The sequence below is a fragment of the Carex rostrata genome, chromosome 31, assembly GCF_964058835.1.
Source record: "Carex rostrata chromosome 31, lpCarRost1.2, whole genome shotgun sequence".
Taxonomy (NCBI): domain Eukaryota; kingdom Viridiplantae; phylum Streptophyta; class Magnoliopsida; order Poales; family Cyperaceae; genus Carex; species Carex rostrata.
In genome coordinates this window covers 4720705-4863075 of record NC_135948.1, presented here as the reverse complement: position 1 = coordinate 4863075, position 142371 = coordinate 4720705, and the positions used below count along the sequence as shown (strand labels likewise).

Here is a 142371-nt window from a genome sequence, read left to right as displayed (position 1 = left end):
CTATAATTAATTTCTTCTGTTGGTAAGAGAAAAATAAAAAACATTGTCTTCTAGCATGTATTTAATCATATCTTCTTCTTTTTTTAATGTTGTTAGAGAAATAATATGGTCCGTTTTTCAAAAAAAAATTAGCAAATATATGCATTTAACTGTAGTTAAGATTTTTTTTTTTTAATTAATTATAGTACTCATCATCTTCTAAGTTATATTTCATTTTTAACTAGTTGTTTTTTATCTTCTACTAGTGTTTTATTTTTTTTCTAGTTGTCTTGCAACTTGTACTAATTGTATTTGATGTTCTAATTGTTATTTTTTATTTTCTAATGTTTGTATTTCATCTTTTTCTTGCAGTGTTTCATCTTCTTATAATTGTATTTCACCTTCTTGTGATTATCTTTTGTCTTCTTCTGATTGTCTTTTGTGCTCTACTAGTTGTCTTTCATCTTCTATTGATGTTTTACACATTTTTACTAGTTGTCTTTCATCTACTATTGATTGTATTTCATATTCTTCTAGTGAAATTTCATTATCTTTCAGTTGCGTTTCATCTTTAACTTGTTGTTTTTTATATTTTTATAGTTGTTTTTTATCTTTTTATAGTTGTTTTTTTATGTTGTTGTAGTTGTTTTCATGTTCGTATGGTTGCATTTCATTTTCTTCTAGTTATTTTTTATTTTTTCTAGTTATATTTCATGTTCTACTAATTGTGTTTTCATTTATTTCTGATTTGCTTTCATCTTCTAGTAGTTGTTTTTCATCTTCTACTAGTTATTTTTGATCTTGTATTAGTTGTCTTTTATGTTTTACTGGTTGTCTTTTATCTACTATTAGTTGTATTTAATCTTTTTACAGTCGTATGTCATCGTCTTCTAGGTGTGTTTCATCTTCTTTTTCTTGTCTATCATTTTCTTTTATGTCTTTCATCTTATATTGGTTGTATTTCAAAAAACTCGGATTGTTTTTCATCTTCAATTTTGCAACACATACGTGATTTTTGAATTCTTAAAATACACAATTGATTACTGTTCAATGCACACTTAATTATTACACTATTACGTGCTTGCTTATTTATTTATTTTTTTATTGACTAAATAGGATAGAATTTGTTTTGAAGGTTGGATATATTGGAGGCTACAAATAATTTGTTATTTATTTTTCTCGGAGGCATGCTAATAATAAAATAAATAATACTCTAGTCTCCTCAAATTATATATAAAAGTAATTAGTTATATTTTGTTGCTATATTGTTATATATTGTCACATAAAATATCAACATTGCAATCGTTATCATTCACATGAATTGCTTTTTTACTAAGCGAGCCAGGAATTTCACTTATTTTGTAAAATCTAAAATTTATATTCAGTTCACATTTTATACAAGTTAATTGGATTTTAATTATTATTACAAAATTGATATTTACAAGTTCAGAGTTCACGTTTGTTTATTAAATTTTGTTCTCAGATGTATATACTTAAATAAAGTAATATTTATTTATTAGTTTTGTGATACTTGGACAGATAAATGCTGATTTTTATATTATCTTTTCTTTTTATTTAATTTGGAGTCTTTTTTACCCTATTTGTCATTTGTTTGGTAGTATTTATATTGCAACATGATTAAAAATTGTATTTGTTATATCTTATATGTCGTTCAACAACGCTGTTCTCTTCTAATTAGTGGCCAAAATATTATATTACAAGTTGACGCCTTGGAAGAGAGGGATTTTTCCAGTTAGATATTTAAATGGATGGAATAGTCAAACAGTCTGTCTCATTAAATTTTGGTTGCATTCAAAATTACATATTTCTCCTTCTAAATTTATCATTCTATTTTTCAAAACTCACAAATTTACTCATTTTATTTTATGTTTTATTAAAACTCATTTTGAAATTATAAAGTACCAATTTTATCATTATTAAAAAAATATGTAGTGTGTTTTAGAAAAATACCAGTTTAATAATTAGTTGGTTTCCGAAAACAAATGGTTCATTTATCTACTTCTAATACTTACACAAGCATGTACGTACCTTAATGTCACTGTGTATATGTTAAAAGTAGAAATAAAACTCATTTATTCTCAAAAACTAGAAAACTATCATTTTTTCGAAAATATTCTGCATACTTTTAATTTTTTAATATAGGGTAAAATATTTCTAAATTATAAATGAATTTTAATAGAAAAGGGGGGGGGGGGGGGGGGGGGGTTGGGAGTTGTCTCTTATAGATTTTGAGTTATAGTGGAGATTTATCGGTCTCGATTGACTTTGCTTCTCCTTAGAAATTTTTGTGTTCCTCTATAGATGTTTGATTTGGAATTCAGGTTAAATTTAGAGTTAAAATTAAAATAAAGTTCTTGAATTATAATTGGTAATTTGAATTATAAGCTGAGCATTATAAATTACAAGTCAGAGTATTGGAAAGTATAAGTTAAAATATTATTTTTTATCGAGTACTCAATTAGTTAATTGTTAAAACCCAATTAATTATTTCAACCGATTCGATATTTTTTTGCCCCTCTGACAAAAATTCTGGATCTACCCCATTGTATGTATCTAAATATCGGTGGGTATGCAACAAAAGTAGAGAAATTATACATTTATCCTCGAGAACTGGCCAATTTAGAAGACATTTTTCTAAAACATTCTATATATTTTTTTTATTTTTCTAATAAAGAATAAAATAAGTACTTTATAAATTAAAAAAGAATTTTAATAGAAAAGTCAATCAATTTGGTAAATTTGTGAACTTTTAAAATTAGGAAGTTAAATATGATATTCTGAATTTTAGATATGAAATAGCTAATTTCAATGTTCTTTTTTAAAATATACATAAAATTCCTCCTTAAATTTAAGTAAGTTTTTTTTATAAATCAAAGTATAAATAATTTTTCATTATGAAATTTAAAGGACTCGTGATAAATTAATGCATCCTCAAAATAATAACAAAACAAAACAAAAAAAAAAAATCGGTTCACAATCACCTTTACAACAACATCATGACAAAGGAGCGTAAACGCACTTGGTTGGTGTGTCCTGCCTGTATTTCGATTAAAAAAAAAAAAAAAAACCATTAACTTGTGGCAGTTTCGATCCAAACACAAAATTTGTTGTCTTTTTAGATACATGACAAAATTCTCAAAAGCACACGAACTCTCTCTAATGCTAGAACCATTGACAGACTCTTGTAATTATGCATAATGTCTTATATATGGCTGCAAACGAATCCAACTAAATCGAACTTACCTCAATTTGAGTTTGATTTGAATTAATTTCGAACTAAGTTTAATTTAAATTAATTTTGAATCGATTTTTTTATGAACTCAATTTCGAATCTTTTACAAACTTCTTTACAACAAAAAAGAGTCATCGTAGTCGCCAAAAGCAAGAAGTGAAAATCGTTTAGGGTTTTAGAACTGAGAGCGAAGGTTACGACTTACGGTGGACTGGTGCTTCATGACCAACCTGCTCATTGAGAGAGGGTTCCCGCCTAAGTGGCTTTCGGCTATTATGACTATTCTGCGGTCTTCAACCTCAACAGTCAGAGTTAATGGGGTGCAGACAAGGCCAATAAAACACATGAGAGGCCTGCGTCAAGGCGACCCGCTGTCGCCTATGCTTTTCATACTCGTGGCTGATTCGTTAAACAGGTTCTTATAGAATGCTCAACCAGCAATGGGACCGCACGTCTTCCTCAAGACACAGGCCATTCAATTTGCAGATGACACGGTGATTATCTCAGAGGCGCATCCAACCTCATTAAGCATCATCAGCCGGATCCTGTCGGTTTATGCTGAGTTATCAGGCCTCAAGATTAATAGATCCAAGAGTGCATTTGTCCCAATAGCACTTTCCCCAAACATGATCCAGGTCGTGTCTGGAATCCTGGCATCCCAGCCGGCTCAACTACCGTTGAAATACTTGGATCTGCCGCTCACAATTAGGAAGCCAAGAAAGGTGCATTTCGAACCTATGCTTCAAGTGGTTAGAAGTCGGATCGAGGGTTGGAAAGCCAATCTTTTGTCATACGGGGGCCGCATTACGCTAGTAAAGGCTGTACTGTCAGCAATACCACTCCATTTCATGCAGGCTTTGAGGATGCCTAAGGGAGTGGTAAAGCACATTGACAAGATGAGGAGAAGCTTCTTATGGAGGGGAACCCAGGAATGTAAGGGTATCAACTGCCTGGCTAATTGGGAGACGACGTGTGCACTAAAGTCCAATGGGGGCATGGGCATTATGGATCTAGATCGCCAGAATGAAGCCCTGTTACTGAAGTGGATTTGGTGGTTACAACTTCACTCGGAAGGCCAATGGTCTCAGACGCTCAGACTCCTTTATGGAATAATGGACGAGAACACCCTCGCCCAGCGGGCATCAGAATCTTTCTTCCTAAAGGACCTGGCACAACTGGTACCATTCTACACTAGTTCACTCAGGGTGCAAGCAGGTCAGCCGGTAAGAGTATGGCGCTGGAGCAACACGGGCATGTTCACGGTGGCATCGGCATACTTGACCCTCCACAACACAGGTATTCAGTCAGCGCATCACCGGGAGTTATGGAAGCTGAAGGTACCAATGAAGGTCAGGGTTTTCATATGGTTAATGTTGCTCGATAGGATACTCACGCAGGAGAACTTAATTATACGCGGTTGTCAGGTAAACACGGGGTGCAAACTATGCAGTAGTACCAGCGTGGAGACATCGGGCCACATCATGTGGTCCTGCCCGCTTGCTAAAAGGTTCTGGCAAGGGTTATGTGCCCAAATTAATGTTCCAACGCGCACGGAGCAGAACATAGAGGATGCATGGCTCCGCGGCCGTAATTCATTGCAGGGAAGGACTAGGCAGCGATGGGACATGGCCTGGGCAGGTGGATGTTGGACACTTTGGAAAGAAAGGAACAGGAGGAGCTTCTCTGGGACAAGCAAGATAGTGAGAATATTAATAGATGAATCCACAACCGATTTGCACAACTGGGAACTCTTTATATAGTTATAGGAGTGCGGGAGGGTTGTTAGATCAGGCAGGAGAGTATTGTGTACTTCTTGCAGCTTTATTTACCAAGTAGCTTAAATTCAAGTAGCTAGAGTGTATTGTAAATACTTTTCTTTTAATATATATCGTTGCCGACAAATTGTCGACAACCTTCAAAAAAAAAAAAAAGTCATTAGCGAACATAAGTCATCAGAGAAAATCAAGTTCACATTACTTTGAGATTCGAACTAGAATAGTTTGCGAACCTATTTCGAATGAACCAGATCCAGTTTGAATTTGGTTTGAATTAATTTCGAACTATTTCAAATCGAACTTTTTACGAACTTTATCGAATTACAAACTACGAATTTTTTGTGCAGCCCTAGTCATATCTATTACAAGTCACGCTAAGCCAATCAATTTTCTCAGAACTGAATTGCAAATAAATCCATCTATGTTTCTATTCTGGCCAAAAGCAACTGTTGATGTCAAAACAATCAATTTTATATTTAAGAAAATAAAATTAGAATACTATAACCAATTAATTTTAAAATCAGCTTTTATTTTAGTGACAAAGACAAAGTACAACACTTTTCGTGTGGGATGTCGTGAGTTACACATTTGAATAAAAGGTCCCTTATAAAAATTAAATGAAAGTTGGGAAACCAGTCCTTTATTTTTTTTTATCTCAAAAAACTAATTAGTTTATTAAAAAAATTAATTTGATATTGTTGTTATTAAAGACAATGTATTTTGCTAAAAATATTGCATGTTCAAAATTTGAAAAAAGTTAATTATAAATGTTTAATGATAATTTTGTCCATATCTTTATCATATAAAAAAATTAGGTGATTATATACGAAATTTTTACCATAAAAAAATCAAGGTTCCATTCTCAAATTTTCTCAACAAAAATAACTAGTTTAAAGAAAACATGCTATGTTAAAAGTTAAAACCAATAAATATTACAGAAATATTAAGATTAAAAAAAAGTGCACCAATAACATAATTTTTTTATTTTAGAAATTATATAAAAATAATATAGACTATAGAGTATAAGATGGTATATATGAACAAAAAAAATAATGGTTCCTTGGGTGAAATCAAAATATGAATGGAATCATTCTAATACGTATAGTATTTTTATTTAATTTCTATAAATAAAAACTCATGCACCAATTATTGGTTATTAGTCAAGTCTATTTTTCTTTTCTTTTTGCCGAAACCAACTAGTCAAGTTGTCATTGAACTGGCGAACAAAATCAACAATTGGAGTTAGAGAAAGATAGCTCCGAAATTTTTATAAATACCCAAAAAAATAATAAAATTACGAAATCTACCCTCTGTTGAAATGTATTTCGATTTGTACCCCTTCCGCTTACTGAGTAAGCAAACATGGGTCTTCTTTCCAGTTATCCAGTAACCAAATAGTATGCATCAAATATTATGCATGCATCCGGTTACTCAGTGACCGGAAATTTGATTCAAATCCGGTTATTTGGTAACCGGAAGGGGTACAAATCAAAATACATTCAAACAATGGGTAGATTTCGTAATTTTATTATTTTTTTGGTATTTATAAAAATTTTGGAAGATAGCTCTTGAGTTGGTGGGGAGCTGTACAACTGTTAAAGTAATATACGGTTGGCAAATTGGCTTAGGATGCTATGCTAAGGATGCTTCATAGAAATTCTTCCCTGGAATCTTTAGTGCCTTTGGCCAATTGGATACAAAGAAAAAAAAAATTCAACTTAACAAAAATTTAGAGGATAAGGACAATTGTATCTTATAGAATTATTTCTTAGAATATTATAGCAATCGTATTATTGTTATATTTTGTTTACAAAAAAAAAAAAGAGATATGTGCTAATGTTTTTATTCCTTTGATTTTTTTACTAAAAGAATCGTAATAACATTTGCACGTCATTTATAAATCAAAACACTTTTTTTTTTCTTAAACGGATTTTGGAGTTAAAACAAAAATAAACGGAATTGCGTGGGTGCCCATTACATTGAAATAAAATAAAATAAAATAAAATAAAGGTATTGTGAATGAAGTTTCATAAGAAACGAAAAAGGAAGAGGAAGAAATTGCAAAAAAGTTGCTCGTAAATGGAGCGTTACTACCTCTGAAATTAACTAAATTGATTAGGTGCTGCCTTACAATTTTCAAAATATAAATCAACATGGAAATTGCAGTGAAAAATACTCAAACCGACAAAAAAATAATTACAGAAATTGTGGCACATAATTGTATTTAACAAGATTAATGATTTTTCATGATTGACATAATTAAATGCCAATTAATGATATGTTATAAACTAAGATTTATTTTGGGTGACTTCCCATTTTATGAATTTTAACCTTCTTTGTGTGTTGTTTATTCATAGAAATTATTATAAAATAAGAGAGGAAAAGAGAAAAATTAACTTAGTTTTTTGGACCATAGAAAGACCGGAGAAACTTTTTTTAGTTCTAAATTTGGATCGAAAAAAATTCTATCGGTCCAAACTTTTTTTTGTTCTTTTTTTTTCCAATTGGGAATCTTCAGTGTTCTAATAAAAATGCTAAAGAATCTTCTGTAATTACTATTATATTGTTGATTTTTGTTTGAGTTAAGAGTTAAAAATCAAATCATATAAGATATTTTCGGTTTTTTCAAGTGGAAGAAAAATAAAATTATTTGAACCGGTAGAATATTTTATAATCCAAAAATTTGAACAGGGAAAGTTTTTTCAATCTTTCTATGATCCAAAAAACGAGGTATTATCTTTTTTTCTCTCTCTTATTTTATAATAACTTATATGAATAAAATATTCTAATTTCTATAAACTAATCAACATTTTTGTCTTCTACGGAACAACGAGGTTGGATGAACCAATCTCCAACAAACAACGAACTCTCAACGGGAAAAATTTTTATTTATATAAATTATTAAATTCATTCATACAGGATCAGAGTATCTTGTTTCTAACAAATATAAAAAGATCTGACTCAATTAGTTCGATTCAAATATATACATAAGATTCAATGGTTCAGATCCATCGATATATATATAGAGTTAGGCTGGGGTGCTATGGATAGCATAGTGGCTTCTATGCTACGGCTCAATATTCGAGTTTTCAAAATCCAAACGGTCGATCCGAACCGTTCATCTTATTCTCCATATTAATATCTGCTTGGAGACCAAATTTTACATTTTTCTGAATTTTTTTACTATTTATTAAGTATTTTACAAAATTGTTGATCCAACGGTGGCTGCACAAAACAGTAAAACCGTTGGATTAGCGATTTTCAAAGTGACTTAATAAATAGTAAAAAAATTCAGAAAATTATAAAATTTGGTCTCCAAGCAGATATTAATATGGAGAATAAGATGAACGGTTCGGATCGACCGTTTGGATTTTGAAAACTCGAATATTGAGCCGTAGCATAGAGGCCACTATGCTATCCATAGCACCCCAGCCTAACTCTATATATATATATATATATTGAATTGTTAAAAATGAGAAATGCATGTGCTACATTTTATCAGATCTTAAGTCAAAAGAATAATCAGTACCTGTTATATTTAATCAATTCAGAATTGAATTTTCATCATTTAGGCCGATTCATTTCTAACTGATTTTCTATAGCATCTATATTCTAGATTTTCCTATCAATGTCATTTTTTTTAAAATAAAATATATTAATGAATCTGAATCATTAAGTCCAATTTATATATTTGAATCGGACTCATTAAGTTAGATTTTTCTATATTTATTGAAAACGACGCACTCTTTGTGTTTTCGTATCTATAGATAAAAAAAAAAATTCCTCTCAAAGCGTGAAAATAATTGGAGTAGATCACTAGATGTACCTTTCAAAGATTCTTCCTCTGAATTTAGTATACAGTCAATAGAGTTCAATCAGTACAAGGTACATAGCATCAGTCAGATCTACTCCCATGCTTTTACTGATAGTAAAATGTTATGGGTCCACTTCTTCCCATTTTTTTAATATGTAGTATTTGAAAAAGTAATAAATCTGTGGCATCAATTTTTTTTTTTAAAAAAAAAATCATGTTTAATATCCAATTGATGTTATGGTCAGTGTTTCAAAGCAGAGTGAAATGCTGAGAATCATAGTGTTTCGGACCTTGTGAAACTAGGGGTGAAAATGGAGAGGATTCAGAGCAGATAATACTAATATCATATCTATATTCGTCTTTCAATGAGCGGATACAGATACGGATAGTAAACGGATATCAAAATTTAAAACCGAATTCACTTTAAACAGATACGGAACGAATAATCTACGAATACGGATTCGAATACGGATAAGAAACCAATAATTGTCGGATAATTGAGTTATATACTTTAAGATACAAAAAAAATATGATAAATAAAAAATAATATAAAAGACAAAAGAGTGTCTTGTTATTGTCTTGAAACAAAGAATAAAGCCAATTTAACAAAGGCTAAAAGCAAACTATAGTCACGGGCTTAATTATTGGATGAAAAAAAATGGAGAGTGAAGAAATGGAGATAAAAAAGAAATAAAATATAGTTATTGTAGCGCCATCACAAGCAAAAAAAAGATTAAATTGGAAACCGGATCGTATTATCATTCATCCCACAACCAAAACTAAAATGAATATGGGATAATTATATAACAAATTCTATTAGGAGCAGTAAAGTCGAAGCCGGTTGGGAGCAATTATGAATACATCCGGATATCTGCTCCGTTTACACCTTCATGAAATTATCCGTATCTGTATCCGCCATTATTTCACCATATACAAAAAAATATCCGTATTCGTATCCGCAATTATCTGTATCTGTTTAATCTGAATTCGAATAATCTTCAAATACAGAGCAAATACGGAGCTGATTTTCCATATCCGTTTACACCCCCATGTGAAACGCTATGTAAAACACCTTTTTTTTCTTGGGTTCTTACACGGCCCGTAGCCCCTGTAAAACACTGTCATTGCTAGTGTGATAATTTTTTATGAGCACATAGAGAAAATAATATAGATCACATCTAACGGTTTTATTTTGACTTTTAAGTTTTAAATTTTGAGTTATTAAAGTTTTAAAAAATGGAGGCATGGTGGAAGCACAAAAAATGGAGGCATTTGAACCCTCCTCTATTAAAATAGATATATATATATAAAAAAAAAAAGAGATGAATAAATTTAGAGGTATTTAATTCAGAATATTAATCTTCTAATATATTATGTTTTTTTTCTATCAATTGGTTTCTGGATAAGTTAATGGAGTCACCGAGCATTAATATAATGTTGCTTGTATTTAAATTAGTAACAACAAGCAATCTAGACAGCAAGCATATCTGTTAATTAGTATCATTAGTGGAACAGATATCTGCTTTATTTCACTTTTTTTTAAGTACTCCAATTGCCTAGACTTTATTTTCTACATTAAAGTCTCAAGTCTACACATTTAATCCACGCTGATTGTGTACAAAATGATCTCAAAGTTGTATACTTCTATACGTTTACGCGTCAAGTTTGGTTTCTTGAGTATAAATATATCAAGTATTTATGCGGAAGAATAGATGCGTTACCACATGCCATATATATAAAGTACCTGTGGTAGCGTAGACACTTCCCCAATTGACTTGTAAGTCATCTTATATACACAATTTGTCATTTTAAACCATAGATGACAATCACTGGTAAAGATAAAGAGACAATCACTGGTAAAGATAAAGAGGAGGGTTCAAATGCCTTCAGTTGTTGTGTCTCCATCATGTTTTTATTTTTAAAAACTTTAATAACTCAAAATTTATAACTTAAAAATCAAAATAAAACCGTTAGATGTGATCTATATTATTTTCTCTATGTGCTCATAAAAAATTATCACATTTCAATTTTGTTTTTATGTGAATCAATAAGTTGAAAAATCAACATCTAGAAATTATCCACATTAGTACGTTTTTTACAAGCTCTTGATGACAACCAAAACAAAATTGAAATGCCATAATTTTTTACACGTGCATAGATAAAATAATGTAGACCATATCCATGGTTTTATTTTAACTTCTAAGTTTTAAATTTTGAGTTATTAAAATTTTTTAAAATAGAGGCATGGTGAAGGCATAAAAAATAGAGGCATTTGAACCCTCCTCAAAGATAAATATAGATATCTAACTTTCATCCACTCTTTTATCCCTGGGCGGTGGTAAATTTTTAGAGATCAAACACACATTAAAGAAAACCATATAATTTTTTTTTTAAATATGAAGATCAATTTTACGGTACTTATAATATTTTATTCTAAATTATATAAAAAATTATGTTTAAATATGAAATTTTGAAAATAAATAAGTATCAATTGATATTCACTATCTCTTACTAGATATGCTCCTGTATTTTTTTATTTTATTTTTTAAATTGACAATGGTCATAAATCGCTAATACAATTAAGCAATTAAAGAACAAAGCGCTTAAGCCCATACATCTCTATACATTAACAACAAGAATAAATCTATATTTCGGTGTGTTCATTACTCGATTACAAAGATGATTTTAAGCATGAGAGACGAGAGAAAAAAAAAATTCAATTTATCTCCAATAGCTTGCACTAAATTTAAAATTATCTCGATTATGTATATATTTTAAATGCAAAATCAATTCTCATAATTTTAATAGATTTGATAATATCAGATTGACCTATTATACCTCAAGCCGTGAGTATTACAAATCATAGGACTAAATATAAACATTTTCCAGATAATTTTAAAAGATATCTCGCTTATCTGGAAATTTTTCAAAAGTTTTGTTATAAAAAAAAAAATGAGAGTAAATCCATTTTTTTTGTATCATCTTTTTTCTATTCAAATTCTATGTGTTGCGGCCATTTTTATTAATACCCTAAAAAAACAAAATTTTAAAAATAACTCCGCATGTCTTCTTTTTTTTTAAATGCCCCGACCGCCTGGGTCTAGGGCGGACCACACCCCAACCAGACCGCCCCTGTCTGGGGCGGTCCGCTTTTTTTTTTTTTTTAAAGATCTTAATATTTTTTATTTAAATAATTTTGTGAAGAAAAAGTTTTCTTGTTTAGATTGTATGCCAAAAAATAAGACATTTGATATATTTATGAAGTGATGTCGTAACTCTTTATAACTTTGATTTAGTTTGTCAATTGGATATCACAAGTCTAAATATAACACTAATTAAGAACTTGGCCTTGATTCTAAAAAAATTATTTTATTCAAATATTCATAAGAAAATATAGTTAGATTGCCTCAATGATATACATATAAATATATTATATTATATATACACATATACATACATTATATTATATATACACATATACATATATACATATATTATATATACATAGCCCATGCGGCGCATGCGGCATTTGACCTCTGCTGGTAAATTAGCAAGTATGGATTGATATATGGACTAAACTGCAAAAGCGATTACACCAGCATGTAGAGCATTCAAAAATACATAGAATTGACACAAATTTTAATTTATTTGGATTTTTCTACAGTTGTTATGAATTTCCAAAGTTCAACTTTCGAAAAAACTTTAAATATCCATAACTTTGGCTAGGAAAGTCGGATTTGGGCGTATGACGACTTTTCGGAAAGGGGAGCACGAGACGGATCCGAATATCATCCTGGGGGTCACCCTTGGGTATCCAAAGCATCATAATTTTAAAAAAAGTTGTTTAGTGCCTCAAAAATACCGTTTAAGTTTTCGTTTGACGGTAGACGTACAACGATCGGTGTTTTGTTTAGTCATAAGCCTAAGAGATTATTCAAGAATTATCCATATAATTATTTTAAAATGCATTTACTATTTATTGTGTTCGTTTGCCTGTCTTCGAGCAGATAGTATATGTTGACAGTTAGCAAATAATTCAATTATTCTCTAAAAGAAAAAGAAAAAAAAGAGTTGACATCATTGAGACAATCTAACTATATTTTCTTGTGTATATGTAAATAAAATATTTTTTTATAGAATCAAGGCCAAGTCCTTAATTAGTGTTATGTTTAGACTTGTGATATCCAACTGACAAATTAAATCAAAGTTATAAAGAGTTACGACATCACTTCATAAATATATCAAATGTCTTATTTTTTGGCATACACTCTAAACAAGAAAACTTTTTCTTCACAAAATTATTTAAATAAAAAATATAAAGATCTCTAAAAAAAAAAAAAAAAAAAGAAGCGGACCACCCTAGGCAGGGGCGGTCTGGTTGGGTGTGGCCCACCCCAGGCTCAGGTGGTCCGCTTGATTTTTGGGCCGCCCCAGACCCAAACGATCGGGACATTTTTTAAAATAACGACATGCGGAGTTATTTTTAATTTTTTTTTTTTTGAGAGTATTAATAAAAATGGCCGTATGTTGCTATCACTACAGCGGTCTCTCGATTGACTAAAATTCATGTAACAGTTATATATGTTGATATTTTAGAATCAAGAGAACACACTTTTGTCTTTTATTATGAGCATTTTTTAGATCTAACTGAATAAAAATTAATAGACACTTTCCTATTCCTTTTTTTGTTTCTTTCGGGAAAATATAGGCAAACCAAAGTTATAATTCGGTTTTAAAAATAGAACCGAATCGAATTAGCATTGCAACTGAATCGAACCGGACCAAAGTTTTATTTCAGTTTGATCTATTCAAACCGAAATATATTAATTTGTTTATTTAAAAACAATTGATTTATAATAAACCGAAGTATATTAAGAAACAAACCGGGGTATTAAGAAATAAGTCAAAGTATTTAAAGCAATTGATTAAGAAATAAATCGGAGTATTAAGAAATAAACCGAAGCGGTCCGGATCAAATTCATAATATATAAAAGTTCGGTCAGTTCAGTTATTTCGGTTTTGAAATTTTCCAAACCGAACCGAACCATTAAACCAAAAAAAACCAAACTGTTTGAACCAAACTAATTCGGTTCGGTTCAAAAACGAATAAACCAGACCCAATGAACACCCTTAGGTAACTATAATATTCAAGTGAATTCCATGTCAATAAAATGAGAAAATAAAAGAAATAAACAATTAAATTAGTCTCAATTTTTTTATTTAAACTTATGTTGGTCTTCAAGTTTTAAAGAAAACTATATTCACATTTGAACTTTGATAACAAAATTAAATTGGTTCTTGAACTTTAATTAGTACTGATTCGGTTCTCAACTTTGGAAAATGTTTTAAGTTTTCTCAAATATAGGTCAATTATAATAATGAAAAAAAAAATCAAAGTGCATTACTAATTAGCATAGTTCGACATTATTTTGAACAAATAGATGAAGAAAACGTTTTTACAAATATTATGAAGAAGTCATGAATTATTGGCGGAATTTATGAATAATACACAAATTATCCATGTGTTAATCCAAAAGTTTACTAATTCTTTTTAGAGTAGGGTTAAAATGACTTATTGGTTTGTGTCTCAATCATGCCGTGCATTCTTATCTTTGTTTTCAAAATTCAAACAGTGAATCCGAATTGTCATTGATCTACATATTAATATGTGCTTGGAGACCGAATTTTATATATTTTTTTAAAATTTAAATAAGTGTTTAAATAGTTATAAAATTATTATTTTTGAATGGTCCAAAATCTTCTTAAAACAGTAATTTGTACCTATGTAAAAAATTAGTAAAAAAATTCCAAAAAGAATATATAATTTGATTTCCAATGACATTTTAATATGAAGATTATTTTAAATGGTTCGGATTAAATGTTTGAATTTACAAAACAAAGATAAAAATATAAAGTATGATTACAGCAAAAATCAATGGAGCATTTTTAACCCTCTACAGTCTACTCTTCTTTTTATTTGCTTTTATTAATCAGCAGCATTCTTGGTATATCACAAGTATGATAAGAAATGAAGTCTTTCTGGATTTGACGTGTATCATTATTTAAGATCTGATTGAATTATTTTTCCATCTATATTGTAATAACGATTTCAGACAAAATATAGTGAACTACAGAGAAACTTGCCCGCAAAAAGGCACAAATCACATCCAAGATCCAAAACCTGATCCGAGGACCGAGATGCTTAGTCATGATTTTGAGTTATTTATAAATGATGCACGAGTTACTTGTACCAATTCAAGAAGTTGTTGCTAGCAACTACAAAAGTATTTTAAATATTGTAAGCTTAATTTAAGCTATTTATAGCTGTCACCGTAGCCTTTTATATTCTGTTATTTTGTTATTAATAATTACTATTAAAAAAAAATTAATAAAAGGGGGAATTCAGGTTATAACCCTTTAAAAACCTCCAAATTACATCTTCCTCCCTTTAAAATTCATAATATTATATTTACATTTAAATTTTAAAGACTCACAAATTTACTCAATTTATTATCTTTTCTTAAATTATAAAGTTCCAATGTTATCATTTATTAAAATAATATATGTATCTTATTCAAGTTAAATGTTCAATCTTCTAATGAGTCTGACTAGTATAATATTGGTGTCATTTCAGTCTATATAACATCAACTCCAAAACCTATCGAATCAACTTCAAATGGTGAATCCAAACCGATCTACTTCACTAGTTGTGTGTTTACCCTATCGAATCAACTTCAAACGGTGAATCCAAACCATTCAAACCGATCTACTTCATTAGTTATGCGTTTACATGCAAAATTTATAACTTTTTGAATTTATTTGGTATCAAGTCAAGCGGTTAAATACGTGAGTTTTTAAGTTAATTTTAATACATTCAGTTTTCAACATTTTTACCACTTCATTTGATACTAAAATAACTCGAAAATATAAAAAATTTACATGTAAACACATCACTCATAAATAGGGCTGTAAACGAGCTAGCTCGGGCCAAGCTAGGCCTTAGCTCAGCTCGTTTATTTTGGCCCGAGCCTGGACCGAGCGACCTGGACCTAGGTCACCCGAGCCAAAACTCCTGGCTCAGCTTGTGACAAGCCAGCCCGAGCTAGCTCGCGAGCTGACGAGCTGGCTCGTTGGGCTTTATTTGCTGTTATTATACAAATTCAAAAATAAAAAAATAAGAAATCCCATTCAAAAAATTTAAGAAATTGTCCAGCAGGCACATCTTCAAGCAACTAAAGCCATATCATTTCTTCCCAAACTGAAAATACATCAATTTTGCATAATTGCGCCTTTAAAAATGGGACTGGACTTGAAATTATACGGGACTAAACCCTAAATTCACTGTAGCTGGCCCGGTCCGAGCTGACCCCTGGCTTAGCTCGTTTATTTTGGCCCGAGCCTGAGCCGAGCTGGCTCGTTAACAGCTCGGTCCACTACCGAGCGAGCTAGAGGCGACCCACGAGCCGCGAGCTTTTTGACAGCCCTACTCATAAAGTAAATTGGTTTGAACGATTTAGATTAGTCTTTTGAAGTCTATCAATCAATTTTGAAGTTAATGTCATGTGACACCGATATCATACTAACCGGACTCTCTTCTAATTGGTTGGTTATGAGAGTAAATGGTTTATTTTTATTTTTTTGTATATGACGCACACATAAGTTTATGTCTAAGTTTCACTATGTATGTGTCATTAGTAGATAAATAAATAATTTAACCTATTAAAAAGGCCAATTAGAAGACTTAGTATTTCTCTTATTAATTTCCCTTCTAAAATGTGAACTTTATAAATTTAAAATAAGTTTCAATAGAAAAAGTAATAAATTGGGTAATTTTTTTATTTTAGAATGGTAATTAAATAGATCATATGAATTTTAGATGGAAAAATATGTAATTTTGAATTTTTTTGAAGGATATACATAAAATTTTCAAAGTGCAACGCTTAGGTTAAAGCTATTTGTCGTCAGGCATTGTTTAACTTAGTTATTAATATCTACGTTAACAACTACGCAGCAACTACGCAGGAATTTCCAAAACACATGCCAACAATTCTTGACAAAGCTATCTATATCAATATTGATGACAACTATTCATGTTAATAATCAAAGCGAAATCAGACTTTCAAGTTATGAGGTTAATTATATAAAATTTTTATATTGCGAATAAAGATCAATTTACAATACCTATAGTATTTTACTCTAAAGTATATATAAAATTATATATAAAAACAATTTTTTTTAAAATTAATGGGAGCCAACTATGCTAAAAGTTGTACACATCAAAACTCTGAAAACTGACAAGCTACCATTGAATAAAATCAATAATTTAAAAAATGCCTAACAGCAATAAAATTGAGATATTTATACTTTATTATTTCGTTGTTAAACTCATGTAAAGTTTTCGTCCACAAATTAAATTTTCTAGAGAAAAAGGAATCTGAAATAAAATAAAGGAAATGAGATAATCAAAATAGGTTCATGAATTAGTTTATTAATCACGTCCCTAATAAAAGATAATATTATCAGATTTAGAAAAAGAAAGACACAAGAAGTAATCATATTCCTTAAAATATATTATTAAATTAACTATCACTTACAAGAGAACCTTAAATCTGTTTGAATTCTCAAAAAAGAAAGTAAGATATTATAGAAATCATTTATTTAAGAGAAAATGTAACGTTCCTCGGGCTACAGTCCCTCAAAAATCTCCGTGTATAAAAGACTTCCCTTTTTAGCTTAGTTCTGACGCGCTTTCAACTGCTACAACTGTCATAATTTCAAGTATTCTGACGCGCTTTCAACTGCTACAACTGCCATAATTTCAAGTACAATATGTATGTTTATAGAATAATATGTATATGTTTATAGAATAATATGTATATGTTTATAGGATAATATGTGTGTGTTCACAGGATAATATGTGTATGTTCACATGATACTATGTGTATGTTTATAGGATAATATGTGTATGTTTATAGGATAATATGTGTATGATTACATGATAATATGTGTATGTTCACAGGATACTATGTGTATGTTCACAGAAGGTGGTCCCCAACAGCTGTCACGCATTTTCAACAGCTGTCACGCGTTTTCAACAGCTTTCACGCATTTTTATGTTGACAGGATTTGTTGAATTAGTCTACATGATTTAGTATTGATGTTTACATAATTAGTTGAAAATATCCGGAAATTTTTGAAAGACTGAAGTTGGAAGACTGTTAGCTGCTTCCTTTATTTAAATCAAAGCAAAAAAAATAAAAATAAAAATATGTCGACGAAAATAATACCTCATGCAAGTGCAAGGCGTCTATTATTGTTAGAGGTGTCTAGTAATCTATCAACACGTGAGCGGTGAGCCACATGAAAATTTAATCATCTAATCGTGTCATTATTATTACAGTAGTAAATTCGTAATCTTTTCTCTCGCAACCTTTAAATACCACTTATCTTCCCCTACTCAAGCGCCCTTCTCTCTCTCTCTCTCTCTCTCTCTCTCTCTCTCTCTCCACGCATTGAGGAAATACAAACAGACATCGCATCTTTTCATTCCAGGACAAAAAGCCTTTCCTAGATAAGATACAAAAAACTTAAACAAATGGGAGAGGAGAAGATACCCGAATCAACGGCCGAGATTTCGCTCCCAGGCTTCGTGATCGACGTGGCCGAATCAGAGCGCCTCGCTCGAAGCCTGGGTTATGGGATGGTTGAGGACCTACTCCCATCTCTCGTCCCCGCAGCCATGCGTCACGCTCAAATTCCGATCTCACGGTTCCCAGTCGGAGCCGCTGGATTGGGATCGAGCGGTAGGATCTACATCGGCGTGAATCTCGAGTACCCTGGCCTTCCCCTACACCACTCGGTTCATGCAGAGCAGTTCCTCCTCTGTAACGCTGCGGCTCATGGAGAGACCTGGATCCGGTCCATTGCCGTATCGCATATGCCATGTGGCCATTGTAGACAGTTTCTCCAAGAGGTGCGTGATTCTTCTGACATCCGCGTTCTTGTCACCTCCGATGGACCGGACGCGGTGTATAGACCTCTGTCCGTACTCCTCCCGCATCCCTTTGGACCCCCCGATTTGCTACATAAGGATGTGCCTCTCTTGCTCGACTCGCACAACAATGATCTGGGGGAGTTTGAGAAGGTACTGGAGGGTTCAGTTGGTTACTGCAATGGAGAGGTGGAGGATTCTCAACTGGAGAAGAAGCTAAGGGAGGAAGCCGAGCGGGCAGCGAGAGGATCGCACGCTCCGTATAGTGGATGCCCTGCGGGATTTGCTGTGGCTGATTCGGAGGGTGGGGTGTATGCCGGGTCTTATTTTGAGAGCGCGGCGTATAACCCAAGTCTGGGCCCGATCCAGGCTGCTATGATAGCAAAGGTGATCGGATCTTCTGTGACTGATATTGTGGCTGCTGCGCTGGTGGAGAGAGAGAACGGTTTGGTATCGCATGAGGGGACGGCGCGTGCGTTTCTAGCTGCCGTGGTTCCTAGTGCAAAGCTACACGTATATCGTTACAAAAGATCTGACGAGAGCTAGGAGTGGTTTGTATGGAAAGTTCTATTTTGAGCTTACTGATTTCTGAAGCTGTCCTTTGTCTTTTCTTTTTATTTGTAAAATTTAGCGAAGAATGAAGCGAGGAGCCGTAAGATATTGTAATCGGAGAAACGACGGTTGCGATGAAAGACTGCGACAAATAAACGGCTTGGATTCTGTGATTGGTTTGGACTCGCGCCGGGTCATAACTCATAAAGAATGAATGATCTCGGTAATATATATATGCATGCGCAAGGCTGTGTGGTAATTACAAATAAAATGATTTAGAATGTGAAATAAAATAAAAAATGTTACCTCGGAAATGCTTCTGACTGTTCTCTAATGCAATCCTCTGGTTTTTAAATAAGAAAAATCAGAAACGAGAATTACAGCATCCAAATTTTCTTTTCTGTAGAATTTTTTTTTTTTTGTCTAGCTTGTCACAAAAAATAACATTTAAATTTGAACAATTTATAGACAAATTTAAACAAAAATCTGACTATCATTTAGAATGAAATTTGAGAAATAGTTCGATCCATCGAAAATATTCTTGTTAAGGATGACTTATTCATTCTTAATTAATATATATATCTGCGGCATAAGTTATGTGAGAAAAATGCGCAATATAGGGTGACTAGTGAGTTGTTAAAAGGCTATTATATATTGTGAAAAAGAAACCCATTATCCGAAAAGTGTAAATTATTGTTCACTACTTCACTCATTCAATTATTGTTTCATTGTTTGTCTACTATATATGGATTATTAAAGCTGATAGCAAGCAAAGATAAGTAGATAACATATGTGCAATCGTATTGATTTGAATTCAAGTTTGTAGTTGTCAAAGATGAACAAAATTAATTAATAATAATATATTTACTCCCACTTTTGTTTTCCTATTTTGGGTCTAACAATATCTAATTAAGGTTGAAGAACAAGTATATCTGAAAAGTACAATGTAAAGTAAAAAAAAAAAAAAAACACGAGCTACTCTCCTTAAATGTTCTTCATTTTCGAACAAATCAAACAACATTAATATGAAAGAGGAGATAATGCACGACCAGGTATGAATTTGTACAATCCAATCTAAAATCAATGATTAAAATCTATCTGAAACTCTTCAATGAAATCCTTACAATTGAAGAGAAGACTGACTCCAAGGAAAATGAACAATAGCAGATGGAGACTGATTGGTCCTGCTTCAACTGCTCTTAAATTGTCCATAATTATTTTGTTACCTGATTTTTGCATAGTAATATACAGTGGCGGAATCAGACTTTTAAATAATGAAGGTCAAACACATATGGAATCAATTATATTAAAATTTTCAAACTATATAAAGATCAATTATATACAAACTTTATGCAAAGAATGAGAGTTAATTTTATCCTACCATAACATTTTACGCTAAATTATATAGAAAATTAAATATAAATACAAAAATTGAAAAATTAAACAAGAGTCAACTGATTTTATTGAATCTTCGTAAATCCGTCTCTAATAATATATTATATAAATATATCACTTACATAATACAATTTATATTCTTTCGATAATTAGATAACATATACTTCATAATCTAAGTTCTCTCAAAATGGGTGGTCCAACACCTGGACAGAGTAGAGGAAAAAAGAAACCTAAATTATGTAGAGATTAAACTGAGAATTAATCTGAGAGAGCACATATTCCGACTGGCAATGGTAATAGAAGCGAAATGGAAGCAGAGACCGGGGTGTAGGTGGTTGCAACTCGGGGATAAAAATACCAAGTACTTCCGCGCGTCGGCAAATGCAATGAAAAATAAAAATACAATACACGGCCTCAAAAGAGAGGACGGATCAGAAATTATGCCGCAAAGCCTGGATTAGAAGATACTAACCACTACAAACGATTACTGGGTGAAAGAACAATACACAATATACCATTTGATCTAACAGGAAAGGTAGGCCCAAACTTACAAAGCCAACTGGCATTCTTAGATAATGAGATCTCAACAGAAGAAGTGCAACAGGCCATAATGCAGCTGCTTAAAAACAAGGCAAGTGGCCCAGATGGATTTCTAGTTGAATTCTATCAGCAGTTCTGGGATACGATTGGTAGCGACTTCATGGCGGTAATTAGATCGGTCCACTTGGGTGCAGGAGGATTACATTATATTAACAAGGCGGCAATATCGCTAATTCAGAAAAAAGAACAGGAAGTGGTGATAGGATATTTTAGACCGATAAGTGTGATAAACACTTCGATCAAGATAATAACAAAGGTCATGGCAAATAGGCTGCGGGAGTGTTACCAGTTCTGGTGTCGAATAGACAGACGGCATTCATCAAGGGTAGATCAATCATGGAGTCTTTCCTGGTTGCAAGAGAATTCCTATGTGCAAATAGCAAAAAGAAAATACCCTCTGTACTCTACAAGGTTGATTTTGAGAAAGCATTTGATACAGTAAACTGGTGCTTCATGACTAACCTATTGATCGAGAGAGGTTTCCCGCCAAAATGGATAGCTTCATTACTTCATATACTGAAATCTTCGGTATCAACAATCATGATTAATGGAAACCTAACGGAATACTTTGGGCACAAGAGAGGGCTAAGACAAGGTGATCCGCTATCACCGATGTTGTTTATAATTGTGGCGGACTCCCTAAATTGGCTAATTAAAAGCAACGTTGTGTTAGTTTGTAATAATCTAGAAGTCAATAATACGATAAGTTAATCATAAAGCTTTGTTCATGAATTGAATGTTTATTTATATATCATTTTGTTGCCTTGAGTATTATTGAAATTATGGATCATTTCGAGTTCATGACTGAAATTGTGAAACTCCATAATATAGATAATATATACTCTTAAAAGTCACTGACCAAGGTAATTAGCAGGAACACTAATTACCGCGATAAGGTTAGCATGTGGATTAAAAGATGGTTAAGTTTTACAAACCACCTAACACAAGATGTCATTTTAATCACATGGATACATGTTCTAGGAACATGGTATTTGACAGACCCCGAATGAAACATTAAATAGAATTGTGTTCGTGTCATTTATGTTTTCATTCAGTGTCAAAGTTCTACAGTATGAGGTATTTATCGTTCCCACTAAGAAATATATATGAGTAAGTGTTATCTAACGCTGTCCGTAAAAAGCAGCCATAACGGTAGCATTTCCATATATATAACTTAGCTGAGGAAGTGATAGTCTACCAAGAATACTACTTGTCCCTCGTATCTCTATACGAGCTATAGCATCACTGGGCCCCTTGGTAGAGTTAGATTATCTGCATGCAGTATAATTACAAGAGTAATTATATTTGATAATCTACTCAAGATCAAGAAAAGATACAGTTACCAAGGATGACACACATCTACCTTGAAACTGATCTGATAGCTATGAGACAGAAGAACTGACACAAGTAAATTGTTTACTGGATCGTGATATTGTACAGTACAGCATCATCTGTGTAATTGGATGGTCATGATGTGTTGCCAGATGCCACCCATGACTAACAGAAGTTAAAACAGTTTTAACTCTGTTTACCAACATAACACAGATCCTATTGGGTCACACCATATAGGAGCTACTCGGAGAATCTTACTGATTAATTATAAATTGATTATAATTAATATTAAGATGGTTATAATTAATTATACGTGATATAATTAAATTATAAATGTCATTTAGAATGACAAGCAGAAACAACGGTTAATTTATAAACGTACACGTTACGTTGTATAAAAGCTACCGAACAATAACCGAAAAGAAATATAATTGTATATGACAATTATATATATTTGATTTGGAATTTTAATTGTTAATTATGGATTTGAATTATGGATTTAAAAGCCCAAAATAATCAAAGCCTTAATTAAAATTAAAAGCCCAAAGTCAAAGCCCAAAATCAAAGCCCAACACTATTCATGCCTTAATGGGCCAAGGGTATTTTGGTCATTTCCACCCTATGCCGACTTCCCTTGTGTTGACATGTGTCATGTGAGGTGGCAAGGGTATTTTGGTCATTTCACATGATAAAAGGATGAGGTGTCAAGGGCTTTTGGTAAATAGATTTGTTTTGAGGGGTATTTTGGTCTTTTGCCAACCTCCTCAAAAGTCTATAAATAGAGGGGTAGGGGTAGAGAGAAAGACTCACTAATTCACGTGTTAATCTGATTACTTCGTTGATCGGTTTTCCCTCTCTTCCCTGATTTCGGTTATTACGAGATTCGGAAAAATATATTTTTAGATTCTGCGGTATTTCATGTTTTGCTTTATTAGTAAAACGGAATAACTTGCATTCTTAAATATATTTAATCTGTCTCTTTTTCGGTGAATAGTGTTTCTGCAGAATTCCGCGGTTTACGGTATTTCTGGCAGAAGAAGTAAATCGCTCTCCGGTTAGTCCTGGTGGATAACCAATAGAGGTATCACACGTGTGATACTGCGAGTCGATTCCATCCCTGGTGAGGCTCTACTCGCTCGGTCTGCATTCCAACTGAGATTTGGAATCAAGGTATAAATTGTTATATTAATCTATTTAATTTGTAAATAGATTTAATGCTTTAGGAAATCAATTATGGAGTAGATCTGTAAATAGGATTAAACGAATCTTCTTGATTCATTTAATCCGTAGCTTAAGTTAGATGTAAAAATTTTTGTTTTACTCTTTCCGCAGCTTAAGCTAATTAAATGGGTTTGAACCGTTCACGAAAACCCAACACGTTGGGTCCATGCACCCACCGATATTCATTCCACCACAGCCGATCCAGCACACCGGTGATACGATGATCATAGCGAAGGCACATCCACGAACGCTAAAGGTAATATCTCTAATCCTTGCTACATATGTTGAGCTAACGGGACTTAAAATTAACAGGGCCAAGAGTTCCTTTGTGCCGGTGGCAATCATCCTGGGATGCCCCAGGTCAGACCTACCAATCACATACCTTGGATTACCACTATCGGCAAAGAAACTCATAAAGACCGACTACTTACCGCTTATTGCGGCAGTGGAGAGAAGAGTGACAAGTTGGAAGTCGGCAATGCTATCACTCAGAGGAAGACTCATCCTGGTTAAATCGGTACTTTCCGCAATCCCAATACACTACATGCAGGCTATTAAAATTCCCAAATGGGTTTTTAACCACATAGACAGGATTAGACGGAACTTCCTATGGAAAGGCCACCAACCATGCAAACCGATCAACTGTCTAGTCAACTGGGAAATGACATGCGCACTGAAGGAGGAAGGAGAGCTAGGGATTATCCAGCTGCAGACCCAAAATGACGCCCTGCTGACTAAGTGGATTTGGATCCTACAGTCCAGACCACTAAGCAACTGGGCACAGACACTAAAATTACGGGGTATACGAACATGTGAAATAACATGGGCAGCGGGGTTGTGGACAATCTGGAGAGAAAGGAACAATAGAATCTTCAATGATAAATCAAAGTTCATTCACATCTTTTATAACGATGCGACTATGGAAATTCAACTGTGGGCGAGTCACTGTTGAATTACATACTGTAGTTTAATATTTGTTCCTTTTTTTTTGTTCTATACAATAGGAGTATTACAATGACCGTAAGTAATGTATATATTGCTATTACTATAAGTCCACTTGGGCTTATGTAAAAAACTTTCTTATTAATCAAAATGTAGGATGGCAAGTTGCCACTCTACCTCAAAAAAAAAAAGTTCTCTCAAATTTCTTAATGAAACGGAGCTTTTTTTTCACAAAAAAATATATAAAGTCTCAGTTGTCAATTGCAGGATGTTAACAATAGTTTGAAAGGTAGAAATAATATGTATAATAAAATTATTAATAAACTTTACAAATTAAATGGAATAAATTACACAGATGAAAATGATTTAAAATAATATAAGAGAATTATTAAAGTTATTCATGAAACAGAAAAAAATTATCTTTTACAATTTAAGGATGAAGGTGATGTTATAAACCGAGCCTAGTTCGTTTGCAGATTTTATTTTTTATTAAAGTAAGCCATTTTCCTTCTGTTCGATTGTGATATTTATGGTTTGGGTGCTAACGAAATATAATGAAGGCGTAGAAAGATGCATTCAGCCTAACTTCATAAAATCAAGGCCTTATAAGGCCCATAAATGGTTTGTCCGGCTGCTATCCACTCAGGCATTTTTTAAAGTGCTTGTTTCCACTTAATTTTCGTAGAGGATTTTGTTGATTTTCCAAAATCTAATAAAAACAAATTGACCACTAGATTTAATAAGAAAAAATAGGATCTGGGTGGAACTTATAAATTTTTTTTTAAATAGGTTAAAGTCAGCAATTATGTATTTTTTAGTTGAAGTCAGCAATTATGTATTTTTTATTTATTTTAACTAGAAACAATCAGTTAATTATTTATCAGGATATTTAATTTGACATAACCAACATCTTAATATTAAGTACTAATATATGGAGATTTTTTTTCAATTTATTTATGTTATTTTATATCCTATCCCGTGAATTAATTATTTTCCAAAAAAAGAAAATCTACGCAGATCCAGACTGGTGTAGAATCCATTTTTCAAAAAATTTAAAAAATTGACTCCCACACAAATTTAATCTGCGTGGAATCTATTTTCCAAAAATAAAAATAAGTTCCACGCAGAATCTCGTGGATGTAAGGTTGAAATTTAAAAAGGAAATGAATGTAATGTCAGAATTTTGAAATATTAAGATGGTAACTAAAAAAATTCAACTTAAATGATAAGGTGCGGATCTGTGTAGATGGTAAGGTCGAAATTAAAAAAAATGATGGTAAGGTCAGAATTTTGAAATATTAAGATGATATTATTGTAACTAAAAAGATTTCGGCTTAGACGATAAGGTGAGATTACGGAATGATTTAAATTTAAACCGATTGGAACCGTTCCATCAAAATCGGACAGGATCCGGCTATCCTGCATCTTGCGAGAGAATTTGCATTTTGAGAGCAATGCAACTTGCATTGAATTCATATCACCTTTGGTAACAGAATATTTTTGTTTAGACCCAATCGTTTGATCAGAATCAAGTATCAACTTGAATATTAAAGAGGTCCGAGCATTGGATTGGCCCGCATTCTGATCGGTCGGTCGAGATCTAAAGAGAAGTATTCTGTTACTTCAGAGGATATGGATTCGCTTCCATTACGCTGGTTACTAGAGAGGAAACGGAATTCGTATCATCTGCATTAACTCAAAAGGGAATCTTTTGATTTAATGAATCCTGACCATCCAATCTGTTTAAGTTTCGTGCTAACTAGATCCACACTAATATTAAAGGCCCCCTATATCATAAACAGTGGCCAGATTGGCTCCGTTTAAAATCAGACGGTTAAGATTCATTAACTCAAAAGATTTTTTTTTTGAGTTAATGCAGAGGAAACGGATACGATCCAGTTCGTTCGTCTCTTTGTGGCGCGCGAAACGCCACGATGCGCCTCCAACCCCTCCCAAAATGTCACCCGATGAAATTTTAAACCAAGAGGCTACTCCTACTATAACAAATAAAAACCAAAAATATAGAAAGAAAAAATATATTAGAATGGCATCCCTTGCATCTCCATCTCTTCTTAGTTCTTTAACTAAGAGCCGCACAGGAAGAGTCTCTCTCGTTGTTCTCTCTTACTCTTGCTGCGCTTCTAGAAGCTTCAGACGGGCAGCTCAGTGTAACACGGGATCGAGTGTGGCCAATCGCCGTGTATTTCTCGGAATCGGTGCTTCGTTCATCGATCAGCTCGTAAGAATGGCGTCTGGAAGTGGTGGAGTAGGCCGATATCTTGTAGCATCAGCTCGACCCAGGCAGGATGCGTCTCCTGTTGAACAGGTTTTACTTAATAGAATTTTCAAGATTTTCTCCATGAATTTTAGAGGTTTACTCTGATAAAATTGTTCACATTTACCTAGTAGGAGCAAAGAAATCGGTCGGGTATGACTCAGGTTGAGTCCAATTGGGTTTAGGTCCTTTCATTTTAAGACTGAATTTTGTTTTGGACCATTTGTGCTCCATCAAATCAGGTTCTGGTGGTTTCATCTCATAGAGTTAGCTTACACAGGTTAGGCAGTCAAGTCCAGGTTTTGGCAAGTTGTAAAGAAATGCTATTAAAAAAAATTACCAAGGGGCTTAATAAGCTCAAGTACCCTGATTTCTACTCAATCATTTGCCTTTTTGAAGTTCTTTCAAGTATGAAAAGGGTTTTGAAAGACTAAGAGTTCATGTATTAATTCAACAACTAAACATGTCTTGTAAAGGCTATCTAATTCCAATTTAACATAGCAAACATTTTGTTTTGGTAATTTGTTAAATATAGATACTAAAGAATGTGGACTGGCCTGAGAAATTTCCGTTCAAGGATGAAGATTTCAGCCGCTTCGATGAGTACTCTCCCTCCTTACCTTTCCTGGTTTGCATTTATTTTATTGCACTTTTCCCCTGTGTTTTTTATTACTTCAGAATAATAAAATACAATTAGAGGCGGCAAACTGGCTTGTCATCTTGGATTCTAGCAAGGGCAAAATAGGGATAGCTAGCTTACTTTTTCTGCTGTGAATCCTCAAGGCTCTATTACTTTGGGTCATTTCTGCTTCATGTTATTTCTTTATTCGGGTCAACTAGGGTCAGTTGCGCTTTCAGAAAGTATTTAATCGGATTAAATATCAGTTCTGGTGAATCCTTTTGGTTGGTTTTGCAAATCATCGAATCATATTTTTGGCCCAGCTAATATAACTTGTGGTATGTTTTTATTCCAAGTTCATGGATTGTGCCATTTTGTTTCTCAAAATTCTGGGGCAGTATCATGTTTGGGTTCAATTCATTTTTTTTTCAATTTGTTGGGCTGGATAGGGTTTGGGTTTTTAAATCCCCAGATAAGATTCTGGTATTTTGACTCTTCAAAATATTTGGGTCATTGATATTTGCTTATTTATACGTAACATTGAATTCCATTATTTGTAGTTTGTGTTTTTGGAACTCAACCATAGAAATATTTTTGTGACCTTAGCCATTTCTTTTATTTTTAGATCTTCTGACTTGACCTTTTATAATGAGCCTCGATTTGTTACACACATTGACGACCCGGCAATAAGAGCTCTTACTGACTACTATTCGAAGGTTTTTCCTCCTAGCAACACTCCTGGAGTTGCCATGTTGGATTTGTGCAGCAGCTGGGTATGCTAATTTTCTTTTATACCCTCAAAACCTTTATTATTTCTTTTTGGTAATTTTCATCTACATCCAACCCTTAATGGTGCATATTTAAATATTATTTAATTATAGAAAAATAAAATTGTCGATGTGTTAGATATGACGTCAAATTTGGGTCGATTTGTAAGACGTTTAATCTTCCATCAAAATGTTTATTGTTTTTACGGTGGAGTTTTAATGACTTTACAATGAATTGACTCAAAATTTGATAATGCACCCTGTCTAAATAGTTAAGAGCACGTCTACAATTTTAAATATTTTAATTTTAATAATTTTTTTTAAAGTATATATACTATAAGAGTTGGAAGTACCAACTAAAAAGTTGAATGTATGTTAGAATTACCCTTTTTTTTCGCTCCTTTTATTTTCCTCTAATTTTCTCATTCTATGTAATCAATGAAGGTGAGCCATTTTCCTGCGGGTTATAAGCAAGAGAGAGTTGTAGGAATGGGTATGAATGAAGAGGAACTCAAGAGAAACCCGGTACTCTTTCTGTAGCTCTCTTTTTCTTGAGGCATGATTTTACATAAAAGCAAAATAAAAGGGAGTATAATTACTTTTTCTTTATAATTGTAGGTTTTGACAGAGTATACAGTGCAAGACCTAAATGTGAATCCAAAACTGCCATTTGAAGACAACACTTTCGATGTTATTACCAATGTGGTATGTTCTATTTTTACTGAACTTATTTTATATAATTGGTTTTAGCGTAACATTTTATTCAAGCCCAGAAACTGTTGAAAGCAACATTGCATATTTGAAACTTGCCTCTTTTATAAATAAATATTGAACAAGGATATGTGATTGCCTTGTTTATTGTTGTTCAGGAATATTTTGTAGCTTCAATCAAAATTAACACTTTCTTTTCGGTCTCTTTTTCTTATTTTATTTTTTTAAGAAAAGCAGCACTTGTAGTCTTGTATCCCTCGTTATTGTAATTACACAAAAGGATAATCAACTCCTTTTTTTTTCCTCCTTTTTTATAGGTTAGTGTAGACTATTTAACAAAACCACTTGAAGTTTTCAAGGAAATGCAAAGAATACTCAAACCATCAGGTCTTGCAATAATGAGGTAATTAATATGTAATATTCTCTACATGTCATAAATACATGAAAACATTTCCTCACCCCAACCTTGAGAACATTTTTACATTTGAGTAATGCAAAACCCTACTAGATCCTTAACCCGGGTGAGCCTTAAGCCAAACTAATTGAAGTACATCTATTAAAATCAACCAAAACATAGAGATGATGGGTCAGAGTTAGAAAATTGAGTCAAATTTGAGTGATCCAGATGAAAATTTCAGGTTTCAGGTCATATAAGGTAGGCCATTTACAAGTTTTGATTATCTGGTAGCGGGTTGTTTGCAGGTAATTTTCTGGCCATCAGGATTTCAAGTTTGGGTCGGTTTCTTTCTATTGACCTGACCAGAATCCAACCTGGCAATGGTCTGTTGCCACCCTTATTACATTTTAATCGTAGATGCTTGACTCTAGCTTGTATGATGGTTATAAAATAGTTTCTCGAATCGGCTATTTTTCACAAAAGCTGTATCTATATGGACCTCCACTGGTGATGTTGATCATGCATGGATTGTTGGCTCCTACTTTCACTATGCTGGAGGTTTTGAACCACCTGTGGTATGTACTTTATATTAAAATAGATGTAGAAGAAAAAAATGCATTGCAAAACAAGAAGTATATGTTAAAATGGAAGTAGAAGGATGAAATAATGTTTTGCAAAACAAGAGGTGTCACTTTTACTGTTGTAATAGGAGAAAAATATCATGTGAACCCTCCGAAACATAACAATATTGCATAAACTTCATAACTGTCATTATAGCATCAAGTTACCCTCAGTTTTTCACTGTTTCTGTAGAAGAAAATGTTAAAGAACCATAGTTCGCAATTTTTATGAGTAAACAGGGACAAGAGGGGTTTACAAGATATGTTTCATGTTTTGTGGGGGCATGTTAATTTTTATTTTATTTTGTAAGATTTCTTTGATTGTGCTGTGATATTTTGAATGTTGCAGTGCTACGTGTACAACTAGAGTGCTCTTAAGCTCACCAACTTCAAAACCTATCAGATTGACTTCAAATGACGAATCCAAATCGTTATTTTCTTTTTTAAATTTATAAATTTTTGAATTAATTTAGTATAAAGTCTGTCAAAAAACGATAAAAAATTAACACAAAAATTAACTTTTTTAATTTTCTTTTTTTGACCGCTTGATTTTATATTAATTCGATTAAAAAGTTTATAAATTTGACATGTAAATACATCACTCGTGAAGTAAATGGGTTCTTAACAGTTGGATTTGTCATTTAAAGTCATTCTTATTAGTTTTGGAGTTAAGCTTATTAAAGAATCAGTGGCTTACGAACATTCTAGTTCTACTCGCAGTGCTATATATGAAATTGCCCCATGACTTTTGGAGTTTTGGTTAACTAATATTATTATCAGGATATATACAGTGTGGATAATTTTGTTCTTTGTTTATTTTTTTATGTAGGCAGTAGACATCTCACCGAACCCAGGACGTTCAGATCCAATGTACATTGTTTATTCTAGAAAGCAAATGTCGGCATAACTACATTAAATACCAAAAAAAGGAAAATCAAATAAGAGGACTTTCAATCTTATATATGATGTATTGCTTTGTTCTCTATTATATTATATATATTATTTTTAGATCACATAAGCATCGCTGTTTTGTTGTGCGAAGTTCAATTTCCTAACTCATTTCTTTACGCTCATGTCTCATCACAAATCACTTGATCTGATATCATCGTCTCTGTATCAATTTTGTTTGAATGGTATATATATCAAATTTGAGTTTATGATTTATCCATTAGAATCGCTTGCAAGGTCCATTTTGGATTGCCTAACCAGTAAAAACCACGCCTATATTCTAGCAGAAAAAACCACTTAAAATCGACGCCCCCTATTAGGGGTGTAAACGGATCGGATATTATCCAATTTTGTTCAGATCCGAATCCGAATAATTACTTAAATTATTCAATTCATATATGTACTTGTATCCAAAAAAATATAACATATAAGAATATGGTAAGATTTTTAACTATTTGTATTCGACTGTTACATCCCTAAACTATAACAAATGTACTCTATATTCTTAAATTAATTTATAAATTGCATATACACATCAATAATTTATTAAACTGCATATACTTATATATTCCGATGAACAATATAACACTATGATATAATTAGTAACTAATGTTTTGATAATACCAATGATTTATTAAAATGCATATACTTATATATTTCGATGAACAATATAACACTATGATATAATTAGTGACTAATATTTTGATAATATAATATATGTTTTGTAACCAACAAATTTATTATGAAAAATATTAGATCTAATTTTTTAATGAAAAAAATTGTATTTAGATATTATTTTTTACTAAAATGTACATTAGTAATTGATTTTTAATTATCCAAATTATATTCATATCTGTATTCGTATCTGTCCGATATTCAATCCGTATCCGTATATGTATTCGAGACTATCCGTATTTGTATATGAAAAATTATAACATATAAAGATACAATTTGACCATTATCCATTTACACCCTTACCCCTTGTACACCTATAATAGAATGCCTAGACTTATTCTTGACTGTTTGAACTCCCTCTTGCAATTCTAACGCCGCACATTAATAAAACACAGACCTTATTCTCGTACCATCATTTGTATAAATTAGAGTATTAGACCATATCCAGAAGTTTAACCTTTCAGTCTGTCGCTTGAGTTAGCCATTTCAGAAATCTCAGAACAATCTTAAAATTTCAGAAACAACAAGACAAATTGTAGATTCATGATAGAGCTCAGGTATGAACTATGAAGTTTTAAGAGTAGAACTAGGGTGTTCTTAAGCTCACCAAAGTGTAGTGTTTGGTGAGCTTAACTTCAAAATCTATCAAATCAGTTTCAAATAATGAATCTGAACTATTGAAACCCGCCTATCTTACGAGTGATGCGTCTACATATGAAAATTTTAAACATTCGAATAAATTTAGTATAAAGTCAAGCAGTAAAAAAACGTTCAAAAAATGAATGCATTAAAATTAATTTATTAACCTTCTAATTTTCACATATAGACGCATCACTCGTAAGGTAGGCGGGTTCCAACGGTTCAGATTCGTTATTTGAAACTGATTTAATGAGTTTTGGAGTTAAACTCACCAAACAAGAACACCCTAGTTCTACTAAAGTTTTAAACCTTTTGAGACTGTCGCTTGATCGCAACCGTGCCTTTACCCTTGCATTCCTTTCCAAGAGATGTACAAATGTTTTCAATTATCTGAAAAATGTACTGTCACAAAAGCATCTCCAAAACTATGCAAAATTACAACAAAACAATATTTACCATTCTTTCACACAGATTCCATGACTCTTGGTGTCACCGAATATCTTAATTTATAACGTAAAAAATAAACAAGTCAGACCACAAATCCAAAACGATGATATCTAATCTACGTCATTTTCCCTATATATATTTAATTAATTATCACATTTGCTGCAACTATTATAAGTCTTGGAAGAATCAAAATCAATGCACCATAGTCTACATCGGCTGACTTATAAGAATGAATTCCGATTTATTAAATAGTATACTCTTTGTTGGTCATTTGACTTGTAAATTTTATTTTTACAAGTTAGTTGTATACTTTGCCACCAAGAGGCAGTATACTGATCCCTCATTTTAAATTGAATAGGAATGAAGTGCAAAAATGCAGCATCATTTTTCATGGAACTTATGCAAACCACAACTAAAATCTGGGTCAGAAACAAACTCAATTGTGAGATCCGAGTTTGCGGAGTCGAGCTCGAATATGACCTACAAAAGCCAAATTACATGATGACAGATCCGATCCCAAATAAACTTGGCAAAACTAAACAAATTTAAAAGAAGGTCATTCACAGGCATACCACAGTGTTTTCTCCTTGCTTGAGTATTGGTGCTGGCACATATAGAGTGCATTGTGGGCCCACTTTCTGCAAATTTATCAAAATATTTGTAGTAAATTTATCCAAGAGAAATTAAGCACAGGGAAACAATCACTCTTGCATAATAAAAGGAAATTCTCCAGGAGTCCATAGAATCTCAATATAGTGTTAACTACTATCATCTCCTAAATAGTGAATGCAAGTGAAAACCCAGGAAAAACAAACAAATCATTGAGAAAGTTCTTTAAAAATATCAGATTGAGAATTTTACCGGCCAGAATCTCCCAATATTGAAGTTGTTTACAAATGCAACCCCTTTATTCCAGCCACGAAAAGAGAGAAATGTATCCTTCCTCATGCTTGTTGAATTTAAGTTCAAATGCCCTTCATAAAATGCCGGGCTCCTTGAATTAGAGTCTGTAAAATATCATATTGGCAACTGGTAAGACAACATTATAGATTTTCATTGTAATAATTTTAAGCAGAAGAATAAAGTTGAAAAGTTATCATCTAATTATAGAAAACCTTCATGACGATTTCTGAAATTGCCAAGGTAATTTTTCATATCTCTCAGGAGGAAAATTTTATCATCTGTTGCATATGCAATTTTTTTTGTGAGACCACTTTTGATGAGTTTGCTTAAGTGGTCCAATTGTATAGGATACATTTTCCACCTAGGTAATGTAAGGTTGTTTATTTGCACAGTAGATAAAATTCCCTGAAAAAGAGAACAAAAAATAGTAAATTTTGAAGTTAAATCTTTCTGGAAACTTCAGGGATCTTTGCAAGGAGAAAAGAAACACCATAGTTTATCAGCATTTGCAGAAAATAGCCGCGATTGGTGAAAACCGCTCGTACTCTAATTAACCCCCCCCCCCCCCCTCTTCGCCTCTTCCAGTTATCCAATATCTCAACAAACTTGTTCCTTTTTCTCATGTATCTAAAACACTAGCAGTATATACTTGTTTAATGAGAAGAAACAGAAACAAATAATGGCTCTTGTACAAAGAACATGGAAAGGGTGAATTGTACAAGAATTCTAGATTAATAAATTATTTTCTGATATGTTTTGCATTTAAAAAAAGCTAGCTCTTTGACAAATACCAAAAGTTAGGGTATCTCTGCAAAAGAGTATAGCAAATGGACATTTACCGCAGAACATCTGTAATCTCAAATTTTGAAACAAATTACCTTCCTATCATAGATATAACTCCCATAGTTAACACGACCCATATTCTCCACCTACAAATTTAGAGAAGTAAAAGGGCAAGGTACTATCAGTTTTCCTTTTCCCATTAAACTGTAAACTAATTGAAAAGAGTAACCTTGCATGGCCATTTCTGTAAAAGGAGAAATACTTACCAAGATAAACAAGGTGATTTTAGATGAACAACCTAGGTAAGGTATAGATAATGGCTTTCTCTTATTCCATCTCTCAATTACACCAACAAAATTTGGATTTGATTTATCACCTTCTGAACAAGACACAAACACCTGAGCTCTATCATGAATCTACAATTCATGACAAAATTGATTATAAAACTTCATAGTTCATACTTGAAGAAAGAAATTCTAAATTTGAATGAAAATGTCAACCTTGGAAATGGAGAGAGTGCTATTGCCTTTCTTTTGTGTGTACTCCGATACATATAACATAAATCCATACATCTGGTACATATAACAAAACTCACAACCAAGGATTAATATTGCTTACCAGTTACCATATGGTATGGTAAGCCATCTTTTAAGGTAGGGAAATATTAGATGATATAACTAATGTACCTGGCTGACTAATTCCATGGGTAAAGGTTTTTCACTTTTGAATGTCTTTGTTGGATTAGAAAGCAAATGAAGTGCCTCAAATAGAGAAAAAATCTTGTTTAATTTTACAATCCCGTAAGCTTCTCTTAAAATGTTAGAAGGAAATGAGGGAAGAGGAGCCACAGCATATTTACGAATTACTTTCCTCAAATCTGCTTTTCAACCAAAAGATGAATTCAGTACATATTCATTAGTATGCTTCTAGAAATGCAATGGTGCTCCTTTGAGGCCAGTTAGTTAAATAAAGGAAAAAAAATGTTAGAACTAAACTAACCCATTTTTTTTCTCAGCCAACATGAGAAGATTAACATTATATTTCCACATACCTTTGTATTTTGCATTGTTCACATCACCATACTCCTTAATTGGTGCATCCTAAATAAACCAAATAAAAAGACCTTTTCAATATTCTTAAGTTACTTTGAAACTAGAACCTCGAAATTAGCTTAGGATGATCAACAAAAAATTTGTATGGACCATTTTTGCCCCCATATATATAAAGCTTCAGTTTTTTCTTAAGATCAAACAAAGCAAATTTAAATGCTAGATTCTATGTCAACATGGAATTGTACAAACAGATCTCCGAATTTTAAATGTAGTATTTTTTTTATTTTAACCATGAATTAAATGATTAAGTATCAATGTGTCATTGTAGATGATCCAAAAGAGCAGTGGATTTGAATTGAGACAATGAAATGAAAGATCTTATCTGCAACTCTGAAAGCAACATCTTAATTGGGTCTAAGGTCTAATCAGCAATAAAGAAAATCTGGATAAATACTCACATAATCATAAGATGTAAGGTCAGGCTTGTAAGCAGATTCATCATTTGAATCAGTATTTGCTCCACTAAAAAATCCGAAATTTGTGCCACCATGGGCCATCTGTCAGTAAATTCAACAATATATACAAGTCAGAATTGATTGGCATTATATAATCACCCCAATTAAACCACAAGTACCAGATTTATCCACTAAAAAGAAGTGTTATGTACATAGAGGACGGCAGAACCATTTTTGGACAAGATCTTGTCCAGTGCAACAGATGTACTGGAGGCATCAGTAGTTGCAAGTTTCTCTCCCCAATGTGTTAGCCATCCAGTATAGAATTCCCTATCCAAGGAAAGAGAAACAAAATCTAAATTGTACTTCATTTAAAAAAAAAAAAAAAATCAAAAATCAGTGAGAACTATTTACTTACGAGGAGAGAGGAGGTGATTTCCCCGGCAAATTATACTTCTTTTGAATCTCAAAATCAATTGATGAATTTGACCATGTATCAAAATCAACCGCTAGTAGAAGCAACAAAAGAATACACAAACGTTTATATGACACCATATACAAAATTAAATCCATCTAAAATTTCTTCCAGAGCATGCAAAATCAGCTGGAGTGAATCAAATTCAATAGCACAAGCATCAACTAGTACTCAATTTAGCCTCTATTTCACCATATTCCCTCTTTGTACATTCAATTGTGAAATAAGATAAGAACAAAAAGAATGCATTGATATCAAAAACATAATACCAGAATACACATCATCAAGACATCACAAAAGTAATACCAGCATAAACACCGTCCCCAGGAATAGCACCATTGCTTAACGTGGCATCTCCTGCCCCATCTGTGGTATACCTAGATCCAAAATATAACAAATAATCAATAATTACTGTAAGATTTGTTTCTGTGTGTTTGTCTTTGAGAGAAGGAGAGACTGTATACAATATAACTTCACTTCCAAGGTGGTTTCTGGCCAGTTTCGTGAGGTGTCGAAGATAATTCTTGTCAGATCCGAAGGATCCATATTCATTCTCAACCTATAAAAATTTGATAAATATATTGATTAATGACGAAGGTGAAATTTAATTCGCTCCAAAGATAAATTAGTATCAACTTGCCTGGACCATTATTATCGGTCCGCCGTTTTGGTATAATAAAGGCGCCATTTTTGGAAGTAAAATTCCCCACCATCTCTCAACCTATTAAATCAGTACACAATAAAAAAAAGTTAAAATGATATTAGTTCCATTTTTCATAAAACCTATCAAATCATGACTAACTAATAACTACATCTGTAAAGCATAGTCAAAACTGAGGTGTCCACTGAAATCTTAGCAATTAGCATTTTACGCAACATCAACAATAAAGATCAAAGATCCGGAGAAAATACCAACGAAAGGTATGTAGAATCTGACGATCTCAGCTCAAGTGCTGGTTCAATAGAAAGCAGCCATGCAGGAAAACCACCCAAGTCCCATTCTGTAGTTTACAAGAAATATCAAATTAGATATTAAAAGGATTAGTAATATATGAAGTTGTAATAATTATCAATAATAATTGTGGAAATCTATACTCCATAAAGAGGGTTAATTCATCGATGCCAAGTCATCAACACCCTCATTGGTCCGGTTCTATTATATATCCTTATTGTGGAAGAACAACCAAGGTAAAATTAATAGTGAGATCACTAACCTCCACAAATGTATGGTCCAGCTCGGAGCATGATGAGAAACCCTAATTCATGTGCAAGTTGAATATATGCCTCAAGATTTGCAAAGCCATCGAATGTATATTTTTGGGGTTGTGGCTCGTGTATGTTCCAAGGTACATATGTCTGAATTGTGTTCAAGCCCAATGCCTTTGCTCTTAATAGCCTATCTTTCCAGTACTTAATTAACAAAGAATAAATTAAACAACAAGAAGTTAACTTTTGCCAAGTATTACCTTAGTTTCCTATACTGGCGCAAAACCAAAACCACTCTGCTTACGTAGTAAGTCAATACCAATATTATCGGTGACAATACCAGATGGCATAATTTTGTAATGTCAAATAAGCCAAAAAAATAAAAAGTAAAACTTTGGCCATTTTCACAAAATTTATGCAAATTGGGTCTGATTTAGTTAGATAAAAGGGGCATAAAATTTGAAAAGAAAAGAAACAAATAAGTTTCTGATAAATTATACAGTACCTCAGGCACTATACGAAAATAGTGTATGTCACCGCCAATAATTTGAAAGGGCACGCCATCTTTGCAAAATCTATCATTTTCAATCCAGAACTGCTGAGAATTTCCCTACAGTCACATTGAATATTATATTGGATGTTTAGCTGCACATCAGGAAATACTAAACTAAGGCCAGTTCAGGCTCTTTTGAAGCTTTGTAGTGTCATCACATGTTCACCTCCACACAAGATCTTACATTTATATACAAGCAAATTTACCAGGGATATGTTTGATGATTTGAGCTTGAAAATGGGAAAATTCTACAACAAAAGTTTGCATGAAAGAAGAGAATTCTCAGGAAAGGTATGTCAATTCTAAGGACATGGAAGCAGGAGCACCACCAAAATTACTACATTCTAAGTCTCAATTTAGCTCTTGAATAACCTCAATTAATCAATTAAACAACTATATATTTGAGGAAAAATCCGCGAAAAGTACATTGAATGAGATTTAAGCTAAGATTTTATAAACGAGTTCCAAAGTACCTGATAAGTTGTTGAGCATGGAGAAGACCCGCTGGAGTAGGATAAGAAAGTGAGAAATGCGACGAGGGGGAGCAAAATGGCATCAAAAACGCTTCCAGAGACCATTGGTAAGCTGCTCCGACGGAGGATCCTGAGATTTTTGTCAGACAGAGGCGGGAGCAGGAAGCAGACAGAACAAGGACTTGAGTCCGCAGGAAAAAGCAGTGGCGATAAGTGTACGGAGAGAGTGTCCTCAGCGTAGTTTTTACGTGCGGAGCTGTGCGGTTTCGTTCGTTTCGAATAGGACGGATCAGAAAATTCTCAAAAAATTTGCAGAACTTTTAATCCGGTCCGTCCAATCCGAAACGAACGGACCAGATTAAAACCTCCGCACAGCTCCGTACGAAAAAACTCCCACAGACGGTATCATTTCTAAGTGTACGTGCCTCTTCTACTACTTTCTACTTCGAACGAGTCTCTCTGCTACTCGTAAGATTTGCTCAGTGGATTTTTCTCGGTTTGTTTCTGAAAGTGGGAATTTCACATATATCCTTTCAAAATCTTAAAATTACGCATGTGCTCCTCTCTTCTAAATTTTAAAAACTTACAAATGTATCTAATATTCCAATTAATTGTATTTTTTTAATAACACTCGTTTTAAATTTATAAAATTCACATATTACATTTTATTTAAAAATAAAAAATTGTATTTGTGTAAGAAAAATGATTAGCCTTTTAATTAATTAGTCCGAGCGTAAATGATTCATTTCTCTACTTTTGATCAAGGTTTTAAATAGCGATTATCGCGTCATAGCGGAAAGACTAAAAAAAAAAAAGCTATTGCGAATAGTGTAGCTATAGTGAAAGCTATCCTACATAGCATTTTTTGTTTAAAAAATTATTTTTACATTTCTACTAACTATCAACATTATCTAAAATCTCATAGAGCAATAAGTAACACAAAATTGATTAAGGAATTAAAATATACATATTAAACCAATACAAAGTCCAAAGTACTATTCAAAATATCTCTAATAATATCATAAACTATCTATCTTTTTTTCATTTAAAATAACCTAAGCATCATGGCATAAACTATTTTTTTTTCTATTAAAAAAAACATAGACATCATGGAATAAACTTTTTTTTTTCTATTTACAAATTAAATTAATCTAGACCTAGAAAAACTTGATCTTTAAAATTAATTTTCAGTTTGGGCCTTTATATAAAAGCCTATGTAGCATAGCGTGTAGCGCAAATAGTAGACCGCTATAGCGGTCGTAGCTGAAGTAGCGCATTTTTATCCCATAGCGTAGCGTTTAAGATCCAAAAATGCTATAGCGCCGCAATATTTATCCCATAGTGTAGCGTTTAAGGTCCAAAAATACTATAGCGCCGCTATTGTGTCGCTATAGCGTGCTATTTAAAATACTGCTTTTGATGCATACACAGTGGCATTTAGACATACGCTTGTGTGGACGTCATAAGTAAGAAAATGAACTATTTACTCACACAACTAGCTAATTAGAAGACTAAATATTTCTCTTAAATATTCTACATATTTTTATCCTTTTATTAAATGATAAAATAGATATTTTAATTAATTTAAAATAAGTTTTAATAAAAAAAAGATAATAAATTAGATTTTAAAATATAGAAGGGCAAATATGAAATAAGAGGAGGATTCTAATATCTCGTACCATAACCATTCATACATCAACATATATACTTTATATTTTAGTTTTTTCAAAGTCCATACTGTCGATCCGAACTGCTCAATATGATATTCATACTAAAATATGCTTGGAGATAAATTTTTATAATTTTTGAAAACTTTTTAATATTTTTTCAGATAGATACAAAATCATTGTTTCTGAACCATTAAAAAACAATGATTTTTTACCAATCTTAAAAAATATTAAAAAAATTTCAAAAATTATAAAATTTCATGCCAAACATATTTTAGTATGGATATCATATTGAGCAATTCAGATTGATAGTTTGGAGTTTGCAAACGAAAATATAAAATATGAGGTAGAGACATGAAAACATGAGTGGTATACGGAAATTTGCCCTTTTAGAGGGAGAAATACGTAATTGAAATTTTTGAGTGGCAGGGCCGGTCATGAAGATTTTGGGGCCCGGGGCGAGAGAAAAATTTGAGATCTTAATATATACAATTTTTTTATTAATATGTCAATAGATCATATAAAATAGGGAGGACATTGATCGGCGTAAAGCGCAACACAAGTTTCGGTACGCTTGGGAGCGTACCTTTTAAACCTCGGTTACACCTTCCGATTAGGGTTGCAAGTGCACAACCCTATCGAGGAGTATAATCGGGTATCGATCCACAGGGACGGTTTCTTTATCTAGAATTTTACTTAGCTTAGCTAAAGACTAGAAGTGAGAAAAAGGGGTTTTGGTGTTTAATTTTCCTAAGGAATCAACTCAAGCAATCACACAATGATATAGAATAGTAAATGTGCAAGAAAAGGTATAAACTGTGTTTTGATTTGGGATAAAAGGTGTTTCAAGGGTTTCAGACTTCATCTCTGATTTGCCTCTAGTGGTACGGCCCTTACCAAGTTGGTACGGCCAGGCCGCACCAACCTGGTATGACCAAGCCGTATGGGGCTTGGTACGGGTAGGCCGCACCACTCTTGTAAGGGCCGTACTGGTTTACCAGAACAGAGCTTACAAGTTCGAGTTGATGCATTTCTTGCTGGTACCTCGTATTAAACTCTTGATAAAGGTTCAATTGACCATACCTAAGGTTCCTAAACCTCAACTCTCGTTTGTTGGTTCAAGATCTAAGTTTTGGATTCAATTCTTCACCTTCTAGGGTTTCTAAACCTCAACTCTCGTGTTTTGGTCCAGATCCTCTAGTTGATTGATTGGAGATCTAAGGTAACCTCTAATCTGTCGATTAGAGGAGAATTCAATCTTTCGGCTTCAATTCGATCAAGTCTACCTAAAGGGATTGGTTTGGTTGAGAGAAGGCAATGGTCACATGACCTTGTTAGGGTTGATCTACCACTATAGGCACACCACATGCAATCACAGCAACACAAAGCAATCAAGACAAGCAAATTCACAATCAAATCAATCACAAGAGTTCATACAAGATCCAAATCAAGAAAAGCAACACAAATCAAGAAAATCCATCTACAAACCCTAGAAACGAAAGTCTACTACTCACAAGTCATGGATCTGTCCAGATATACAAGAAAAGAGATAGAGAAAGTCATGAAAGAACTAGATTGAAGATCGGGAATGGAGAAGGTGTAGATCCGTCGATTCTCGCCTCTTCCTCTTCCTTGATCTTCTCTTCTTGCTCCTTTGCTCTCTTTCTCTCTTTCACTGAGCTCTCAATCTGGAATGAAGTGGAATCCTCCAAAATGGAGAGATCCCCCGCTATATATAGCCTCTGCCAAGATTTGAATTCTGTCAGGCGGCACCTATGTACGGCCCGTACCAATTTGGTACGGCCAGGCCGTACCAAGGTGTCCAAAAACGCCGTTTCTTCGTGTATTTTGCTCCAATCCTGCAGAAAACAAACAAACTCTCAGCAGTACCAAATTCTAAGAATATATCAATGAAATGCACATGGTTTTGACAATTTGGAACATGAATTTGGTATGAAATCAAGTCAAATATAGGCTAAATATGCGAGGTATCAGACATAAAACCAATTGTTGGATTTATTAATTGGTACACCCGTTATGGGAAACCTGAATCCAAAACCTGACCCGTTATGAAGAGGTGCAGACCCTTTATGAATAGGTGCATTGGTTTTATATAAACCATCCATATATCTCTCTCTCTATCCATCAGAAGAAAAATGTGAATAGTGACAACCAAATAAAGAGAGAAAAAATAGAGAGCACCAAGAAACACTCTGTTAATACTTGAAGGTCTTGGGTCGTGGAAAATGCAGGGCTTCCGGCTTCGGCTTGTGATTCCTTGCAGAACCAGTAATACTGCTATGCTCGCAAGATCCGCTTCCGCACAAAGATTAACGGAGTAATTTGTAAGTTCTATCTGTTAATTAACACCAATATCCCTCAAAATAAACATATACAATGAGGTTTTAGTTTTTCTTCTCTATCTCTTTTTTTGTTTCTTTTTTTGCTACCTGATGCATATTTTCTAAGAAACATTATTTTAAATTAAAAAAATAAAGTAATAGAAGGATAGAACCTAGATAATGAGGCAGAGACAGTCCAATCCAGAGGCCGCGGTCTGCCGCTTTGCCTCACCCAGTCCAGTCACTGCCGCTACTACTAAGAAATGTATATGTGTGAGGTATTCATCTTTCCTACTAAGAAATGTATATGTGTGATTGTTATCAAATGTTGTCGGTAAAATGCAGTTATAACGATAGCTCTTCGGTATACATGGCTTAGCTGAGGTAGTGATGGTTTACCAAAAGTACTATTGTCCCTCGTATCTCTATAGGAGCTATAGCATCACTGGGCCCCTTGATAGAATAAGATTATCAGCACGTGGTATGATTACAAGAGTAATCATATTTGATAATCTGCTCAAGATCAAGAAAAGATTAAGTTTACAAGGATGACACACACCTACCTTGAAACTAATCTGATAGCTATGAGACAGAAGAACAGACACAAGTAAATTGTTTACTGGATCGTGATATTGTACTGTACAGCATCATCTGTGTAATTGGATGGTCATGATGTGTTGCCAGATGCCGCTCATGATTATAGAAGTTAAAATAGTTTTAACTCTATTTACCAACATAACACAGATCCTATTGAGTCACACCATATAGGAGTTAATCGGAGAATCTTATTGTGATTGATTATAAATTGGTTATGATCAATAGTAAGATGGTTATAATTAATTATACGTGTTATAATTAAATTATAAATGTTATGTAAAAATAACAAGCAAAAACATTGGTTAATTTATAAACGTGTGTGACACGTTGTATAAAAATTAACCGGTTAATTTATAAATGTGCAGGACACGTTGTATAAATTACCGAAACAACAACCGCAAGAAATAAAATATATATATATATATAATTATTCATAATAATTATACGAATATTATTTGTATTCGGGCCGAGGGCATTCGGGTCTTTTCAGATTCGTCCTTATCCGCATGACACGTCATCGATCCTATCCAGATGACACGTCATCAATCCTATCCACATGACATGTCATCCTTGTCCATTCAATGGCATATTGTTCGCTTACAAAAGTATGCTACAAAGTTTCAGGTACAGCTAACTGTACCAGTTTAAAACCTTGAGTTACTCTCGATTAAGGCTGCAAGTGCACAGCCCTGCTCGTATAGTAAAATCAGGTATCGATCCTCAGGGACGGTACAATTCGAGTCTAAATCACTACTTATCCTAGTTAAGTACTAGAAGTGTGAAAAGTTGGGTTTGGTTTGTTTATATTTCCTAATTTCGAGCGACAATTCAATTAACAGTAAATGAAAGCAATTAAAGGTTTTGGTTTTGAACAATGATAAAAGGCATTCCCAGGGTCTCAGGTTTCATCCCAAACTTTTCCTTCTCTGGACCTATCATGCGACTCGCATCATCTCTGATGCGACCCGTATGATGCGACTCGCATCATCTCTGATGCGGGTCGCATGGCCCTCGAGCAGAGCTGACATGTGTTCGTATCTAAGTTGATTTCTTGTGCAAGGCTTCAACCTGTAGCTCTCACCTATTGGGATCTAACCTAAATTGATTGTCTGGTTTGCTAGAAGTATCCACAACCTTTCGATAATGGAAAGTTCACCTCTCGGCTACTATTGATCATAAATCTACTTCAAATACTCAATCACAATTGCAAGAAACATCAAGGTCAAATTACTAGAAGATGTGCTATAGACATCTAACAGTAGACAATCAAGAATCAATCAAGCAATCAAAATCAAGCAATCAATGAATACTCAAACAAAGAATCACACAAGTTCAAACTTAGATCAAAACAACATGCAACTCAAAGACAAAGTTTAGAGACTACATCCTAACCCTAGGAACTAAAGATCTACTCAAACATGATAAAAGAAAGCGTAAAAGAGAGAGAGAATAGGCATATCATAATGAAGCTCGAAGATCCAAGGTGGATTGGAGAGGATCTTGCAATCTTCTCTTCTCTTCTTCTTCAGGCAAGCTCCAATCTCCTTCTTCTCTCTTGATCTCTGCTCTCTAAGTGTTCTGGAATGTCAAGGGAAAAAAGCTCCCGAAATTCTGGCATAGGACCTGCTTATATAGGCAACGAATCTGACTTGGGGCTTATCGGGTTGAATTTGAATTGGGCGGCAACAGTTGATGCGACTCGTATCAGTTGGATGCGACTCGCATCATATGGTCTTCAAGAGAGGAGTGAGGGTCGCATCGCATGTCGCCTTGGGCTTTGATGTGACTCGCATCAGGTAGGTGCGACTCGTATCAGATCTTCCTGAAGTCTGCCATTTGCTTGATTTTTACCCGATTTCGCCTGATTCCTGCAAAGTAAGAACCAAAACATAGCAGTACCACATTCTATGGATATTCAATGTAAAAAACACTATTTGTTGGTTCAAAACATAGATTTTTGAATGGGAACAAATCGAAATAATAGGTCTAATAATGTGATATCACATATCTTGTAAATAGGCATATGTTGACGGGTATTTCGGTCTTTTGCGAACCTCCTCAAAAGCCTATAAATAGAGGGGTGCATGTAGAGAGAAAAACCACTAATTCACACATATCGTTTCGTGCAGAATCAAATCGGTATTTTCTCTCTTTCTCGGTTTCTCTCCCAAATAGTGTTTCGGTTGAGAAAAGAAAGTTATACGTAGTTGACGTATAATCTTGCGGGTTGTTGTGGAGTATATTTACGGGATCGATGAATAGTGTTTTACCGAATTTCGTGGTATGTCAGTTTTGCTTATTTGTAAAACTGAGTAACCGAAAATTCGTGTTTACAGGTTTTTGTCTTTTTCTCTGTGAATAGTGTTTTTGCAGAATTCTGCGGTTTACGGTATTTCTGGCAAAAGAAATAAATCGCTCTCTGGTTAGTCCTGGTGGATAACCTATAGAGGCACCATACGTTTGGTGCTCCGAGTAGAATCATTCCCGTGATGTAGCTCTACTCGCTCGGTCTGCATTCCAACTGTGATTTGGAAACAAGGTATAAATATGTTATATTAATCTATTTAATTGGTAAGTAGATTAAAGTTTTAGAAATCAATCATGGAGTAGATCTGTAAAAGGATTAAATTGGGTTTTGATGCCAAAGGAATACTGAAGGTGGACCGCCTTAGAAAGTTTCCTGACATGCCCTGTTTAATCCTTGGCTTAAGTTAGAAGTAAAAATTTTTGTTTTACGTTCTTTCCGCAGCTTAAGTCTAAACGGGTTTTGGTTACCCCGAAACCCAACAATAACTATGATATTAAATTAAATAAATATTAAATAAAATGTTAAATTAAATATAATATAAAATAAATTTAAATATTTAATGTAATATAATATTAGTGTAAATGTTAAGTGCTGAATGTAATATAATATTAGTTTATATATTAAATTAGTATTAAATAAATATAATATCTGATTAGATTATTATTAAATAAAATATTATATTAAATATAGTTTAATATTAGTTTAATTATTAAATGTAATATAATATTACTTTAAATATTATATTTGTATTAAATAAATTACTATATTAAATATAATATTAATTTTAATATTAACTATAATATAATATAATATAGTATTAATTTAAATATTAAATATAATATTAATATTAAATAAAATATTAGATTAAATATAATATAATATTAACTGAAATGATAAATGTAATATAATATTAGTTTAAATATTAGATTAGTATTAAATAAAATATTAAATTAGTATTAAATAAATATAATATCATATTAATTAAATTAGTATTAAATAAAATATTAAATAGTATTAAAAAATATTAGTTTAAATGTAATATAATATTAATTAAAATATTAAATGTAATACAATATTAGTTTAAATATTAAATGTAATATAATATTAGTTTAATTACAATCCAAACGATATTTTATTAATATAAATAGTCCAAGGTTCTAAATAGCGTTTATCGCGTCATAGCGGGGAGCCTCCAAAAAAAGCTATAGCGAATAGCGACGCTATAGCGAAAGCTATTCGAAATAGCGTTTTTATTTTTTATAAAAATTATATTATATATTTGTACTAAATATCAACATTATTTAGTCTCATAGAACAATAAATAATATCAAATTGATTAAAAAATTATAATATTCATATTGAACCAATACAAAGTCCAAATTGCGACTCAAAATATCTATAGTAATACTAATATCATAAACTATCGATCTTTTTCTATTTAAAATATCTTCAACATCATAACATAATTTATCTTTTTTTCTATTTAAATTTCAAAATAACCTAGAAATTGAAAAGAAAAAAAAATCATACTTCTAGTAAAATAAACAGATGATCCTTGAAGAAATTCTTGTTAGTCCCTAAAATTTCCATAATTTAGCAATTATTTATTTGATTTATCATCAGTTAAAAAAAACCAAGAGCAAAATGAAAAAATTATTATAGCGAACTTGAATTTGATATAATGTAATATTCATCAAAATTAAACAATATCTTCACCATTTATTTATTTTAAAGCTCATATAAATTGGAAAAAAAAAATGTTGCATAGCGCGCGCTATTTGCACTACACGCTATACGCTATAGCAGACCGCTATTACCGCTATAGCGTTTGTAGCGCAAATAGCGTGTTTTAATGCCATAGCATAGCGTTTGGTCTTCAAAAACGCTATAGCGCCGCTATAGCGCGCTATTTAAAACACTGGTTGGTTCCTAAAGACACCTAGAGGAGGGTGAATATAGTCATTTTCAATGTTTTAAAATGTGGTTTTGTTCATGCATGCGGAAGGTCACTGCATACTGCATAAGCGGTATGCGGACGCATATATGGATTTTAATGCGGATTTATATATGCAGATTTTAAAATAAAAATTCACGTGTGTGTGTGTGTATTCATATTCACATAGTTTAATTTATTTTCACATAACCAACATGAAGTGTGCTTTATTGTATATAAAAAATACAATAATTTGGGATGAGATAGTAAAACTCCGCATAATGCATATGAAGTTTTAATTACATGCGCTGCATATTACGTTTTTAATCCGCATATCCGCATATTTGCGCTGCATATTACGTTTTTAATCCGCATATTTGCACTGCATATGCGGCCGCATGCTCAAAACTGCATGGGAGGGACTGCATGACATTCTGAGCATGACTGCCGACTACATAAGCATATGCCGCATATGCGATCCATGCGTCACATTTTAAAACAATGGTCATTTTTAAGATTTTAATGCTCTTTAATTATTACTCACTTAATTAAAAACTATTTAACGTGTATAAAGATATTCTTGGTGAAAACAAGAATATTCAGGTCAAGCAAGTGGCCGTAAAGTAAATGAATGAGTTAAGAGATACTTGTCGCGTGAGATAATTACGGAGTTCGACACTAACGCCTACGTCTCCGGGGCTTCGCAACCTTCTTGATGGCGTGTCTTTCTTTACCCAATGATAAATGATTACAAAGTGGAACCGGTGAGCCCTTACAAACCTTGGGAAGTCATACGTCCCGAGCACGGAATCGACTCACGAGTACTAAGGGCTCAAAGTAAAAGAAGCGAGCACAAAAGGCTCTAGTGTTTGTTTCAATGGGTAGAACTCTCACAACTAACTCGAGATCTTACAATTGATTGAGTATTTGGTAGAGTATGCTTGAGATTGAGCAATGTTGTAAAATGCAGCCGCATGACTAGCATATGCGGCCATATATGCTTATGCAATGGTCTCCTGCATACAAAATCCCATGCATTTTTTAATATACGGGCACATATATAGTCCATGTGGACTTTAAAAAAAACCTGAAAAATATTTTGCAGTGGATAAAATTAGAATCTATAACCTTTATAATTAGATAAAGAACACAAACCACTAGAATAAACAAGTCTTTAGATAAAAATTAGTTTTATTTTATCTATATTTCTTTAACAAAGCATAGTAAAACCGCATACAAATCCGCATATGCAACTGCATGCTGCATATGCGGTATGCAGTAGCCTTCCACATTCATGAACAAAACTGCATTTTACAACACTGAGATTGAGTATGAATATTGAAGTTTGAGTGTGCAAGCAACAATGGTTTTTTCTAGATCTGAGAATTCGAAATATGGTAGTTGGGGGTGGCTAGAGAGATCATCCAAACCTAGATTTTACTTTTATTTATCGAGAGAGAAACAAAATAAGGTAACTAGCCTTAACCGTTGCAACGGTATAAGGAACCGTTACAACGGTTAGCCCAATTACCCAGGTTTGACTGCCCTGGAAAACCCTAACGCTTGTCAACAGTTACAACGGTGGCCATAACGATTTTCTCTGGAAGTTTAAGGTGCCAACTCGATTTAAACCATTGCACAACGGTTATGAGTGAATTATACCATTTCTCAATGCATTAACTCGATTAGCTGTATATGAATTAAACCATTGCAACTATTAGCATTAAATTAACGCATTCTCAAGTATACTTTACTAATTTTACATATATCTAAACTTAATACTGAGATGATGCTTCTATATAAGTATAACAATTGGGCTAACCGTTATTGAGAATGAGTCATGATTAAGTCATTCTTGATAAGTATAACAATTTATCATCCATTCTTGATATATGTTTTGCAATTTATATCATTTTGAACCTGCACAATATCTCAAGACAAAAAACTGTAAAATTCAATAAATATATATTTTAAAAATCTAGTCAAACAGACAAATAGTTTATGGCACAATCCAACCGTTAGTGTTATTCTCAAACCATTCGAATTAGCACTATTTTCAACCACTAACTCAGAAATCACTATTTTTGTACTAATTTTTACACAATCCAAACGTACACTCTATATCAATAATATTCATTTATTAAATCCTTACTGTATTTAAAAAAACAAATAAAAGTAAAGATTTATTTTCCGTGTACACATATAAAAATGTCTCCATCCAACCAACCCGTATCGTACCCGTTTGACCCCCTACACCACTACCCATATACGGTCTATTTTTAAAAATTTCTTCGCATTTTCGTCAGAATTGTATTTCTAATCAGGGAGGACTGAGGAGGAGGCAACGAAGGCAGCGCCGCAGCGGTTAGGTCCTGCTCCGCTTAGAATAGCGGCGTCTCTCTTCTATTCCCTTTGTTCCTTGTCTGGCGTAAATTTAAAATTGGAATTAGTGTCGTTATTCCGAGTAGTATTGGAATAGCGAGGGGATCGCGGTTTCAGGAACCGAAGGTGTAGTTTGAGAAACCCATAACAAATTGCCGAGAAGGGTTTGTTGGGTTCTGACTTCTGAGACAAAATTGTATATCTTTTGGGGCATATCCAGAAGGAAAACAAAGAGAGAGATTGATTAAAAGAGGGAAAATTACAAGAAAAGAATGACGCAATTGCTCCCCGACAAGAAATCAGTTGATTCTACTTGTGAGCTTTATATAATTTCAGTACTGGATTGTTTTCCGTTTTTGTTACTTCTCAATTTCTGTTTCCATTCACATTATCTTGAGCAACAATAACATTTTTGTCAGTGATTTCCAAGCAAAGAATTATGATACCAAACCAGCATGGTGAGAAGCTGGTGGGAGTGTTGGATCAAGTTCAATCTAAGAATCTCGTGATACTGTGCCATGGATTTCAAGCTTCTAAGGTTTATTTAATCGGTTTTCAAAATTCAGTGCCATCTAGTTCATTATGACAATTTGTTAATGTTCTAAGCTTGATTGCGAAGCTTTAATGTAATTAAATTCTGGTAATTCAGGATGATAGCATATTAGTTAGCATTGCTGATGCACTGATAAAGGAAGAGATATGCATTTTTCGTTTTGATTTTGTGGGAAATGGGTAAAATTATTTCATTCATTCCCTTTTTTTTCTTTTCTCTAAAGTATTCCTGAGGATAATTTATGTCTCCTGGTGTGTGATTTTGTGTGCTATTAATTGATTAAATTTAATTCAGGGAAAGTGAAGGTATTTTTCAATATGGACATTACTGGAGAGAAGTTGATGATTTGCGCGCTGTTGTTTCTTATTTTTCGAACCAGAAGTATAATATAATTGCAATTGTTGGACATAGCAAAGGTTTTACTCTTATTATATTAATAAATTTTAGGTATATCTTAGTGTTTCTTTTTTTTTATCTTTGATATGCACAAAAGGGATTAGTGAAGTGCCTCTTTGTTGGGTCTAATGCCAGTTGGTGCCAGTAGAGGCACTAACTGATATGGCAAACCAGTTCATATGTTCTGCTAATATCATGGTTAAAGTAAATTTATATATAAATTTCCCCGTTTCATGAATTGCATCTAGAAATATTGCATCTACATTTTTTAACATATTGGTATATTATGGGATATTTTAGGAGGAAATGCAGCGCTTCTCTATGCTTCAAAGTACCACGATATTCCTTTAATCGTGAATATGTCTGGACGATTTGGATTAAATCATGGAATTCAAGGCCGTCTTGGTAAAGGGTTTATGCAAAGAATTAGAAAACATGGTTTTATTGACGTCAAGGATAAATTCGGTATATCCTCTCCTCCAAATGATTCAGGTTTTATATTTCTGTTTTAATAAATCATCTGAAAATTGTTCAATTTGGTCTTGTGCAGGGAATTTTGAATACCAAGTGACACTTGATAGTTTAATGGATCGTCTCAACACCGACATGCATGTAGCTAGCTGTTCGATTCCCAAAGAAATCAGGTTAAAAATAAAATGCATTTACTAATGTTGACAGACATGTGCGTGTAAAATTAATTTCTGGTTGACAATGCTATTTTCATTATTCCTAATATTTTACTTGTTTTTTATATTTGTCCATAGGGTATTAACAATCCATGGCTCTAAAGATCAAACTGTCCCGGTACAAGATGCTTATGAGTTTGCAAAATTCATACCGAATCACAAATTGCATGTAATTGAAGGTGCAAACCATCGTTACACAGAATATATAGAAAACTTGATAGTCCTTGTATTGCAATTTATAAAAAGAAGTCAGATTCCTTCACCTAAAGGGGAAAAAGAAAAGTTAATGTCAAGACTGTGATCCTTGAGAAGACTGTTGTAGTTTAATAAGTTAATTTCACTGTCAGTTTGGATAAATTTATCTTTTAAGAAATTAGTCCTGTGTAATTTCAATGATAAATTTATTTTCTGCTTAGCCCTTGAATGGCAACTTTTTTTTGAAAAAAATTATATGAGAAAAGGCATTTAAGAATTTAAATTGAAAATTACTAAAATGAGAAAGACCAGACTTTAAAAGTATGGCAAGGTATAACTCTGGCCGGAATTTTAAAGTCCGGCCAGTCTGGTCTCCGGTACAAGTTTAAAGTGAGTACACGGTCGAAAAATCAAGTTTGAAGATGGAGACCGCAGTTTAAGAGTTTTGTCCTTCTTTGTTTTTAATTATCAATTTTTCTTTTTCTCAAACACCAAATTTCACCTTGATATGAATTGAATTATGACAGAATATGGAGTTTTAATTTTCTACCTGTTTTCTAATTAAGCTTCCCCTATTAACCTTATGTATTGTAGATGTTTGATAGGAAAAAAGAAAGTTTTTTTTTCTTCAAATTTCTTAGGAAAAAGGAACAAAAAATAATAGCAAGATTGTATTTTGTTTTTTGGGGAAAAAAGGATAGGGGTCAAGAGAATATTGTATAAATTTCTGAAATCCTGTTCTTAAAAAACACACGAACACTAAGGAAGTGTAAATTTCAGCCTTTGAAGACAATGTCTCGTGTCAAGAATGCATATGCAGGAACGAGATGATATATTTCACTGTGGGCAACTATCTAAATTTGATCTGTCTCGATATAACCATTTAATTTTGCTATTTGTCTATATTTTAGCTTTCATAATTCTCGTTTTTTGCAAGGAAGTTTTTATATTTCTCGCCGAATTTTAAAACAGGAACTATTTTGTGTAGCAATCAAATCTCTCCGTGACATAGAGATCAAAATTTCATGGGGGGTTCCATCTGATAGGATGGACTAAACTCTAGTTTACTTATTTTTTGCTCAAACAAGAAATGAAAATGAATTTCTCTCTCAGTAACCTGATTGGAACACGGAGAGAAACGATTCGACGGAATTTTAGAGGCGTCAAATCCTGCAGAGAAATCATGAGAAAAATGATGATATTTGGTGAGAATTCGATTTGCTACAATGAAAAGTCCTTGATACTCTTATCTTCTTCAATAGATCTGAAATGCCTTAGGATGGAAGTGCAATGGAGAGAGAAATTTGAACAGAGAATCAGTGAAGAGGAGAGAAAGGTGTGACTAGATATTAAGGCAAGAAAGAAAAGAAGAGAGGGACTAAGTTTGGAGAGAAAGAGAGGCAAAGGAGCAGTGGAGAGAAATAGAGGAAGAGGGAAAGATGCCAACAGGAAGTGAAAAATCCAAATTTTAATGGCATTCATCGTAAATAAATTAAAGATTATGACATTTTTAATTTGTCTTCAAATTAATTTTTCTTTTCAAACCAACCATTTCAATAATCAAAATTCATTTCCAAATCATCTCTTTTCAACTCTATTCTATTGAAATGAATTGAAATTTTGTTATACTTTTATTCCGATCATAATGTTAGTATTTTAATCTAAAAAATACAGGTAAATATTACATTTGGACATCTAATATGTTAATATTTTAATTTTCTTAAGAATATCTTGCAAAACTAGGTTGCAAAGTCCAAATTACAATGCAACTTACCATGTCAAAATATATGCACGTATTGTTTAACATGTTTGGTCCATTTTTATTATTCATTGAATAATTTGAGACTTTCTAAAATCGGAGTTCAAAATCTTTACATATATTGATGCATAAGTATAATCAAATGATGACCGAATTGATGCATCTAATGAATAAATATGTACATGTTCAACAAAGTACTTGTATATTTTCATATTTTGTGAACATCTAAAAACATTGTCAAAATTTTCAAATATTTATTATTGATTGATTGATTCCATCCTTACTTCTATACATCATATAATCAAATCCATAAAACGTCGTATTTAAAATATTTGGCAACCTACGTATATGAGATGGCTCAGCAATGAGCATTCAGATTAAAAAATGAGAATAAAGCAAAGTTGGTATTATGATCTTATCTCTTTCTTCTCATGTTTAGTTTCCACCAAAGAATAAAAAAATACTACACAACCGCAATAAAAGTTTCGGGCAATCAACTGAATTGGAAATTAATTTATCTTAATAAATAAGAATAAAATAATATTTTTTTATTGTTTTAAACTTTTACTGCGGTCTGCGGTTATGTATCAAGAGTTCAAGACCTAATTTCCGCGCCTGGTCTCATCTTTTTTGGTTTTGATCCGAGTCCGAGTTTCCAACCCCACCCAGCCCGACTAGACTGGTTTATTTCCAGAGGGATTTCATTTCTATGTGTCTGTTTTTCTATAATAGTCCGTGCAACATGTTCATTTAGAATGATTTGCTGATACGTACCATGGAAGTTGTATACTCTACCACAGAGAGATGGAAACAGAAAGTATAGAGCCGGGGACTTGAATAATTAAATCATATCTTATAACAAAAATTTGACTTTAGATCTGGATCGTCCGATCTGCTTTGGCACGATTATTAAAGAGATCAATACATTCCATCTCAGACCGGATTGCCCCAAAAATCTGATCGGACGGTGATAATCTAAAGTTAAAATTTAAGTTACTTCGGAGGATCCGGACTAGAACAAAATCCTCGCCATTTCTAGAATCTAGGGTACCTCTTTTTAGCTCGATATTTTTGTGGCGACCAATCCAATATCTCTCTGTTGCTCCTAAAACCCTAAACGCGATTCTTATCTTCTCTCAGGTTTGTTTCTCCTTCAATCCCCGTTTGTTTTTGAAACGTCAAAATCCGTTGCAAATGTATAAGGTTGCATCATCTGTGTTGCAAGTTTAATTTTGTTAAATTGAGAGAAAATAACTATAATAAATTAATTCTCACCTTAGATTTGTTTCTTCTCTGTTTGTTCCTTCTCTTCTCCCGATTCAGAAATCGGTGATATGAAATTGTAAACCAATATTCGTAGCCGGTCCTTTGTTTAATTTGTCGTGGTTCATTTCAATATTTTTGCAAATTGGCCTTTTCATCGTGGGGAATTTTGGTACCATCTTTCCTCTGCCTTTCAGATCTGAAAAAACCCCTCTTTGCTAATGGCTTGGCTTGTTGTTAACAAAATTCTTACATTGCTGTTCTCCTTTGGACCAATTTACGAGTATTTCCCTCCTTTTTTTGAATTTGTCCCCCTTTTCAAACCCTTCTTGGCTCCTGTGCATTCAGTTGCCTTAGGTACAATTTAAAAGATGCCACCGCGCAAGAGAGGAAGGAAGACAGCAGTGTCTAAACCAGAATCTGCTGAACAGGTTAAGACTGAACTCGAGCCTGAGCCAGTTGTTCAGGTAAAACATGAACCCGAACCCGAACCAATAGAAGAAGAACCAAAAGTTGATTTAAACACTACTGAAAATAATGAGATGGAGGAGGAGGTGGAGGAAGAAGAGGTAGAGTATGAAGAGGTAGAAGAAGAGGTAGAATATGAAGAGGTGGAAGAAGAAGAAGAAGAAGAAGAAGAGGAGGAGGAGGAAGAGGAGGACGAGGAGGAGATAGAGGAAGAACAGGAAGAGGAGAAAGAAACGAAGGAGGGGAAAGACACAAATGAGGAGAAAGAAGCTAAGGGGGAGAATGACAATGAGGAGAAAATTCAAGCTGAGCTTCTATCGAAACCTCCTCAGGGATCAGAGATTTACATTGGTGGGATACCTACTAATGCAACGGAAGAAGAACTCAAGGGGTTTTGTGAAGCTTCTGGAGAAGTTGTAGAGGTTAGTTCCCAATTTTTTTTTTTTATAACTTTACTTTGGTTGTTTAAAAAATTTAGATATTATTAGTTATAAAACTGCATTATTCTGGTGATGATAATAATGGTGGATATTTGTTAGCTTTGGCCAAATTCTTTTGTAAAGGATGCTGAGAATGCACTAGATTGGTCCTGGTTTTTATTTGAACTCTTTATTCCTTTTTAGTGGTTTCTGTGAATTAATTTTACGGAATCCAAGCTTGTGGCAGTACTTTTGGTGGAATTTAATTTTTGTATGTGCTCATTACTATTTATGGTGTGGAGGCTGATTTTGAGAACCTACTGTTTCAGGTCAGGATGGTGAGAGAGAACAACTCAACAGAGAATAAAGGATATGCATTTGTCTCCTTTAGAACAATGGACATAGCATCTAAGGCTATTAAAGAGTTGCATAATTCTGAATTTAAGGTATGCATATATGCCCTTTTTTCAAGTATGTTTATTACCGACAACATTTTTCCAACATCTTTTCCTCGGTAAATTCCTTGTTGATTCATTCTTTATATTAATTGTGATAAGCTGCAATTGAATTCTATAGCTTTGTCAATAAGTACATTTATGATTTAACCGACAACTAAAAAAACGAAAGTATATCGTTTGACCATGCAAAGTGTGTCCTCAAAGCATATTCTTTTTAAAACAGAGTTTGAGGAGAAATTTATGCATACTTTTTTCAATTTCTTTTAACAGGGAAAAAAGGTGAGGTGTTCAGTGTCCCAATCAAAAAATAGAATTTTCATAGGGAATATACCAAGAAAATGGGAGGAGTCTGACTTGAAGAATGCCGTCACCCAAGTGGGTCCTGGTGTACTTCGTGTTGACTTAATGAAGGTACAATTCTATTCCAATGCCCCTATGAAGGAAACATTACCTTTATCCTTAGAACACATAAAGCTATCAGTTCTATCCTTGTGTCTCCTACATTTTTCCAAAATAACTCCAAATTGCCTCTTCTAATTCGCGTCTGAAACTTGGAGGGGAAGTTTGCATTTGAAATGCCTTCAATTATGGTTTTATATTTTTTGTGATTTGATGTATTTCTACTTCTTTGCATTTAACAGGATTCAGCAACGGGACGTAGCAGGGGATTTGGATTTGTGGAGTATTACAATCATGCATGTGCTGATTATGCTCTAAAGAAGCTGTCAAAACCTGATTTCAAGCTTGATACAAATTCACCAACCATCAGCTGGGCAGACCCCAGGGGCTCCACCGAACCTGGCACTAAATCTCAGGTGGGTTGGTGTGTTTCATAGTGTCCCTTTGTGATTATATTCATTGAAATTGGATTTGGAGGATTTACTACATGGGTTAAAGCGTGCAATAGTGGTCTTCTCTGAATTATTTCTTCTTCATGCACATCTTACTTTTTCAATGCCTCTGATATATAGAAACTAAAACCCTTGCCGTTTGAGTTCTGTTATATCAGGTGAAGGCAGTGTATGTGAAAAATTTACCGAAAGATGTGACAGATAAGCAGATAAGGGAACTATTTGAGAGGCATGGGGAGATAGAAAAGGTGGTGCTTCCTCCGCCTAAAGCAGGGCATGAGAAGAGATATGCCTTTGTTCACTTTAGGGAGCGTGCCAGTGCCATGAAAGCTCTCCAAAACACTGAGCGCTATGAACTTGATGGTACTGTCTAATTTATTATAACGCTAGTTATGTTCAAGGATAATATCATTCACAACTGTACAAAAAACATAGGAATAACATATTTTATAGGGCGAATCTTTTTAAAAAGCTTAAAGGTTTGTTGCATGTGACATTCTCATGTTTTACGGGGAATGTGCCATATTACTGTCCCTCCTTGTTTTCATGGGGTCTACATGAAGTTATCTTAGTTCTAGAATATTGATACTTAGTTGCTTTCAGGTCCTGTACCAGTGCATGTTCATGAAATGTTGTTCTCAAAATTCAATTACCAGATTAACTGATGCATGCTATACTGGAGAATTGCAAACTGCCGAAGATAATGTTTCCAAATGATGGCCTTAAATGTTGTAAAGAACAGCCCATGCCCCTTTGATAAATACAGGAAGATGCATCTTATTATGAGTTATGTAATCTGGGCTGTTCTATAAAAGAACACCGTGATTTGAATGCATGGTCCTTCATATTTTTGTCGTTTCTCCAATAGAGTTGAGCATTTTCAATTTGGTAAATCTTGGATTTACAGGCATATTTTTTTTCTGTGCTAATTAAGTAAATAACCAAAGACTCTGTTTTGGAATAATTCTTTTTCCTCGATTTTCAACATGTTTATATATTTATTAAGTTTCATAACCTCTTGTGCTGATATTTGTTATCTCCAACTTTATCCAAAACAGGAGAAGTGCTGGAATGTTCCTTGGCAAAGCCACAGACAGATAAGAAGCCTGAAGTCGGTCACACTACACACCGGGGCCCACCCATTGCGATGCCCAATTATTCATCCCGGTCTGGCTATGGCATGGCGTATGGTTCTGTACCTCCTGCTTATTTGCCTCCGGTACTCTTCTCTCATGTTTTTGGGAAATCATAGGGGATAATGTTGACAACAAAATTATTTTGATAACCAACATCCAAATTTCAAGTTTGGAAATTTAAAAGCTAAAATGACAGATTTCTTTTTTATCATTCAGATATACCTTGTATCAAATTTGTTTGTGTTATTTGAGAATTGTTTGGTCACTGATCAAAAGTTGATAGAACTAAACTATCAACTATTCAAATCACTCAATTTGTTGTTGAGATAAACTATTCCAGTTGTTCGTTGTTATTGCCAATTTTTTTAATTCTATCGGTGGACTACAACTTGCATCATTCCCATCATTCCATAGGCAAAGACAGTTAATTGTTGGGTATATTTGTAGACAAGGTAAAATATTAGGAACACATTGTTCTTAAATATATTGGATTTGTTTGATATAATACAGCAAATGATGGCTCCTCCTGGTATGGCAATGGTGCCTATGGTATTACCTGATGGCCGTCTTGGCTATGTCATGTGAGTTATCTTTTTCTCTTCTTTTTTTTTTAAAAAAAAAAAAAAAAAACTACATTAAAATCTAATTACTTTTCTTCATATGCAATGGTGCCTGTGGTAGGATTTGTCTGCAATGCTTTCTAAAATTAGCCGAGATTTTCATAAATAAAGCAACAAATTAGATCCCAATCTAGCATGAAATGGGCAATTGAATCTCATTTTTAAGTATGACTTGAAAATTATCCCAAAACTGTCGATATGTCAATAAAAAAGATAAGAAACAGAGAAAATGCTCAATAACTTCAGTGGTAGTCTAAGCTGATCGACTATTCAGCACAAACATAAGAATAGCAGCATAATATTCCTGTTCAGATCAGAAGGTATCAATAAATGGTTTGTCGGTGCAGGCAGCAGCCCGCAATGGGCTCAACCCACAACAGAGGCAATAACAGAGGTGGGTCCCGAGGATCAGGTGGGGTCAGGAGAGGTAGCGACAATAACCGTGGAGGCAAGAGATTTCGGCATTTTTAATTTTTCTTTTCTTTTCTTTTGGAATGTATTTTGTATTTTGTTGTGCGTCCTTCTCATTGCTGTTGTAGAACTTGAGCTAGAATGTCATTTCATGTTTAACCATAATCTAAAATATATGTTGCGGGTACTTAGTGTATTTAGTTGTAGGATCCTGGATATTTGTTTGTGGCTTTTCTAAGTTCAACCCTTTATTATTTGTTATAAAATTGCGCTCATGAAAAATAATATAATTGACGGCATCTAAACTTGATTTTTGTAAATTTCATGCTTTCTAACGAGTAGATATGAACCCTTGATGTACCAATAAAACATGCTATAGGTCGTGATGCAGACTTGTAAATTTGAATCATCCGCAACTTGGATCTCTAACTACAGTGTGCATAGTAAAAGCAGTAAGATTCTAAGGTACATTTATCGCTTAATCAGGAATTCATATCCTCGGACAAATTTTCAGGTTTCTGCATAGTCGACTGCATCACACATTATATAATCAAGAGAATTGAAATACATGCATTGGATATGCCACTGTTATAATATTACCTTTGATTTTGTCGAGGGAAATGATTTTACAAATTGATGCACAGTTCAGTGAGTCCGTGTCCCCCCGTACCTGAGGTACAATTTTTTAAAAATGGACGGCCCCGATCAATCCAGCTAGGCCAAACTCAATCCGGAGCCAGTTGAGACTTGAGGGTGTTTGCTTTGAGATTCGTGCCACCTAAAAAGAAAGGTCCAAATTTATGACTTGCACTTCAGATACCTGAGTTGATACGGATTCCAGTTCAGTTGACTCTTATCATTTTCGGAGCAGTAACATTTTTTTTTTTGCTTTCAGGTGTGCATTTTTTTTAATCCAAATTAAGTACTTTTCGAGCAGAGTTTCCTTGCATGGGTTGCTCCAAAATTATAAAATACATAGTTCACTGATAACTTTGATATTTTATTTATGCTTGTTATAAAAATTAATATACGTTTTTCCGTAGAGAGGTAATGTCCTTTATCATCTATGTCAAATCTTAGATTCTAAACGTTTGGATAAAACAAGGAATAGAGCAAGAATAGAGCTAATCTCAAGTTTGAGAATAGTAGTTAATTCCACTTTTAGTCGGGTTAGTAGAATAGTGAGTTAATTCATATAAGACAAATAAAAAATAGTGAATTATTGTTATTCTTATTCCATTCAAATATCAAATAGCTCAAAAAAATAGTGCTATTCTCGGATGTATTGTTTACCGTCTTATTAATGTTTTAGCTTTTGAAGTATTGTTTTAGCTTTTTAATGTTTTATTCGTTTTACCGTCTTATTAAGGTTACCAAATTCAACGGCGAATCTAAAACATCTCCCTTCTTTTTAGCTTGTCAAGACTTGTGTGATGTAAAACTTTGACGGTTCATATTTCGTTTTGGTTAATATCTCTATTTATATGAACAATAGTCAATTTTCCGGGTAAAGATATTAACAGAGAAGGTTTAGCTACATGCAGCGTATGAACCATATGCAAGCATTATAGTATGTACACTGCATGAAGTTAAAACTGCTCTGTTAAAATCTTTATCCCATTATGCATTCACATCTGCTTTAGTCAATCAAAAACAAATATCTTGTCACGGTCGACTTTTTCTTTTCTATAATTTGACAAACAAATTGGAGGCGTACCATATCCAAATATATAGGAAAGGAAAATGACGGTTCCATTTGTTTCGTACTTTATCTACTTACAAATCAAATTATTCGTTCAATTAAGAGTCCGGGCATGTTAGATCAAAACTCAAATGTAATCAGCATGACTCACTGCATTGTGGGTCCCATTTCTTATGAAGTCCATACAATTTTAGACTTCTTTTGCATACCGACGCCGCCATAGATGATAGATAGTTTCTATTTTAACCCACCAAATTATCATATCTTTAAAATAAAACCTTGCGCTGGTGGAAGTTTATATTAGCTAAACATTTTTTATGATTGTAAAAAAATAATTTTTAATTTGAAGTTGATATGAGAATCAGTCTTTGGTCTAGTAGTAAATGCAATATTTTATGTGTGAAAGATTGTATGTTCAAAATCTAAAAGAGACAATCTTTTATAAATATTATATAATTTGATGACTTAATTTCCAATCTTTACTAAAAAAAATTTAAAATTTAACATGTGAAATACAACATGTATCAAATTTACATCATGCATGATGCATATAAAAATGATAAAAACTAATTATGCTTTTAGTGTTTATTAAACAACTTAAATTTTACAACTATATATATTTTGCAAAGATTTAAATAGTGTTATCGCGTCATAGCAGTGGCTAAAAAAATAGTGCTATATCCATATTGCGCCAATAATGTCATAGTTTTTATAGCCCAAAAACACGGACATTTTTATTAATATCCTAAAAAAAAGTTAATTTTAAAAGTAACCCTGTATTTCAATTTTTTTCAAATCTAACCTAACTGCTAGGCCCACGGGCGGTCTTCTTGGGAGCAAACCCCCCCCCCCCCCCCCCCCCACCACGGGCAGTCCGCTATAGGTGCCTATTTAACCCGATTTTTTCTCTCCTGCCCACTCCAACCATTCTATAAACTAAAATTTTACTGTGCTGCGATTTTATTGTTTGAGAGAGAGAGCTATGGCGATTGAAAGGCAATTTTACTGTAGCAACAGGTTTTTTTTTAGTTTCTTGTTAATTATTTTCTAATTATTAATTACTGTGTGTAACTGTTGCAATTACTGTACAAATTTACTGTAACTGTAGCAACATAAAGTACTGTAATTTTTTTATTTTATTATTTTCTAATTAGCCATTGATTACTATACTCATTATAATTACTATACAAATTACTTTAATCCTTATGAAATAATTTTTTAAATGTAGTTTGTTAAGGAAAAGATGTTAGTTGCACTATATATGGGCGGTAGGCTACAAAGAGGTGAAGATGGCGTGCAGTGCACGAAAGATGCCGCATTTGGCTTCGAGGTTAATGAAAATACCACATTTCAGGAACTGAAGCAGCTAATATATGAAAAGACTGCTGTAAACCCCAATAGGTATGAAATAGAATTGGCTACACGGATTGACAACTCACCTGGGGTGGGGGGTAGACCTTACTTTGTGAGGTTTCCAATAACATATGCGAATTTGTAGAGAGTTGTGTACACTCAATTTGCAGCTAGTAGGGTCCCGGTAATGGACATATATTCGAAGAGGGTTCCCCGGACTAGGGCTGGACCTTCAAGTGCGGCTGGGGCTGGACCTTCAGGTTATGACAATTTGGGTTATGACAACCAGGGATACCACCACCACTCCCCTTATGACAACCAGGGGTACCACCATCACTCCCCTTATGACAACCAGTAGTACCACCACCACTCCCCTTATGACAACCAGGGTTACCACCACCACTCCCCTTATGACAACCAGGGTTATCACAACTCCCCAGAAAATACTGAAGAGTTACCACCACCACCCAGACAAACACCCATAATCCCTAGATTTCTAACTATGCTAGAGTCAGGACCGGTACCCATTAATCGAACTGATATTGATATTGATGTTGATGCTATTGATGCCATACCAGAAAGGGAAATGGAAACGGGGGATGAATACCAAGGGGTTTGGGAATCTGATGACTTATCAGATGGTGATGCAAATGTACCAGGTTTATCCAGTGCAGAAAAATGTACCGTACCGATTACCTTGCTTCCACTTGGGGTGGATCTTTTCATTCTTATCCCGATCAGCATGAGTGGCATGCATATGTCAGTGATAAAATACTCCCTTCAGAAGGATGCATATGTCGGTGATAAAATATTAGATTAAATATAATATAATATTAATTTAAATGTTAAATGTAATATAATATTAGTTCAAATATTAGATTAAGATTAAAATAAAATATTAAATTAGCATTAAATAAATATAATATCATATTTAAATAGATTAGTATTAAATAAAATATTCGATTATTATTAAAAAATATTAGTTCAAATGTAATATAATATTAGTTTAAATATTAAATGAAATAAAATATTAGTTTAGATATTAAATGTAATATAATATTAGTTTAAATATTAGATTAGGTTACTCACTATAATTATGTTGTAACTAATTATCTCCATTCGGGTTAACACTATTCTCAACCACTAACCCAAAAATCACTATTCTTGCACTAATTATTGTTCGATCAATCGAAACGTACCCTAAATGAACAATTTCAATACACATAAAAAAAAAAAGATAATCTCACCCATTCATCTCACCACACTTAGAAAATATATATCCTAACCAATAACCCTAACATATGAATTTTAATCGAATTTTAATTATAACCAATTACCAAATAATATTTTTTTTGATTCAAAAACTCTAAACCTATAGCAGACCGCCAGTTGGGGGGGGGGGGGGCGGTTTGGTATTTATTGGGCCGCCCGTGGGCCTGGTGGTTAGGTTAGTTTTGATAAAAAACAGAACTGATGGTTATTTTTAAAATTAACTTTTTTTCTTAAGGGTATTAATAAAAATGGCTGCCAAAAACATTATACTACTACAGTTATAATGCGTTATTTAGAACATTAACATTGTGGTGTTTGATAGAAACATAAAACGATATTTAAATTGCATTGAAGTTAATCATACATGACCAATTAAAAAATTCAATAATGTTTGAAAAATACTGTCAATTGTCAACTCAATCCAACATTAATTGATCCCATCACTTCAAATATTATCATTAATAGTTTTGCTCTAAATTCTCACCCTCCAAATATCCACTACGTACGTGATTTGCTGTCACCAGGAGTTCGTATTCCAACACTATCAATTTCAGTTCAAAATAATTATTGAAAACTATCTTGTATTTTAAATTAATAATTTAAAATTTTGGGGATTAATATTCCAAAATTTATAATTTTCAAGTATCCTGCTATTATGTTACCATCAGTGTCTACTAGGAAACAAAAAACAAAGAATGCATCTTTTTTTCTTTCACAAAAAGATAACGTGGCCTTTGTTTAAAATGAATAGGTGGTATAATGACCGTATGAATTATGAGTTACCCATTTAGTTGGGCTTTTTTTGGATAAAAAAAAATAAGAAGAGGAAACTATTAGTTTAAGAAAAAAACATTTTTGTATAAAATTTTCATTTACACCATATCGTAAAAGAATAACCTCTTGAATTATAAACCTAATCGATTCGATATATATTTGCATATGTTTTTGTTTTTTTCAATGTCCATGTTACACTACTAAACAAAAAACAATGGAACAGTTTCATCAGTGCTTTGACATATAAGACGCAGGTTTTATGTATACCTTCAACTTTCTAATTTATATTTCTGTATTTGTAATAAATTGAAGTGGGTTGAGACTTTATAATTTATATCCAACATGCTTAAAAAGGTAAAAATGTTACATCTAGAACAGAACTGAAAACTACAAGGCCTATATTTGGTGCTCTGTCACAGAACAGTACGGTTACGGCACAAAATGGCACGGCATATGTGTCAGTCCCATGCTGTGATCATTCGCGTGCCGTGATCATTTTTTGAAATTTTGATACGGCAAAGCACGTCACATGAAAAAATTATAATCATAGCACGGCACATAGTCATGCAAGTCACGTGTAATTATGACCATTAGATATTTGATTAAATGGTGAATTTTAAATAAACTAACTTAAATTATGAGTAAATGGTCATGCGAGACACATTTGGTTACGGCATGACTCCTATGACATGACTATTTGTGTGTCGTGATCACTCCTTAATATTTTAATTACGATAACATGATACGTAAAAAATTAACTTGATTATAACATAGAAAAACAAGACATTCACAGCACAGCACATGTTTTTCCGCACTATCAAATTGTATTCTTCCCCTAGAAAGGAAAAGAATAAATGTGCCACGTGTCCTTTGATTCCCCTATGAACAGCAAGGAAAGTCATGTGAGAGGCACCATCCCCCCCTCGAATGAATCCCTTTCTTTCTAGTTAAATTAGAAATAAAAGACAAGAAAAGAATAGAGAGAGAAGGCCAGAAGGGGGAGGGAAAGAGAGAGAGATTACTCCGTTACCAACTAACCTGCTCTCGCCGCACGCCATCTTCCCTAACTCCCTCCTAGAATTGCGTGCTATACGAAACATCGAAATTCTCTTTCAGTTCGAAAATTTGTTTTCCAAAATTATTTTGTCAGAAAGATACAAGTTTGATCTTTCATTTCCATAGAACCCCCCAAAATAGAAGATAGAAGTGGATAGAGCACAAACAACCAATTTTCACTTGAAGCCCAAGCAAGAGATCGAATGAGCAAACCTGAAGTGGAAGAAAGAGAGAGGATCCGGGAGAGAGATGGCGCAAATTGTGCTGATGCGACGAGGTCCAATTGGAAAGGTGGTAAGTTGCTCAAGTTCGAGAGAGATATGGTGGCCGGAGCTGTGATGGGAGGTGCGGTGCACACAGTGGTGGCGCCTATTGAAAGGGTAAAGCTCTTGCTTCAGACCCAAGAGGGGAACCCGGCGCTTCTCTCAACCTCTGGCAATGGGGTCCACAGGAAGAGATTCAAGGGCTTCGTCGATTGTGTTGGGAGAACTGTCAGAGAAGAAGGGTTTATCTCTCTCTGGCGGGGCAATGGAACTGGGGTTTTGAGGTACTACCCCTCCGTCGCGCTCAATTTCTCGTTAAAGGTACAAGCATTCTTTCCTTTCTTGTGTCATTTCTTCATTTTTCTTTTTTTGGTAGTTTTATTATTTGGAAAGAGTTCTGTAAATGCAATTAGATGCCAGCATTGCTACTAGACTCCTTTAAGAAGATTTTTCTTATGAAGATGAGAAATCTTGTTTGTATGTACTTCGAATTTTGAAAGACTTCTTTTTAATCAAAAAATTTTCTTCAAAGACTTCTTGATTCCAAATCTCAAATAATTAGTCTAGGTTATTGAATTTCATAGCTAATGTAGGAAATGGATCCCATATAAGATATGGAATTTTCAGGTAAATATGAGGGAATAAAATTTCAACTTTTGTTTATTCTCTATAATTGTATTTTGTAATTGGAGTTTCATACTATGAATCATGGATATTAACAATTGTATATTCTAAATAAATGAAAAAGATAAGTAATAGATGCTCCATCAACAATAGATAGAACTGGTTGACTTATGTTGATTGAAAAAACAAATCTAGAGATGATGTATGTCAATTGGCCTTAAAAAGAAAAGAAAAAAGTAGAAATGGAGTATGCAAATCAAACTTTGACACGGCATTTGCCCAAATATAATCATTGGTCTGTACTTCCGGCCTTTTATTGGAATAAATTAATGCACTAATTTATGTAAATTGGATAGAAAAATTGTCATATTCGCCTATTTAAAGGAAAATATTGTCGTTTGTGCCAGTTGTTCCACGTGATTGGTACTGGTAATGTTACTCTACTGTTATGCTTACAAGTGCAAACCAACATGGCACACAATGTAGTTTTTGTACTTTTTCTTCGACCATTAAATACAAATTCCAAAAATGTTGCTACAAGAATATGATGCGCATCCACTAATCCAGGAAATCTCATAATATTGTGTGCCATGTGGTTTGGATTTTCTTATTGAAGAAATTTGGGGAAGTTCATGTTAGATATTTACCATGCTTCAGAAGAGAAATGTAAGATATTTCTAATTCTGCATTCCGTTCAACTCAAAATCTAAGTGGTAACTGAGTCATCATTGATCATTTTATCTATTTCAGCATGTGCTGATAACATAATTATTTTGTACCAGGATTTGTATCGGTCAATTCTAAGAGGTAGTGAAAAATCAGAAGGATATGGCCAATGGACATCAATCGCAGCAACAAACTTCATAGCAGGTGCAAGTGCCGGCTGCACAACCCTTGTCATAATATACCCATTAGATATAGCCCATACCCGTTTAGCTGCTGACGTAGGTAATACTGGATCCCGCCAGTTCAAAGGCATAACTCACTTTGTCCAAACCATCTACCGAAAGGACGGCATCCGAGGCGTGTATCAGGGCCTACCAGCCTCTCTACACGGTATGGTGGTGCATCGTGGTTTATATTTTGGTGGCTTTGACACTGTTAAAGATACAATTATGCATGAGGAGTCACCTCTTTGGCAGAGGTGGGCTGCAGCTCAAGTGGTCACTTCTACTGCCGGCTTGGTATCTTATCCTCTTGATACAGTACGAAGGAGGATGATGATGCAGTCTGGATTGGAGACTCCATTTTATACCGGTACACTGGATTGCTGGAGAAAGATCTATAAATTCGAAGGCATTGGTTCATTTTACCGTGGCGCAATGTCAAACATGTTTAGGAGCACTGGTGCTGCTGCTATTTTGGTGTTATATGATGAGGTGGAGAAGTTTATGAATTGGGGTGGGTTGTGATAGAAAAAAACACCGGGTTAAGTCACAAAAGAACCTCAGACTTGGATCCTCTAATGATCAATTGTAAAAATAAAAGTTTAGCGACGGTTTTATTGTGGTTACCCAAACAGGAGAAGGGGCTTAAATTCTCTGACTTGCAGCAACAGTGATTAGAGTTTCAAAAGAGTTGTAGCTTTTAGAGAGGCAATAGAAAAGGTATAGAAACTTGATCATTTTGTGACCGGGAAATTTAAACAATTTTTGTATTTGAAAAGGCCTTCAGAAAAAAGAAGCAAAATGTGATTTTTGTGATTTTGAATTTCGTTTCAATTAAAGTTGGAGCCTGTATCCCCGGTGCCTGAGGTGCAGTTTATAGAAACGGAAGATCCAAACTAATCACGGCCGGGGCCAAACTCAATCCGGTGTCTATAGAAACTAGAGAGGGTCTGCTTTGAGATTTGTGCCAAGCTAAAAGAACCTCGATTTATAAATTGTACCTCAGGTACCTTGTGGGGGGGGGCCGAAATCTTAATCGCGCAAATCTCAATCACGGCTATTTGATTTCATCAGAACTTCATTTTGTTTCTGTATAATCGCGCAAGTTTTCTAAACCTTCGAAAAACTTGATGTTGCCACGTGAGGCCCAATAATATGAAAACATGGCCTTAGCGCTTAAGGGCTCAAAGAAAGATATTTCACACCATTATCAATAAATTAGGTTCTGAACAGATGCTTGAAATTTCAAGCAAAGCGCAAATCTACGAACATTGTAAGGTAAACCCGAATACCATTAAACCGCAGTTCAAAGCATCATGCGGATCCAATTGTAATGGTTTTACAACGAGCCGTCCTGACTATTTAACTATTAGTACAGAACTGGAGCTCCTCAATTTAAAACTTGACTGGGATTCTTTCCTGACGATCATTATATAAAACATGTCCAAATAACGTCCTTGGACCCCAAAATAACATTCCCATCAGAAGTGTATAACTTTTAAACCGGAAACAAAACTTTTTGAACAAAATAGTTCATAGCAGAACATATAGCAAGAGCCAAGAAGAACAAAAAAAACTCAAAGGCACACGAAAAGTGCTTTCCATACCCCTCACCCCCACAAACCAATCATGACCCGGAAAGATATAAAAAAGAGGAAAAATAATCTAACCGACTGACAAATACTATAGCAGTACTAGTAACTAGACAAACAGCACAGATAATAAATCCGACACAGCCACACGCCAACAAATACATGCACTCTTTGATCCCAGTGCTGTTAAAGCCTTTTTTGAATACTTTAATAAAGAATCTCTCCGCTTCCATCTCTTACTGTTGCTTGCATTCAGCTGGTCGCTCCACCTGACCATCAGGACCCACAACACCTGGCCCAGCCTTCTGTTTAATTTCCAAAAAGACAATATATCTTAGTCAATATAACCAGAAGGACAACAAACACTACACTTGACATGATTAATATACCAGACCTTCTTGCGGGATGATTTGGGCTTTTCATCTTCGTCCTCTTCATCATCATCCTCGTCATCATCCTCATCATCCTCATCGTCGTCGTCATCTTCATCATCATCGTCATCTTCATCATCTTCATCAACAAGGGCCTCAAACTCATCATCCTGTACCGCCTCTCCAGTGTACCAGGATACTGCATGTGGAATAATCTTGTCTCTTATTGTTGACCTGTCATTAGGGGGAAAATGCCACCTTACAAAACCCAACTATGAGAATAAAGGATGCTATGAGATGGGGCAGTAGCACAGTTGGCTAGGAGAAAAATTCCTAGGACTGGTTACCCAATAGTAGACAGTTCAAGTTCCTCTCACGACTACGCAGCTTCTGCGAAACTTTTCAAAAAAAAAAAAAGAGAATAAATGATGCTACAATTTTTTTTAAGATACAAGTTACAATGCAATTTACCCAATGTCGTAATCCTGCTCCATCTGGTTCTGCAACTGCTCAGCCTATTATAAACAAGCAAAACAAGAGGGGAAGATGAGAATAAATACCATACAACAAATGAAAGTAAAAGGATAACAAAATTAGTCAAAAATAACATACAGTGTCCTCATCAATTTCTTCTTCGTCTTCCGGGACCTGAGGAGGGTTAAAGAAGTTGAAGAAGCTCTCACAATCTTCGGTTTTTGTAATCGGCTTAGCATTCTTAGAGCCCTTCTTTGGCTTCTTCTTCATAATTTTTTGGGTCAGGCATTTTCCTGGATACCACTCTATCTCAGTCCTACAATCCAAAAAATATTAAAAAAAACAACAGAACTATCATTTAAGTACACTGCATCAGAAAAACTAAAGCAGAATATGGAAAAACAGTGAAAAATGTAACCAACTGCTGGTCTCAATATAATCTTCTTTTTTATTCTTTCCATTTGTTAACTATTTGAAAACTTAATGCAGTGAGAAAATACACAAAAGAAGTCACCAATTGCAACTAATTAATTCATTCATAAATATTGTATGGAACACGTGTGTGTGTGTTTCAAGAGAGGGACTAACCCAATGGCTTTCTCAAGGATGGGTTCATCTTCATCGATCATGTGATAGGTTTTGGTGAGAACTGTGTTCTTGAAGAAAGGATTGGCATCGAAATAGAATTCAAGTTTAAATCCCTTGGGATTGTCAATTCTGAACCATTTTATATCCTTCAAAAATTTCAAGGCCGCCTCATCCCTCTCTTGAATCTGTCCAACAAAAGTCAAGCATTTAAGTGGAAATAGCAGAGAAATTACTCTTAAAATCAACATTACAAGCTAAATTTTCAACCTGCAAATAATATTATGATATGTTAATCATATCAAAAGAGGTGGATCGAACTAAACAACACCCATCAAACGCATTTATCCTAAAAAAATGGAACAAGAAAAAATAATGACTACCCATACCTCTTCAACAAGTACTTCATTGTTCTTCATAGCAGTAAGCCAGAAATTAGGCACTCCATTCTCAGTAGTTGGTACTGCAGCTGCTTTCTCATCAGCCGGAGTTTCCTCTGTGCTTTCCTTGGGAGCACCTTCAACTTCAATCTCCCCATTCACAATTTGATATCTCTGCCCATTGAGGAGAAACAAATTAATTAGCTCATGTTCTATGTACTCAATACTCCTGTGCTATGCATCTAATAGTAGCAATGAAAGACAAACAGCCCTTATTATAAACAAATTTTGAATAAATCATGACAAAAAAAGATACACCGCGTGAGACCTAAGAATTGTGAGCCAAAATATAATTGTTGAAAGTCCTACACATGAAAAAGATTATACATCACATGCATATGTTTATACTGAAACTCATTCATGCGACAAATAACACCAACTTGTTCAAAAATAAACCAACAATAGAAAAGAAATTTGGAAATGGCCAAAAAGCACAAACATTATATATAGTCACAATACAGTTACGACATCTGTGTTCATCGTTTTAATTAGCTCCTAAAGATGGTAGTGATATTATAAACAGATTACAGGAGGGATTTCTAAAAAAAATTGATGATCTCCTAAAGATGATGATAATTATAAAGTATAACCAGATAGAGGAGGTATTTCTAAAAAATATTTTGCGATAAGAAAAGATGTACAACATGCAGCATAAGAGAAAACATTTGCATTCATCATTGTAATCATCTCCTAAACAGATCCGGGAGGAATTTATAATAAAAGAATTTGTGATAATAAATGAAGTAAGACATTCACCTTAGAGTAAAGGGGTTCATAAAACTTCTGGTACTTGGCCTCAAGAGCTGCCCTCTCTTCAAAAAATTTGGCCTCTAACTCATCATGTTCGCTCTGTACAAGAGGGAAAAAAAATTGCTTAAGTGAGAACTTAACAAATCAACATTTATAGAAATCCTGTTCACTTTCCCCCTTAACACAAATATATAGTTAAAAGAATGTTGGTCAGAAACCTAGCCAGAAAGAAATGCTTGGCATCTTATGATCTTAACCATAGAAAATTACATCTTAACAAACCTTATGGAAAGAGATTAACACCCGGATATTTTAAAACTAACATGCAGTACTAGCCCCTACAAGGGAGAATACTAGTACCTGAATCTCTCTCAAAGCCTCAACGCGCTTCCTTACAGGAGGGGAGAGTGTTTCTAGCATATTGGCGTGTTGCCCAGCTAATCCTTGCAACTTATTCTGCAATAATACACCACAAATCAATATAAAATAACCCAAAATTGCCAACATTCAACAAAACAGCACAAGGAATGCTACTCCTGTCAAAAAAATTAGAGCTTTAAAGTACGGACTATGCCCAATAATAGAAATTTACCTTTAGAGCATCAACCAAACCCGCTCTGTCGTGTGCGCTCAACGCTGTATGATTAAAAATAAAAATAAAAAGTCAGAGAGAAAAGAAAAAAAATGACAGCATAAAATCACTAATCCTTGTTAGGAGACTACTAATTCGAAAAACGAAAAAACCATTTAGGAACTCGGAGAGAAAGAGAGAGGAAGGAGAGATACCGGCACTGAGATCGGAGAGGCTAAGGGTTTCCTTGTTCTCGCTCATGGTGGTTCTAGGGTTTCTCTAGGGTTTTGCAGGAGAACAAATAGGGAGAAAGAGGTAGCGGCGAGATAAGAGAAACCCTAGCTCTTAGCGGGATTGGGTAGAGAGAGAGGAATTGTATAGAGAGAGGACGATAGAAAAATAGGACAGCGCGTATTATTTATTTATATAAACTAATAAACTAAAACCTAAAAGGAGCCGGAGAGACGCGGCATTCTTAGTGGACCGAGTGTATTCAGTTACTGGGTGTTAACTGATTTTGTGTCTTGTCGTGTTTAACGTCAACAAAGTGTAGCGGGTTATAAAACGTGTAAAATACCCGCTACATAAACTTTATATTGCACAGGACTGGGAGCACGACAGTTTGTGGGGAAATCCGGAACGGCGGGGTACGGTCGGATTTGGAAAATTTGGATTTGCTTTGTGCTTTAGCGGTATAATCACTTCGAAATATTATATAATGGACATGGAGTCATGGACCACATTAATAAGAACCTGAGATATGGCATGAGTTCGCATTTTGTTTAACGGGACGGCGGGACCCGCTTTCATAGGAAAAAACATTCAAAGTGATGATCCGAGTGTAGGTGATATATTTCCCTAGACTGAGTTCTTGGCCCGTTGGCCGGAAGGAGATATTTGGACGAACCTCGATTTTTAACCTTGCAAAGTTCGGAAATAAATTCGAAAGCAACATTTACGTTGAGAAAACTTTTGCAATGTTTTTAGAGTGAGTCTATGGTACTATGCATATCACGGGTTGTTACCGTGCTACGGCAACGATTGATCCGAACCGTTCATCTTGTTTTCCATATTAATATGTGTTTGGAGACCAAATTTTACATTTTTGAAATTTTTTTACTATTTTTTCAGATATTTAGAAAATCACTTGATCTGAAAATTATGGACCATCCAAAAACAGTGATTTTCAATAAATCTAAAAAAATAGTAAAGAAATTTCAAAAAATGTAAAATTTGGTCTCCAAACACATATTAATATGGAGAACAAGATGAACGGTTCGGATCGACCGTTAGAATTTGAAACTCAAATATAGAACCGTAGCACAGTGCCAAATCATAATATGCATAGTACCATAGACTCACTCATGTTTTTATCCTAATTCCTAATAAAAACAGCGTTTCGCAGATAGAGTAAAGATTGATTGATGCCTTCGCTTTTCTCCTGCCAAAAAAGGAGTACAAGAAGGTACATCAAGATAAGTACAAATGTTATTTAGTTCAGAAAATTTACTTCACTTATTTTCCTATAATCATTTTGTCCCTGCTAATTTAGCGGATTTTAATTAAAAAAATATATGAGCCGAATTTGTAGTCAAAACGTGTAATAGATAGAGAGAGACAAAAAAATTAGGATGAAATGTAATTTTACAAAAGGATGTATATATTGCTATCTATTTCAAACACAGACGTGTTTTGTTTTATTTATACCTGACGTCATTGGTATTATTCTATTTTAGATCATGGTCTATTTGAGACGTTATTTTTGTTTATTTTGTTATTTTTATGATTTAACGTGTTTAATATTCTAGTTACGTTGGGATCAAATCGTTACATCTAGATAAAGATAAGAAGTTCTCATTTAACTTACGATCAACTTATGCTAAAATAAATTATAATTTTTATGAACCACGCTCAACACGAAAGATAATGAATTGAATGACGCTATTGCTATTAAATTCTTCCTTAATTTCAACGTGGGCATGGGGTATGTGGACCAAGAATCTGAACTGATGGCAATTTTCTGTGAGCCACGTCTAAAGATTACAGAGGATATAAAGTGTTGGTTTTAAGTTATTTTCTTTGGGAGAGGGGGGTGTCCGATGGGCATCGGACACAAATAGGGTTCGATGAGGGGTTTAAACCGTCGGATCTGCTTTAGGATTCGTGTGTACGGATTTTAAAGCAGACGCGAAATTGCGAGTGCGAATCTTAAAGCAGATCCGACGGTTTAAACCCCTCATCGAACCCTATTTGGTCCGATGCCCATCGGACACCCCCCTCACTCATTTTCTTTTGCTATTTCTTCTCCATTTTCAAAGTTACTGGATAATGATTGTTTCCATTTCCTTTAATCTACGAAGTTAGCTAATTGTTTTAAAAAAAAAAATCCATTTTTTTTCTTTTTTTCATTTATTTATTATATATATAGAGAGGGAGATAAAATATGGCTAAATTGCTACATGTAACACTTCGATCTAAGTATTTACGGGATCAAATTTTAGTATTTGATGTTCAAACCGTTAGATGTTCAATCTATATTAAAATGTATATGGAGACCAAATTTTACATTTTTTTGAAAAAAATTTACTATTTATTAAGCTGATTTGAAAACCGTTGTTTTTCTTTTTTTTGAAATCTTGTCAGAGCTGACAAGTGTTTGTATTAATACAGAGGAAGACATTACAACCATCCTAATCTCTATAATTGTTCCGATCTACCAGCAACATAATCATATAAAGAAATATAATGCACCAGTAAGATAAAAAACCTAAGTAAAACAACAAAAAACAATAGATCCAGCCATCAACAATATCTTGTCCATGCTGCATAAATTTAATAAAAATAACGGTTTTCAAACCAGCTTAATAAATAGTAAAAAAATTTCAGAAAATGTAAATTTTGGTCTCCAAGCACATTTTAATATAAATTGAACATCTAAACGTTTGGATTTGTTGTTTGAACATCAAATACTAAAATTTGACCCCGTAAGCACTTAGGTCGAAGTGTTACCGGTAGCAATTTAGCCATACTATATAGAGAGAGAGAGAGTGACTAATATGCTTTCGGTAGCATATGGGCCGAAGTGCTACCGGTCCAAATTTGAAATTTTAAAATGTAAAATTTGGTCTCCAAGCACATATTAACATGGAGAACAAGATGAATGGTTTAGATCAACTTTTTGAATTTTGAAATTTCAAATTTGAACTGATAGCACTTCGGCCCATATGCTACCGAAAGCATATTAGTCTCTCTCTCTCTCTCTCTCTCTTTTGAAAACCTTCACAGAGGCTGCGGAATCGTGAGGGGGAATCGAACTCTCGACCTTTGGATACAACAACTTTAGAACATTTTCCTAGCCAATTGTGCTACCTCTCATTCCCCCCCCCCCCTCTCTCTCTCTCTCTCTATATATATACACCCTAAATGTATAATCGCCAATTATCTATCTCTGGTGTCATATCAGTGATTAGTCGATGTACTATCTTCTCTTTTGCCAAAATAATCTCCTATTTGTCTCTCGCCATAAAGTCCAAACACTTGCCGCCCAGACCAGATCCCAGTGTGACCCGCAGCGTGACATGTATTTTATTTCAAAGTTAACTAAGAATTTAATGTTTGTTGGATAACTTTGTGAATCTGATATAACTATTACATTCAATACTTCTGGTTGTATTGTGTGTGATTCCTTAACAGAGAAGGAGATTTGGGAGAGGACGTAAAATTAATTATCTTTATCAACTAAAATAATTTCATGTTCCAGTTCAACCTCATGTGTCTTCAGCCGAACAAATTGCACATATTTTCACCAAATTTTACTTGCAAACTCATTTCGAATATCTTGTCCAAACTTCAAACACGATCCTTTCAGACATCTTCAGTTTGGGGAGGGTATTAGTGAATATACTTCAATTATTTTTGTTGATGTTTTTATTTGTCTCTAGATTGCTTAGATTATATTACTTTATATATCTATAGATAGTATCTAATTTTGGATGGGTTTTGATACTGTAGGTGAATATTACTCTATACAGTGCGAATTACATATTCAGTCCCACAACTGCTCCTTTCGATTTCTCTCTCTTCAACCTAGAACTTTCTACACAGCTCAGGAAAAATTACCTCTTCGCCACCTATTTCTCTATTTCTTCTAAGTTACTGAAACTTGCTCTCTTTCTCCGTCAGCTCGCCTCTCACTCTTGTCTCTCCTTGACGAAATCATTCTTCCTTTGAGCTCATTCAATCAAAGAAATCACTCACTTTTGAGCTTCCTGCTTCTGTTCTCCTTGGACAAGGTAATGTTGTTTATAATGCCCCTCTCTCTCTCTCTTTCTTCTCGCTACATTTGGGATTTTTGAACACATCTTGCCTATATCTCTAAAATCAAGTGGTTTTAGGTGCTGCAAACTTTGGAAAAAAAACAAAAAAAAAATTACGGGAATTCCAATTGAAATATTAAAAATAGATTTAGGGTTTAGGGTTTATCAGAGTAAATAAAAGTTTTCTCCTTTATTTCAATTCAATTGCTTACTTCATGCATAAAAAATCAAAGTCACATTGTTTCTTCCCAGTTTGATCCATTTCAAAGGCAATTTCGAATTTTTTTAGGCTAGAGATGCAAGTTGGTATTTTCCAATTGCATTTTATTTAATTGAGTTAAAGCTTTTGTACTGTCCTTTGTGTCACATTGTTTCTTTCCAATTTGAGTTTTACAAGCAAGAGAAATTAAGGCAATTTCGATTGTCATTTTCTTTTAATTTAGATTTTGCTATAATATGTGGGTTTAATTGTTGCACCACCAGATCTAAAAAAATTTTGCTGGTAACTTGCTGTTACATGATAGAGCTAGAAAGAAGCATGGTATCGGATGAGAGATTACATCCTCATCTATTTATTATAAAGAACATAATAATTATCAGTTCTACTCGCTAAAGTAATTCTTTAATTGATTATTTTTGGTAATTGCAAGGTTCAAGCAGTGGCTACACAAATACAATCAAGGGAAGCTGAAGTTTGACAAGCATAACTTCTGTTAAGTACTGGTTCAGGTTGAGCAAACACTACAACTCTAATTTGCATTAGCACACCCACAGTTGTGCAATTATTTTTGATAGCACATTATATCTTGACTAAACTTTGTTTAATTTTGGTACATGGTTTCATTTATGTTTTATATTTCGTATTATTAATAGCTCGTAAAATTTACTCAAATGTATTGGGCCTAATTAATGTCATATCAACAGCTGAGATTTTTTTTTTTTCAAATGTCTATATATGAATATAGATTGTATCACTACAAATCAGAAAAAACAGAAAGGAAAAAACACATATGTGGTAATAGAATTTAGCATGTGGATGAGTTATTTAAAAAACTTATTATTAACGAATTAAATATTATATTGATTCAGATTGCTTTATTAATTTTAATGCATGAAAAAATAAAAACTTTAATTGTTCTAAACTTTTAATTTAGTTGAAAAATATATCATACTTATGCAATCTTTTCTTCGGTATGGGTACATAAAATCAATAGTAAATAATACTTTCAAAAATATTTGTTCTCATTTTCTTTTCATTTTCTAATTTACAGCTGTAATTGTAACACTATTTAAGTCTACTACAGCAACAACGGTTCTATTTTTGTACATCGATAAAGGTAATTCTCTAATTTTATTTATTTACATTTAATTTTCCAAAAAAAAAATCCCTCCTGCAACCTAATATGTATTAGACGGTCATTTTACTATGTGTACGTATATACATATCTATATCCAATTTTACAATATAATTTTCAATCTATTCAATAGAATCGTAGTTAACATCAGGACATCAGAATTTTTCATGGACTTTACTTAGTGCTGATCTAAGCAGCTGTCAATTCTTATAGAAAGTTTAGATTTTTAATTAGATATCAGCTTCTCAAGTAATCTTCCCAATTTTACTTGAGACTGGTTTAGATCATTATTAATACGCATAAATAAAGTAGTTCGTTAGTTAGATATCAGCATCATCTCAAGTAATTTCTCCAATCTTACTTGATGGTGTTCTAGGATATGAATGAAAAAGACAGAGACGGATTCCAAAAAATAGACATTAGGAAAAGAAAAAGAGCATACCACAACTCTCCAGCTAGGCTGAAAAAATGTGTTAAAGAACGTTCGTCAAATTCTTACAATGACATTATAGATCAATCACATGTCACTCTTGACCAATTAGGAATCTCAACACGAAAGATGAATTGTGAACAACGTCTCACAGGTAATATAAATCATCACTCTTGCAAACACAAGTACCTATATATTCCAAGTCAATCCAATAGGAATTTTTTTTCATGTACAAACAATATTAAAAAATAATCATTCTTTCAAAACAGGACAAGAACTGTCATCATCCAGTTCAACCTTATTACAAAGAGAATTCACAACTAATAATATAGACACGGGAAGGGATTTTCCAATCTCGCCACAGCATGAACAAATATTGCAAGAGATTTTTTCCAATCCTTCTTACAATGAAATTCACACAAGTGAATATAATAAACTACATAATATATATATCACATTTTTAACAAGTCTCATTCTGTTCCAAAAAAAATATATATATTATTTCACTCATACAAATTTTTTTGTCCTAATACATTGTTTAGGGAAATATCTGCACCCACTTGACTTACGAGCACCTGATCTTATTTGCACTTATTGTGGTGCATATTATTGGCTTGTTGAAAGGAGTAACAAATCAAACACAAAAAATCCACGATATAATCTTTGTTGCAGAGAGGGAAGAGTTTCAATACTAGCTTTAAGAGAACCTCCAGATTTATTAGATAAATTACTAGATCCTTCCAAAAATCATAGATCAACTCATTTTACATAAAACATAAGAGCATATAATGCAATTTTTGCTTTTACATCAATGGTGTCAACATAAATAACAGAATAAAAGATGGACATGGACCATACGTTTTTAGAGTTTCGGGTTAAAACTATCATAGAATAGGATCTCTCCTCCTACCTGAAGGATGTAAACCAACATATGCACAACTATATATATATGACACAACAAATAAAGTAAAAAATAGATTAAATAATTTTCAAGCTCAACACAAATTACATGAACTACAGCCTGATATAGTTTCAGATTTAATGAAAATGTTAGATGAAAATAATATTATAGTACAATGTTTTAGAATGTTTAAAGAGCGCCTTTTAGAATCTGATATGCCAAACTTCAGCTTGAGACTAACAAGCAGTCGATCAAATAAATTTTCTCAGTATTGTATGCCAAAAGCAAGTGAAGTTGTCGGGTTAGTAGTCAGAGACATTAATGGAAAAGAGAGTTATTATGATGTCATTGTTGAACATCGAACAAATGAATTACAATGTATTCATCATAATCATCCAAGTTACATGGCATTACAATATCCTCTTATTTTCTCATATGGTGAAGATGGTTATCACCCAAATATAAAATATGTTGAAAAATCTGATGAACAACCAAAAATAAATCGCAAATACGTCACAATGGCTGAATTTTATGCATATCAATTCTATCCACGTGTAGGAAGTGCCATGATAATTTTCAGATCAGGTCGACTATTTCAACAAATCCTTGTCGATGCATATTTATCTGTTGAATTAGAAAGATTATCATTTATACAAAAAAAACCAAGAACATCTCATATCCGAAAAATTACAACAATATTCAAAATGCTATTAGACAAGGAAACATAATAGGTAAACAAGTGGGCAAAATAATAGTATTACCAGCTTCTCATGTTGAAAGTCCACGATATATGCTTCAAAACTACCATGATTCAATGGCAATATGTCGACAACTAGGAATGCATGATCTCTTTATCACGTTTACATGTAATCCACAATGACAAGAAATCTACAAAATATTCTTTCCACAACAAAAACCAGAAGATAAACCCGATGTTCTTACACGTGTTTTCAAAATGAAACTAGACAGACTGTTACAAGATATTAAAGACAATAATTTCTTCAGCAACACCACTGCCTGTAAGTGAAATTTCTATACTCATATATCTTTGTTATCTACTAATAATTACAATAATTTAATTTAACATGTCTCTTATAACAAAAACTAATTAATTAACAGATGTATATACAATTGAATTTCAAAAAAGGGGTCTTCCACACGTTCACATGATACTGTGGTTAGCAGATCACAGCAAATTAAAAAGTCCACAGGACATAGATCGGTGTATATCAGCTGAAATACCAGACCTAACAAGAGACTCAAGTGGATATGATGCCGTAACCAAATTCATGATACATGGTCCATGCACAGGAGGCACATCAAAAACAGGATGCATGAAAAACGGATCATGTTCAAAAAATTTTCCAAAAAATTATAGCGACAGAACAACAATAAATGAGGATGGTATAGTAACTTACAAAAGAAGGAAAACAAATTTATCTATCGAAAAGAAAGGACTGAAATTAGATAACCATTTTGTTGTTCCTCATAACATTGACTTAATTGTCAAATATCAGGCGCATATAAATGTTGAAAAATGTCACACATCAAAACTTATTAAATATTTGTTCAAATATATATGCAAAGGAAATGACAGAACAGTTGCAGAATTGAGTCATCAATTAAAATCAAACAAAAACAAGGAAAACCAATCTCAAGAAATAAATGAAATAAAAATTTATTTAGATTGCATATACATAACTCCACATGAGGCAGTTTGGAGATTATTTCAATATGACATCCATTATAATGTCCATACCATTGAAAGACTACCTATTCACTTACCCAAAATGAATAATATTGTATTTACTGATGGTCAAGATTTGCGAGATATAATCAATTGTGGCAACTTTAATAGAACAATGCTAACATAATGGATGGAACTAAATAAAAGAGATCCTAAAGCACATGAACTAACATTCATAGAAATACCTCGGAAATACACATGGCAATCAAAAGAAAAATGTTGGACTCCTAGGAAAAAAGGAAATCGCATAGGACGAATATATATGTTAATCCAAATCAAGGAAAAATCTATTATTTAAGAATGCTTCTTAATCTCAATCGAGGAGCCACAAATTTTGAAAGTATTCGAACAATAAATAACATCACATACAACATATTCAGATAAGCATGTCATGTATTAAGTCTATTGGATGATGACAACGAATGGTTATCAACAATTGAAGAAGCATCAAATTGGGCAACCGCTCAACAGCTACGTAGATTGTTCGTAAGTATATTATTATTCTGTGAAATATCAAACCCACTAAATTTGTTTGAGCAATGTTGGAAAACAATGATAGATAACATTGTATATAAGATAAAAAACACATATCATATACATGACATAGAATTATCAGATTCAGATATAAAAGATCATGTGCTATATAAAATTGACAATTTACTAATCGACAATAATTCAAACGTATAAGCATATGGACTTCCAAAACCTCAATAGAATTGTATACAACAACTTGACAATAGATTACTAAGAGAAGAAATGTCTTTTAATGCATCAGATTTGCTAACTGAAGCTATATCTTTGTATGACGGATTAAATGATGAACAAAAAATGATTTATGAAGCAGTTGTCCAATCAATAAAATTAGACAAAGGTTTGCTCTTTTTTGTTTATGGCCACGGTGACACAGGAAAGACACATCTATACAAAACAATAATTTCAATGTTACGATCTCAAGGAAAAATTGTTCTGCCAGTTGCCTCATCAGCTTTAGCAGCTCTATTAATACCAAGAGGAAGAACTGCTCATTCCAGATTTAAAATTTCAATCGATATAAAAGAAAATTCCACATGTGACATCAAAAAAAGAACGCAATTGGAAGAGCTTATTCACAAAGCATCGTTGATTATTTGGGATGAAGCTCCAATGAATCATCGTTTCTGCTTTGAAGCCTTAGATCGAACATTAAGAGACATTTTAAGTACACAAAATAACAATAATAAAGAAAAACCTTACGGAGGTAAAACAACATTGCTTGGAGGAGACTTTCGACAAACTCTACCGATTACCAAAAATGCAAGCAAACACGAAACTCTCAATGCATCAATAACAAAATCAAAATTATGGCCATATTGTCAAATTTATAAACTTAACAAAAATATGTGTTTACAACATCTTCACATGTCTCAACAAGAGAAAGAAGATGCAACAACATTTAATGACTGGTTATTAGCCATATGAAATTGTACTGTCCCAACCAAGAAATTATTCGATGATCTCGAAACTAATTGGATAGAAATACCAAATGATCTATTAATATAAACAGATAAAGACAACAAAAAAAACTATTATAGAAACTATTTATGACAATTTTCAAATGTTTTACAGAGCTGTTCAGTACCTAAGAGAAAGAGCAATAGTTACTCCAACAAATGATGATGTCGATATAATCAATGATATGGTACTCAAAATCATACCAACAGATTCCACAACATATTTTAGCTCAGATACAATGTCAAATTCAACAATCCCTTTAGAAGAACTTCAAACAATATACCATCTAGAATGTTTGAACTCCATCAAACAAAATGGCATTCCAAGTCACAAATTAATACTAAAAATAGGATGTCCAATCATGTTAATGCGTAACATAGACCAAGCTAATGGCCTGTGCAATGGAACACGATTAATAGTCACACAATTAGCACAAAAAATAATAGAGGCAGTGATAATCACAGGTCCCAACAAAGGAACAACAGTTTATATACCAAGAATAATATTTAATGTCAAAGATCCAAAATGGCCATTTATATTAAAACACAAACAATTTCCGGTAAGATTATGTTATGCAATGACAATCAACAAAAGCCAAGGACAAACTCTTAATAAGATAGGAATTTATCTTCCTCGACCAATTTTCACTCATGGACAATTGTATGTTGCACTATCTCGAACCACATCTAAATCAGGTGTTAAGATTCTCATTGAAAATTCAAATAACAGTCATCCAAATTATACTCAAAACATAGTTTATACTGAAATATTTAATGATTTAGGTATACTCCTACATAAACATTGTTTCAGTTAACCGTAGTTAAAGATAAAATAATGAATATTTCAACATTATTTTTCTTTTTTGTTGCTTGTCAGTTTATACAAATTTACTATTTTACTTTTAACTATTATTATCAACATTTTCATAAATTTTCAGATGGCTGCTGAAAAGAAAATAACACTACTTGCAACACTTATAATAAATATGCACCGACAAAGAATCATGAGAAGAATTACAAAACTTTGGACATCACAAAATCCAACATATGGAAAAATATTTTCACATGATTTCATCTTGGTTGACAAAGAGGTAGTTTACTGTTTTTCATAATTTTTCTCCCCTTCAAATAAACATGTATTTTTTTTAGAACATTAACTTCTAGATATATTGGTTATTACCAAGCTTAATATTTAAGGCTTATTTAAATTGTAAATACTATTGTAAGTATTTAGAATATCACACCTATTTTTTACAATTGAACTGCCCCTTTCCAACATATTCCACAAAACCCAACAGCAAACTACCTCCACCTTTCTATTCGCCTAAATCACAAAAAAAAATATTACTACTCTTGGGTAGTTACTAACAAATTATTCTCATTTGTTCAGAAAACAGCAATAAAAGGCTTTATTGATGTTGACGATCCGGATGCAAATGATGTATTACAAAAGATAGAAGAAGGATCTGTCTATGAAATTTATAAATTTAGGTTAGATGGTAGCCGAGACCAATACAAAAGAGTGGACCACAAATTTCGAATCCAGCTGACAGCATCAACAGAAATCACTAAAGTCATAGATGGCAATGCAACATTTCCACTACGATATTTTGACTTTAAATCGCTCAAAAGCATTGGCACGACTATCAAAGGAGCTAAAACAATTGTCGGTAAGTACCTACACAATATAATAAAGCACATTGTAAACACACCACATTTATAAAATTAATAATTCTAACCCAAATTCAATCATGCAGATGTCATTGGACAAGTCACTTCCATTGGACCAATAAAACAGGTCCTAAAAAACCACGCACAAGTCAGTATAAGAGATATAGAAATTGAAGACGAAAGGTACAATTATATATTATTCTCTTCTAACTCGCTATGTAATTTTGTTATTCCTTTCTTGTCCTACTTAATAAAAGAGACTCTTATTTAATTGACAATTTTCCCAAATTGAACATTTATATTACCTATTATGCTGTTCCACTACTGTATAAAACTATAAAACTTAAAACCTAATAATAAACAAATATGACCTATGTCATTTTTCTATTATATATGTATATACCCTCACATAAATACATATATAGATAACTATTCACTACACTATTACAAAATTTGAGTAAGATATCACACATAAATATGTAAAGTGCTCATTTTTTTTATCCTTGAAACAACTCTGCCAATACAACAAGCACTACAAATACCAACTTTACATTATATATGCAACTGTATCAAAGTATTAATAACATTTCTATTAACAATGTCACAGGGATGACAAAGTGTTGATCAACATCTGGGAGGACTACTTGCCTCAAATTGATTTCCAAAAAATATAAGAAGAATAAAAAACACAACACGTTGTCCTTGCATTTAGTTCAATTGGTTTTGTTTTCAAGTAAGAATTTTTTCATTAAAAAAAAATAATATCACCTATTTTCACTATAAATCTAACTTGAGACCAAAGCATTTCAGTTATAAACTCACATATCTGACAAATCACAGAAAAATTGAATCTTAAGACATTTGGGCACAAGAATATACCAAGACCAATGGCTACCTGAAATAGAAGACTTTCGAAAAAGGTACTGATTTGTAATAATCAACAGTGTGATATTCATTTTTTCAAAAGGCAAACAGTAGACCTAACAAAATTTTAACATCATTAGAAGCACAATCCGATAAGAAGCTTCCTCCCTCAATTTCCATCAAAGAACTTCACGAAATGTGCACGCCGGAATATTAGGTAACCAATCAACCAAAAAAAAAACAACAACAGTAAGACCATCAAATACAATCTTATAACAAAATGATAAATAAATTACCAACAATGCATGACAAATTATTTAATGTGGTTGTGAAAATCACTATCGTCCTAGATGAATACGGATGGCACTATGATGCATGTTCAACACACAAGACACGTGTTAGAAAACCATACTACATTTGTACCCACTGTACAACCAGCGTGCCAAGACCTCAGTCATGGTAAATTTACTACATTAACAACCCAAGAACAAAATTATACAATTCTTATCAACTTCTCTCTTATTAATTATAAAAATATTTTTCATAAAATCCCTTCTATTCCAGGTTAAACTTCAGTTTAATTGCCGAAGACAACACAGGAGAAACATAATTCATTTTCATTGGAAAACAAGCCGAATACTTGCTCGGTTGTTCAGCACAAGACCTTCTAAACCAACCCAAGAAAAAGGAGGAATCCTTACCACCAAAATTTAATGAACTCATCAACAAAATATATCTGTTCACAGTACAGTGGGGGAGAAACAAATTTAGATAAAATTGCATCAACTACCAAGTGATAAACTCAGCACCTGTACCACCCACAACCACACAACAGCCTCCATTACCATCAACAAAAGAAACAATATCACCTAACCTATCGACAACACCCACACAACCGTATGAAAAAAGCAGGTACTAAAAATAATTAATAATGAATTCTTCTAATTCACTATTTAATCCACTTCTATTTGCTCTTTCAGTTCTCAGTCACGATCAAAACTTCCAACCACTTTAGAAACAAGGAGGTAGCTATTTGTGGAAGAACCATCAAAGAGGCCACGGACAATGTATTGAAATCCTATATTCATATAATATTTCAATAATATACAAAACTTCATGTAACATAACCAACCGATTTATTGGCATGACACAACAACAATTTTGTATCAATTTTCACATGTTATCCCATTTTCACCATTCCATTCATTGGCAATAACAAACTGAACATGCTTTAAAAATAATAAAATAACACACTTTCTTTATGTGCAGTGGAGACACCAGCAAAGCAAAAGCCAAGAAAGAATGATGAAATCGTACCTGTACAAAAATGTTTATACATATTGTCAGTTGTAAATCATATTTTGTGTTACTACGCCCAAGAACAAAATACTTGCTCTCATTTTGTATAACAAAAATAGTGTTTGGAAGATTTGTGACAACGGGATAACATGCTTTCATAAAGCAGTTATCCCTCTTCCAAACATAGATAATAGGCCAGTACTATATGCTCTCGATTGTACAGTTTTTGTTATGTCTAAATAGCTATATGCTCTCGATTATATAGTTTTTGTTATTTCTAAAAAGTTTATGTAATATATATGCCAAAACCTATGTATATAAACTTTCCACATGCTGTTCTCCCATGCTTAAAACAAAAATTGCCGAAGCAACGCGAGGCTTCTGACTAGTAGCCTACTAACTTTCTATATGTCAGGAACGAGCTGCACAATCAACTACAGAATAACGAGTGAGAAGAAGGGTTAGTGACCATTCGGCGAATCGGCTCTATCTCTGAGAAAACCCTAATTTAAGGTCTATATAAAGCCTTCACAGACAAAGAAATTTCTCAGCCCACCCAACCCCCCCGGCCCTCCCCAACGCTCTATCTCCTGTCTTGCTCAAAAAGAGAAGAGAAAAAAAAGGAGAAAAGAAGAAGAAGAGAAGTCCGTGTGTAAAAGGATTGTCAATAAGTGTGCATCTAAAGGTTTGCATGATTATATAAGCGTACATTCGCTCATTAGGCAAATGTTTTAGATTTCATTATTTTTACATCTCCTCACCATCTGGTTTTTCTTAAGCCTAGCCTTCAACTTTCCTTTGTTAAAATCCATTATACAAAGAGAAGAGTAAATGGGATAGTTGGAACAGTGTGGAAACATTAAAGAATAAATGAAAATTTATATTTTTTTTTATCAAAGGAGAAGAAACAGTAAAAGAGCGGTCAAAATGTCCTTGAAAAGATGTAGAAAATCTGACAACTAACCTCTCAACTCTCTTTAAAAAACCCCACTTACTCTCTCTTTAAGTCTTCCTTTTATCTGCTCTCCAGTTGAGAGGTTCAAGCTTCTTTTTGTCTCTCTTAAGGTGTCTTGAGGTCAGATCTTAAGGTGTCTTCACTCCATAAAGGTATGAGAATATGTAACAGTAGAAAAGTTTTGATTTCTTTTTCTTTTCTGTAGTTTGACCTAGATTGTAGTAGATACTAAATGGGTCAGTTGGAATAATGCATGCAACAACTTAAAAATAATAAATTAATGAGAGATCCTTTGTCTATCCGAGATAAGAATTCTCAAACAACAGTATTCTTTAGTATTTCTCTTTATTTGATATTAAAGTAGCAAAATAAAAATTCAAACATATGTGGAGCCTAAATCGCTAATTCAATTAAATCAACAAGTCAATGGTTGATGATAATCAAGAATAATTAGATCTCTAGCTCAAAACTGAGCTTGATGATGATTTAGATGATGAGGGGGTTATATATAATCGATTCCCTATTTTTTCGATAATTTCAAATGTTAATACTTGAACCAATTTGTTTTATCAAGTTGTGAAATTTATTTGGCATTAATTTCTACTTGATTTTGAATGATTATAATTTCTGGAGTTTGTAATATACCGCTTTCTATTTAGGTTGTATATGCATTTTTCTTTTTTTATTTGTGGCATTTAAATTATCTTTTATAAGATGCTACAGGTTGAAAAAATAGGGCATTGGAATTTCTGACCAACTTATCACGCAAACTGAAAACCTCAAACATTGTCGTTTCAAGGCCACACTTGATTTCTGACTAAGCAATTTCTGACCTAATCTTAAGTTCTTCCAATTTCTGTCAGAGGTCATTTGCTGCCAAGGAAACCGCTCTTCTAACTTGGTGGATTCAACTAATTAGTCAAGGTATGATATCATCTTTTAGTCTTTCGCTCTCTTTTACGGTTGGGTTTAATACTTTATTGATTTTTTTGCTCAGATACTGTTTTTTATCTCTTCTCTTTTCCATCTACTTGCTAATTTAGGATTTAGGGCTTCAGTAACTTTTTGATTATATTAGATTGAGCTCCAGTTTATTGTATAACAGGAGGTCAGCGTTTCATCATGAGCTGCAATATGGTCTAATTAAATGCTGAGAACCCCAAAGCTTCCTTTTTTTATTGTTTCTGGTTAATCTCATACCAAACAATATATGTTAACATAATATATGCCCTTGTACCTCTTAGCATGAGAATGTATTGTAGCAGTCAGATGCTGGAACCCTAAGAAGAAATAAACATATTTTTCTAACTTCACACTTCATCAGACAATTTCTCAAAATTTCTTATAAATATTATTCAAGATCAGCTTCTAATTAGTTAAAAAACCAAAATTTTCCTCTTTTTTCTGCTTTATGCGTAATTTTGGGGTTTAGGGTTTTCTACCAGTTTGCTTAATTTTTTTTTATTTCTATTTTTTTCCCTTCTCCTTTATTATGTAATTTAAAAGGAGAGAAGGGGTGACTAACTCAGATAGACTGTTCAGGTATTAAATATGCAAGGTTTACTGTGCATAAAATTTCAAGTATGTTGCTATTTCGTATTTATTTATTTCTCTGGAAGGTATTATATTTAGGTACGAGTTATCGTTATAAATTGTATGTTTCAATGTTGGATACTTTGTTTTGATTTAATTTTCAATTTGACAGTTGCGATTGTAGCTATTTCGTTTCCTTCACCTATTTCTTTTCTGAACTGGAATTACTTCGTCTTGTCTCCAAGTTTCAGGTTTGTATATTTTAGTTAAATTTGTCGAAAATTTTTGCCGAAGCAACGCGAGGCCTTTGCCTAGTTATTCTTGTATCTTATATTCTTGGAAGTTGATATGAGTACCCGCACTTGCGTACCCGCATAGTACCTGCACCTAAACTGCCATAACTGCTTGTGGGGACCACAACCGTTTCAGATCTGTAACTTTTTTTTTAATATTAATAGTCAAATCTTGAAGTATGTAGTCCAGAGAACACAAGTATTTATATCTATATAGTAAACAATGTAAACGATAAATTAATTATTTTTAAATAATCGTACCCGCACATTTTTTTTGAAATTTCTGACGTCATACCCGCACCTAAACTGTCATAATTACTTGTGAGGACTGCAACCGTTTCAAATCTGTAACTTTTTTTTTAATATTAATAGTCAAATCTTGAAGTATGTAGTCCAAAGAACACAAGTATTTATGTCTATATAATAAACATTGCAAATGATAAATTAATTATTTTTAAATAATCGTACCCACACTTTTTTTTTTAAATTTCTGACGTCGTACCCGCATTAGGAACCACTCAAATGGCACGGGGGGGACCATAACTGCATGTAGGGACTGAAAGTATTAATATCTAAGTATTGAAAGTATTTATAACTATACTACGCTGTGCTTACAACAATCTCAAAAAGTATACAGTTATCATAAAATGAAAATTATTTATCTTGTATGCATAAATCATCTAAAAAATACACATTTAGATCAATATCCATTATGATATTGAACAAAAAAAGGAATTTATTTATCAGTTCAACATTTTATATATTACAGATGGAAAGTATTAATATATGTTATAAGTAATGTAGATATATATATCCAATCAAGTATTAACATAAATGTAACAAAGTATTAATGCCTATAATGTCGAAAAAGAGGTGGCGAGTAGAGGAAGCACGCAGGGGGCGCACAGACGGAGGCTAGTGAGGTAGAGATGATTCAGGTTGTAGAGGCCGTCGACACGATCTGAGAATTTTTTATTTTCTCTGCAAGCGGATCAGATTGGGAGCCGATATATATCGCTAATGGAGGTGGGGGAAGAGAGAGAGAGAGAGAGAGAGTCTATTTTAAAAAGTCGTTAGTTAGGATGGTCAAATTAGAAGGTTGACTGAGTTGGAAAATATGCGGGTACAGTGCGGGGACGGAGGTGTGGGTACTAAAATGATTATTCTATATTCTTATACTATAAATATGTTATATCTCTGAATCAATAATTAAGTTATTCAATATCAATTTTTGTCTCTATTAACATTGATCGTATTGGATGGCTAGGGTTTAAATATGGTCCGATGATTATTGATTAATCTAAATTTTTCGACTTGGGTCGAAATTTGTACGTCCGTTTAGATTCATAAAATGATTTATGATTTGAAGATTTTGCACCGAAACAAATTGAACGGCCCGAATCAGACCATCAGATCATTAAATGCACCCGTTACCGTCGGTCGTTTTTATTAAGTACCTATTGTGGTATTTTGTGTGTCATTCTTTTTTTTGGCAAAAAATTAGGCTAGAAAATAGAAATGACATCTGCAGTACAATTTAATCACCTCAGCGTCGCAGAAGATCATGTGAAGGCTGAGTATTTATCTCCAGTTCTCCACTGATCCACTGTCCCCTGTCTTCACTGAAAATGTTAAAAAAGGATGTTGGATAGGACCCAATTTTTTACGGATTATTAATTAGTTTGTGTTAGTATACATTGATCATGTGAATGAAATTCGTCATGGTTATATCACGGCACGTCATATCAGTTTACCACTAGATTAAAGTTAACATGTAAGCATCTATAGGGGTGGCTGGACTATATAAAATATTAAAAAAAAATAATTAAATCTCAGTATATATAACTAATATTTTAAAATCACAGGGGTGGCTTAGCCACCTTTTAATTTAATTGGATTAAGATCCGCTCCTACGTAATATGTATATTATTTTTTGGTTGAAAATAATTTTGTCACGGTATATCAAGTAATGTAATTTGGTATATTAAATTATGTAGGTTAATATGACACTTTATGTAGTTAATTTTTGTAATATTACTTATTTATTTTAATTTTTTTTTTACATTTTTTTCCTTATTTTAATTTTTTTTTACACAGACTAACTTCAAATTTGAAACACTAATCACCTCTCGTGTGATTTCGACGCAACATGATTATTTATATGACATGACTGCGATATAACGGCGTAACTTAATCACAATACTTTTCGTTATATGAATTTTTTTTTGACCAAATCACACATGTTAATCGCGTCATATTTTTCATCACTATTTTGATCATACGATTAGTCCAGACCAATCAAGATATTTTGTAGTATACAATGCGTTTGGATGGAGCAAGAATAGCACTAACCTGAGAATTGCACTATAATTTTGAGCTATTCGATGTTTGGATGGAGCAAGAATAGCATTAATTCATTATTCTTTGTTTGTCTTATATATGTTAGCTCACTATTCTACTAATCTAACTAAAAGTTGAATTAGCGACTATTCTCAAACTTGAGATTAACTCTATTTTTGCTTTATTCCTTGTTTCATTCAAACATACATAGAGAATTCAATACTTCAGACGTACATATTATGAATATTAAATTGGGTTCATTTGAGGTTATACTTCTTTAATTTTATGATTAGAATGAAATTAATACTAAATATATTTTACGCCCGTTTTGTTTCGAATCAACACTTATACATTTATACATTATTTCAAATTTTATAAAGTACAAAATTTGAAAAAGCCTATGTTTCTTCAATGGTTGATTGAAAGGTGGTTTATTAGCGATCAGCCAATCACTATACTTAGTAAAATATGATATATTTATGTACTTTTTTTTTCCTTATTCTTTGTTGTATGGTAAAAAAAAGGTACATGCAATGAAAACGGGCTATGTTTTATAATTTCAAACTTTTTTTAGATTTTTTTACTATTTTTTTAGATGGATAGCCATCTAATAAAATATTAAAAAAAAATTAAAAAATGAAAAAAATAGTATACAAGTACGTATTCATATAGAAATCATATTGAACGGTTCAAATCGATCCTTAAGACTTTCAAATCGAAAATTTGAAATCATGCGATATGCATACTACCATAGTCTCACTCTTCAAGTTATGAATTTGCCAAATCGTATAAATATTATCTAACGATAGCACATTGATTTATTTGAGCGAATTTTAAAGGATACACTGATTTGTGCAAATAAAAAATATTGGAATGTATTTCCGGCACGTTACGTAACGTAGATGTATAAATATTTAAAATTAATTCCAGTTTAAGTCCAGTAACTATCAACACTGAAAATTACTTTTTAAATATTATCTAATACTAGAGGTGCTATCGGGTCGGGTCGGGTCGGGTCGGGGTACTATTATAATTGGACCCGGACCCTAAAAGTGTTCGGGTCCAAATTTCGATTCATATACTTATTTGTTTCAAATCGGGTCGGGTCCGGATCCGGATACCTATCTACCCGTAGATATTTCGGGTCCAGTCTTTCGGTTCCGGGTAGATAGATACCCGTAACTTGTTTGTGAATTATCGGGTCTAGTTCGAATACGGGGCGGTTCCAGATCCAGAGCGGCTATAGGTCACAACTCCAAAGTATTCGAGAAATTATTTACATTTAAATATAATTATAATTTCTTAAACATCTCATATAATAAATCATTACAATATAAATTAAAAACAACTGCAAAATAAAAATTATACTATTAATCATGTTTACAAATAATAAAATATATCATGCTACGTAACAAAATAAAAATAATAACTCTAAATTATTAGTTGGTTGTTGGTTGTTTGGAGTACTCATGGTGTAACAAAAAATATTGAATTCAGTTTTTTGTTAATAGCTTTTGAATTCAGGAGGATGGAGGAGATATAATTTTTAGAAAGTAAAATATTAGAGATGATGATTTCCTTTTCTATAATTCAAAAAAATCTATGAATTGAATGTAATAGAAGAAAAAAGGTATAAAATAAGCTGGTTATGAAAAAATAAATTTGACAATCATGTGTCATGTGTCACATGTGTATAATATAGAACAAAAATTAAAAGACGTAATTAAAGGGCTAGTTAAGAATGTAATTAAAGGGTAGTGTAAAACAGTAGCATAAATTTGGTTAAGTTTTATCAAATTATAGCTCAGCTGAAATATATTATCTAACACAAAAACTTGATGCAGAGTTATTAATATATATTTTATCGGGTATTTATATGGGTATCGGGTCGGGTCCGGTTATGGGTCGGATAATTAAATGATACTCATATCCTACCCATTACAATATCGGTTCCGGTTCGGATCCGGGTCGGATATTAAATTATTAATTTTGTACCCATACCCATAATTTAATCGGTTATATTTTTTAAACCATACCCTATCCAAATTAATCGGATTTGGATCGGTTCCGGGTCGAATCCGGTTCGGTTCCGGATCGGATCCGGGTAATCAGGTAAAAGTAGCACCTCTATCTAATACATGCTCAATCATTGACGAACCAATTTTTGCATGAGAAAAAATGTTTGATGCATTTGTAATTGGTTGCTTTCATATATCGATCGTTATATTTAATCAATTATGAATTTATTTTAATTCGTACGACCACCAAAATAACAATTATTTTAAAAAAATTATCCAACACATACTCAAATATTGATTTAAGCTATTTCGACATGATGCACATATTTTTGAGAAAACAAAATGTCAGATTTTTTTTTTTAAGCTCTAATCTTGATGATTTAAGTCTCTAAATAATTAGACTATGCAAATGTTCTTATCCTATGAGTACTATATAATGTTATTATATTAAAAAAAAGTATCATAATGAAGTTATATAGAAATTTCTAAGATTCTTTCAAGTTGACCGACATTTTCTACTGTAGCGTCCCAATATTTTGGTTGAGCAATGTTGCTAATTCGTACGATGTCTCTTTTCAAAATCCGAATTTCAAATTTAAGATAAACTTCACAACCTTTCCTCTCAAACAGAGATTTTTAATAATGAAGTTCGGATAGAAAAAAAAATTATATGATTCGGACTAGTAAGTACTAACATTGGCACATTGCTGAAAATATTGTAGAATACGGGTGTATAAAAGTTAGCCGACTTAAAAAAATAATATAAATTATAATTTAATATGTAAAGTATTTATAAAAAGAGAGGAAATATAGCTTTTCTAGAGCTTGTAATCGTTAAAATAGGAGTTTGAATGGAGAATAAGTGATATTGTTCATGAGAACACTCAAACATTGGGAATGTTATTCTCTGCAGAGTATTCTCTGCGGAGCTTTTAATCTGTCCGGACCAGATCAGATCTCAAAATTTGGGTCCTCTTCGATCTAGTCCGTCCGATCAAGACGAACGGACCAGATTAAAAGCTCCGCAAAGAATACTCCGCAGATGATACCCTCCCCAAACATTGACAGTGCTAAGATAATAAGATTCAAAATATAAATATCATTTTCTTACATAATTATTTCCGTTTATTTTTTTGTCTGTTATATATAAAAAAAAAGGTATCATATAACGCATAATAGAAAAACAGCTGAAAAAAGATGACATTATCCAAAATGCTAAGTGCTATTCGTATCACCTTAGGTACCTCAAATTTGAGTTTGGATCAAGACCGTCTGATCTGCTATAGCATGAGTATTAATTATTAAAGCGGTCCGTCAATTCCGCCTCTGGCCGGATTCTGATCGGACGGTCCGGATCAAACCTCAAAATTTGAGTTACTTTCTGGATCGGAGTCGAGCTAGCGTCAAAGACTCAAAGTTACATCCCAAAACGGCGGAAAAAGACGAAGCAAATAGTTTCTTTCGCGGTTATCAGCACGAAAGCAACTCATCTCTCCAACCATGGCGACTTCTCTGTTCCTTCCCAAGCTCCATTTCCTCTCTCCAAAACGTAACCCTAGTTCCACTTTCTCGTCCAAGAAACCCCTCCATCTTCTTCCTCCCGTCTGTGCCTCCTCTCCCTCCCCCTTTCGCAACGGGACTCCCCGAGAGACTGACTGTCCGGTCCCACCCGAACAGCTACCAGTGAACGAGTACCAATCGCTCGCCTCCTCTCGTCCCTTCTCTTGGGCCACTGAAGATCTCCAATTCTATATCTCACGCCTCGCCACCACTGGTGCCTCCTTTGGAGTCCTTGTGGGGCTCCCGGTCGCCGCTTTCAGAACCGGATCGGTAGCAGATCCTTTGGCTGACGTCATCCATATCGCGCTGGGTGCCACGTCAGCGGGGTTACTCGCAGTCATACTTGCCGTGTTGCGAATTTACCTTGGTTGGGCTTATGTCGGAAATCGGCTACTGAGTGCTACTGTAGAGTGTATGAATCTCGACTTCAATTTAGAATTTGTTTTTGCTTCCCTCTTTTTGTCGTGAAATTGTCTGATGGAATACTTTCCTTTTGTTGTTGTTGTTTAATTGTTGTTCATGCAGATGAAGAGACGGGATGGTACGATGGCCAAGTAAGAATTTTGCCTTATTCTCAGGTTGCATGTTCTTTAGTTTCAGGCGTCTTCAGAATTAGTAACAACTAACTTTATCTAAACCAGTGATGAAACTCTGTATGATAGCAATTTATCATGGAACTTTAATTTCTGCAAGCTTGAGCAATATTCATATAAAATTCACTGCAGGTAGTGTAATTTTATATTAATATGAAATTAGATCTAAATTTTTTTGGCAGATATGGGTGAAAACACCTGAAGTTTTAGCCCGTGATCGGCTTTTAGGGTCATTTACTGTAAGATTCTCTGTCTCTTCCTAAAATTATCAGTTTACTATTGTCCTTGAGAAAAAAAAATTTTAGTCTTAGTTATTACTTAATAATGGGAATTGGGAAGTGATATGTTAAAAACCAGCTTTGTTTGACAACCATGTTAACTGACATCAAAATTTGTCCGATTCAAAACTAAATCATAGATGTGTTGTATTCATTATCGTTTAAATTGACCTTGTATCAACTTTGGTGCGATTTAAAAATCCTTTGGCCAATGATCAAATTTCGATAAAACTAGATCTCCAGTTTATTAGATCGCTCCATGAATGACCAATTTCAAAAGACTCCAAATATGATGCACTGCTTATTTAATTTCAATTTTTAATTTGTTGATTTTTATGATTGTTGTGTTGGTTGTCACAATTATGATTATAACCTATCCCATTACTTTAAAGGGTGGGAATTTATTTGAAACAGATTAAGTTGACAATTTTTACAACCATAAAAACAACTTGGCAATTGGGTATTCCCTAGTTACTCTTTTTTTATCTAATAGGCACTGTATTTTTTTTTTATGCACCAAAATTCTGTAAGCCTATTTGTTATGGCTTGGTTTCCTTAGCTTGTATTCTCGGCTAATTCTATACGTCTATTAATTATTATTATTATTTTTTTTTTTGGTATCAGGTAAAGCCTATACTCAACAGAGTTAAGTATACACTACTAGGTCTAGCTGTGTCATTGGTAGTTTGTGTTCTTCTTTTTGTAAATACTGAGACTTCAAAGATCTTCAATAAAAATGCCAAGGACTTATCTGAAAATGCTGAGGAACGGGTTGTAGCCGGTACATACAGTGAAGAATCTGCAAGGTCTTTCGAGCCTGATGCTTTCTGCGGAGAACCTGATTTATCTTGAAATTATTATTCTAAAATCTCATGCTAATTAAATGTACAGGCAATGTTTTTAAATAGCTATTTTATTATATACAGCCATCCCAAGGAGGCATGTAGATGTGAAAATATAAAGTTATAACATGTACAGGAATTAATTCTTATATATATTAGTGTACCTATGGAATGTATATAGTGTTTGACAGTTTCTTTTCTTTGAACGGTTGAAAAACAAGTGTGCGAGTAGACGTTTGTACATTAAACAAGCTCCCTATGGATTCTTATTAGTGAGGTTCCGTAACTTATTATAATTTCCTTGATAGCAATTTAAAGTATAAAACAGCACGGCATTTAAATTTGAGACGTCCAGGAATCCGACTGTTCAAATCTTGGCAAGGTGAAACCAAACCAGGCAACTCGCAAAAAAGCCCTTTAATATTCGAAGGTTTGCCAGGAGAGATCTGAAACACCGTTGTAGAAAACATTTGTTTATTTAGGCCGATTAGTTGTTGGGGGTGACTAAACTGTCATAAATTTTTTATGACTAATCAGCCGATTGTTTCTGATTATGACTGATTATTTTTAATTATTTCTGATTAATCACTTGACAGTATCATGTCCGTCCAATGACCGCATACCGTTATTTACAACACTGATCTGAAATAACTCTACGCTCAAAGCTTGCCGCTTACATACAACTATTTTACAAGAAAAAAAAAAAAACCCACGTGTCGTCGTAGGGCCCATGGACCGACTTGGTTCAAATCGGCCCAGCCACGCAACCAGATTCAGACACATTTGTTTATCAGTGATAAGTGATAACCCAACCCAACCGGACAAAACCCCAAAACCCTACTCCTTTGGTCAGGCTCTCTCTCTGCTTCACCAAGTTAGACATCAGGAAGTGAGAACTGAGAACTCTCCGCCATGTACCGGGCTATTGCTTCCCTTGCCAGGCGCTCGCATTTCAACAAACAGGTGATGTTCACGCTCTCCGATCAGCTATCTTCTCCTTTATCGGTGCCCGTTTTATCGCTTTCTCTTTTATCATGTGAAATCTGAGTGTGGAATATGTGTGCCATAGGCTGTTGCTAAGCAGGGAGTGTTATGGGTAAGGAACTATGGTGCCACAGAGATCAGTTTCGGTATTGGCGCCCGAGCTGCAATGCTTCAAGGAGTCAATGAGCTAGCTAATGCAGTCAAGGTCACCATGGGCCCCAAGGTTTTTTGTTTTCATCTCTCTTTCTCTCTCTCTCCCTTTTATATTTGAATATTTCTGTGTATGCGCCTCAAGGGGAGCTAACTGGGATTGGTGCATTTTAGATTTGAGTTGCTTGCTATGGTACATTGCAAGGTTTTGTAGCGAAGGAAAGTTTAATACGGTCTCTTAGTTTCAACATGATTAGATTGTACTTGAATGCCTTGGACTTAATCAACACCCGCCCACTTGATTGAGCTATTTAATAACCACAAAGCAAAAAAATCTGAGGTTAATTGAGGTCAACCTCAGTCAAATAAAAAGACTTGTAAATTCTAGTGAGTAGTAAGAGGTGATTTCTTCAGTTTTCATACTTGAAGTGATCATTATGTGTGAATTTTAACTTAAATGCATGTTAAAAGCTGTTTATGGTTATCTAATTTTCACCATAATGTTTCTGATCCAAGTACGAAATCCTAATTAATATTTGCCATATACTTAATTACACCACAGGGGCGTACTGTGCTAATTGACCAAAATCAGAGAGATCCAAAAGTAACTAAAGATGGTGTGACAGTAGCAAAAAGCATAGAGTTCAAGGATAGTGCTAAGAATCTTGGTGCAAGTCTTGTCAAGCAAGTTGCTAATGCCACCAGCAAAACTGCTGGAGATGGTAATTCTATGTTGTAATTTTAAGCAATGTTCACCTCAAATTTTCCTATAGAAATATAGCGATATTTTGTTGCCTTGTTTTGTGGTTTCTTATTAATGATTTGAAAGCATAATCAAATCTCAATTGAGCACCACATCAAATGCACAATTATGCCTCAAATTTACCAATTTTCCCCTCAAAAAGCATCCCTTTTCAAATTTTCTTCAGCTTGATGCAAGGTAAAGAAAAAAAATTAACTACTGTAACTGAACAGAACTCGCACTATTTTGTTAGTACTTGTACATATGGTGGTTAAATTAAGACTATAAGCAGTTCGTTATTTAAAATATAAATTCTATCTTGACACCTTGTGAGGGGTATTAAATTACATCCAGTACTTTGCTACATTACCTTTTTTTCCCTTTTCTGTATTATTTTCCAATAGGTACAACCTGTGCAACAGTTCTAACACAAGCAATTCTAACTGAGGGGTGCAAGGCTGTGGCAGCTGGGGTAAATGTCATGGATTTACGAAATGGTATAAACAAGGCTGTAGATGCTGTCATTTCCCATTTGAAGAGCAAAGCTTCTCTTATTAGCACTCCTGAAGAAATTACCCAGGTTTTGCAACTATTTTATGTTGCTTTTACATGTTATATTTCCTTTTTGAGATATCTGCAAAGTATTGACCGACATTTTTGTGAAGCACCCATATGAAATTCAATATTTTCCTTTTTACAACATCTACCTTTTTCAAGAATTTTGCAAATTACGCTGCTTCTAATAAGCCATTTTTTTCCTTCTCCAAATTGAGAAATCGACATAGCCTTCTTAGATCTCGATTTCCAATTTACAAAGAAATTTGGTTAAATGAAGAATATTTAGGAAATTTTTTATTTTTTTAATTAACTTTGTTTTAAGAGTTGGGGTCGTTTGTAACTCCAAAAATTTAGGTAGGATTATTTAGTTTGAAAGATTAATCCATTGATTTTGTTTTCATAATGCTAAAATATTTGTGTATTACGATAGGTTGCAACAATTTCAGCAAATAATGAAAGAGAAATAGGAGAGCTGATAGCAAGGGCAATGGAAAAGGTTGGGAAAGATGGAGTCATCAGTGTCAAAGTAAGTTGTTAATGTACCATATTAAAGATTATGTCGCACCAAAAATCATACCAGTTAGTTCTTTCTCAATAAAGTTATATGGCACGCTTTTAGTATCTTATTTTTCCGTCTTAACTTGTTTGTTCTCGATTTCAAACACTGAACGAGTTAGATCTGATACTGTTAAAAATATGCACTGACCATGAGCATTCCACACCGAGTGGTAACATGAGCCAAAACTACTGCATTTCAATTGGTTAATTATGTGCAATGTTTTAAAAAATGTAGGACGGGAAGACAGTGGATGATGAGCTAGAGGTGGAAGAAGGCATGAAATTGTCCAGGGGATATATTTCTCCTTATTTCATTACCGATCAAAAGACAAAAAAATGTGTAAGATTATTTTTACTTTAATGCTAGCTTTAAAACAAAGAAGTTATAGTCATTTTGCTTCCAATTGTTAAATTATAAAAGTTCACACACACATGCGCACACACCCTCTCCTTCCTATGTAGACAAGGTGGGAGAGGTTTTGGGAATATTCATGCAAAGTTGGCCCTATTGGGAATACAGCACACAAATTATAGTTATTTTCTCTTGTTATATATTTTTTTTTCTTGCAACGTAAGGTAAATTACAATATAAAAGTTGATATTTAACAAGTTCATTATTTGAAAAGAAATTGGATAAACCGGTCCTTGAAAAATATTTGCAGGTATTTCAGAATCCCCTGATACTTATTCACGACAAGAAGATATCTGACATAAACTCGATCATCAAAGCATTGGAGCTTGCAGTACAGGTAATTGTCTTAAAAAACTAACAACCAATGAAGAAAGCGAAACCCAAAGCTACAGTAACCCTTTACTAAAATTAACTTGTATTTATTATTTGACATAGAACAATAGACCTCTTCTAGTTATTGCTGAGAATGTTGAAGCTGATGCGCTATCAACTCTTGTACTTAACAAGCACCGTGGAGGTGTGAAGGTACCTTATTGATTGATTATAATTTTTCTTTTTGCAAATAATACTTTCTGTGTTATTGTATTTTCCATTAATCCCTACCGATTCTTAGATATTTGCACCTAGTTCTGGAACATTTGGGTATTTTCTGTTAAATATTGACATTACACATCAATTTGTTCTCTTTGGACTGATTGGTTGTTTTGGCTATATGGTAGTTATGATGACATGGTTTTAATTTTTGAAATTTTTTTGCCTCTCTTTGTTAAAGGTATGTGCAATAAAAGCCCCAGGATTTGGTGAAAGCAGAAAGGCAAATTTGGATGACCTGGCTGTCTTCACTGGAGGAAAGGTAGTTTCTACAGCAGAACTAACAAATTGTGAGCTAGGAAATTACTATATTACCTCTTAAAGTTTTTTATTTCTGAATTGGTAGGTTATCAGTGAAGAACATGGCTTGACCCTTGATAAACTAGAGCTTGAAATGCTTGGTACTGCTAAAGAGGTGCGCGGAATTTTCATAAACAATCATATTGTCAAATTAAAAATCTAGGGTTTATGAAATTTCATATTTGTAGGCAACCGTATCTCTTGATGACACTATAATTCTTAATGGAGGAGGGGAAAAAAATAAAATAGAAGAGAGGTGTGAGCAGGTATGATTGTTTTTTATCTTACTATTAAAAGCAATTATTTGTCATATAGCGAATATATTTTTTTTGTGATATAATAGATAAGAGGAATAATGGAGGGAAGCACGTCCATGTTTGACAAAGAGAAGGCTGAAGAGAGATTAGCTAAGTTATCAGGTGGTGTTGCCGTTATTCAGGTTTGTTCAATGAATCCTAATTTTTTAAGAAATTTTCAGCTGCCTGTCTGTTTTTTTTTTTTAATTTAAATTAATGAGCCATTTTTTCAGGTTGGGGGAGTAAGTGAAGTAGAGGTAGGTGAGAGAAAAGATAGAGTTACAGATGCTTTACATGCTGCAAGAGCAGCAGTTGAGGAAGGGACCGTGCCAGGTCAGCATTTACTTTTGTTTCTGTTTCTTTTTTTTTCCTTTTTTACAGTAGTACTAGTCTCATTAAAGCAAATTACATATATGGTCCCTGAAGAATTATTTATTTACCAATTTGGTCCCTAATGTTTTGGAGCTTCATTTTGGCCCTTAAATTGTGAATGTATTCCATAATTGCATCTACCATTACCATCAATTGGATTTACGCCCACTTTTAGTGTGAAGTATTGTCATGCAATCTGGTACAACTGAGAAAAAATTGGGGAGCAAAATAGGAGCTTTCAAACTTTGGAGTTCAATTAAGAAATAAGTCTTAAGGGCCATTCTGTGTAATTCATTCTTTGATGTTTCATTAATATGTATTTTTTTCCCCTTTCAAAAGGTGGAGGTGTTGCACTGTTATATGCAAGCCAGGAGTTGGATAAAATCACTACCTCCAATAATGATGAGAAAATGGGAGTTGACATCATAAAAAATGCACTAAAGGTTCTTTCTACTTTTTTTTTAACAGAAGAGGAATTTCCATGTGGCAAATATGGTTAATTTTTTTTTTTTAAGGTTAGAGGCATATAACCATCTAACTGGTATATTAATAAAGAAAAATAATGACATGACCGGGGGCGCCTGGCTTACCCTCTAATTAACCACACAGTACACAGTGCCAGTATAAAGAGCTATAACATCTCGCAGTATCTCTCTCAAGAACGCTGATGTAAATTCCTAACGAGCAGTTAGCAGGATCTGATCCAAAGATGTACATCTTGTGCAGTGTCGTAAATCAGAATATGCACTGATCTCATGTGATTGGCAAAATGCTTGTTGTTTCTCTCACGCCATAAGACCGTGATCCAGGCACCCAAACCGTGTCCCACCGAATCCTCGTCTGACCCTGTAGATTGCTCCTTTGGTCCCACCATAACAATTGAATGTTCCCCAAAGCACTCACTGGGAAAGTGATAGCGAATTGTGCCAATAGACCTTGCCAAAAATTTTGTGCAAAAACACCGTGCCAAATTAGGTGGTCACCGTCTTCCAAACAATTATTTCCACACATTAGGCATTTTGATACAATTGAGCATCCCCTAGCCAAATAAATATTCTAATCTTTGTTGGCACTCTGAGTTACAATAACTTCTGCCAGTAGACACACAGAACTCCTCTGTTGTGTAATCTCCTGTAGACAGAAGCCGTAGAGAAAAGTCCTGTAGAGGATCAGTGCCAGATTACATCCCCAGTGATGATGTCAATGGAAGTTGAGGCAGCACAGAATGGTTTGGATGAGACCAATGATTTCAAGAAGAGACTTGAGTCACACCTACCTATCTGTTCCACAGTGGAGATACCAAAAGCAGTCACAGGGAGGAAATATAACCTAGTTATTTGCAATATCAAGTTTTTTACTTGTCAGCATCATGAGCACTAAGTACCCTCTATCAAGACTTAAAATAATGAACAATTAGGAGATTAAGTAACAAAAGAGGGTGGAAAAGAACGAGCATGATTGAATTTTTCTTTATGACTTTATGGCTTTCTAATTAGGCTCCAGTATTTAAATGCCTAATGTGTTTTTGCAAAATTTAAAATAATGAGCATGATTGAATTTTTCTTAGGCCCCAGTATTTACTATTGCGTCAAATGCGGGTGCCGAAGGTGCAATAATCACTGGCAAGCTACTTGAACAAGGTGATCATAATCTTGGTTATGATGCATCCAAAGGTACAGTTGTAAAAAGGTTCTATAGTTTGCTTTACTTAAAATCAAGTAAAATAAATATACTATTCTCTCTGCAAATTGGGTAATAGTCATAATTTTGTTGTCTATAACTAAAGTTATTATTAAAAACAATCTAATTGCCCAGATTAATCATGTCACATGAAACAAATGTAGGGGAGTATGTTGACATGGTGAAGGCTGGGATTGTTGATCCCCTCAAAGTTATCAGAGCTGCACTCCTTGATGCTTCCAGGTACATGCACATGCAAACATATGCATGGAAGTAATTTTCCTTGAATAAATGTTATTTTCTTAAATCAACTTAGCTGATTGGATTTGTTTATTACATTTTTTTTTTTCCAGTGTATCTTTGTTGCTTACAACAACAGAGGCAACTGTGGTTGAATTGCCGGAAGCAAAGAGAGCTTTGGCAAGTCGCTTGCCTCAGGGACAAATGGGTGGAATGGGTGGAATGGGTTTCTAATTTAATGATTGTTCCTGGTAAAAATTTTGTATGGTTTTGAACATAGTGAAAGAAAATAAGAATGTCATTGTTTTCGTAAAGAAAATGTTTTGGAAGAGGCTAGAAATGGCTGGTCTTTTGTTTTTTGGTTGATTTGAGTGTGATGGCATTTAATTTTTGTACTTGTAAATTCAAATAGGCTGAATTCAAAGGCGCTCCTCAAAACATGATAACAGATGTATTCTTAAATAGGTAACGAGTATAAGCGGGTGGTTAAATTTTGTTCTCCGTAACTGGTGGAAAAAGAGTTGCATGAAAATGACCACAAAGGATATCATGTTTTGACCGGTACAGAGGGGTCCAGTGAAGACAAGCAGCGGGTGAGGCACGGGTTTTACAAGGGAAGGTAGATAACCTTCTTGGCCGCTATTTCTTTGAATTTGAAGTGCCAACTGCTGGTTTCAAAATTTAAAAACAACACTTCCTTTCTCAAAAAAAGAAAAAGAAGACAACACTTCCCATCCTCTCCATTTTTCTATGTGCGGAAATATGATATAGGTCAACCTAACTAGCACTCTGAAAAAAAATCAATATCATATATTAAATAGAGGAAGTATGCTTTTAAAAAAATTTAGAATAAAATTATCAAATGTGATGTATAATAATTTTTCCTATATGCATATAATAATTTTTTTTATTTTGCTTTCGTATGAATTAATGAGTTGAAAAATCAACCTCTAAATATTATGCATTTTTACAAGTTTTTTCGTATCAATTAAAATAAAGTTAAAAAGTTATAATTATTTACATGTGAATAGAGAAAGATATCGATCATATTTGATGGTTTTATTTTGATATTTAGATTATAAGTTTGAGATAGGTTATCATGCTTTGCAAATTAAAGTTTGTGTTTTAATTTGCACTTATATCTCTAGTTTCAAAGTTAAAATAGTCAATTCAAACTTTAAAACTAGAAATATAAGTACAAATTAAAACACTCACTTTAATTTGCAAAGCATGATAACTTATCTCTACAAGTTTTTAAATTATTGAAGTTTTAAAAATAGAGATATTAGACCGCTCATAAATGAGATGAGATAACTTATGTTGTATGAATATGGATACGACAATTTTTAACATGATATAGGTATCGGACAATACAATACGGGGGAATTTCACGTATACCCCTCAAAAACTTCAAAATTATGTATTTCCCCCTCTAAAGTTTGAAATTACGTATTCCCCCCTATAAACTTCAAAAACTCACAAATTTACCCATTTTATTGTATTTTATATTAAAACTCATTCTAAAATCTTAAAATACCCATTTTACCCTTTATTAAAAGCATATAAAGCCCATCAAACTCAAAATTGAATCTGAACAATTTTTCTACCGTCCAAACTGCTTTTAAATATGCGTGCGTAAGATCAGCACGAATATTGATGTGACGTGCACAGATCTTAATGCGGTGCGCACCAATCAATATTGTTTTAAGATCCGTGCATGCTAGATCAACACGAAATTGAAGTACTGTGCACAGATCTTAATGTGATACACATGGATCAAACGGTAGAGGAACCCTTTAGATTTAAATTTGAGTTTGATGGGCTTTATATGCTTTTAATAAAGGGTAAAATGGGTATTTTAAGATTTTAGAATGAGTTTTAATATAAAATAAAATAAAATGGGTAAATTTGTGAGTTTTTGAAATTTAGAGGGAAAAATACGTAATTTCAAACTTTAGAGGGGGAAATACGTAATTTTGAAGTTTTTGAGGGGTATACGTGAAATTCCCCCATACAATACGGATTAGATACGGGTACGGGACTATATATAAAGTATCGGATAACATAGGAGATAACCAATGAATACAAGCAGTGGAGAGAGATGATGCTAACTAGGAAGCAATTGACGATTGGTGTAGCATTTGCATGATCGTTCCCGCGCCTATTCAGCTCCTTTCTTCTCCCAACTGTGTATCCAAATGTGTGGCAGATTAATGAAATACGAAAACTTTACATTTTTCTTCTGGTTGATTTGCAATAAATGACTCGCCACATAATATTTCACGAAACGTGAAAGAGAAAATTAGTTTCTCTGTATAATTAACTGGAGCAGCCTTCAACCTCACGCCTCCAGCATATCATTTCATTCCAACGGGCAACGGTTACTAGTTTTCAAATTTTTACTACCATTTACTCTATTATTCACCCATCTTAAATCTCACTATAAATCCTTAAACCCCCAATTCATTATCATCTTTTCACCATGACCATCATGGCACTATTTCTCTTCCTCTTTTCATTTCTAGCACACAGGCACTGTTGCGTTCTATCCTTCGCTCAAAATCCTGATCTCTCCGCTCTCCTCTCTTTCAAACGCTCCTGTTCCTCTGACCACAATAGTTCTCTCTCTTCATGGAATCCAACAACTGATCCATGCAATGACACATGGGAAGGTGTCACGTGTCGGCATGGCCATGTTGACCGGCTCATCCTAGAAGGACTTTCCCTTGTATGCAATGTAAGCCCTCTTACAAACCTCTCTTTCCTCTCGGTTCTTAGCCTAAAGAATAACTCCTTAACAGGTCCGATCATTGGCCTTGACCTCGCCACGTGGCGGCCACACCTCAAGCTACTCTACCTCTCTCACAATCAATTCACTGGTCCATTTCCACATGCCATTCTCTCACTACGCCATCTTCGCCGGTTAGACCTTGCGGGAAATCACTTGTCAGGCATGATCCCACCACAGATCGGTTATTTACTCCCAAATCTTTTTACCCTTCGATTAGAAAACAACCTCTTTTATGGCAAGATCCCGACTTCAATTGCTAAAATGGCATACCTATCTGATCTCAACCTTTCATACAACCAGCTTGAGGGAAAAATCCCTCCCAACCTCTTCTCCTTCCCACAATCGTCATTTCTTGGAAATCGTCATCTGTGTGGGGATCCAGTAAAACATAATTGTTCAAACACAACCATTACCAGTGTTCCAACAGAGATCACAAGAAGAAAGAGAAACAAATGTTTTGGGATCTTAGTTATAACAGCGGCCTCAGCTGGTTTGGTTGCAATTTTGGTACTGGCAACAGCAGCACTGCTATGCTTCAAGAAGAAAAGAAAGAAGGGGCAACCTGGCAATGCCAATCAAGGGATGGAGAAAAAGGTAAGAGAAACCGAAACAGGAGAGGAGATGATGTTTTTTGAGGGGTGCGAGGAGTTCACAATGGAGGAGTTAATGAGAGGATCAGCAGAGATGCTGGGAAGAGGGGTGGTGGGGACAACATACCGGGTGGTGATGGAAGGGAGAGGCGACGAGAAAGGGGTGGTGGTGAAAAGGGTGAGGAGAGAGAGGAGAGACGAAGAAGCGACTGAGAGGAAGGTTTTGCAGCAGATAGGAGAGTGGAGGCACCCAAATGTGGCCGGATTACTTGCGTATCATTCCTCGGCAGAAGAACTGTTGTTGGTTTCTGATTTTATACCAAACGGAAGCCTCTTTGATATATTGCACGGTATGTTTGCTTGTATCAGTGTTTCCGCTATTGGTTGGAGCCTTGAAGGATTTTGAGAGCTCAGGCTATAAAGCCCTTAAGGCAGTACCATTTTAGGAAAAACTGGATTTGATCTTAGCAAATCCTGTTTCATGAAAAGGGAAAGAAAACCGAAACATGTTTTGCTAGTATGGCTTATATTAATTACTTTCCATGGCTAATTGTCCAAAAATATACTTCCTTCATTGGATGTCATCTGCATTTTTCATGCCGCAACACTTCGCAAAGAAAAAACTTGACTGGCTAAGAAGACTTGAGCTGACAAATAAGCCCTTATTAAATTGAACTGATGGTTTTTTTCAACTAAATTCTCTTACCATTACAGGAAATAGGGGTCCGGGGAGGATACCCATAAGCTGGTCTACACGGCTAAAACTCGCACTTGACGCAGCCCGAGGCCTCGCATACTTACACGGTGCATCCAAATTCAACATCTCTCATCAGCACCTCACCTCCTCCAACATCCTAGTCGACTCCGATTTCAATGCACTGATCTCTGATTTCTCTCTCCTCCATCTCACCTCACAACCACTGCTATATTCGAATCAGAACTCCGATGTGTACAGTTTCGGTGTTGTTTTGCTTGAAATTCTGACAGGTAGGTCGACCGAGGATGGTATGGTAGACCTACCAAAGTGGGTGCAAACGGTGGTACAGGAGGAATGGACTTCAGAGGTATTTGATGTGGAATTGTGGGGTTGTAAGGATATGGAGGATGAGATGGTGGCGTTGCTTCAAATTGCATTTCTTTGTGTTTCTCGAGAGCCGAAGGATCGACCGAAAATGGCAGTGGTCTGTAAGATGATTGAGGAAATTAAGGATAGGGGTAGTAGAAGTAGAAGTAGGAGCTCTCAATCCCCTTCTCTGACATTTGAATCCTCTCCTTGCGCCTCTGATGAGACCCCAACTCTCACTAGCTGTTGAATTCCTTTTCTTTCTTTCTTTTTTAAATTAAAAAATGGGGCAAATCTGTAGTTGTTTCTGCTTCTTATTTGCATGAACTCGCTAAGAATCAGCTTTCTATGTGAGAGACTAGAACCAAACAATCAAGCAAAACAGCAAGATATAGTAAATATTCCGTTTGTTTACTATTAAAATGCTCTTGCAATGTCTCAACTATTCTGCCTAAAATCATATACTCTTCAAATTGAAGCTCTAAAAACAGGGAACAAAAACAGTAAAAAATTATAGAGAAAAAAGTAATTGATCAATTGCGACAATGTTTCAGTACATGAAAGAAAACTAGCTACGCATTTTTAACAACAGTAAGTATCACCGTTCTACAGATTTTTACAAATACCAAACTTTGAACAAACTTTACTTGGTAGGAGGGACTTCGCCATTCATAACTCTCCATGGGCCCCAATAGAATTTGGGTTGCATTAGAGGAACTGCTTCTCCTGGGTGCTCTTCCCAGTACTTTTCCTGCACAAAAATATAACACAAGTTGTCAAAATACAAGTTGGGCAGTACAGACTTCAGATATCAACATATATTTAAAACAACAATGCAGTAACCATCAATCTACAATGTAAAAGCTGGATGATACACCTTATCAAAAGCTAGATCAGAACAAAACAAAAAAAAGATGCTAACTAAATGAGTTTTAGAAAGCCTCTAATTGCACATTGAACAGAGTTATGAAATCAGTTGATTAGAATCTGTACCTAACCAAAATTCAGAGAATTTTTGTGATTTGATGGGTTTGTGCTGGTTCACAACAAACCATAACCTACAGACCTTAAAAAAGTTGTTTACATGAAGTATGCATATGCTAAGTTTCAACCATTAAAAAGCATCGGAAATGTAAAATACGCTCAACAGTATGGCACCAGAAATATATGATGGTATCAAATGAGAAAGCCAGTAAGTTATCTGGTGCCTATGCACCAGATGTTCGATCAAGAGTCTCAAGCAAGAACAACATTCAATTAATTAGCATAAAGTAACAGCAGGCCAGCTACTAACAATGTTAAAGAAGAGAACATATTATAGAGTATAATAAATTAACTTCCATGCGTTTTCTATTGATGAAATTTCTACATTAAAGCACGCCAATTGTTATTATTTTTTTTTTTTTAGGAAACAAGCACATCAACTGTTCGACAAAATGTCTCAACCAAGCGTCGCCTTTAGCTATTAACATATAGCACAAGAGACGAATCTTAAATATAGAGAACAGACAGGAAATAAAGAGGGAAAAAAGAAAAACCTTGTATAACTGTTCTGTAACGGCGGCTCCGATCACGCCGGTGTAGAAAGCGGCCGTGTAGATGGAAATGAGAGGCGTGAAGGACCTGGGGCGTCGGTACGGCTCGATCATGTCCCACAATACCGTCTTCTCCCACTTGTGGAACTCCCGATCCGCGTACCACCTCCAAAACCTACTCGTCATTGCTCCCTCCCTGCCTCTCTTCCTCTTCTCTCACTCTCTCACTCTCTCGATCGTCGGATGGATCGAAGGTGTATTAATTAGGGGGGAGAGAAAAGGTTCGTGGGTCCTTTCTTAAGTGAATTAGGTGTTCGCATTAAATGATGGACGGCATCCAAGATGCTTTCTCCGATCAGAGCTGTTATTGTTTGAGGGCTTTTTAAAATGGGCCGTGAGCTGATTTCTGGGCTTGAATCGAAAGGTTAGGACTTAGGAGGGACTGAACTTCACTATAGCCCTTGAGAAAATAAGAAATAGCCCGTTAGTTATATTGTTTAACCCACCAAGGTAATTGGAATGCGTATCCTCTGCATTAACTCAAAAAGGAATCTTTTGAGTTAATGAATCTTCACCGTCTGATTTTAAACGGAATCAATTTGGCTCTGCTTATAATATAGGAGGTCTCTTAATATTAGTGCAGATTTAGTCTGCACAAATCTTAAAACATATCGGATGGTCAAGATTCATTTACTCAAAAGATTCCCTTTTGAGTTAATGCAGAGGATACGGATTGAAGGTAATTGTAGGTAGCTCCTCTCTCTGCTTCTCGGATTGGACCAATTGAACAGGATTATATAATAATTTTAAAATATAGGCGGTATTGCATCAACAACCATTAAATTTAGACACCTAAAAAATTTAAATTGATCAATGAATAGTAAATTTTTTTGTAGCTCCAAGTGCTACAAAGATCGCTGTCTGAATTGTTAGATTTTTAAATTAAACTACATTTTTCGCGGTACCGATATATCAAAAAGTTTTAAGCAGATCCAACCCTTCAAAATATTCCATTCTTCCCTTGGCGTATTACTAGCACTTACAGATGGCGGGATAATTCGAGTATATTCGTGGACAGACTGGTAATTTGTTAATTAAATATTACCTCTTTCTTGTCTCACAGATAGACAGATCATTTCTCTATTGTATTGCGCGTGTGAATTTACCGAAAAGTAACTCAAAAGTTCAAAACTTTTTTCAATAGTTCAGACTTCCGGGTGTAAAATCTGGATACGAATCTGCTGCTTCGTGCTTTTCGTTTATGTGTTTATCTCTATCTTCAAAAGAGGAGGAGAGAGTGGAGAGAAAATGTAGAGAGATAAAGAGGAGAGAGATAGAGATAATAGCAGAAGAGTTAGGCTGGGGTGCTATGGATAGCATAGTGGCCTCTATGCTACGGCTCAATATTCGAGTTTTCAAAATCCAAACGGTCGATCCGAATCGTTCATCTTATTCTCCATATTAATATCTGCTTGAAGACCAAATTTTATAATTTTCTGAATTTTTTTACTATTTATTAAGCCACTTTGAAAATCGCTAATCCAACGGTTTTACTGTTTTGTGCAGCCACCGTTGGATCAACAATTTTGTAAAATACTTAATAAATAGTAAAAAAATTCAGAAAAATGTAAAATTTGGTCTCCAAGCAGATATTAATATGGAGAATAAGATGAACGGTTCGGATCGACCGTTTGGATTTTGAAAACTCGAATATTGAGCCGTAGCATAGAGGCCACTATGCTATCCATAGCACCCCAGCCTAACTCATAGCAGAAAGAGCAACAAATTTGAATAACAATGGATTTCATACCGTAAAATCTAGTGTGGATAACAGCGGATTTCATTCCGTAAAATCTAGTGTTGAATATGTCTGTTTCAGTTGAATGAAAAAGACAATACAAAATTATACACCATCGTTTCACTTTTTGGTACATACAACAGTTGATCATCTCATGTTAAACTAGCACATCAAAAATACTGTTGAGAGTTGTAATTAAAAAAAAAGAAGAAAAGTTTGAGCAAGAAAGCTAAAACTATTTAGGAGAGGTTAATAATAACAGTGCTAATTTATAATTAAAAAAAAAAAAAGCGCGAGAACAAAAAGGCTTGAACACCTCAACTTTTACATCTATTCCACAGTGAAACAGAAGCAATTAAGCATTTTACAGACTAGAAGCAACTTTTTTTGCCACCCAAAACTACTGACAAAATCTAGATTTCATTTTTTAAACTCCACTCAGTTAGCCAGAAAAGGAAATTGCAAAACAAAAAAACAAAAAATCTTACAAGTTACAACCTATTTATCCCATTTATCTCGTCTCATACCAAACTCTAATTTCTCGATAGGTAGAGGCCCATATATCTCCTTGAACTTAGCCAAACATTTTGTTCTTATGTCATAATGCTTTTGTGTATTTCTGCTAATCGCCACGTTTGAAAGCTTAGATGTATCAATAGCCCAAGCCGGGTGCACATACTCCACTGTTCTACCGTAATCCGAGTTATGGTAACTTGAGTTTGCATAAAGAAAATTCATCAACAAATCCTCACAATTGAAATTCTTGTGCACAAATTCTCTACCCTTCCTTGCTTCTTCACTCCAATATTTGTTAAATGCAAATTCACTATCCATAAAGGCTGCACCCGTTAAGATCAAATTATACCTGTTCTTACCCCTCGCATACCTCTCATTTCGGTACAATAATGGGTCTCCGTCTATCAACCGCGGATAGAAACCCACTATCTTTTTGGGGTTCTCTCTCCAAACCTTAAACCCTTTTTCCACATCATTACACGTCATCAATATATCATCATCTAGTTCAAGCACGGCCCGGGTTTTAATTAACGGGTCGAGTTTGAAACGGTTGTTGAGGGAGTTGACCTTCTCAACCCGGATCCGTACCGGAATGGCAGAGTCAAACTCTGACGGGTCAGGTGGTGTCCCTTTGTTCCACACCACAACAATCTCCCGTACTGATTCGCATCGGGAATAGTGCTTCACATACAGCTTCAAATTCCAAAGACGAGCCTCATATGTCATCGTAACCATGGTAAATTTTGAATACTGTCCCTTGTATGAATACGCTTGTTGCGCACCATTACCACCAAATAAGAATTGTACCCCCACACAGACAAATGCAAGACCCATTAGTGAAAATATGGAAATAATAAACGTGCCCAACCAGGTTTTTGGGTTCATTTTCTCTCTTAAACAAAACCTGCTTTTGTGACCACCATTGAAAAATTTGCGCAACTTCAAGTTAAATCGTGGGTAAGACCGGAAAGTACCTGACTCGTTTCTCCTAAATAAAATCGAGCAATAGCTTAACGGAGAGACAGATTTCAAAATGCCACCAACAAAACCAAGAAAAGCTATCACAGACACTGCAAAGCTGAGACAGAGACAACCAATGAGAAATCGCCAAGTGGCATCGCCAGATGGCACCCGATCCCCATCCATGACAGCTATCCAATCACCGGATTGTAATTGTCGTGTATCAAAATGGTGGTACCTATTACCATTCCAAGCATTTCTTTCCTTTTTCGGCACATCAAACCCTAATTCAACTGGTACCTCTTTGTACTCATCCTTGGTCAGTTTCTCAATCTTGTAAAGTCTGACCCGTTTGCCATATGTACTGCCACAGTCTTGACCAGGTCGGTACAATGAACCCCCATAGATAAATAAGCGTCCTGCATTTCGACCACCCAGACTCTTGTCAGCTCTGTAAATTGGGTTTTGTTTGTGCTGGAGCCAGGGGCCAAGAGGTGACCGGCTGTACCAGATTTCAAGCTCGGCATTTTTTTCAGTACCAGATCGGGTGAAATCCGAAGCGAATATCCAATAAAAACCCTCATATTGTATCATTGATGCATCAATGAGTGGCTTTTTTATGAGAACCTTCTCTAACTTCCATTTGAGAGGAAATTTGGTGGCCCGATATAGGCGTAGATCTCCTTTTTTACTTCCCTCAGGCATCATGTATATCTAAAAGATAGGAAAAATTGGATAAATATAAATGAACTGATATGAAAGAAAAAATAAATAAAAAATGTCATTCCAGGTCCTGCTAAATGCTGAAGGCACAGAATGTTATTAAAACAAAAATCCTTTTTTTTTTGTTTGATTATTTCTTTCTACAGCATCACTCTAAACATGGTTTAACACTTGCTACAAAATAAGCACCCGCAGATATGCATGCTAATGATAAACTCAGAACTTGAGAAAATAGGGTTGTTGGGTGTATTACTTGGTTTTGATAATTGAAAACAAAGGGATAGGAAAGATGCCAATTCTCCGTTAAAGCGATGCCCACAAATTGCCAGGTGGCGCCCTGGTCGCTACTTCTGGCAGCACCGATGTCTCCTTTCATTGTTATTGTATTTTTTGTCTCAAAGAACATGTACAAATCATCATCCTGAAAACAAAAATTTTAAGATCAGATTGAGATTTTTACCCAGCTTAAAAAAAATCTTTCATCTTTTCAGTTTTTAGGACATGCAATATGCCAAAAAAAAAAATCTATTTTTTGTTTCCTTAAGTCCCTTTTCAGTTTAGTAACTAATCCAATAAATTAATTCAACTTAAATCACAGTCTCACATTTTCTTACCCTATCCATGCCCTATTTGACTAGTCTACTGTCTACTGCCACCTTTCATACACATCAAAATACATGTATTAATTGCAAAAAAATAATAATCATTAAAAAAAGGCATCACTTTTCAGCTATACTAGAAAATTACAGGATACAAATTCAACCTGAACATGAAGAAATGGGTCGGCCACAAAATTGCTGGGGTAACCTGCCGAAGAAAGGGTTGCGCATGTCAGCACGGGATTCGCCACAGGCCATGCAGAGCTGTTTGCATTAATCCTATTTTCTTGCTGTCTCAACATATTAGAAACCAAGTTTTCAGCACATCAAAATCAATTTTTCAAAATTCGAAATTCTGAATAATCATAAAAAAAAAAGATGCAAAAATCAGTCTCTAGTTTAAAAATTTTACCAGTTCAATCGGAGAAAGAGACAAAGGGCTCTTCCCATAGTAAATCCCAATAGACCACGACCCCTCGCTATCGGGTCTGCACCCGACAAAATCCGGGTCGGGTTTGAGAAAGGAAGCGACTATGATCCAGTAATAAGCAGAACCGACTAAGAGAGAGACGATCAAGGATCCAACGAGGAAGGAGTGGGCCATGGGGAGTCTGACAACCGGGGCCCCACCGATCTTGTGAACCAGCACAGAGAAAAAACCCCTCGAGGCACAAGGTTTCACGCCTTTCTCTCCCATTTTGGAAGCGCGCTATGCATGGTTCGCCTCCGCCATTGGAGAAACCTCGAGGAAGTGCTTGTATTTTTTTGTTTGTTTGTTTCGTTGGGGGAAGATCGTATATGGGGAAGCGAGCGAGAGAGGAAAACAACCACTGCACTGGATAGTGCCTGTGCTTAATAATAAAAAAAATAAAGGTTGATAACTTCAAAACTTATGAACTGGAGAGAATAAAATTTTAAAATAATATTTTTTATGGCAGATAAAGGAAGAATCGGTAACATGCGTGTCTAGTTGGATCCTTACTAGATAGAGGTTAAATCCTCGAGTCCGTTTGTCCCCAGGTACCTGAGGTGCAATTAATAAAAATGGACAGCCCAGATTAATTCCATTCAGGCTAAACTCAATCCGATAGCTGTTGAGGACTTGAGGTCATGGAGGCCTGCTTTAAGATTCGTGCCAAATGAAATCAATAGTCCAGATTCACCACTTGCACCTCAGGTACCTGGGGTGATGCAATTCTATATCCTCGGTGCTTTTCATTTATATATTTTTTTCGCCTTTTAGAGTGCTCACACTGTCACACAGTCGCCCATACAAGTCGTCTTCAAACTTTTTTATTTGCATATATGCCACTGAAAGTTTTAAATATTTCAAAATAGGACCTTAATTTTTATTATCCCAAAGCACGTATGTTATTATTTAAATATTAATTCATTTAACTTAATTGTAATTAATAAACTGTTACAGGCCAATTAACTGGAAAATTCAACTGTGAATTTTTCAAATTACTTGATAAATGATCATAGGTCAACAAACTAAATGATCTGAGTATTTACTATTTAAATTTTACTGGAAAAAAAAAGCCCTAAAACTTAAACATTAATGTCACATCCAGAGAGGAAAAAAATAACTTTTATTTGATCTGCAATGGCAATATTTACAAATTTCGATTACAATTAGACTGACAATTGCGTAGAGAATGTGGACATAAATACCCCTACCCTCTCATACGGAGATTTAATTGGATCGTTTTAACCTTCAAAATAAAAATGACTAATGAAGACTTCTTCCCTTGTTTAATGATTCTTTCCCAATTTAATATTTCAAATTTTCAATTATTTGAATTCCAATCCAAAACTTCGCAATCTACCACCATGGAGCATACGTTAAGTCGGTCAAAGTCTCCGTCTGGACGACTAACTGATCGAATCGTATCCTCTGAGATATCTCAAACTTTGCGTGAATTTATGGAAAATCCCAACCGTTTAAATACGCTCTGCACGAATCTCAAAGCACACATAATACTGACCCCTGCATCACCCCCGAATAGGAACCGGACACGTCGGTCACGCAAAAGTTGAGATACCTCAGAGGATACGCACTCTGACTGGTCCCCACTGACTCCTTCGCAATCGACGGGATATAAAAGTTTCCTGTGGCCGTTACAAGCTGAACTTTGGTACGGCCGCTTTTGTTGTGTGATTTTTCATCAGATCTTTCTTCTTTATTTGAATTCTCCTCTCCATTTCACATTTGCTTTTCTTTCTTTTTTCGAAAAAAAAGTTATTTTAGTACAAATAAAAAGTGGTTTTACACTTTGCCATATTAATGGGAAATAAAAAATGACTTCAAAGAAATTTACAAAAATGCCTTGAATAATTGGAAACTAGATATTTTTAACACCAATTCTTTTGTTGTTTACCTCACTGAGAATATTTCTTCCTCGCCTCTCATTATGAGCTAATTTATTGATGAATTTACAAAAAAAAAAAAATCGAACTGATTAATCGACTGTATAGTTGTTGATGGTGACTAAACTGTCAGGGATAGTTTTGACAGAGGTGAGTCAACAAAAAATTTCGATTAATCAGCTGATAATTTCTGATTATTTCCATTGATGTCTGTTTATTCTCGTTTATTCATGTTTAGTTTGTCATTTGTTGGTCCATAATCCATTATATATTGGGTCGTTTAGTCCATTAAATCGGTCGATTTGTCTGATTAATTCTTTACATATTTTGACATATTTATCCGAACATTTTTCAAATGACAATTTAGTCAGACTTTATTAATTAACAAGATAGTTAAGTTAAAATAAATTTATATGATAGCATGGAAGTATTCGTCCTCTGACGAGCGCATATCATTATTTACAAACACTGATATTGGATTGGCACATGGTGCTATTCACTTGTTAATGGAGTTGAAATTTACGAGTAGACTTAAGAGTGTTCTTGAGCTCACTATTAAGCTCTTTGGTGAACTTAACTCTAAAATTTATTATATTAATTTTAAATGATGAATCTAAATTGTTGAATCTGATCTTCTTTACATTGATACGTTTACGCGTGAAATTAAATGAACTTTTAAATCAATTTAGTATAAAGTCGATTGATAAAGATTTATCAGATAACTTTAATAGGTTAATTTTTCATCATTTTTTATCGCTTAAGTTATATTGAATTAATTTGCAAAATTTATAAATTTAACATATAAACGCATCATGTGTGAAGTAGATCAATATCAATGGTTTAAATTCATTGTTTAAAGTCAATTCAATAAATTTTAAAGTTAAATTCATCATAACTTAAAAATAGTTCTGCTCCGAAATTGACATACCAATACATATCTTCTATATCTTCTGATCTAATAATTTATATAAGAACATATGGTTTGAATATGATCGAGATTTATCTTTGTTAGTCTAGCTGTTTGAATTTAACTAAATAGGGTTGAATAAAATATTAAACATTTGATACTCCTGCAATACCAACAAAGATGCATAAATTAGTATTGTAAACGACAACTGTTTAAGCCGATTAATAAGTCAATTAGTCGTTACGGATTTTTTTCAATTAATCGACTGATTTTTTTTAATTATGACTAATTATTTTCAATTAATTACTCCACGATATCATATCTTTCCAACAAATATATATTGTTGAAAAATACAAGTCGATTATGGGAAAACATTCGATAAGAAAAAGAGAGAGAGAAATGGCCAACGACTCAGTCAGAAATTCGATAAGATATTTCAAAAGTTTCAAAATTATATATTTCCCTCTAAAATTCGTAATATCATATTACCCTCTAAAAATTTTAAAAATTCACAAATTTTTTCAATTTATTAGTTTTTATTAAAATTCATTTTAAATTTATAAAATATCTATTTTATCATTTATTCAAAATAAAAAAAATATGTAGCATGTTTAAGAAAATTGTTTAGCATTATATAAAAAAAATGTTATTTTTTTTATTGGTCGGATGTGAAGGCAAATGATTAATTTTCTTACTATTGACATGCACAAAAGTGTATGCCTAAATACCATTGTGTATGGGTCACAAATTGAGAAATAAATCATTCGCACTTGAAAACCAACCAATCAGAAGACTAAATATTTTTCTTACGTAGACTAATTTTTTTTTAATTAAAGAGTAAAATGAGAAATTTGTAAATTTTAAATAAGTTTTAATAGAAAAAAATAATAAATTGGGTAAATTTGTGAGATTTAAATTTATAGGGGTATATATGCTATTATAAATTTTAGAGGCAAAATACGTAATTTTGAAGTTTTTAAGGAATATAAAATTCTCCCATAAATAGCAGGTTTTATTATACGCGTAAGAACGGTCGTGAAAATAGTGCAAATCAATTATATTCGACCAGATCAAGGTAGCTGGAAAAATGGACCTCTTATTTTATTTATTCAATTTATAACGATGACTCTTTCAGTTGAGATCGAATCGTCTGCCTCCAGAGTCTCTGCGGATGGGACCCATTTAAAAACAGTAACAATATTTAAACTCTTAAATAGTAACCGGTCCCACTCCGGTCCCACCCTGCAGAGACTCTGGAGACAGGAATTTCCTGCCCGACGATTCGGTTTCCTTTCAGTTTCAAGATTCAACAATGGAGGGAAAAAAAAAATGCTCCAGTGTGCGTAGGAAAAGGACTTCAATGAAAATGACTCGTGCGCAATTAAGGGGTGTCTTTAGGAAAAGGTCAAATTGGGTCAATGTCATATTGACAAAATCGGAGATATTGGCCAACAAGTTGATAATCATTCGGCCTCAAATGTCAATTTTTTTTGAATGAGGGTAAATATTACAACCCGATGTTTTATTCACCCGATTAAATCTCCAAATCAATTTTTTTTTTTAATTTTCGGCCAACGTAGCTCAATTTTTGTCTGTTCTATTTATGTTATTTTTGCTATAAATATCTCTCCGCTTTTTCTTTGTTCATCATGGGACTAAATATAACTCCGGATGTGGATATAGTTGGCTTTTTTTACAATATTTTCTACCTAAGTGTGATTTTTTTTTAATAAAGTCTAATTATTTACTTCATACACAAATCATCTAATTATTTTTTGTACAATTTTTTCTTATTAAATAGGTGTGAAATTTAAATAAAAATACATATTTTTAAAATAAGGGCATATATGATATTATTATATGATATTATGAATTTTGAAAAGAAAACATAAATGATTTAAAAAAAATCGAGAGATATAAATAAAAGTTCCTCAGAAATAATTGTAATTATAACTGAGTGAGGTTAGTATGACATTGGCATCATACGACACTAACTTCAAAATTAATTGAATAGACTTCAAACGACTAATTCAAACCGTTCAAACCGATTTACTTTATGATGTGTTTACATGCAAAAATTTTATATTTTCGAATTATTTTAGTATCAAATCAAGCAGTAAAAATGTTAAAAAATGAATGTATTAAAATTAACTTAAAAACTCACACATTTGACCACTTGACTTTATACTAAATAAATTCGAAAAATTATAAATTTTGATGTAAACGCACAACTAATAAAATAGATCGGTTTGAACGGTTTGAATTCACCGTTTAAAATTGAATCGATAAGTTTTGGAGTTGATGTTGTATAGACTACAATGACACTGATATTATACTAGCCATACTCATTATAACTAGTTGAAGTTGTAAGTATTCAATTAGTTTGGTAAAAAAACGAGCACGTTATAAGGAGCCAATGAGGCCACACAGCACTTCGCACCTTTTAAGGTAGCACATTAACCAGAGACGGAGCCAATTTATTTCAGGGGTGGGCAGTTGTCTACCCTTGGAAATTGAATTTTTTTTACTGACTATAGTGATTCAACCTTCTGCCTACCTCTGATTTACCTTCTGCCTCCCTCTGTTTTACCCCACAAAGCAGCCCATTACAAAAAACAGTCCAATTCTTATTATTTTGCTATGGGAGCAGTAGCAGCTTATTTGGAAAAAATCACAGTGATTATGCTTGCTCGCTGATTTGCTTTTGTTGAATTGTTCTGTCCACCCCTGCTTCAGATCCTGGCTCCGCCACTGACATTAACTAATACAATATGTTGGAGTTTTTTTTTATAGATATTATATTTGAGAACTATTATCTTATTTCTCGAATCATTGATTGTTCATGGTTATTAAAAAATTACACGGTTTCACCAGAATAACACGTTGTCATATATATGAAGCAAATAAATTTGATTAAGGAGAGCTAGTAAAAGCGGCGAATTAAGCCCTTCCAATTAAATCAGACAGAAATGACAGATTCAAATCGAATAAAATATCTGGGAATTAATTGCAACAATGGTAAAGGACCTGGTACGCTCCTTTATTCTTTTATTATTTTCATTAATTAAACCAACAAATTGGTTACAGGTAAGAGTTGGCGCCTGATTTTTTTTAAAAATTCAAAAACCATTTCACATTGGATATATATAACTCAGTTTACCGTCTGAATACATCAAGTAGGAATAATAAAATTGGAAGCCACGTTCGAGGCAAATCTGGTTTTTGTGGAAATAAATATTGAAATTTTTGACAAAGTCTAATTGATTTTGGCAGAATATTTGAAACAGCTGTAGAGATCTCAGTTGGAAATAAATATTGATGTCTATATCCCACGGGATAATTTAAAAATAATATTGATGTTTTACAATTCTTTGGACCAAAATCGTTTGATTTATCTCTTTATAATCCATTTATGTTACATAAACTCAACTATTTATTATTATGAGATCAAAGCCTTTAGATTAATTTTGACCGAAATCATTAATTTAGGTTCGAATTTACAACGATTTTATAGCATTAAATAATAAATTAATTAAATGTATGACACAACGAATATTTGATTTGCAGAAATAAAACAAATGCTGATAATGTGAATGTTCAATTTTTAAGCTGACTGGTATGATTTTCAAGTGCGTATCCCCTGAGATATCTCATATTTTGCGTAACCGACGTGTCCGGTGTTTATTCGGGAATATCGTAGGAGGCTGCTGTTATTTTTACCATTGAAATTTGTACAAATAATATTTAAACGGTTCAGATTTTTTTGAAAAAGTCACCCAAAATATGAGATATTTATAACACATCTAATTTATTTATTTTTTTAGTGTAAAAAAAATAAAGAATCAACATCTTTTATGCAACAAGTAACATTTTATCCAACTAATTAGAATGATTTTATTATGTCCATTTTTCAAAAGTCAGACCGAAGAAACTTTATTTTCCAAATTCTCGCATGCTATAATATACGGTGATGCTCTCAACACTATCACAACTTCGAATTAAAAAAAAAAAAAAATTGTGTACAAAATGGAGATAACAAAAGGGCACTATTTATGTTTCTGGTTGGATCATCAATGGAGCTGTCAGAATATGCTTTGCCAATAACAAAAGAGAAAACGATGTTAAGTGTGCAGATCAGAAAATATTAAAAAAACTAAAAAGTGATCAAGCACTGATTAAAACAACTCAAGAGTGATAAATCAATTCATAATTTAGTATGAAGAAAAGATTAACAACTCATCCAGCCTAGGAGCATTATTTTTGTTTAGAGTTAAAGGAAACATGCTAGCATGCTACGCGTAGCATAGAGAGTCTCAGTGCAATGGCTCAATATTTTATTTTTCAAAATTGTAACGGTCGATCCGAATCATTCATCTTGTTCTCCATATTAATATATGTTTGGGGACCAAATTTTACATTTTTTGGAAAATTTTTACTATTTTTTTAGATTTATTGAAAATCGCTGTTTTTTTATGGTCCAGATTTGCTGAAAATAGCGATTTTCAATAAATCTAAAAAAGTAATAAAAAAATTCCAAAAAATGTAAAATTTGATCTCCAAACACATATTAATATGGAGAACAAGATGAACCGTTCGAATCGACCGTTAGGATTTTAAAAAGTCAAATATTGAGCCGTTGCATGGAGGCCCTCTATGCTACGCATAGCATATTAGCATATTCCTAAAGTTAATAAACTAGGAAACCTTTTTTGTATTGTACTTTGAAGGTGTAGTTGTCATGAATATACAAATCAATATTAATAAGTCAACATATATTATAGTAGTAGGTTAATATAAGCTTATTCACATGCCCCACAAAACACATTATACTAAATATACAGGATACCATATCATTTGTAAATTTACATTTAATCTGTACGAGCTAACAATAAAAACTTGTACAAATATAATAATTCAACTGTTTGATATGATTGCGTTTTTTGGGTTGAAAAAATAATAATACGAAAACTGAATAGGCCCAAAATGATTAAATGGGTTTATTAACCAAACTAAATAAGCCCATAAATTCTTCTTATTTTTTTTCTTTGTTACTTCTGTTCTTTTCGCCTTTGTTCTTTCTTCCAAGTAAAAATGCTCCTATTCAGTATTCATTCATCTTCCTCTTCTTCTTCTGCTTGACTGTGCAATACAGTGGCACCTGAATTCAAACAAGGTATGAAAAATCGGTAACATCAACTACTGCTTGAATTGTTTTGAAGTAAACAAGTGTTAGTTCTTGCAAGTGAAACTTAACAGCGAGTAAATAATGGATTGACGGAAGGATCTGATTGAATCACATTAAAGAGTTTAAGGAGTCATATGAACCAAATGCAACAGTTTGAGAATAAAAATATCTTACGGTCTCTTTTTTATTTATTTATTATTATTTTATTTTTTTGCAAAATGGGCTACAAGCCTACAACGAACATTTAATTGCAAAAAACAAGGTCCAAATAGTTACAAGGAATGATGCAAGGATAATATCATTAAAGTTAGTGTTTTATAACATTGTGAAAAACAAATGCTAATTCAAAAAATATAACATGACTGGTATTCAGTATTGTTCGAATTAGTGTAAATATCAAGGTTCTAAATAACGTTTATAGCGGCATAGCTGGGAGACAAAAAAAAAAAGCTTTAGCGAATAGCGCAGCTATAGCGAAAGCTATCATAAATAGCGTTTCTTTTATTTCAAAAATTATATTTTATATTTCTCATGTCTCGTCAAGAAAAGAACATCAAATTAATTAAGAAGTTATAATATTCATATTGATCAATACAAATTAAGTTCAAATTGACATTCAAAATATTCCTAATACAAAAACTATCGATATATTTTATAGAGTAGAACTAGGGTGTTCTTAAGCTCACCAAAGTGTTTGGTGAGCTTGACTCCAAAATCCGTCAAATCGGTTTCAAATGACGAATCCGAACCGTTGGAACCCGTCTATTTTACGTGTGATGCGTCTACATGTGAAATTTTTAAACTTTCGAATTAGTTTAGTATAAAGTCAAGCGGTCAAAACATGTTCAAAAAATGAATGCACTAAAATTAATTTATTAACCTTCTAATTTTGACCAATTGACTTTATACTAAACTAATTCGAAAGTTAAAAAATTTCACATGTAGACGCATCACACGTAAAATAGACGGGTTCCAACGGTTCGGATTCGTCATTTGAAACCGATTTGATGGGTTTTGGAGTCAAGCTCACCAAACACTTTGGTGAGCTTAAGAACACCCTAGTTCTACTCTATTTTATATTCAAAATATATCACTACCATATATTAATGCATGATACAAAATTTAATTGATATAGCGGTATAGCCTGCACATGTTTCATTGTATTGATATAGCTTGATAAAGTAAAAAAAAAAAATTAATCTGGACATTAAGGCCATTAAAATTGCAAAATCATAAACCCATGTAACATAGCGGACCGCTATTTCCGCTACGCGCTACACGCTATAGCGGCTGTAGCTCGAATAGCGCAGTTTTACCCCGTAACTTAGATTTCTAGGTCCAAAACCATTATAGCTAGCTATTTAGAACACTGGTAAATACTGTTAGATCAATGGAATAAAACTAAACTGTTTTTTTTCTTTTAAACTCGACAGCGACATACTGTCAAGGACGAATAAAATTAATCTGATGCTACTCTTTATTTTGTCATGGAATGCTTGAATTATAAATAAATTAACAAAAGAATACAATTTTGGGGATAAGCTATCCTCTCATAATTCAAACATATCCTATATAAAATTAATAAAATAATGATAAAAGGTCTCTGCCAAGGAATTTTGCTGGATCTTCCTCTCCAGAGGTTGAGGAGGGATGTGTCTGTTGAAAGGTCCATTAATGTATCTTGGTAATATATGTCTTGATATATTGTGGTTTGAAAAATGTCATCCCTGAATGTAGATATTACCGCGTAATTTTATATTTTTGTCTTTTGTTCTTTTTTCCTTGGAAGAAAGCTGTGCAACATGTTTCATTTCACACTTGGTGTTCAAAATGGATTCGCAGGTTGGAGCCAGCAAAATTAATGAAACTCCGAATTCTTTAAACAGTTTTAAGTCAATCTATATCACTAAATTATATTTCATTTATTAGAAAAACGTACTCAACATAATTAGAAACTAATTATTATTATTATTATTATTATTATTATTATTATTATTATTATGTAGAGAGAGAGACTAATGTGCATTCGAATGTATATGGGCTGAAATACATACGGTTTAAATTTGACTTTTCAAAATTCAAACGGTCAATCTGAACCATTCATCTTGTTCTCCATATTAATATGTGCTTAGAAACCAAATTTTATATTTTTCTGAATTTTTTTACTATTTATTAAGTATTTTACAAAATTGTTGATCTAACGGTGGCTTAACAAATTTGGTCCATAATCCAAGTTTAATTCTTAAGCAAAGTTAATATGAGTAGAATTAAAGTGTTATTCACCAAGCTTCTTGATGAGTTTAACTTAAAAGACCTATTGTATCAAACTACTAATTTGAACTATTGAAACCGATCTACTTCAATACATTATTTATAAATTTATATGCAAAATTTATAAATTTCAATTAATTTTAATGCACTATTTTTTTCATCATTTTTTTAGCACTTGACTTTATACTAAATTAATTCGGAAATCTATAAAATTTGTATATAAACAACTCACTCGTGATTCATGAAAAAAAAAACAAGTTCAATAATTTAAATTATTGTTTGAAATGAATATGATAAAATTTGAAATCATGTTTATTATTAAATTTGATGAGCTTAAATTAGGAGTGAAAACAGAGTGGTTATGGAGCGGATAGTGAAAACAGAGTGGTTATGGAGCGGATAGTGGTAAAATTATATCCATATATATTTTTTTAATTTTCTAGATACGGGTACAGATACATATCGGATATTAGATGGATATGAATACAGATACGGAGCAAATCAGATATTTATTAAAAAAAATACTAAAGTTTATAATATTTATCCAATTATAATAATGAATAACATGATTAAACTATATGATATATATTTGTTATTCAGATACATATAATTAAAACGTAAAACTATATCAGTATTTAAAGTAACACGGATTCAAATATCAAATATTCATATCTATTTTTTGGAATAGAGATAGGATATTATCCACCGTTTTCTACTCCTGTTGGCAGTCAAATTTTCCAGTTCCAGTGATAAAAAAAATCTGGGGCCAACTGCCAAGGAATTCGTGCATTTGGAAAAAAAAAAAAAAAAAAAAAAAAAGGAAGAAAAATTGTCCATCCTAGAGTCTGGAGATAAGTTGATACTTTATACTTACCACAGGAGGCAGATTTTGGTCGGATCTTGCTCAAAAACACACGACCAAGTGTACCATATATTACCAAGTTGACACTGCCATTACCACTCGTCACTGGCCAATTGCCAATTGCCAATTGGTTTTTGGTGGAATATTATTTGTTATCTTGTCAGATTTTTTTTTTTTTTTTACGGAGCATGTCCTTTGTGATGTTAGATTTTTAATAAAAACAACAAGGCTGAGTTATTTAAGGGGAAAAAGAGCAATAAAATAAGAGGTTGGTAGAACTGCACAAGTCACACATCCGTCCCAGACTCCCATCCGTAGATTAGATGAATGTTTGTAGGATTCTCTGATGCCTCCCTTTGTGTATATTTTATGCGGTGGCACTGAATTTGATGAATGTTTGTCAGATTCTTTGATGCCTCTTTGTGCGTAGATTTTTATGGAAACGATCCATTCTTTATAAAATCACATATGAATGATACACAAGATCTGATTGATTCACAGATTCCCAGAGATTCCTTTTGGGATTTGGTTGGTAGGCTGGACCAACTCTGGCTTGCGAACCTCTTGTGATTCTATGCGACAGAAATTTCTAGTGCTGTTTGTATCCGCATCTAGTTCTTGTTAAGTAACTAGAGTTGTTATAAACTTATAATTAAATACTTATATGAAATAGATTTATTATGTTTTCATAAATGACTGATCGATTCAATTATATGAGGTTTTTCTCAGTCCTGATACTTCTATTTTGAAAACAATTTCTCATATTTTACTAGATACTCTATGTATTATGCATTATTCCATTCGAATTTAATTGTTATTAACAGTGAAACATTTATTATATTTTGACATGTTCATTTGGAGGTTATATGTAGACACGTAATTACTATTATATTAGAACGACATCATGTACAAGTAAATTACAATTTATAAACAATGATTCCTTGATTAGAAATATTCAAGTGACGCGTTTTTATATGTATTATTATATCATGCTTTTTATTATAATTTAATATCACTTTTTTTAAGAAAAACTAGCTGACTTGGTCTATAAAAATTATGAAGTAGTCAAGTAGTTGTATAGATGATTGAGTTATATTCATTTTTAAGTTGTAACAATCTCACTTAAATGTAAAATTTTAGTAAAAATAATGAAATATTAATTCACATGTATCTATCTAGACTTTATAAAATTCTTGACCAGTCTGAAAAGATTTTAATAACTTTACTTTCGATATGTTAATTCAATCTTACCTTGAAACAATCAGCGGTTGTCAATCTGTGACAAAAGTATAATGTGACCACACAGAGTGTTGCATCACTACAATTCATATAAAATTTTGTTGTCAAGGTGGCAAGGATCTGTCATTTGACATGGGCGCAATTCGGACTCTCTCGCTCTCCACATTAACAAGTGTGCCACATTAGCGCCATCACAACAAACCTCGTGCAGCGATTTTCTGTAAGCCCCTAATGTAGCGGGTTAGAATCTACTTGAACCCTACAAGCAACACGGATGGTATCTCGGGAAGGAATGCATGTGAGCACATGACAAAGATCAGCGTCGCCTCGATCTGATCGTAAATTTAATTTCGTGGCATCGAATGAGTTACTAAATTTTGAGATACGGTGACCTCACAAATTGTAAGGTACAGGAAAGCGATAAGCCTCCTGTGACTGGAGGGAAACCAATCCCCCACCAGCTGCTCCGCAATAAATTGTTACATGCTCCCGGTGCACGTGTTTTACATGCACTCACCTTGAATTATTCGGTAGATAATGTCTATCATGGCGGGTCTTATAATTTATATGGCAAATCAAAATTACCAATCAGTCATGATTTGTAATTGGTCATGAATAGTTAATCATAATCAGTAGCTCTTGACACTTCCATTTTTGCAAAGAGGATCTATTTGGTTAAAAAAAAAATTTAATGTATATTGTACGTATTAATTGTTTGTAATTGCGATGAATTTTGACCAGCTGGCGCAATGGTGTTTTAACATACCATATAAGGTTAGAGACATAATAGAAATATTCTTTCATATTAATTTTTGACAATTGTTCTGTAGCTATACTAGTGATGTTTTCATACCAGCTAATTTTGACAATTGTTTTCTGCACTGGTGATTAGATACAAACTGGCAGCTGATTCTCAAGAGGTGCATGTTTTGTTAATTAGTATTGCTCACATACAAATGTAACTTAAATATATACTAGATTAAATTACTTATGTTTGTTATTATTTACAAATTTAGCTTTAACATGTACATAGAAAATATAGTTAGCATATAAACAAATAATATATAAGTGTGATATTACTATCTAAAATATGTCTAAACAAATAATTGATGACAGCAATGTCCAATATTAGTAATATCAATACATGTAAACGTTGACATCAATAACTCTTCACATATAACTAGAATTCACGAATCTTACAAGTTAAATATTTATTATTTAGTGATTTAATTCAACTACTACTGTCCAGTCAAGAAGTAAATGGAGGACACTGCAGTTGCACTGTCAATCTCTACCTATAAAAAATTGGAGACATTCATGCATTGTTCTCTGCGCCTCTCATTGTAGATCACGCTCTCCTCAATCTCAGGTCTCAGACCTCAACTCTTGGAATTTTTTTGATAAACCATAATTAAAAAAATTATTTTTACTAATCCAGCATGATTGTTTTTTTTTTTTTCAAAAATCACAAAGACCGGAGGGCTCCTTCGGTCTAACTTTTTTCCTTTCCTCAAGACCGGAGGAGCCATCCGGTCTCAATATATATATATATATATATATTTTACTTTTTTTCGTGCGGCGATCTATGTAGCATCTCTATTTTTTATGTATATATAATATATGTATATGTGTATGTATAATATATGTATATATAATATATGTATATGTATATATATGTATATATAATATATGTATATGTATATATATGTATATATAATATATGTATATGTATATATATATATGTATATATAATATAATATAATATATGTATATAAGTATATATGTATATATGTGTGTATATATCAACATCGTTATATCCAGATTATTGAATTTTGTACTCATCTTAAAAAATAGTAAAAAAAAATTCAAAAAATATAAAATTTTATCTACATGCATATTTTAGCATAAATATTATGTTGAACGGTTCGGATCGACAATTTGAACTTTGAAAGCGAAGATATAAAATATGAGGTATGAAAAAGATGAGTTATTAGAACCCTACTCATTATACATATATTAGATATACATATATTATACATAGACATATACATATATTATATATACATAAAATAAGAGATGCTACACAGATAGCCGCACAGAAAAAAGTGAAAAAAAGTGAAAAAAAGTAAAAAAAAATATAAAAAAATTGGGACCGGAGCAAGGCTCCGGTTCTTGAAGAATAAATTTTTCATCTCTTTCTGTAATAAAAAATGGAAAGAATGTTATATCATGACTATAAAATTGATGGTGTTAACGAATTGCCCTAGATTAGTGTAGGTTAATTGGTATTTCGTCAACAAGGAAAATTCCACATTTATTGTATTTATATAGCCATTAGTACGAAACAATTGAAGTGGAAAAAAGTGAAAAAAGTAAAAAAAAAAAAAAATTTGGGACCGGACCAAGGCTCCGGTCTTGAAGAATAAATTTTGTTGGAATATTAGTGGGATCTTCTGTGGCTTCCGTTAAATTTTGAAATAAAAATAGAGAGACTGGAGGGCTCCTCCGGTCCTTCTGGTTTTTGAAAAAAAAAACAATCATGCTGGATTAGTAAAAATGATTTTCTTAATTATGGTTTATCAAAAAAATTCCAACTCTTGAGGTCTGAGCACACACACCACTCTCTCACTCCAGCAGGCTAGCTTACAATTCCCTTCTAATAAATTTTTTTTTCTCCTATAATCCACCAAGTAATTCCTGATCCATATTTGCTTATTTTAGTTAAAATAAGAAAAGAAAAAAAAAGTAGTTCTCTTGCGGTCTCCCCTTCGCTCTGACGCTCTCTAATCTATAATCAGTACATACTACATACAACATACACGTCATCAAGAACTGTCTCAATTTGTCTGCCAGTGGCCATTTTTTCTGGCTATCGCTTCGCTTTAAAACTCGTGCATTCCACCTCACCCACCCACCTCCACTCCAATCTGTCCAAACAAATACCCACTTTTTTTTATTTTAAAACCTCGTCATCCCGTTTCGTCTCACTCCCTCCTCACACCAACCCGTCTCATCTCTCTCTCTCTCTCTGAACTGAAATGGAGAGAGCACGTCGCCTCGCTGCAGCGGCGATCTTGCGCCGGCTGATGAGCGAATCGAAGCACTCTCAGCCGGCTATCTCCAATTCAATCCGTCGCATCTCCACTTACTCCCCTTCCCTCCTCCAACACCAACATTCTCGCACCACTGCCCCTAGCAACGCCGCTAAACACCACCAACTTCACCACCCCCGCCACATCTCCACTGCTTCTCTCCAGCCATCCGACACTTTCGCACGGCGCCACAACTCCGCCACGCCAGACGAACAAACCATCATGGCCTCGCTCGTCGGTTTCCCCTCCACCGATGCCTTGATCGACGCTACTGTTCCCAAATCAATCCGCGCGCCTCCTCTCAAATTCAGCAAATTTGACGAGGGTCTGACAGAATCTCAAATGGTATCGCACATGCAACGCCTAGCCTCCATGAACAAGGCGCACAGGTCCTTCATTGGTATGGGATACTATGGGACCCACGTGCCAGCGGTGATCTTACGAAACATAATGGAGAACCCGGGGTGGTACACACAGTACACCCCGTACCAGGCTGAGATTGCCCAAGGCCGTCTCGAATCTTTGCTCAATTTTCAAACTTTGATCACTGATCTGACAGCTCTCCCCATGTCAAATGCGTCTCTGCTTGACGAGGCTACAGCTGCGGCAGAGGCCATGGCCATGTGCAACAACATACAGAGATCGAAAAAGAAGAACTTCATAATTGCCTCCAACTGCCACCCACAAACCATTGACGTGTGCAAGACACGTGCTGAAGGATTCGACCTGAAGGTGTTAGTGTCAGATTTGAAGGATTTTGACTACAGCTCGGGTGATGTGTGTGGTGTTCTGGTACAGTACCCTGGTACAGAGGGAGAGGTATTGGATTATGAAGAGTTTGTTAAAAATGCGCATGCAAATGGTGTGAAGGTCGTGATGTCAACTGATCTATTGGCGTTGACTGTGCTCAAGCCGCCTGGTGAGATCGGGGCCGACATAGTGGTGGGGTCCGCACAGAGGTTTGGTGTCCCTATGGGGTATGGTGGGCCCCATGCAGCCTTCCTGGCAACTTCTCAGGAGTACAAGAGGCTCATGCCGGGTCGAATTATTGGACTCAGTATGGATTCGACCGGTAAGCAGGCTCTGCGCATGGCGATGCAGACAAGGGAGCAGCATATCAGGAGAGATAAGGCCACTAGCAATATTTGTACTGCTCAGGTACATGCACTACACAACCCCTTTGTTGAATTGCCTCTAATATAGGATTTAATATGTGGTGAATATACTATTGCATGGCAAAAGAACATGGTTTTTTGGGAGTGTAAAAAAAAAAAATAGAATATCAGGAACTAATTAAGTTCTAATTCTGCTGAGGAATTTTCTTAGTTTGTGAAAATGCAATTCTTATTTTGTTATTGTTTGCAATAAGAAAGACAATAATAACTAATAAAGTTAAAGTTTAAGTACCGATCTCTCTTTTTGGTCTGTTTATTGAAACTATCAACTATAGATACAGAATTATTGGGAGTTATATTCCATTTCTATTCATAAATAGCATTTTTCATTGCTGGAGTAGTTGGTTTAAGTGAGTTGGGGTTGAAGTAGGAATTGATAGTGACTCTGTAGGTTGCTTTATTTATACCCTGAAGGAGCCTAAATGCCCAATTAGGTGGATACAACGACAGAATGATTATAAGTACATTTAATTTAACATGACGAACCTTTGACTATTTAATTGCTGATAGTTCAGCACTTGCTACTGAGCTTTAAATGAGATGTTTTTAGTGCAACGATGTGACTATCACAGAGTGCACCTTTTCAACCCAAGTCTTCACAATATTTCATGTCACTTGCTCTCACTGCATTTGGGACCCATGTGGTCAACTTTATAGGGGGTATTGACCACTGGGGGCACCATATATATATATATAGAGTGTGGCTAATTTGCTACCGGAAGCACTTCGACCGAGGTGCTTCTGGGGCTATATTAGCATATGTGATGTTCAAACAACAAATCCAAACCGTTAGATGTAATCTATATTAAAATCTAATTGGAGACCAAATTTTATATTTTTTGGAATTTTTTTACTATTTATTAAGATGATTTGAAAGTCGCTGTTTTTTACGGTGCAGAATTTTAATGAAAACAGCGATTTTCAAACCATCTTAATAAATAGTAAAAAAATTCCAAAAAATGTAAAATTTGGTCTCCAAGTAGATTTTAATATAGATTAAACATCTAACGGTTTGAATTTGTTGTTTGAACATCACATATGCTAATATAGCCCCGGAAGCACCTCGGTCAAAGTGCTTCCGGTAGCAAATTAGCCACACTCTATATATATATATATATATATATATATATATTTTAAAAACCACAATTTTACTTTTTGAATCTAAGATGTACACACTTTTTTATATCCCTCTCTAGGCATTGTTGGCCAACATGGCAGCTATGTATGCAGTATACCACGGACCAGAAGGTCTCAAGGCGATAGCAAATCGTGTCCATGGCTTAGCAGGTGTATTTGCACATGGGTTGAAGAAACTTGGTACCGTGACGGTACAGGACCTTCCTTTCTTTGATACAGTTAAGGTGACATGTGCCGATGCGAAGGCCATTGCTGACATGGCAGTCAAGCATGAGATGAATCTTCGTATCGTAGATTCCAATACGGTAGACACTCTTCCCTCCATTTCTGCAAAGTTAATTATATATTTGGAGCTGTGTTGAAAAAACTTTTTTGATTTATTGGTTAAAACTCATTCTTCAGCTAACTGTCGCATTTGATGAGACTACGACATTAGAAGATGTAGATACTCTGTTCAAGGTGTTCAATGGGGGTAAACCTGTAAGTAAACCTTCCTGCTTTAATTTGTTCATGGATCTGTATAGTATAACTGAGAAGCAGTAAACAAATACAATTCTATTTGAAAAATTTCAGGCGAGTTTCACAGCAGAGTCTCTGGCACCAGAGGTCGATAGCCCCATCCCGGCTGGGCTTGCAAGACAGAGCCCATACCTGACGCACCAGATCTTTAACATGTATCATCACAACTATACTTGTGTATCATCACAACTATGCTTGTTTTGTACCTGATTTGGGCATACATATAACTTGTGTTTTTAATTATGTCACGTTTTGAAGGTATCATACCGAGCATGAATTGTTAAGGTACCTCCATAAGCTACAAGCGAAGGATCTTTCGCTGTGCCACAGCATGATACCACTTGGATCATGTACCATGAAATTGAATGCAACAGCTGAAATGATTCCGGTCACTTTCCCCAACTTTGCCAATATTCACCCCTTTGTCCCTCTTGATCAGGCCGCGGGCTATCAGGTTAGATATAAATAGTCTCTAAATTTACTTCATTCTTCAGTAATTTTCTGGCAATATATTTGTGTATTTGGAACTTTGAATGACCTTTTGTCATTACTTGGAGCAAGGAGCACTAATGATTTGTCTTTCCTTTGTATAGCTAATTTTTGGAGTGATTTGTTATAGGAACAAAATCTAGTTTTTATTACTTTAGAAACATACAGGATTGTGTTTCAATTATTGACTTGTTTAAATTTAAAATTTGAAGGAAATGTTCGATGATTTGGGTGATCTCTTATGCAAAATCACGGGATTTGATTCTTTCTCTCTCCAACCAAATGCCGGTGCTGCGGGTGAGTATGCAGGACTCATGGTTATTCGTAAATACCACCAGGTACTTGATTTTAGGTAGTTATCTATTATCAATTCAGAATTAGTCATTTCATAATTAGCTATTTTATATATTTTGTGGTAATTTTTGTATTTTCTTAAATCTAGTCAAGAGGAGACCACCACAGGAATGTGTGCATCATACCAGTCTCTGCTCATGGTACCAACCCAGCTAGTGCCGCCATGTGTGGTATGAAAATTGTTGCAGTCGGTACTGATTCAAAGGGAAATATTAACATCGGGGAACTGAGAAAGGCTGCTGAGTCTAACAAGGAGAATTTGTCTGCTCTCATGGTATGGATATTATCTCGATCTGTTTAGCAAACAAGTAAAATAGTGGAAGAGTGGAAAAAAGAATAAGCTTTTCTATTCTGCACAATCCTGCTCATTTTCAACAATCATGGAATTGATGAGCAGTAAAATTGGGCCTATTTGAACTCATGCAAAACCCACTCTTTTACTATTCCACCTCTTCCATTGAATAGTCAGGTTGAATAGGGAGGGACTAAAGTGCAAAACAAAAAAGTTTTGACTGCATAATTCCATCCCAATTCCATTTTCCACAATATTATCCAATTTCACTCCTTCTTTAGCAACTATGCTACCACAATTTCACACTTTTCCACTATTCCTCCTCTATCAAATAGCCCCATATCTTTGTTTTCAGATTTCTAGATAATTGTAATACAGTCCTTGATTTGTCAACTCATTATGTTTTGCTAGGTTACATATCCCTCGACCCATGGTGTGTATGAAGAAGGAATTGATGAGATATGCAAAATTATTCATGACAATGGTGGCCAGGTGTACATGGATGGTGCTAACATGAATGCTCAGGTCAGTTTTGACAGTGAACAGTCACATACAAAATAATTTTTACATTACTTGATGTGCTAACACAAAGTGTGGTTTTATTTGCATCTCTTGTATAGGTTGGACTGACGAGCCCAGGGTTCATCGGGGCAGATGTGTGCCATCTCAACCTTCACAAGACATTCTGTATTCCACATGGTGGTGGTGGGCCTGGCATGGGCCCCATTGGTGTCAAGAAGCACCTAGCCCCATTCTTACCATCTCACCCTGTGGTAACTTTTCCTCCTGTATTTAATTGATCTTTCTTTTTTGATCTGATGTAAGAACTTTAACATCTTCTATTACTCTTCTCTTTCTGTATCTAGGTGGCAACTGGAGGAATCCCAGCCGCAGAAAATGCTGAGCCACTTGGAACAATCTCAGCTGCCCCATGGGGTTCTGCTTTGATTCTCCCGATTTCGTACACATACATTGCTATGATGGGTTCCGGAGGTTTAACAGATGCTTCTAAAATTGCCATCCTCAATGCCAACTACATGGCTAAGCGTCTCGAGGTAATCTCTTCTTATAAAAGGCAACTCTCTTCATTTCCCTCTTTTTCCTTCCCATTTCTGCATAGATCTGTTTGAGATTTCCCTATCTGTATAGTGGAAAATTCAGAAAAGAGTTGCTCAGATTAATTTATTATCGTTCCGGTAGGTTATCTATTACTTCCAAGATAATTTGAATACCGCTTTGTAGTCTTCAAGGGAACATGATATGTGCATTGATTTTGAGTGGTTATCTGGAACTTCCAAAATAATTTGAATACCGCTTTGTAGTTTTTCTCAAACAGATCAAAACAAGTATTTTTCTCAGGCATTGTCTATACATCAAACTGATCACGTTTGAAAGTGTTTTATAGTAGTATTTCAAAATTATGAAAGGCAATTAGCATAGTCAAACAAGTAAAGGTCAGTGCATTTTATCTTTTATTGTATGATTTTCCATCCCATTTGTTTCTCTTTCTACATTTTGACTGTCAATTTAACAATAATTTTATTCCTTTTCAGAACTATTTCCCAGTTCTTTTCCGTGGAGTTAATGGGACTGTTGCTCATGAGTTCATTATTGACTTGAGAGGTTTTAAGGTAGTATTTTTTATCACCAGGTCATTTTGTCTTTTGTCAGTACCAAAATTCTAAATTCTTTTCGTTAATCTTTATTTCTCTGAAGACAACTGCTGGAATAGAGCCAGAGGATGTGGCAAAGCGTCTCATGGATTACGGGTTCCATGCACCAACCATGTCATGGCCTGTGCCTGGCACACTCATGATTGAACCCACCGAAAGTGAAACCAAGGTATCCTACTAATATTGATGTATCTTGTTTAAATTATGATAAATTGTATATATTCTGGTTGAGTGGCTAAAAGTAAGATTCCGTTTTCCTATTCAGGCTGAGATGGACAGGTTCTGTGATGCTCTAATCTCCATCAGAGAAGAGATTGCTCAGATCGAAAGTGGCAAGGCTGATATTCAGAATAACGTCCTCAAGGTATAGATTCTCACATTCCTTTTCTACCCAAAATAACTGTACTAATGAACTTGAGTCTAAAATTAATAATAATATGTTTGCTGCAGGGAGCACCTCACCCACCATCTCTGGTAATGGGTGACACGTGGACCAAGCCATACAGCCGTGAGTATGCGGCATTCCCTGCCGCTTGGCTTCGTGAGGCCAAGTTCTGGCCAACCACTGGTAAAATACTTCATTCTTTTAATTCGACTGAAGTAACCCAATTGTTCAACTTCAAAAGATTTCAAGTCATATAACTTGCATGTCCCATTACACACATAAAACACAAATATTGCAGAGCAATATATGAATTTTCCCAAGGGATTTTTGCATAAGCTTGTTCTCTTACATTATTATTTTTATTTTGTGTTTCAGGACGGGTGGATAATGTTTATGGAGACCGCAACCTGATATGCACACTTCTTCCGGTGTCTCAAATGGCTGAGGAAGCAGCAGCTGCTACTGCTTAATTAATTTATCAACTAAAACAGATTACAGTGTGGTTCATGCGAAAGATCAAAGTGCTGAGTCCTACAATGCTTCCCATAGAGAGGAAGCTCTTTCTCCCTTCCCTCCTAATTTGTATATAAATCTTTGACAGCTCTTGAAATCATTTAAGCTGCTGGTCGTTTCCATATTTAATTGTAATGCTACATTGTTGTTTATCGTACATCAATGAAATTTACCCAAAAAAAAGAGGAATATTGTCATATAATGTGGATATTTGACGATTTACATGAAATTCCATTTGCTTTATTGTATGCAATATTGACGGGACAATTTCAGAGAGGACATGCCAAATTTTTTCGAGTATCACAGCATTTCTCAGTTATGAAACTGCTCCAGTTATAAGGTGAGTAGAATTCAACCCTACAAATTACAAAATCTCAAAAGTATAAAATATGCTCCTAGCCTCCTAGGAATAGGATACTGAGAAAATTCTCACAGGAGGAAGAAAATTTTCCCACAACCAAATATTAGAACCATTGTTGTAAATAACGGTATGCATTCGAGAATTTTGCGGACAATTTTGCATTTTCATTAAAATTACATGCACATACTCATAATTTTCAAATAAATTTATTTTAACTTAGTTTTCTTGTTAATTAATAAAGTTTCATGAAATTACTAATTAAAAAAAGATTTAGATAAATCAATACAAAGCATGTAACATATTAACCAAACAAATCAGTTGATTTGACGGATTAAACAGACAAATATATAACAGATAAATATATAAATGACCGACTAAAAGTCTTATGGGTTTTATAATCACCAAAAAAATAAAATAAAAATAAAGCAAACGGCAGATTAAACATCAATGAATAGAAATAAACTGGGATAATCAGTCAATTAATTGGAAAAATGCACAAATACACCTTAGCTAAGTCTATTCGTGATCATTAAATGATGCTGGAAGGTTTTCATGGTTTGTTTGGTCACTGTCACAGACTAAACAGCCTATTAATCAGGTGTCTAGCCCGTTTTTTTACAACACATTAGAACTATCATTCAACCCTACAAAATCTCATAGGTATAAAATATGCTCCTAGGATACTAAGAAAATTCTCACAGGAGGAAAAAAATTTGTCCACAACCAAATATTAGAACTGATAGTTCGCACTAACTACAACATTAAAAATATGAATCCATACAAATAAATTTGAAGCCGTCTAAATTTATTATTGAACATACAATTTGATCCTTGAGATTAAAAATGGATGACATAACAATGATATCAGCATGTGTAAGTAATGCTACAATTACAGTGTCAAATTCTGGTAGTTTGCCTTCTTTGGTTTATAATGTTTTATAGAATTGTTTGTGACCTGAACCAACTATGATCTGGTAATTTCTTGAACGGTCCAACTGCAGCAATTGCAATATTCTGAACAAGAGAAGAAAATAGAAATTAGTTTTAACAATAGCAAGTAATTAAAACAGAGAATGTATATGTTTTGACAAATAAGAAGTAAAAATAAATCCTAGATCAATATCGAATAAAAACTATAATATGTCCCAAAAATCTCAACCATATTTCATCAATAATGGCATAATAAATAATTCACCATTTGGGGGTTTCGATACAAATTATACAATCTTCCCTATAAATACAATCTTCTGCGCATTATTGAGTATGAATCATCTGGTACCACAAATAGCATGAACTAAATGTCACACACTCATATTTTTTCCTTTCAAAAAAAAAAAAATACCCAATATATTCCACATGTTTTAGTACATGCATAATAGTTCCTCAACAGTGATTTACCCCAATATATTATGCTTTTTTATACCTTATTGAGAATGAAGTGCTTTGCAGTCTCCATCACTGTATGGGCATCCACCGCATCAATACGTGCAAATAGTTCAACAAAGGGCATTACTCTTCCATATGTTAGCATCTGCATTTGCAATGGATCATAAGAGAGAACAGGAAGTGTTATATCTGAATGTGCAAATTCTGTTACTACAAGAAAATTTTTGCAAACTACACCCAAAACTTTTAATAATTCAAATACCTCAAGCTCAAAGGAATACCAAACTGTCTGAATGATTAAAAAAACACACATCTAGAATTTTACATTTTGGTATCAATAAATTTTGACCTAAGTTGTGCCAGTTGTCAAATAAGTTAGTTATCAACTTATACCCATCCGATTAAAAATAGAGGCAAAGCAGTAAACATCTCATCAACTATTCATTTGCCATCAAAACAATGTAAAGGTTGGGTGTAACTTGTAGATATCTCAACTAGTTGGTGTTTGAAGCAAATGAAAATGATCATCATTAATTGTCAAAAATTGAATATACATGTCTTACAACCTACCTGACGACCATTGTTTTCAGCCACAGAGGTAGATCCATCAATGTGAAGCAATAGTGCCGATTTTAACTATCAGGTAAAATTTTCCAACATTATACTTCAGAGATAGAATCATCAGGTACATAAAAGTATAAGTGAAAATAGATCATAAATCTTAATAATTAAAAAAATCCAAAAATATAACAAGCCACCTGAATTCTGGCCCTTTCTACGTCAATTTGTGACACATCACTTGTCAGTCTTCTAAACTCTTCCATTATCACGCATGACAAATCGTGCAAGCTATCAGGCTAAAAAGGATGCCAAATTGAAATGTTTAGTATACTACCGAGTAACTTCACAAATAAATAAATATATAATCTCAAGGCTCAAGAAAACATAAACACCGGTATGTCATGATGAGGAACACAAATAGTGCAGTAAAAGGATGACATAGCAATCCAGTACCAGAAAATAAGTAAAATTACAATAATGAAGCTTACATGTGCAGAGCAATATACACCAAATAAACCGGTGTCGGAGTAATTTGTGCTAAATGCCATCATGCTTTCTGCTAAATTACTAGTGCTAATTCTGCGAGCCAGTCCAGACCTTCATTTTTTAAAAGAAGTGCATAATTAGTATTCTGTACTATAATTTGCACCATCTACACGTGCCTAGAACAACTTTTCTAATATTGCAATTAGCGCCATTGTTTCTTTGGGTACACATTTTGACAGGGCAGTTTTTAATTCATGCAGAGCACAAGGTACACACAGGGCAGTTTTCAATCTATTGTCTATGCTCTGTATGAATTACAAACTGGCATGTCAAAATGTGTACCCGTTTCTTTTCAGTCATTAACAAATAAGAATCCAACTAAGTAGAGTTGGAGCGAAAATAATTAAGCTACCTAACACCTTCCATTACTTTATTACTTCAACTAAATCAATTAATATCAAAACAACTTTCACCTTTCTTAATCTCAGTTCATGTTTGGGCCCATGTTAAAGATCGCAAAAGTATGATAAGATATTAACATTTATCACAATAGAAGCATAACATCACACTAAAATTCCTGTCGAAGAGAAAAAAAGGGTTGATGCTTCTGCAACTACCTCAAAATGTTGGAACTTTTCTTCGGGAAAAAAACCTTAAAAATACTTAGTATGTAAAAGAAATGGAAATTATCTCACCCTGTACAATTACCAACGCCCATGTTTCTATTCCAAGACCCTAATAAACTTTGTAATATCATAACAGGTATTGAACTTGGGTCAATCCATCCAGCCCCCTCAAAAGCTATTGCAAAGTGGACATTTGGGTTCTCGTAATCTGGCACCCTGATCTAAAACCAAAAGAAAGCTCTTAAATGAATTCATTTTTTCAAAAACCAACATGGTACGTCAATTAAAAAATGAATATATTCTCACGTCTGTTCCAATGAATTTAGCTGGAATCGCTTTAACTAGCTGATTTGCTGTGGTTGGATCTGTCGAAAATTTTGTGAATAATTTCTCAACTTTGTTGACAATATCTTCATGGTTGACTCCACCAGCAGCAGAGACAACCTAGCAATGTACAAAAAATGATGTTAACATAGTCACTCTTTGTTACCAATCATATATATTTAGGCCAAATTAAGTTCAATATCATTTCCATTGTTTATTTGGATTACTGAAAATAATAAGTCAAATGGAGGTCAAATTGCAAAATTGGTTTGATCCCATCTCAATTTCACAACAAGAATTCATCAGATGGCTTAAAATTGTGCATTTAGGGGACAGCAACCATACCGATCAAGTGTGTTACCAATAGGTCCAAAATAGCAATTTTTTCTTGAACATGGACATACCGTTCTGGGGCCAGTATAGTGAGTGGAGATATACCGCTCCAAATCATTACGTGAGATGGAGCGGATATTTTCTTCAGGTCCCAAAATCGTGTCCCCAAGCGGCTGTGTTGGAAATGCAGCTAAATGTAGATAGTCAAATATCACCTCTTGAACTTGTCCCTGTACCTAATTTTCTTAAAAGCCCACAAAATTATAATAAGTCACTCTACAAAGCTTAAAGGCCCACATATCTATATTATTTTTCCCTGGAATATAATTATTTTTTCCCCTGGCACAGTGTTTTCATTTAGAGAAACTTAAAATAACACTCAAACAGAGATATTTTTGCATACATAGCAATGAGCATTTTCAGGACAGAGACAGAAAAAAAGGGAAGCTTCAAGGATCTAGTGTGTAATTTGCTCCATGGTTTTATTTTTGCATACAAAATTTCTAAACGGTAACTAATTTTATAAGATTTCGTGATAAGAGCTTGACCATATGAGGAAAACACATATTAAAATTATAGAATGGAACAAGAGTTTTCACCTCTTGAGTATTCAAGCCGGGAAAAATTAAATATAAACATATATATTATTACCAAATAATCAAGAAGAGTACTTAATTTTATTGAAAAAGACAGCAAAGTTGTTAAAAGTACCAATAGAAGACAATAAGTTTCACCTCTTGCATTTCACGAAGAATCACACCTCTCTCCCTATTGATGGCACTCACAGGAAACGTCGAATTTTGCAAAATATCAGCCAAGATATCAGCTGCGACTCCAATATCCTTCGATTGCACATCAGCGAAGAAGGTAGTCTGCTCTCTAGATGTGTATGCATTCAATTTCGCACCCATATTCTCTATCTCTTCTTCTAAGCTCTGGGCCGTGCGCCTCTTGGTGCCCTTGAATATAAGGTGTTCGAGGAAATGCGCAGTCCCATTCGTACCAGACGCTTCAAACCGGCTGCCCGCATCAATCCACACGCCGACCGAGGCCATGCCGGTGGCGCATGGGTATGCCTGCGTTACAACACGAATGCCGTTGGATAAAGTACTGACGTTAACCTCCGGGAAGCGGAGAAAGGGAGTGTGGTCGATGGGTCTGGTCTTGGAGAGAGAGGCCTGGCGAAGGAAGCGTGGGTCTACTGAGGTAGGTTCATCTATGGTTTCGGGCAGCGAAAAGAGGTGGCGTCGCTTTAGAGGAGAGAGGAAGAGGGAGGTAGATTTCCTGCGCAAGCGAGAGAGGAGAATCGAAGCCATGATTCGTGACAACTGAGAGACTGTACTACTGCAGTAGGCTTGGTTTGTACTTGCACAAGGGGGTACGGTTGTAAGTGAAGCTTATACGTTGAGTGTTCGATGAAATGCCTACTGCCCTTCCCGCCGCCGCTGAAGAGGCGAAATCAATCTTTGCGCCGATTTAGCGAACAAATAACATGTTTGTTTGAATTGCGATCAATTGAATGGCTACACGACCGTCCGATTTAATTGAGTTTAGAGCTGAGCTAAGATCTGCGTTCTCCAGAAATAGACTGTAATGGGCTTTTGGGCTAGGTTCTTCTATTCCCGCTCTGGACCAACTGCATGTACGAATTATTACTTGTTAGAGAATAGTAGTAGGATTGATGAAATATTATGCTTATTACATATCCTTAATTGAGCAGGATGTGATGCTTTGGCAACTGGAGTTGCCTTGGGTAGTTGGGTCTAAGAAGAAGAAGAATTTAATAATTGAATTATGAAAAACCCTTCTTATAAATTTAAGGGCTGGCAATGCGTCGCTTACAGTTTTCATATCTGTCAAGTGGATAACTATCCGAAT

The 142371-nt window shown here is 33.9% G+C and overlaps 16 protein-coding genes, 1 long non-coding RNA gene and 1 pseudogene across 21 annotated transcripts; 13 read left to right on the top strand and 5 right to left on the bottom strand.

The window, feature by feature from the left end:
• The first annotated feature begins 18290 nt into the window (after positions 1 to 18290).
• LOC144547549 (cytidine deaminase 1-like) lies at positions 18291 to 19749 on the top strand. Its single transcript, XM_078296228.1, has one exon. It carries the CDS (start codon positions 18417 to 18419, stop codon positions 19356 to 19358), a length of 942 nt encoding a protein of 313 aa, XP_078152354.1. The 5' UTR covers positions 18291 to 18416; the 3' UTR covers positions 19359 to 19749.
• Positions 19750 to 26842: 7093 nt separating this feature from the next.
• LOC144547520 (S-adenosyl-L-methionine-dependent methyltransferases superfamily protein) lies at positions 26843 to 31290 on the top strand. Its single transcript, XM_078296188.1, has 8 exons — positions 26843 to 27180; positions 27665 to 27732; positions 28374 to 28521; positions 28960 to 29040; positions 29134 to 29220; positions 29544 to 29629; positions 30078 to 30198; positions 31073 to 31290. The coding sequence occupies exons 1-8, from the start codon at positions 26899 to 26901 to the stop codon at positions 31148 to 31150; spliced, it is 951 nt and encodes a 316-aa protein (XP_078152314.1). The 5' UTR covers positions 26843 to 26898; the 3' UTR covers positions 31151 to 31290.
• A 1617-nt stretch (positions 31291 to 32907) lies between these two features.
• BGAL17 (beta-galactosidase 17) lies at positions 32908 to 39059 on the bottom strand. Its single transcript, XM_078296187.1, has 19 exons — positions 38853 to 39059; positions 38332 to 38436; positions 37835 to 38030; positions 37533 to 37621; positions 37261 to 37341; positions 37085 to 37179; positions 36927 to 36997; positions 36564 to 36654; positions 36358 to 36475; positions 36149 to 36247; positions 35690 to 35738; positions 35325 to 35515; positions 35139 to 35210; positions 34905 to 35054; positions 34734 to 34784; positions 34068 to 34260; positions 33814 to 33959; positions 33525 to 33590; positions 32908 to 33432 (listed from the first exon to the last, which is right to left on the bottom strand). Exons 1-19 carry the CDS (start codon positions 38955 to 38957, stop codon positions 33334 to 33336), a joined length of 2067 nt encoding a protein of 688 aa, XP_078152313.1. The 5' UTR covers positions 38958 to 39059; the 3' UTR covers positions 32908 to 33333.
• Positions 39060 to 50123: 11064 nt separating this feature from the next.
• Positions 50124 to 52073, top strand: LOC144547394 (uncharacterized). Its single transcript, XM_078296026.1, has 7 exons — positions 50124 to 50396; positions 50501 to 50619; positions 50731 to 50813; positions 50929 to 51050; positions 51331 to 51495; positions 51581 to 51674; positions 51795 to 52073. The coding sequence occupies exons 1-7, from the start codon at positions 50354 to 50356 to the stop codon at positions 52015 to 52017; spliced, it is 849 nt and encodes a 282-aa protein (XP_078152152.1). The 5' UTR covers positions 50124 to 50353; the 3' UTR covers positions 52018 to 52073.
• A 2615-nt stretch (positions 52074 to 54688) lies between these two features.
• LOC144547518 (RNA-binding (RRM/RBD/RNP motifs) family protein) lies at positions 54689 to 59578 on the top strand. Of its 2 annotated transcripts, none has more exons than XM_078296185.1 (9): positions 54689 to 54810; positions 55282 to 55823; positions 56150 to 56266; positions 56549 to 56689; positions 56920 to 57093; positions 57288 to 57492; positions 58188 to 58348; positions 58776 to 58846; positions 59233 to 59578. In XM_078296185.1, exons 2-9 carry the CDS (start codon positions 55305 to 55307, stop codon positions 59354 to 59356), a joined length of 1512 nt encoding a protein of 503 aa, XP_078152311.1. In that variant the 5' UTR covers positions 54689 to 54810; positions 55282 to 55304; the 3' UTR covers positions 59357 to 59578. The 2 variants fall into 2 exon arrangements, with proteins under 2 accessions (XP_078152311.1, XP_078152312.1); XM_078296186.1 differs by having other exon boundaries at positions 54706 to 54810; positions 54994 to 55823.
• Positions 59579 to 65337: 5759 nt separating this feature from the next.
• On the top strand, positions 65338 to 68043 carry PM-ANT (Mitochondrial substrate carrier family protein). The gene is made up of 2 exons (XM_078296240.1): positions 65338 to 66037; positions 67123 to 68043. The coding sequence occupies exons 1-2, from the start codon at positions 65657 to 65659 to the stop codon at positions 67750 to 67752; spliced, it is 1011 nt and encodes a 336-aa protein (XP_078152366.1). The 5' UTR covers positions 65338 to 65656; the 3' UTR covers positions 67753 to 68043.
• Positions 68044 to 68723: 680 nt separating this feature from the next.
• Positions 68724 to 72436, bottom strand: LOC144547245 (nucleosome assembly protein 1;2-like). Its single transcript, XM_078295829.1, has 10 exons — positions 72226 to 72436; positions 72032 to 72075; positions 71800 to 71895; positions 71446 to 71538; positions 70639 to 70803; positions 70253 to 70437; positions 69803 to 69980; positions 69662 to 69705; positions 69214 to 69424; positions 68724 to 69124 (listed from the first exon to the last, which is right to left on the bottom strand). The coding sequence occupies exons 1-10, from the start codon at positions 72269 to 72271 to the stop codon at positions 69056 to 69058; spliced, it is 1131 nt and encodes a 376-aa protein (XP_078151955.1). The 5' UTR covers positions 72272 to 72436; the 3' UTR covers positions 68724 to 69055.
• A 7742-nt stretch (positions 72437 to 80178) lies between these two features.
• On the top strand, positions 80179 to 82217 carry LOC144547211 (uncharacterized; annotated as a pseudogene).
• A 134-nt stretch (positions 82218 to 82351) lies between these two features.
• LOC144547210 (uncharacterized) lies at positions 82352 to 83198 on the top strand. The gene is made up of 2 exons (XM_078295800.1): positions 82352 to 83032; positions 83188 to 83198. The coding sequence occupies exons 1-2, from the start codon at positions 82354 to 82356 to the stop codon at positions 83196 to 83198; spliced, it is 690 nt and encodes a 229-aa protein (XP_078151926.1). The 5' UTR covers positions 82352 to 82353.
• Positions 83192 to 84653, top strand: LOC144547660 (replication factor A protein 1-like). The gene is made up of 4 exons (XM_078296356.1): positions 83192 to 83340; positions 83640 to 83919; positions 84007 to 84103; positions 84528 to 84653. The coding sequence occupies exons 1-4, from the start codon at positions 83236 to 83238 to the stop codon at positions 84592 to 84594; spliced, it is 549 nt and encodes a 182-aa protein (XP_078152482.1). The 5' UTR covers positions 83192 to 83235; the 3' UTR covers positions 84595 to 84653.
• Positions 84654 to 85059: 406 nt separating this feature from the next.
• LOC144547588 (uncharacterized) lies at positions 85060 to 86315 on the top strand. The gene is made up of 4 exons (XR_013509112.1): positions 85060 to 85243; positions 85349 to 85696; positions 85765 to 85851; positions 86054 to 86315. It is a non-coding gene; the product is annotated as an uncharacterized LOC144547588 (long non-coding RNA).
• An 8338-nt stretch (positions 86316 to 94653) lies between these two features.
• On the top strand, positions 94654 to 96685 carry LOC144547517 (YCF36, putative (DUF1230)). Of its 2 annotated transcripts, none has more exons than XM_078296183.1 (4): positions 94654 to 95194; positions 95308 to 95360; positions 95558 to 95614; positions 96278 to 96685. In XM_078296183.1, exons 1-4 carry the CDS (start codon positions 94723 to 94725, stop codon positions 96503 to 96505), a joined length of 810 nt encoding a protein of 269 aa, XP_078152309.1. In that variant the 5' UTR covers positions 94654 to 94722; the 3' UTR covers positions 96506 to 96685. The 2 variants fall into 2 exon arrangements, with proteins under 2 accessions (XP_078152309.1, XP_078152310.1); XM_078296184.1 differs by having other exon boundaries at positions 94662 to 95194; positions 95308 to 95336.
• A 623-nt stretch (positions 96686 to 97308) lies between these two features.
• Positions 97309 to 103697, top strand: LOC144547324 (chaperonin CPN60-like 2, mitochondrial). 2 transcript variants are annotated; one of them, XM_078295939.1, is made up of 17 exons: positions 97309 to 97458; positions 97565 to 97702; positions 98192 to 98351; positions 98776 to 98951; positions 99360 to 99455; positions 99723 to 99827; positions 100150 to 100236; positions 100335 to 100424; positions 100672 to 100752; positions 100837 to 100905; positions 100979 to 101056; positions 101134 to 101229; positions 101320 to 101419; positions 101798 to 101901; positions 103026 to 103131; positions 103303 to 103381; positions 103492 to 103697. In XM_078295939.1, exons 1-17 carry the CDS (start codon positions 97408 to 97410, stop codon positions 103610 to 103612), a joined length of 1737 nt encoding a protein of 578 aa, XP_078152065.1. In that variant the 5' UTR covers positions 97309 to 97407; the 3' UTR covers positions 103613 to 103697. The 2 variants fall into 2 exon arrangements, with proteins under 2 accessions (XP_078152065.1, XP_078152066.1); XM_078295940.1 differs by lacking the exons at positions 103026 to 103131; positions 103303 to 103381; positions 103492 to 103697 and adding an exon at positions 102774 to 102902 and having other exon boundaries at positions 101798 to 101941.
• Positions 103698 to 105584: 1887 nt separating this feature from the next.
• LOC144547515 (putative leucine-rich repeat receptor-like protein kinase At1g68400) lies at positions 105585 to 108106 on the top strand. Its single transcript, XM_078296181.1, has 2 exons — positions 105585 to 107109; positions 107474 to 108106. The coding sequence occupies exons 1-2, from the start codon at positions 105861 to 105863 to the stop codon at positions 108070 to 108072; spliced, it is 1848 nt and encodes a 615-aa protein (XP_078152307.1). The 5' UTR covers positions 105585 to 105860; the 3' UTR covers positions 108073 to 108106.
• A 227-nt stretch (positions 108107 to 108333) lies between these two features.
• On the bottom strand, positions 108334 to 109645 carry EMB2752 (embryo defective 2752). The gene is made up of 2 exons (XM_078296182.1): positions 109361 to 109645; positions 108334 to 108573 (listed from the first exon to the last, which is right to left on the bottom strand). The coding sequence occupies exons 1-2, from the start codon at positions 109541 to 109543 to the stop codon at positions 108466 to 108468; spliced, it is 291 nt and encodes a 96-aa protein (XP_078152308.1). The 5' UTR covers positions 109544 to 109645; the 3' UTR covers positions 108334 to 108465.
• Positions 109646 to 111467: 1822 nt separating this feature from the next.
• On the bottom strand, positions 111468 to 114868 carry LOC144547514 (glucosamine inositolphosphorylceramide transferase 1-like). Its single transcript, XM_078296180.1, has 4 exons — positions 114366 to 114868; positions 114118 to 114243; positions 113608 to 113775; positions 111468 to 113345 (listed from the first exon to the last, which is right to left on the bottom strand). The coding sequence occupies exons 1-4, from the start codon at positions 114648 to 114650 to the stop codon at positions 111654 to 111656; spliced, it is 2271 nt and encodes a 756-aa protein (XP_078152306.1). The 5' UTR covers positions 114651 to 114868; the 3' UTR covers positions 111468 to 111653.
• A 14645-nt stretch (positions 114869 to 129513) lies between these two features.
• LOC144547508 (glycine dehydrogenase (decarboxylating), mitochondrial-like) lies at positions 129514 to 136410 on the top strand. Its single transcript, XM_078296173.1, has 15 exons — positions 129514 to 131037; positions 132251 to 132496; positions 132594 to 132671; positions 132765 to 132865; positions 132969 to 133164; positions 133412 to 133537; positions 133642 to 133827; positions 134257 to 134370; positions 134466 to 134618; positions 134712 to 134900; positions 135399 to 135476; positions 135562 to 135687; positions 135784 to 135882; positions 135969 to 136086; positions 136279 to 136410. Exons 1-15 carry the CDS (start codon positions 129826 to 129828, stop codon positions 136371 to 136373), a joined length of 3117 nt encoding a protein of 1038 aa, XP_078152299.1. The 5' UTR covers positions 129514 to 129825; the 3' UTR covers positions 136374 to 136410.
• A 1165-nt stretch (positions 136411 to 137575) lies between these two features.
• On the bottom strand, positions 137576 to 141986 carry LOC144547509 (putative mitochondrial-processing peptidase subunit beta, mitochondrial). Of its 2 annotated transcripts, XM_078296174.1 has the most exons (9): positions 141228 to 141983; positions 140565 to 140729; positions 140143 to 140280; positions 139906 to 140057; positions 139213 to 139321; positions 138922 to 139020; positions 138734 to 138799; positions 138201 to 138308; positions 137576 to 137791 (listed from the first exon to the last, which is right to left on the bottom strand). In XM_078296174.1, exons 1-9 carry the CDS (start codon positions 141807 to 141809, stop codon positions 137714 to 137716), a joined length of 1497 nt encoding a protein of 498 aa, XP_078152300.1. In that variant the 5' UTR covers positions 141810 to 141983; the 3' UTR covers positions 137576 to 137713. The 2 variants fall into 2 exon arrangements, with proteins under 2 accessions (XP_078152300.1, XP_078152301.1); XM_078296175.1 differs by lacking the exon at positions 138734 to 138799 and having other exon boundaries at positions 141228 to 141986.
• Between the last annotated feature and the right edge of the window lie 385 nt (positions 141987 to 142371).

Coding starts and splice junctions, on each gene's coding strand:
- PM-ANT (XM_078296240.1), top strand. CDS start 65,657: ATGAGCAAACCTGAAGTGGAAGAAAGAGAGAGGATCCGGGAGAGAGAT. Junction 66,038..67,122: donor CGCTCAATTTCTCGTTAAAG/GTACAAGCATTC, acceptor ATTTTGTACCAG/GATTTGTATCGGTCAATTCT.
- LOC144547517 (XM_078296183.1), top strand. CDS start 94,723: ATGGCGACTTCTCTGTTCCTTCCCAAGCTCCATTTCCTCTCTCCAAAA. Junction 95,361..95,557: donor GAATTTTGCCTTATTCTCAG/GTTGCATGTTCT, acceptor TTTTTTTGGCAG/ATATGGGTGAAAACACCTGA. Junction 95,615..96,277: donor GGCTTTTAGGGTCATTTACT/GTAAGATTCTCT, acceptor TTTTGGTATCAG/GTAAAGCCTATACTCAACAG.
- LOC144547394 (XM_078296026.1), top strand. CDS start 50,354: ATGACGCAATTGCTCCCCGACAAGAAATCAGTTGATTCTACTT. Junction 50,620..50,730: donor ATGGATTTCAAGCTTCTAAG/GTTTATTTAATC, acceptor CTGGTAATTCAG/GATGATAGCATATTAGTTAG. Junction 51,675..51,794: donor TCGATTCCCAAAGAAATCAG/GTTAAAAATAAA, acceptor ATTTGTCCATAG/GGTATTAACAATCCATGGCT.
- EMB2752 (XM_078296182.1), bottom strand. CDS start 109,543: ATGACGAGTAGGTTTTGGAGGTGGTACGCGGATCGGGAGTTCCACAAG. Junction 108,574..109,360: donor TTACAGAACAGTTATACAAG/GTTTTTCTTTTT, acceptor ATTTTTGTGCAG/GAAAAGTACTGGGAAGAGCA.
- LOC144547509 (XM_078296174.1), bottom strand. CDS start 141,809: ATGGCTTCGATTCTCCTCTCTCGCTTGCGCAGGAAATCTACCTCCCTC. Junction 140,281..140,564: donor ACTATACTGGCCCCAGAACG/GTATGTCCATGT, acceptor GTACATTGCTAG/GTTGTCTCTGCTGCTGGTGG. Junction 140,058..140,142: donor CTAAATTCATTGGAACAGAC/GTGAGAATATAT, acceptor TTTTGGTTTTAG/ATCAGGGTGCCAGATTACGA.
- LOC144547549 (XM_078296228.1), top strand. CDS start 18,417: ATGGGAGAGGAGAAGATACCCGAATCAACGGCCGAGATTTCGCTCCCA.
- LOC144547660 (XM_078296356.1), top strand. CDS start 83,236: ATGCACCGACAAAGAATCATGAGAAGAATTACAAAACTTTGGACATCA. Junction 83,920..84,006: donor AGGAGCTAAAACAATTGTCG/GTAAGTACCTAC, acceptor TCAATCATGCAG/ATGTCATTGGACAAGTCACT. Junction 84,104..84,527: donor ATAGAAATTGAAGACGAAAG/GTACAATTATAT, acceptor ACAATGTCACAG/GGATGACAAAGTGTTGATCA.
- LOC144547508 (XM_078296173.1), top strand. CDS start 129,826: ATGGAGAGAGCACGTCGCCTCGCTGCAGCGGCGATCTTGCGCCGGCTG. Junction 134,371..134,465: donor GTGCTAACATGAATGCTCAG/GTCAGTTTTGAC, acceptor TCTCTTGTATAG/GTTGGACTGACGAGCCCAGG. Junction 135,477..135,561: donor TTGACTTGAGAGGTTTTAAG/GTAGTATTTTTT, acceptor ATTTCTCTGAAG/ACAACTGCTGGAATAGAGCC.
- LOC144547515 (XM_078296181.1), top strand. CDS start 105,861: ATGACCATCATGGCACTATTTCTCTTCCTCTTTTCATTTCTAGCACAC. Junction 107,110..107,473: donor CCTCTTTGATATATTGCACG/GTATGTTTGCTT, acceptor TTACCATTACAG/GAAATAGGGGTCCGGGGAGG.
- LOC144547245 (XM_078295829.1), bottom strand. CDS start 72,271: ATGAGCGAGAACAAGGAAACCCTTAGCCTCTCCGATCTCAGTGCCG. Junction 70,804..71,445: donor ATGAACCCCTTTACTCTAAG/GTGAATGTCTTA, acceptor CTCAATGGGCAG/AGATATCAAATTGTGAATGG. Junction 69,981..70,252: donor ATCCTTGAGAAAGCCATTGG/GTTAGTCCCTCT, acceptor TTTGGATTGTAG/GACTGAGATAGAGTGGTATC.
- LOC144547210 (XM_078295800.1), top strand. CDS start 82,354: ATGTTTTACAGAGCTGTTCAGTACCTAAGAGAAAGAGCAATAGTTACT.
- LOC144547514 (XM_078296180.1), bottom strand. CDS start 114,650: ATGGGAGAGAAAGGCGTGAAACCTTGTGCCTCGAGGGGTTTTTTCTCT. Junction 114,244..114,365: donor CTCTTTCTCCGATTGAACTG/GTAAAATTTTTA, acceptor ATGTTGAGACAG/CAAGAAAATAGGATTAATGC. Junction 113,346..113,607: donor TTTTCAATTATCAAAACCAA/GTAATACACCCA, acceptor CCTATCTTTTAG/ATATACATGATGCCTGAGGG.
- LOC144547324 (XM_078295939.1), top strand. CDS start 97,408: ATGTACCGGGCTATTGCTTCCCTTGCCAGGCGCTCGCATTTCAACAAA. Junction 100,906..100,978: donor TGCTTGGTACTGCTAAAGAG/GTGCGCGGAATT, acceptor TCATATTTGTAG/GCAACCGTATCTCTTGATGA. Junction 101,057..101,133: donor TAGAAGAGAGGTGTGAGCAG/GTATGATTGTTT, acceptor GTGATATAATAG/ATAAGAGGAATAATGGAGGG.
- LOC144547520 (XM_078296188.1), top strand. CDS start 26,899: ATGGCATCCCTTGCATCTCCATCTCTTCTTAGTTCTTTAACTAAGAGC. Junction 27,733..28,373: donor GATTTCAGCCGCTTCGATGA/GTACTCTCCCTC, acceptor TTTTATTTTTAG/ATCTTCTGACTTGACCTTTT. Junction 29,630..30,077: donor TCAGGTCTTGCAATAATGAG/GTAATTAATATG, acceptor GTTATAAAATAG/TTTCTCGAATCGGCTATTTT.
- BGAL17 (XM_078296187.1), bottom strand. CDS start 38,957: ATGGTCTCTGGAAGCGTTTTTGATGCCATTTTGCTCCCCCTCGTCGCA. Junction 37,622..37,834: donor TGGACCATACATTTGTGGAG/GTTAGTGATCTC, acceptor TGTAAACTACAG/AATGGGACTTGGGTGGTTTT. Junction 34,785..34,904: donor AAATCACCTTGTTTATCTTG/GTAAGTATTTCT, acceptor CTAAATTTGTAG/GTGGAGAATATGGGTCGTGT.
- LOC144547518 (XM_078296185.1), top strand. CDS start 55,305: ATGCCACCGCGCAAGAGAGGAAGGAAGACAGCAGTGTCTAAACCAGAA. Junction 57,094..57,287: donor AACCTGGCACTAAATCTCAG/GTGGGTTGGTGT, acceptor CTGTTATATCAG/GTGAAGGCAGTGTATGTGAA. Junction 58,349..58,775: donor CTCCTGCTTATTTGCCTCCG/GTACTCTTCTCT, acceptor GATATAATACAG/CAAATGATGGCTCCTCCTGG.